At 41.7% G+C, this 144,179-nt stretch overlaps 3 protein-coding genes across 14 annotated transcripts; 1 reads left to right on the top strand and 2 right to left on the bottom strand.

Moving 5' to 3' along the window:
- Window positions 1–28,582: 28,582 nt before the first annotated feature.
- On the bottom strand, window positions 28,583–30,214 carry LOC139331818 (catechol O-methyltransferase-like). Its single transcript, XM_070963452.1, has 3 exons — window positions 29,959–30,214; window positions 28,995–29,191; window positions 28,583–28,915 (listed from the first exon to the last, which is right to left on the bottom strand). Exons 1-3 carry the CDS (start codon window positions 30,212–30,214, stop codon window positions 28,583–28,585), a joined length of 786 nt encoding a protein of 261 aa, XP_070819553.1.
- Window positions 30,215–33,909: 3,695 nt separating this feature from the next.
- limch1b (LIM and calponin homology domains 1b) lies at window positions 33,910–121,445 on the top strand. 12 transcript variants are annotated; one of them, XM_070962012.1, is made up of 29 exons: window positions 33,913–34,238; window positions 68,863–68,933; window positions 72,291–72,360; window positions 79,554–79,660; window positions 85,081–85,111; window positions 88,508–88,618; window positions 90,309–90,507; window positions 97,239–97,494; window positions 99,366–99,638; window positions 101,870–102,265; window positions 103,526–103,561; window positions 105,757–105,883; window positions 106,268–106,422; window positions 107,194–107,677; window positions 109,146–109,457; window positions 109,835–109,937; window positions 110,075–110,157; window positions 110,249–110,354; window positions 110,938–111,012; window positions 111,839–111,867; window positions 112,687–112,800; window positions 114,899–114,991; window positions 115,279–115,443; window positions 115,564–115,658; window positions 115,902–116,063; window positions 116,741–116,836; window positions 117,747–117,855; window positions 118,383–118,485; window positions 119,359–121,445. In XM_070962012.1, exons 1-29 carry the CDS (start codon window positions 34,137–34,139, stop codon window positions 119,382–119,384), a joined length of 4,089 nt encoding a protein of 1,362 aa, XP_070818113.1. In that variant the 5' UTR covers window positions 33,913–34,136; the 3' UTR covers window positions 119,385–121,445. The 12 variants fall into 12 exon arrangements, with proteins under 12 accessions (XP_070818119.1, XP_070818113.1, XP_070818116.1 ...); XM_070962015.1 differs by lacking the exon at window positions 99,366–99,638; XM_070962013.1 differs by lacking the exon at window positions 112,687–112,800.
- A 1,158-nt stretch (window positions 121,446–122,603) lies between these two features.
- Window positions 122,604–125,945, bottom strand: phox2bb (paired like homeobox 2Bb). Its single transcript, XM_070963064.1, has 3 exons — window positions 125,544–125,945; window positions 124,712–124,899; window positions 122,604–124,294 (listed from the first exon to the last, which is right to left on the bottom strand). Exons 1-3 carry the CDS (start codon window positions 125,782–125,784, stop codon window positions 123,866–123,868), a joined length of 858 nt encoding a protein of 285 aa, XP_070819165.1. The 5' UTR covers window positions 125,785–125,945; the 3' UTR covers window positions 122,604–123,865.
- Window positions 125,946–144,179: the final 18,234 nt, after the last annotated feature.

The following is a 144,179-nucleotide window of genomic DNA, read 5'->3' as shown; positions in this document are numbered from 1 at the left end:
AACCAAGCTGAGTGGCCGGACCAGCTGAAAACAATCGAAACAAGCAACACATTCTGACAATAACAACCATCAAAGTTCCCTTAAACATGTCACCTTTTTCCCAGTTTTAAACGTGCCTGAAGTGTTGACACACAGCTCTGTTGGTGAATGAAAAGAAACTGAAAAAGCACATATTTCTGTTACTTTGTGACAGGCAATAAAGTTTTCTATTCTATTTCATCCCACACAAGTTCCATAATACCATCTCTGGAATTCATGAAAGTCAATATAATCACAGTGCCTTTATTAGTTTTTTCATTTTCTTCCTCATCGATGCGCATTGAAACTGCTCTCCGTGTACTTATCGAACATTCAAAACAAATCAATATTACAATCAAAGCATCAGCAGCGGTAAAAGATTCTACCATTAAAAGCTTTTATGGAAATACATAGAATGGCAAGCATAAAATCAATAAGTGCATGCATGCACTCACCATGGGGAGTCATTAGGAACATCTGAAGCGAATTCCCTCACATACATCAAGCGTGCTGAAACACAATAGACTTTAAATCCTTTTTTTGAATGGCTGACTTGACATGGGGCACCTTATTGCCATTGTGTTGACACAAATTTACCTCAACAATAGAACTGAGGGGAGATCAAATGTGCTCCTAGACTAATCATTCGTTATCCTGCTAGCTTAATGACCTGTGTAACGTGGCATTACGACCATGAAGCCTGACGACCAGTCAGTACTTTTAATCTCTCGGACACAAGCATGGACACCAATGGGTTGCGGTTGGCGTTGAGAAAATGTGTGCTCGTCTCTGCCAGTGGGGTAAAAGAAGACACAGCTTACCATTTCCCAGCCTGCGCCAGTTGTGTTTTTAATTAAGATAAAGGAGATGATGTTCCACAGCGTGTAAAGTACATACCACAGAAACGGAAAGAAGGGAAAAAGCCAAATTTGAATAACAAATTCAAACTTGAGGACTTTGTCTTTGAATCTGGCCCCTGATGGTCTTCATCTTACAGCTGGGGCTCATCATTTCACTTAATTGGAGGAATTCATTGCATGTTATGTTTGTATCTCAGACTGCAATCTTCTCACATAATTCAACTTTTGTCCTATTCAGAGTCACAGAGTTGCAATATCTCCCTCTAAATTTTTAAATCCATAAAGTCGCTGCACACACAAAGCGAGCAGCTGATGAATAACAATGCAGTAGAGAATGGTCGTAATGTAATTGCAGATCGTTAGACAATAAAATTTTAATTATGAAAAATCCTGAATGTCCTCAGCTCTTCGTGAAAGTGCTGTTTATATCCGTTCTCCTGCACAATCTTTCCAGCTCACAAGGAATTGCATAATGTGCAGAGAAAGCATGACTGGACAGTTGCATCTTGTTAGTGCCGCTCCAAACATGTGAAGTTTCCTATCATGCCAGATGTTAATTGGATAATCAATCTCTCCTAAATTGTAGCGGTCTAAGGCCTTGCTGGAGTGCTTTATCAATGTCACTATGTCAGCAGTTCCCCTGTCCTCATTTCCTCCCTTCAGTAAGCTGCAAAGTTCAGAGAGTTACAGTGGAGGATTTATCGTGTGGATTTCTCAAGCTCGCAAAAGGAAAGAAAAAAGCGTAAAAGCTGAGAGATGGACAGATACAAATGGGCGGCAGCGGCTTTCCAGGTGATTTATATATCCTCACAGGAAAGTTCACTGGGGGAATACAACCTCATCTGATATCTGCTACCTTTGACCCTCAGCCAAGCTTTTACAAGTTATCTTGTCAGGAACCCTGGGAGACTTAAATCCCTCCCTCTGCAGCCTAAACTCTAATGGCAGATGTTTATGGAAGGGGCTGGCTTCCCCCCACTTAGCTGGCCTGATGGAATTCAGGTGGCAGGAGCTAACAACATATGGAAAGCCCATTAGAGACTGCATTAGAAACGACCTTTTAAGCCCTGTGTCTGTGCTATATTTCATCATTTTGGACATTACCTGCACACAAGCATTAGACTCGGTTTGAGTCTAAATGGATTAGGATGTCTATTGATGTCTGAATTTGGGGAAAACTCCAGACCAGTGGCCTATCCAGTGGTGAGAAGGCAACGAGAAACACTTCGGGCAATTAATTGTGTCAGAAATGTGTTTTGAAGCCATTAGTAGTAGTTGCAGAGAGACTTGTGAGCTTTGAGGTTTGAAAAGACGTTCTCCCTTTCTAATAGATGGACAGGTTTTTGGAAGGGGTCCATTTAATTTCACCTTATAAGTCCCTTTAACTTTCTCAGCACTTACTTCTATATGACTTTTGCTAAAATAAATAAACTGACCTTGTCAGAAGTGAGATTGTTTTTGGTTTTTTTTTTTCTGTTGCTCTTGAGATTGAAAGAATAAGATTTAGATTTCCGAATAACTTGAACAAAGAACGTGTGCTTCTCTAAACCAGCAGTCCATTTTTAGCACAAATCAGATTACTGGTACATGTGCTTTCATTTTTGGACTTAAACGGAGACTCATTTGCATCTGCAGGCCCAACATAAATGTCAAACTGCACTCTCTGGCTCATTAATAATAAAATGGAACATCTAGATCCCAAAGCTTGTGTGGCATTTTTGGCAATTAACGGACTGACTGTTATAATTTCAAATACTGCCCTTAGGGGTCCAATATGCATATGATAAATATTTAAATGAAACTGCAGTCAACAATCAGCCTGCAAGAGCCAGATTTAGGCAGCAGCTATTTAGCCAGTGTCAGTCAGCATGAATCTTTAACTGTGAACCTGCTTACCCTGTAGCTAAGCAACATTCACAAATGTGTAGATGTGCTCTCATCAGCATGTAGAATATGATAACACAGATGTAAATTAATTGCGGCTTTGGTTTCTTTTCAAAGCGTAACTGCACTTTATTACACTTTATTTAATCCTTATGAAGCTATGAGGAGTATTTTTAGTGAAATCGCCCACAGAGATTTGGTGCGTTTCCGGCCAGGTCGAGAAATTAATCAAGCAGCATCATTATCACAATTAGTCTCCCTTAGTGCATGTGTGTAGCAGTAAATGTACAATGGTCTGTGTGTTAAAACCTTTGCATTGTAAATTTCATATTTCATTTTAGTGCTCGCTGTCTATTCAGTTTCTGTGCTCATGTGAAATACTCTGACCTGACTTACTGCTGTGATTACTGTTTGCCAAGCAGATATGATTCTTTTTATATTGCTTTTTTTGCTCTACAAATAAAATGAACGTGTTGTAGGTAACTTTAAGTATACAGCTATAAATGTCAGCAAGGGGCAATTTTAACTTCAGTGCCTGGAAATCCTTCAACATGTCATCAGTGAAGCACATGCTGCGTGCTCATTGTTAGTGCTATGTTTTAATGTTTTAAAGCTGCAGTACATGTCCAAAACAACATTTGGTTTGTGGCAAATGCAGTGAGTCTACTTAATGTGATGTATGATTTGATTTGATTTTTATTAGGAACTCTTTAAGCACAACTTGGCTATTATTCCAAGAGTCCTCACATATAACATCACTTTAATAGATATGGACTGAAACAACTGAACAAACACTTAAAACCCACAATTGGCCCCATACATTGTGCAGCACACACAGTAACTAAAGCATTAAAACAACAGAATACACAATTGAAATCCAACTTCCATACAATGAAATATATCATTACATCATCATAACTACATATTTCTAGCTCCTGACATTAATTAAACCCCTTAAAACTGATCTCTGTTCATCAAAATTACGTCTTTAAAAGTTTTTTTTTTTTTTTTTCAAAAAAGTTTCCTCATTCCTAAAATATATATGTCACTCTTCACAACATTAGAGATAGAGCAGTGATAGAAAACATGACTACATTATGGAAAGCTTCACCTGACAAGTTGACAGGATTGGGTCCTTATGTATGTGACATATGAAACTTGGGCTATCTGAATCTGCGTTTCTGAGACTGTCATTGGTTCACTGCAGTTCCAAGACGATGCTCAGGCATGGCGTCGACTGCTGATTTTTCTCCTGATGGGTCTAGCATATATATTTTTTTTCATTGGAGCAGGACTTAAACGATTCATAACCATTTCCCCAGTGGTGTCCAGTAATTTTTTTCAACTTTGACAAGCCTGACAAGAGAATACTCTTTTACCAAGCTCTAATTACCTAATTTGTGCCCGTAGTTGTTCTCGTATTGATCGAGTGTCTGTCTCTCAAATGGACTTGGCCATAAATAGCTCTCGGTTTCTTCATACGATGTACATTATAACATCAACTCAAAAGCCTTTTGTCAGTGGTATCATTTACAGTCAGCCATCCCTGGAGCACAATGTAATTCAGTCACATGGGTTGTGAAGCTCCTCTCTTTTACGACCCCTCCTTTTTATTTAGAAAGTTGCAGCTTTCTTCCTCTGCCGAGTGCAACTTTAGATAAACAACAGACTTTAATTTTCCTCGACAAGTACCATCAAAGTGCTCAAGCAGCCCTGTGTATGCATGTGCAGGTTTACCCCTCAGTCCCACCGGAGCTGTTCCTCCAGGCTGCTGCTGCTGCAAACATCACTCTGCTTCATCAACTGGCCTGGCTGAACAACAGCTAGAATGTAAAACACTGCTCATATCTTTTGTCTGACGTTCAACACATCGTGATAGCAACATAAAACCTGCTGTCTGATACGCAGTCGCTGCCATCTCCAGCACAGCCTTTGGGAAATGCTTTCTTTCACAGTAACTACCCATTTAGAGGTTCTGAGCACTACATAAATGCTTTGTAACTCACTTAAAGGTTGCTGTAAACATATACAAGGACATGTTTTAAGAAGCAACCCTAACTGCTCCTGAGGCAGAGCTATAACTGGTGCATTAACAGCTGATGACTGCTTGAAAACTAAACTCCATCATTTATTTAAACAACTATAAAGGTTGCATGTGTATTAACAGTTAATGAATACATAATACCACACCAACTTTGTGAGGTTTCTGCTGATTGGTTATTCACAGATGCAGCTTCTGTGTAAGTAAAGGACATTTTTCCATCTCCTGCAAATATGAATTAGTCTTCCAGACTGTGCTGTGTCAATTTTTATGCAACAATGTCAGCATTTATTACATTTATCAGACACTCGTATCCATTATTCATATTGCTACTGACAGTGAGCATTCAATTAAATCACAGCATTCATTCCCTGATGGTGCTGCGGATGTTTTTTTAAAGCTCATCTCAAACACCTTTGTCACTCAGTGAAGGTGTGACAGTGTTCATGTGCTCCCTGTCTCCTGAAGTTTCAGCTAAAATAGAAGCTTGACCTGAAACTGGTTTCACAGACGTGTCTCCATTTCAAGGATAACTGCTTCTATGTGGCTTGTTGCTATGGCTTTGTGCTATTGAAATTTCATTTAACGAAGCCATGATGACCATAATATTTGTTTTCAATTTTTTTTATTGAAGCACGACTAACTGTGAAAAGCCTGAAATAGTTCAAGAATTTCAGGTAATATGCTTAATGGCTTTTTTTTTTTTTTGGCAAGAGTTAGATGAGAATATGAGTGTATAATGACTACAGTATGAGTATAAACAGTACGGTCAGACAGGAGGCAGTTTTATGTCGTCTCACGGTAAATATTCTTGTATCAACCACCTCTGGTCAGGTAAATATCCAAAGCTATAGTGACATATAGTCCAGCTAACTGCAGCCTGGTTTAAACAATCATTTGAAACCACAAACGTGAAGCTCTGATCACATCAACGGTTCATCTCAATGGATTAAACCACCTGTCCCCTCATTGTTACTCACTGCTTGTTCTGCTCTGTGCTTATTCGATTCAGATAAATGAAAATAAACAGAACCAGGAAGAAGATTTCATCACAGCGCAACAGTATTTCCCCAATGCGACACCATCTGTTTGGCCAGCTCCCTGTAAATGATCGGTTCACCTGACTGTCAACAAACTGAGTGGATATCTTGTTTCCTCTGTTGAGATACAGCGAGGGGTGAGCGCAGCTTGTTATCTGAGGCTGGACAACTTCAATCTATTGGAACTGTGTCCTGCGTGTCCCCGTTCTGCTGCCTGTTGAAAAATACATGGTGATGTTGCTTAAGAAAGACGGAGGCTCATCCTCCCCCGGGGTTGCTGGTGTCTAGATATTATCCATGTTTCCTTCGCCGTCAATGCAGCTCTCATTGTTTACCAAGAGAGCGTAACACAAAGCACAGTATGAGGTAGTGTACCCGTTCAAAAGATGGGCGAGGAAGTCAGTACCAACTGTGCAGTGAATGCTATTATCTATGGTCTGCATATTGAGAGGCACCAAGGGCATCAACAAGAGCGTGTTGTGTGTTTTGCCATGCTGTGAGCTGCCTTTCAACGCATTTCCAAGGGCAGCGTTGGAAATGCGCTATAGGGGCCCAGAGATAGAAAACAATATTCTCAATAGGCCATCAGCTCATGTTCTTTTCTCAGTGGTGAGAGAGAGAGAGAGAGAGAGAGAGAGAGACAGAGACAAAAAGAGAGAGTGTAAATTCCATGACCTTTAAAATTCACAGAGGAGAGGCGCTCCCCTCGGGGCTCTCCAGATCGCTCCAGCCTGAGGGCAATATCATGCAATTCCAATGTAGTTTAACCGTGTCAGGGGAGGCCTTGAGTGCGTAATTTCTAGTATTACTCGGAATGAAGTTGAACAAAGAGGTGTTTTGTGTCACAAGCAGATACAGTACGTCGGACAGGTTTTCTGCTCTGCTGTCTTCAAGCTACAGGCGTCGTGCAGATGATAAGAATAGCGATGTTAAAGCTGCACCAGATAAGCAAAAGAGCTCTTCTGTCAGCGTCACATCGTCTGCCTCTCTTCCCTCCAGAATAAAGCATCAGACGGGCTGTGGTGGTAAACATGAGCGTGAGGTGCGTTGCGCTTCGTGATTTTAGGATGTTACTAAACTGAAAGTGTACCAAATCCCAGACTGAGGCACTTCTTACTCACTCGTTTGACATTGGTTGTTTTTATGAACATTTAAATGATCTATGTTTACATCCGCCTAACAAGGGACCTCTTGCAGTCCTGCTAACGACTGCAATAACTGTGTGTGGGCCCCCTCGACCTTCAAGCAGAGGTGACGTAGACAGGAACAAAGTCTGAACACAAGTGGTCATCTGGACACCTTGGAGACAGATGATGGACACACGCGTGAACAGTGATGTGTCTCAGCTGTCCACTTGTGATTGGATCAACAAGACAGATGTTAATGCTAAACAGCGTCTGTGTGTCTTCCTGGCATGAAGGACAACATAACCTTTTGAAGGCTGGTCTACACGTCTGTGGATCCAGTTTCCTTTCTTACTGCAGTATAATTCATTTCTGGTGAAATGGTTGAAATTGTTTCTGATTCATTATCACTTTTGTTGTTTGTTTTTCACAGCTGCTTCCAGTAAAAGCTTCAAAGTCGAACCTTTATTTGTGTGTAGCTCGCTGCATAGCTGTGCACCTGCTCACATAGTGAGGCCAGAAGAGTTGGCCAGGTCGTCACAGCAAATCGTCAATCACAAACAACCGGTCTGGGAAAGCAATAGTCTGACAATGCCACGCCCCATATGGCTGTTCCAAAAATGACATTTTCTGCTCCTTCTCCTCTGTAGTTAAGGTAGAGTCGAGTCCACACAACGTAAACTACTGGTTTAAAGTCTGGAAAAGATCACAATCATGGGCTTGTTGTTAGCTAGCTAAGAAAACAAAAACATTTCAAGACCTCATATACAGACAAGGGCGATTCCAATCTTTCCAACCATTTTTTCAAGGGTTGTCACCAAAACTGTCAGCAGGTCCTGCACTGGTGAGGTATGTTCCTGTTACGTCCATGTCAGGAACGCACCAGGACTGTAAAAAAAGACTGTATTTAGCCTGTCCGCTAGTGATCAGATCTCCCAGGATGCATGTTAACACCAGAGGCCTCTACCATAAAGCTGGATTACGGCTTAGCAAGATAACTTCAGGCTTAACCCTGGCTTTTTGGTACCATAAAGGTGGCTTACTTTCTATCGGGCTACATTGCCGTGGTAACCTATGCTGAACACCTAACCTGCTCCGGAGCAGGATAAGTTCAGGATAAGAGCTCAGCAGGTATAAAAGCCCCACGTACTGACCAATCAGTTCTCTTGGAAAATGGCCTGTCCGTTTTATGAGAACCCGGTGGATCTTGGTGCACAGCTTGTGCGAAGAGCACTCAGGCGCGAGAGAATATTTAGAGATCGCTGTAATCGGTTCGAATTGTCTGAACAATCACTGTACGAAAGGTATAGGTTTTCGGGAGAGGGGTTACAATACATCTGTCAGCTGCTGGAGCCTTACATCAGTAATGTAACGCACCGCAACCACTGACAGTCCCGCAGACAGTGTGCATTGCACTGAGGTTTTTTGCCACAGGTAATATATTTCTTAGTGATGTTTGTAATTATTATGATGTCTTTAAATCCCTCGTTGGATGGGTTACAAGCAAGCCACAGATAAAATGCCATTAATCAATTATTTGTTTAAATAAATCATGGATTGATTGATTCATTCATTCATAGGTACTTTTATGTATTCTGTTGGCGATGCCGAAAACCTCGGGAAAAACACAGTATGTAGAGCTATTCATAAAGTCGCGGGGGCCCTGACTGAGCTTGTCGATGCATTCGTGGTGTTTCCCGGCCACCTGCCCACGCAATGCATCAAAGAGGGCTTTTATGACATCGCAGGTAAGCAAGGTTGATGTGTAATTTGCATAATGTAGACTAAGCCCTGGGATGTTTGCCGTTGTATATTGTATTGTATATAGCCTCCAACATGTAGGCCTACATGTACATATGCTACATGTATAAGATATAGTAAGTGTACAGACCACTTTGAAGTATATTTTTATACTTATGTTTGATTTGCTCCCATGTTCCCTTTGCTCCACTCGGGTTGCATCTGAAATAATAAGGCTACAATCACATGCCATAACGAAAAATTTCATACACACATACATTTATGGAACACACAAATGTTACTGTAGTCAGATATACAAGTGCAGTCATAGTGGGGAAGTAAGATTATAATGGCACTAACTTACGCATTGACACAGTCAGCGATTTTTTGCCAGCAATCCTTGCGCCGTTTGGCAGCTGCAACTGTGTTGCTTTTTGCCTGGATTATTGATTTGTATTCCTCGTATTTATTAATTATTATTGTTTGCTCCTCCGTAGTGAAATATGCGGCTCGGGCTGAGCCGTTTGCGATGTTTGCGATTGGTCGCATGCAGCAAACTCCCCCCTTTTTATGTGAGCACGCACAGATTGAGTTGATAGCCGGCTTTATGTTACAGAAAATCCGGAGGGCGGATGTCTCGTTAAGTGAAGCCCGATAAGTAAGAGGAAGCCCGGCTAGGTTAATCAAGCTTTATGGTACAGGCCTCAGGTGTAAACATGGTCAGAGTTTTCCATTAGTGCCTTTGGAAAGTACAGCAATAAATCTGGTAAACATACATTCAAGTCCACATCTGTAAATGTGAAAAGAGTACAGAAATGTAGAATTCAGCCTCACAGCAAGCAGGGCCAGCACCCCGACTCCTCCATCCTCAAACATCCATATTCTAAGTGTTGGGTGTTATTTCAGAGCCACCTTTCATCCGTCTTGTATGGAACGGCTCAGTGTCAATATGCTCATTGTCAGAAACACTCTGAGGCCATCTGAGAGCTGAGCTCGCTTTCCGATCTGAGAGAAATATATGATTGAATGTTTCTACGCACATTTAAAATACGTGACATTTGACTGACAAAATAATGGATAGCATTGAGCACAAACGCCCGTGTTTTTGTAGGTCTGTGCCAATCATTTATGTTGTAAGTCAGCGTAGTCGTTTCCTCCCTTCAGAAGAGCCCGTTAGCTGCCATTCATTCTTGTACAAGATGAAAAACAACTTCCACACAGCGAGGTGAATCATCACAGGAAACACTAAACTGTAATTTGGTTTGGTCAGAGTTTCTCCTTTGTTTTTATTTGATTAGGACCGAGTTGAGTGTTTTCATGTGTGTGCTGCATTAAGGTATTGTTCACTTGCAGCATTCATGCACAGTAACGCAGTAACTCCTCAAAAACATATTGTGGCCTTAAAAATCTGACAAAACTAACATGCAGAGCCATGACTGTTAAAACACAGTAAGCTGAGGACACATGTATATTGTTGACAGAAACACTGCATGTACTGTAAAAAGTAATGCTGACACTTCTTGAAGTGGAAAGCAAGACGAAAAAGGAATAAAATGGGCTCATAGATGCAGAACTGACTCTTTGCACAGAAGGTCAGTTTCATTTATGCTGCAGCACAGTCTCAGTCAAGACTACAGTTAGCCAATACATCCCCAGTGAAATTAAAACAAGCTTGCTGAGGTTCATAATGGATCTTTTGACAGCAGCCGTGTGGGAAATCAAATCACAGAACAGCTCAAACTCGAGACAACCGACCAAATTTTTTGACACCATTCGATCGTCCAACAGCCAGATTGGCAATTTACTGGCGTCGTGACATAAAAACAGCTGATCTGGTGGAAATGTAGTCCAATGCAAATATTTTTATGGTCTTCAGCATGTCACCTGTAGTGTGACCTTACACTGACACAGATTTTATTCATGTCCTTGTGTTCTTTCCTTGTCATCGGCGCACAGCGAGGTCACAGTGCCTCATCCTCTACCAAGCCACAGATATCTGAAAGTAATTACAAGCAGCATATCTAGCAGGGACCACGGCACGAAGACAAAGAGGGCGAACTGCGGTGGTCAACATTAAGAGCATTAACGCTGCCCCCACATCTCATCATTATCCCAGAGCAATCTAAAGCTCAATAAAATGCAAATCAAAATCACTGCTGTTACCTCTTTGGGAGATTTATACATTAAAGTGCAGCAATAAAAGGAATCCGCTGAGGTTTGAGGTCATGTTGAAAGAGTGTAGAGTAATGGAATATAGAATGAGCAACATGGCTGATTAAATTAGCTGTGTAGCATGCAGTGGACTGTTTGGTATCAGGTGTTTTAATCAGCTTAGAGGCAGTGTGTGACTGGTGATTTACACACTTCATATATATGATTTACTGTGGTGCCTGGCTCATCTTTTCTCATTAGGGAGGGAATTTCTTTGGGCCTGCTTACTTACTGTGTAAGAAACAACAAGGAGAGCATGGACAGCATTTAGGAGGCAATCATTTTCCAGAAAGCTTATTTAACAAGTATAAAAATAGATTTTTTTAATGCGGCTAATCTGGTGAGCCAACTTTTTTTAAATGCATCTTTGAGCTGCTTCAGTGTTGAAACTGTAAACACATTACCATACCGCCCACCCCAACCAACCCCCTCCACCTCTCCCCGCCACCCTGGCCTTTGAGGAGCCATGCTTTCTTACTTTCACGTTTAATCCAATTCATTACTGTGGGCCCCCCTCCGTACACTCAGCTGTCAGGGGAGACAAAAGCCCTGCCAAATATGGATGCGTTTTTGTTCACTTGGATTTGTGCTGCCCTCCCCTGGGGATACTGCAGCCCTCCCTCGCCCCCATCTCCCTCCACACACACATGCACTCACACCCTCCACCACCCCCCACCCGGTTCAGGAGGGGCGAAAAAATACCTGGGGCTGCTCATTGTGTCACCTCTTCCATGGGTGGAAATGGCATTCAGAGAGGATGGAACCGAGCGCAGGCACAGCGGAGGGCAAATTCTTTTGAGGGTCATGCTAATTGAATGTAAAAAGTCGCTGAACTCAAAGGAAAGTGGAGATCTAAAGGAAGATATTAACTATTGATTGATGAATATGGGATGCGAGGGAGCGCGGAGGGGCTCGATTAGAATTTGGGAATTTTTTTTAATTTTTCAAATGTAATAATGTTTGAATGCCCTGCTAATTCTTTGTGTGATGTTGTGTGCAGAGGCACAACACAAAACCCTCACACACACACACACACACACACACACACACACGGTCTGAGCTTATTGACTCATTATGGACTATTATTTAAAACCAATTAAAATGAAAACCTTTGGCTGTTTTGCACATTAATGGCTCCATGACTGTGTCTCCAATGAAATACATTTAGATAAAAGCATTTTCAGTTCCTGAATACATTTTGGAAATATAATTGCTGCATGGATTATGTTTATTGGCAGCATTTTTTCCTGTTGGTCCCACAAGTGAGGCGAGGTTAAGGTTACTAACATGCTTGGTAAACATAAACAAGGTCTGTAGCTTTGGTTAAATATTGAAAAAATGAACACACGTCCTGTCTCATGCTTCATGTCAGCATTGACTTTTTCAGTATTCAACCAAGGCCATGGTCTAACCCAAACCTTACATGCTCTGAGCTGCCTAAACAACCATTAAAGCATTAGTCATGCTTTAAGTACCAGACCAGGAGTGGATGCTGTACATGGGAAAAATTAAATTCATTGCCACTGAAGGTCTTGTAGATGCATTCAGTATAAATATTTCCTAGTTATGTTGATGAAAAATTGAACCCAGACAGTGTTACATTTCCTAAAAAGGTGTTTATTAGTTGCATATCCACATATTTATTTTATAGGAGATAGTGTTTAAATGGGAGTTGATGTCAATACCTGGAAAGGTGAAACATGGATTTACTCTGAAGTGCACGACATTTGCTGTCTGTCTGTCTGTCTGTCTGTCTGTCTGTCTGTCTGTCTGTCTGTCTGTCTGTCTGTCCCATACATTGGCCATAAAAAGCACGACTGAAAGAAAAAATGTAATGTTTGTTGCATGCTCACTACCTTTTACATTTGCATTTTAGAGATACAGACATGCAGTTCTACACCTGTCAGTAATTACACAAAATGTTAATTATTCATAAGTGTTTGACATCTTAACACTCTGCTCATTACAGTGTAAGCTGCCGTGTCGCTCTCAGCTCATGCAGCTTTCACAGCACTCACAGTTGTTTAGGAGACGGTTTGTGCTGAACTCTTAAGTTTCGACGCATCGCTTCCTCTGGTAGAAGAAGAGGCCATGTCTGAAACCACAGTTTCATTCTGGAGGATTTATTGTCTCAGTGGATGAACATTTCTTTTCATTGGCACGCTGTGTTTTTGGTCTGGCTCAGTGCAGTTTTGTGCATGTAGGTAAATGAAGAGCAAATACCTTTTTACAAAACATTTAACACAAAAGTGTCATTGGAATGAAACCTCCTTTAAAAGCAAACATATCCTTTGTCCAGAAGAGACCATTCAACAGATCTCTGTCAGCTGCAGCTCTTCAGCTTTAGCGCTTCGTGTTAGTTCTCTGTGGTTGCATTGCTACCAATTACCCAGCATGAGTGATAGGTGGTGGCGTGGAGGGCTTGGGCATACACTGGGGTCACTGATGCTAGGTCTCAATTAACCACACAGCCACACATGGGATCTGCCATGGCCCTTATCTCGTATTTATAGAATAACACAGACACAAACACAGAACATTGTCAAGAGGCAAGACCCACAAGGTCAGCCGCTGTTACTGCTGGATATTTGCAGCTCCGGCACAGAGGCGAGGAAGACAAAGAAAACTTGACAGAAAAGTTCAGTTGGAAAATGTGAAGGAAGCTTTTCGAGCTGGGGTTTGGCTTCTTTGCTTGTTAGGCTTCTTAATTTAGTTAGGGAGCAAACACACCCACAGTTGTTGTGTCAAAATGTTTAATTTATTTGGGTTTCTGATGCCCAGTTACAACGACAGAAAGCCTGAAAACAACAAAACCTCAAATACATATGGGCTCATATGTAGTTTTAACATGTTTTTGTCATCCAAGATTAATCAATCTCCTCCAAGTCCTCATGGATGTCTTAAAGGAAAAGTTTGACAGTTTGGAAAAACACTTACATATTTGCTTTCTTCCTGAGAGATGAGAAGCTCAATATTTCATGTATGTCCACTGAATATGTGTCTCGATCCAGGAGATACCTTAGCTGAGCAAAAAGAGTGGAAGCAGCTAGCGTGGCTCTGTCCAAAGCTAACAAAATCCACCCACCAGCGCATCTAAACTTCAGTATATCTTAGTTGTTTCACCTGTACAAACTTCCTGGAGTCTCCGGTTCTTGTCTGACAGCCTCACGGCGATGATAAGAGTTCAGACTCCAGCTTGTGTAATTCTCTGTTCTACCTCTAAAGCAAATAAGTAAATTTCCTCAAATCTTGAGCTAGTCCTTTAACCGCTGGCTGTAGTTGTGTGTGTTTTGTTGCACATGAAATTGCCAGTTGGAGGGTATCCCAGTCAAATTTGTCATTATACACATCTGCACTTTGTCAAAAACTCTTCATTCATCTAAATTCAGTTGATCAGCCAATTTCAGTGAAAGAGCGTGTCATCAAATTCACTGAAGAATGAAAGAAACCATTTTTACCTTTTTAGCAAATATTCACAAACATGATCTACATGGCTGTTCTATCCCAATTAAGAAGTATTTTGTCTTCCTTTGTCTTATTTCAGTAAAATACTTCTGTAGATTAAAATATGTCATACAGCCAGTCTTATCTTTTACCGCACTGAAGATCTGAACACGAGCTCTATTCACAGAGCCCTCACTCTCTGCTGAACAGCCTCATCCTCCATGACAAAAGAGCTAATGGAACAATGGCCAAGCATCAGGGAGAGGCAAACACTGAACCTGTCATAAAGAAGCCTATTAAGTATGCATGATTGTTCAGAAAAATAATAAAAGTATAATATAGAGAGAGAATTCAATAAAAAGTTCCTTAAAAATGCTCAAAACTGATTCAAATTGCTTATTTTATACAGTCTTCCTGCAGTTATTGCATTCATTATTTGGGTTGAGTGTACAGTTTGTCAGGTGTTCTGTACTGTTGTTGTTCTGCATTGAATATAATATGAAACATCCAGAAATATGTGTTCACTTGGTGATAGAAAAGGGGCCTGTTAAAGGACCAGTGTGCAGGTTTCAGTGACATTGAAAGAAGTTCTGCTCCCTCTGTTCGTTTGAAGGTAATGAAAACACAGCGATTCTTACTTTCAGGCGATTGCACACTAACGAAAACATACTTGTGAATATTATATTCAATTGCTGCCAATCAATCCCCTTAAATCTCACACACGGGTCCTTTAAAGGAAAAGGTTTAGAAACAAAGCTTTACAGGGTCGTGGGTGGCTGGAGTCTATCCCAGCATGCACTGAGGAAGAGGTGCAGTTCATCCTGGACAGGTTGCCGGTCTATCACAGGGCTTGTATCAGGGGATTAAAATCACTAAAACCAATTTTATATTCAGGGAATGAATGTTGCCTCATCTACAGTGCTGCAAGATTCACACTTTGTAAAGTGTGAACTTTGTGAGCAGACAGCCTGATACTCTATGTTACTGTACCACACAGCGACGTCCCATCTTATCATAGTAAACAACAGATGTTACATCCAATATTAAAAGAAATATTGCAATTTGTCCTCTGAATAATCTCCCTCCTGCACATGAGGCTCAACATAATGAGCCTCAGCAGATTAAAAAATGTAATCCATGTGCTAATGGCCATGGCATTTTTGTCTTGCTTCATTATGGAGATTTAATGCAGACAGAGGGGCTTTCAAATCACTTTTTATGACAAGTGAAATGCAATCAAAGCTTGCATTAAGAGGTTCGTTAGGTGACTCTTAAGGCTTTGTGGGATCCAATTTGCATCTTGAATCCAAGAAATAACAGAGCTAAACACACTGCACGCATGCAGATTGGTCTAATTATAGTAGCTGCTGTCTTCCTGGACGTCCACAGATTATAATGGTGTCTGCATTTGACAAGAATAGCCACATAACATATGATAATGTGTAGCAATGCAAATAATATGAAAAACAAGGTCGAGCCCAATATTCCACTTGTGACAGCAGGATGCAGTGTGATTCCAAATGCAGTGTGAATACTCAATGAGCTCTTATACAATGAGCATTTGATTGGATCCATATAACAGACTCTCACAATTGCCTCTAGAGCTATAAAAGGACTATGCATATGAGTTAGTTGAAAGCTTACATGCCATTGCATGAAAACACTGAACATGAAGTTCCAGCGACAACTTGTTGTGTTAAAAGGTCAGATCTTTTTACATATGGCACAGACGCTAAACTCAGAAACAAAGCAGCTGTAACCTGGGTCATGAGCAGAATTTTAATGTGAAAATGCAAATGTTTTACCAGTTTAAATGACAAAATGGGCTTTGCATTTATGTGGATTGAGGCAGCTGAATTCGCTCAAATTAAATAGTATTTTCAGCTCCATTCATCTCTTTGCAGGTGACAAATCAGAACAGTTAGAGCTAAACACAAGCTGAGACAGCTGGAATTAGATGCTTTGCCTCTCTTGTCCCTTTGGTATTCTGTTCATTGTCATCATTACCAAAGACTGTTCCGTGTTCAGATTACTTAAAACAACATCAGATTTTTTTTTTTTTTTTTGCCTGCTTGGGTGCAGCATAAACAAGCTGTGAACACAGCAATGGCACTATCATCACTGTTTAAGGTGAATGTCTGAATAAATAGTTTCCTATTTAGCAGATAGCAGCAAATATGGAGCAACATAAGCATCCATTTATTCATTCTTCTTTGTTCTTTGTTTTGGTCTCCACCAACTCCTGAGGGAAATATCTGCGTCTTAGCTGCTAAATGCTACACTATGTTCACCAGCGAGTCGCTAACTTCGCCTGCCATTTAGTGCTGAGCAAGTAGCATACACTACAAAGTTCCTTAAAACTGAAGGGAGCATCATCTTTTGTGATCTATTGTACATAGCTGCTTTAAATCAATGTACACTAAATCTGAGTATTAACATTTATCAGGTATTTCCTCCCATCTCGCTGTCTAATTTGCCCCTGCAGCTGTTAATGACCAGTTAGAATTAGAGAGCAAGAGCTACCGTAGACTGAGGGCCGAGGACAAAAAGCACCTTAAGTAAAGATCAGGGGAAGTAAAGTTTGGTGCACTATTAAGTTGTCATCAAACAGCTTTACTTGACCAACAGTGTGCTCAAAGTCACACAGTCTTAAAATTACAAGAATTAAAACTATTCAAACACAGAAGCCCAAAGTGCTTCTTGCTCACACAATCAAAAAGCTTGTTCAAATTTTTCAGAAACGTGGTGCATGAATTCCATGTAATCTTATTACATTTGAGTGTGCATGAATAAAAGTGGCTTGTTTGGAGAACTGTGGAAATGTCATTAGTGCAGCTAATAAATAACTGTGGGTGCCACATCTAAATCACAATAAGTGGCTGATTGCTAACTGCTGATACCTGCAGTGTTTCTTTCACATAAAAAAGGCAGCACCGTAAGTTGTATTATTTGGTCAAAAAAAGTGGTACTTGCATACAGCCAACACACAAGGTTTTGCAATAGATGACTCCTAGTTCTTAGTTTGTCATCTACTAATAAGAGCACAAAATGGTTTTCAGGGTATAAGGGCATTAATTCATTCAAACATTTATTTTTATTTCCACATCTACTTGATTAAAGGGGAACCGGAGATACTGCAGCAGGGTGACCTTCTACCTCCCAGCAGCACAGAGGAGAGAGAAAATCGGAGAAAAAGTATTCTGTTTTAAACTGGCCTTGACAGGTCTGACTTTTCGAAAGCAAGAAAAAGCACTTGCCTGATGAAATGCAGCAAGAGAGAAAAGAACAAAGCGTTTGGTGCTTTCTTTTATTCAAATCTGTGTTTTACAAAAACAGAAAAGGCACCAAGTGAAAAAAGGACAGGATTTTTTAGAAGGGGCCGCACAGAAAGACGAGAGCAGATGCTAACGTATCAGCAACTCCCACATTCCCCTTATCCTGACAAGATGCAGCCACCAAAGCGCGATGCTCACCGTTTACTGTTGGAAATTTTCCCCAAGTCATATGGCCTAAGTGCTACTGTACCTTTGAAGTATAATAGAGCCACAGATAGCTTTAATGGTGTGAAATGTGCCACTGTGCAGCTACATCCCCATGATATACAGACCTGTCAGGAAAATCACCCAAATCAGGTCAGTTTTGCACTCAAGGCAAATGGACAACTGTGGCCCAGACAGATTTAATCAGTGTCTGATTTACAACCTCTAACCACTTAATGTCCCGGTGCCACATTCACATCATACACTCATTTGTTTTCCTATCAAAGACCTGCAATAAATGCGTGGGGGAAAGGGAACATTTTGGGTTGAAAGGGTTTTCTGCTCTGCTCTCAGCTTGCTTGCAGAACATAATGGGCATGAAATGGGGGACAAACAGATAGCAAAAGCAAATCTGTTATTATTGTAGCCAGTGGCGAACTTAGCCATTTGGGGGCTCCAGGCAAACAGTATATTCCATGGACATTGCAAACTCTCATACTGTCTTAAAGCGTGGATGTGTGCAAATAGATTTGAATTTGTCTCAAATGTAGTTTTCCTGGTCTTCTTCAACCCCTGACTAATGCATGTTTCACTGACAAGATAATCTTGACTCTTCAAGTCTGAACAAAGATGTGACCTTTGTTATATAGTATTAGTAAAGACTTGACAATTGTTATTCCAGGATGAATAAAGATTTATTTAAAAAAAGAATAAAATATGTTGAAAGACAGGGTTAGGGAAAGGGCCTTGTGGTCAATCTTGTGTCACCTGCAAAGTGAGAATAGCATACAAAACAATTAGATCAGTTATGAGACATTATGACACAGTGACTGTTAACCTAATATGTCATTATTGCTTCCGCTGACTCCGCTGCTGCAGTTCCGGTAAAGAAGCTTGACAGCTTTGGCAGCTTTGAGATGAACTGCTGCCTTTGGTCCCTCTTTTTCTTTTTTTGCGATCCACTTTCGTATGCTCGCTTCATGTCTCTTTCTCTCTTTTACCGTTTGTTTGTTGTTTGGATTTTACGCGCCATTATCATTTCCGCATAAGCACAGCGCGATCGAGCGTGATACGTAACATGGAATAGTCCATGCAGTGCAAACTGAAGGGGGTGCACGGTTGGTAGAAAGACCGTCAAAACATGAGTAATTGATCAAATTAGACATCCCGATGCTACTATTGTGAAGAGATATTGATTGAAAAAAAGTAATATGGGGACAAATTATAAAAAAAAAAAAAATGCATTTTCGGGGCCCCAAAGGCCTTATATGGGGCCCGGGGCTCCAGGCAAATGCCTGGTTTGCCTAATAGTACGGCCCGCCTCTGATTGTAGCAAACACTGCCCTGAAACCGGACATACAGCGCAGTGTTGTGATGCTATGCTATATGCACCTGAATGACCACATCTGATAACCAGCAGTTCCTTGTTGGTGAGAATAAAATAACAAAATGATCCAACAATAGCCAATTTAGAAGTTGATAAGTTATAAAACCGTTTTACCCATAAACTCTGAATTTTGATTTCATACTTGTTACTCAAAGAACAAAACACAAAACGGCATGAGCACACATTGTCAACAACCACTCAGTCTGCAGGATATTTGTGAAAGGCCAGAAGGTGGAATTGGAAGCTCTAGAACAGCCACTTAATGGACCATGCAGTGAGATTGTTTTCTCAACGGCAGTTTTCAAGGTCAAGAACCTCAGCTTTTAGGCCAACATGGACAGGAAGTACTTTAAGTGCTAAGAAGAAGAATTTACAGTTCCATTACAAATGGGAAAACTCCATCTGCCGAAGAAAATGGCATGATATGATTGAAAGCTCCAGAACAGCTAATCAATGGATCTTTTGTTAAGATTGTTTCTGCAACAAAATATTTACTGTATGACGTTCCCTTGAAGGAAGTTTGAAGAGACGCTTGGCACCATTCTCAGGTCTGTGCAGCACACATAGCTTCTCTTAGCTTTGCTCCAGCAGCTCCTTTGTTTGGGATTTGATCAGCTGTGCTGCTGCTGAGACTCAAACCCATTCTGTGTCCTAATGAAAGGTCCATTTGCACAACAGGCCATGTTGCCTCCTCTTCTCACGTGGGCCAATAAAACGAGGGTCTGCACGGGGGGATTGAGGAACACTTGTCCTCCCTTCTCTAATAAGATGAAAAACACCATCAGATTAGCCATTCCCAGCAGCCATTAGCGACGGCGTGCAGGGGAATCTCAACAGGAGTCACAGGATGGACAGTGAAAAGAAAAGCGAGGGCCGTGGAAGTGAATTTATGCCATTAGGGATTCTTACACATGGCCTCAATTCAAGTGTGTTGGTCAGAAATGAAAGGACAATACAATTTAAATTTCATACAATGCTGCGGCACTACCACTGTTATAAAAACAGTAATGGATCACATGATGCTTCTCCTGCTTCCAGGCTTAATATATCTATGGCTACTTCAGTAGTAATAGACTCATGGGAAATAAACTCAGCGGCTCCATAACCATTTCTACTCCACCCATGGCAGTTTGTTGGAATTACTCTCCATTTTGAAATAAGGTAATTATGGCCTGTTCTGTGGGCAGGATGCAGTACATGCAGGGTAGAAGTCAGTGTTGTCTTTGCAATATCCCTTTAATTTTGGTAATTTTGGTAGTCGCTCCGAGTGGTTCCCTTTGTTAAATCTGGGATCAGATTTTAAGATGAAACCTGCAAACTCATGAGACCTCATGCAAAAGGATGTACACGGTTTCGTAGCCACAACAGCAGCGTGCCTGTAGAGATGATGCTGGTCTGTTGTCTGGTGATCCAGCACTGGTCCTGACTGAAATGTCTCATTCAGTTTTGTGTTTCGTTGTCCTTTGAGGATGAATCCTACCAACTTTGACGATCCTCTAGCCTTTCCACTATCGCCACCATGACATTGACATTTGTGATTTTGATTAAAATGTCCCAAAACTATTTGATGGATTGTCATAAAATTTGGTGCACATGTTCATGATCCCCAGAGGATGAATTGTAATTACTTTAATGATACCTTTACTTTACCTCTAGCACCATCAGCGGCTCAAATGATCAACATTCAACAAGCTGATGACACTCTCATCTGCATGTTTATTGTTAATCTGCTGATGTTCGTATGCTAACATGCCAAACATGCCAAATATTTAACATAATACCTGCCAAATATGAAAATGTTGCAGCTGTCACTGTGAGCATTTTATCACTGGCTTAGAGCTCAGAGCACTGCTGAGCTTTGAACTCAGTCCATTCTCACAAAGCTGCTAACGTGACTAAAGAAGTATTTAAAGAAGTAGTCGACGACACACAAAAGGTCGAAGATGAGTCACACTGCCAAGTATTTGTGGCCAGTTTTGTTTTTTAAAGGGTTCTGATTCCAGCTCTAAATATCAATTAGTTTTAAATATATTACATCAGAAGAGTGACTACTAGATTCCCTCAACACCACACACTGTGAGATTTTATTTGCCAGCTGACGTAGATCAGAGCAGACAAGGCCCATCTTGGTCCCATCAGTCGTTACATCCAAATCACATTTAGAATCAGCTCAGCCGCTGCAAAGTGACCCTGCCTTCAACCATTTGCACGTTTCAGGCTGGATCTTAAAACTTTTAAGGTGTAAAGTTTGATTTGATTTGATTTGATTTGATTTGATTTGATTTGATTTGATTTGATATAAGTATAAAAAATACTGCATCACTGTCATCATCATCAATACAGCATCTCCTCATGTTTTGTGCTGTAAAGTTCATCAGAGCTCTCAGCAACTCTGATGAAGTAGAGGCCAATGAGAAGCTTTTCACCCATGATATTGTTGTTTATACCTTAGTAATTGCACAGACATCTCAAAATCAATGTACTGACAGTTTTTTAATGTGAAATTACTTGTGGCACCTTTAATTTCACTGATCACCTGCTTTCCTTCGGGTAGAAAATTAGCAGAAACAACACATTTGTGTTTCTAAAATGAGAGCTATACTGTAGGTGGTGGAGAACTCTACATTTTAGTCAAATAATCCCCTCCTATGCTCACCTTTGAGAACTTTTTAGTGGCTATTCATTTCTTATTTCCCTGGCAACTTAATAGATCAATGAATTCACATTTCTCCAAGCCACCTTTTTGTGTGTATTTTGTGCTGAATCAATACACCCTTAGTGGGCTTTGAAAGGTTGATGATGCAGAAACACAATTGATCCATTAATAAAACAGTCGAGTCCAATCTATATTGAGCAAGAGAACGAACATTTGGCCACGTGCATTCACACACACACACACACACACACACACACACACACACACACACACACACACACACACACACACACTGTACAGCCACACAATCGAGCAAATTCTTGAATAATACATGGATGGTCAATGATGATGAGATGTCCTGTCGATGTACAATTAATGAAGTAATTGCATTTGTTCCATGTCCTCACAAACAGATTTCAACACGATTAGCATCACGCACCAATCAAAGAGTAAGTAATCAGAAGGTTATGGTACGTAACCAACATTTGCTTGGTTCATCTCGGTTGCAGTGTTTTGCTGTCAGAATTGTTTGCGCAGCCTGAGACTGAAGGTGAAAGTGTGTGTCACCCCACAGAAGCCTGGAAGTCCACTACCCTGCTCTAGAATTGGTTTTGGATTACCACACAGATAGGTGCGTCCCTGTATTTTAGCGTAGCAAGTAGTGTTACATTTTAGTTTGTGTTTGTGAGATATTTATGAACTCTGTTAGCTTATAGCTAACATCAACCTATGATTTATAAGCACAGTGCCATCCTTGATAACTACAGATGGACTAACATGGTTTTAGTCATTTATAAAGGCTGATACTGAAGAGTTTTTCCTTTATTTGATCATCGGTGTTGAGGATGACTTGTAACAGAGCTCCCCAGTCACTACTGAACCAAGGGCATTGTGGTAGTTCTACATTACACATGACTCTAGGCAGTGAGGTGCTAAGCAAGCTAACGTTTAAAATCATAGGTAGCTACTACCAAGGATGCTCGGTATGTGGCGAGCCTGTTTCTGAACACGTTTTGGAAGAAGAGGTAAGAAGTAAATAAACCTGCATTTTTAAATCACGCTGTCTCAGTTGCTGAAATAAAACAAAATGTAGAAATGTCAATAAATGTACATTTATAACATTTAAACAACGCATACCGTAATGATGAAACAAACTTATATCATATATATATTTCTGATGAAGCCACAATTTCATATCGTCCCTCATATCATATTTTACATCTTCAATTGTCCCTCAGCGCTGTGTAAGTGCTCTTAATGTCTGAAGTATGAGACATGGACTGCATGTCCTGCTTTTTCCCGAAAATAAAAATCTCAAGCGTAGGAGGTCTCTTCAACCTGGAGGAGAGAAAGTCCATTCTGAAAGGCTTCAGCCCTCTTAAGGCGTCGCTCGGTGGGAGGTCTATTTTCTCTCAATCTTCCCTCTCTCCACAGGAAGGGAATGTGTGTGTGTGTGTGTGTGTGTGTGTGTGTGTGTGTGTGTGTGTGTGTGTGTGTGTGTGTGTGTGTGTGTTGCAGGTTGAAGTCTGGGTCAGAGGCGGGTGGTAGAGTCACTTCACATTGTCAGATCCCTCCACGGATTAAAAGAGAGGACTCGAGCGTTTTCATTTTTCAATGGCTGACACTCATCAAAAAGATCAAGACCCCCCCCGAATTTAATCATGGCTTCGCTGAACTTTAATCAATTTAGTCTTTAATTAAGCACGTTAGTTCTGCAAACATTCTCTCGTCATTACCATACAGTATTCGCAGAGACAATGTAAACATTTTACCATGAAAGGTTTGAAACTGAGAAAAAGGAAATTAACAATATTAAATATATCAAGTGAAATACTAAATATAGTTTGCTTTAAAAAGTCATGGAAGCCACAGAAAGCATAGACACAGAGACACCTATTGTGGATGCATAGTGCAGGCACATACATAGAAGGAGGAAAACTGCATCAAACCCAGGCCTGTTGAATTATTTCATAAACTGTAATATCTCAAAAGCACTGAGCAGGAGGTCTTAGCAGGAGGCCTCGCTCCTCAAAAGATGACATGTGGGAGAAAAAAGATGTTCAAGTGACAGCAGTAAGACGTAAGGACACAGCATCATTGCATGACCCTGAGGTGAACATTGTGAAGTGTGCTTACTGTGTGTGTGTGTGTGTGTGTGTGTGTGTGTGTGTGTGTGTGTGTGTGTGTGTGTGTGTGTGTGTGTGTGTGTGTGTGTGTGTGTGTGTGTGTGTTGGGGGATCGCAGGCTATCACAGTGTACCAAATATAGAAATCCCTCCGTCTCTGGAGAGGCCATCAAGAGTCTCCTCTCTCCTTTAGCTCTGCCCACTCCAGTTGATGAAGCAGACGCAGAGGGGAGGGCTTTGTTCCTTCACCGTCTGAGAAGGAACATGGCGTGAATTTCAAATAACTTGTAACTCAAGAATAAACAAGCGTTTATGATGCCATTAGACACGCTATGAAATGTATTTGCTGGTCCTCATACTGTAGTCTTACAGCACAAGTTGGTTGTTTAAATGCTTAAAAGGCCTCTGCAGCAAACATGGAGGTGAAGGGATGTTATTCAGATACAAGAAACTGAAATTCACATCTCATTTCCTGCAAACTGTGTTTTCCTTCAACTATGACTGTCTCCAAACGTTACAGCCGCTAGAATCAATATGTTTATATTACCAATAGATCACGTTGCTTTGCATGTGAAAGGTGCTGCTCGTAGTGACAAACCCACAGAGAGTCATCGCCTGACCCTGCCGTTCCCCTCAGCTTTATGGAGAGTTTCAGCGTCCTCTGAATCACTGGCTTGTTTTTCACTGCTGTGCTTCATCAGCATAGTTTCCAGAATCAATGGAAAAACATTCAAACCTGCACAACCTGACCAGCACCAAACAACAGACGGCAAAGTTAGCGTCTAGTTTGTGAACATTAGCAGCTAAAGAGCTGTTATATATATCCGCCCTCAGGAGTTGGTGGAGAACAAAACAGAGCTAAGGGAGAGCGAATATCGGACTTTGTGACATCTGTGGTCAGAAACAGGAAAACATGAGAACCTGTTTGCCTGTAATAACAGACATTGTGATTCCAGCTTGTTTCTGCTGCCCCCCAATGGCCGACGTACCAGCTTTATTTCCAGGCTTTCAACTGCGTCTCACTGTCTTCATCAGCAGAGAGAGTTTGCTCATTTGTCACGGAGACGACGCAGACTCAAACACTCTTTTCCCGACCTCGTTCATGAGCCATAATCAAGCTGTTTTTGTGTCTAAACCTAACCAAAACTTCAGATCAGAAAGTAGTCCCGTGAGTAATTTCTATTAGGGTCAGCGGCAAGATTATGAAAGAAAGTGACAAACAGTACTGTAACATCCTGCAGCATGGGGTGTTTGATCAGAAAGTGCTTATTTAGTTTGTGGACTGCAATGACAAACAATATAATATGCCATTCATGTCACTTAGTAACACAATAAACTGATTTACAGACTGTCACACTTAGTATGTTTGATGAAATTATATAAATCAACACAAATTGAAATAATATGCCGAGAACACTGGCAAACCTGTAGTACAGAATCACGTTAATCACGCAGCAGCCGGCATGTAGAACAGATGAGCAGAACATTCTGTGCAGAACTGTGACGCTCGCAGCCGCTGCGGAGGTTTCTGTCCTGAATTCATCCTGGTGAGCGGCCGGCTATACGCTCCCAGCAGAGCGATGTGGGATGTTTGGGTATGAAGGCTGCAGCTTTGTGCAGAGAGCCCGAGGGTAGTGGAGTGTGGCTCTTTTGGAGTTTGATTTATAATTGAAAGCTGTGTTTACATCAGCTCTCCAGCCTCCATTGCACAGAGAACACTTCATAGCCTGATGAAGGAGGAACCCGGAAATTGAACCCATTAAAATTGGAATTTTTAGGAAACTTGGGGGAAGGGGGCGAAGGCTGGGGTGGTCATAGAGCATGCTGTTTACATTTGCTTGTACATCACTGAGTAGACCAGCGGTGCTCTGAAAGCAGGGAAAGGAAATGTTAAATCACATCTGACAGCTGAGAAATTGACCACGTCTCGGCTCTGACGCTGGTGTTGTGGAAAGTTGGGAGACTGAGACGGTGGCGGAAGCTAATGAGCAATCATTACAGTTGGGCTACTTTGTGTAATTACACATCACACACTCACCATTTGGGGACATGCTGGGTATGGCTAACATGATTGTAATTCTGCCAGTGTCTCTAAAATGCCTGCTAGCATGAAAAACTCTGACTCTATCACTATCTCTTAGTACATTTCAGTCTGTTTAAGGCAAATACAGCCAGATATGTGAACATCAAGATGAAAAAACAGCGAGACATGTTCACAGAAACACAAAATAGATGTGTGGATTTGCATCCAGTCCATCAAGCCGTGACCAGAATGGAATCTATGAACCCTGCATCCACGAAATATCTCTGCTTTTCATTGCACTGTTAGTTTTGTTTGGTTAAATTACCCGAGTTTTCTTTATTAAATGGGGAAAAAAACCAGATCAGAATTCAAACACCATTTATGCTGCTTCAGAAACTCGTCGTAAATATTTACAAAGACAACAAACTCTGCCAGAAAACAGGATCCCAAGACTTGAATCTTTGTTGTCATCAAGACACAAAACCTTTCATTCCAAAACACAAATTGCAAACTCCTTTTAATGCATGAAAAAAAAAACACAGATGATTAGAACCACCCTGAATGTTTCTATTTTCTAAGTGAAACGCTCCAGATTGCTAATTAGCGATAATAATATTCAGTGCTTTGACTTTCATGCCGGCAATCACTTCCTCCGAGTGGGCGTCACCTTTTTCCAAATGATACACATCTTAATTTGGAATTAGTTCTATTTTGATACTGATTATGAGACTAACTTTGTATACTAATCAGTTGTTTGTTGACGCTTCTGTAGTCCTCAGGAACAGGAGTAGTCCTAGCAGACAATAACCCACGAGCCTGTCGTCTCCTTTCCGATGTTATTTCCTGTATTCAGCAAATACAGTCGCCGCTTCCCCTGCTGTGCAACTAACGATCCGTGTGTGAGATTATTAAGTATTCATGCGGCTCGTCACATTTTGCCAGCTCCATTACCTGTCTGGCTGTGGAGGCACTCACGGTGAACAGTTAAACTGGATAGATTTACAAAGTTCCCATCCCTGACCATTCATTACCAAACCTCCATGTCGAATTTAGAGTAGTGGACAGTTAACACCTCCTCCCCTGACTCTCTTTTACTGCAGTAAGCTCTCTGAGTTTGTATAATTTCAGCTATCGTCACATTCATCTCACCGTTGTGTAACAATTGTCTAGAGTCTAGACCCACCCCAAGGCTCCTGGAAATATTGCATTTAATTAAATTGTGTTTTTGCACAGTTATTATTTATTTAAATTCTGCAGTAAATTGTCTCTAAACCATGTAATGGCTTTCCAGCAGCTTTGAAAGCCTCGGCAGTGCCATTAGAGGCACATTCAGAAAACTCCATCTGAGTTCTACTCACATGGCAACACTGATTCTTCTCATCGGAGATGCAGTGCTTGCTGGGACACTCGATATTAGATATTATGGCCATTTAAAGGAAGAATGTTGATGATGGGAGCTCCATAATGCCATATTTTTAATTCTTAACATTGACATTGGCCTCTGAACATAGATATCATAACGTGCAGAAGAGGGAGTGAGTGTCAGAACAAGGCTGCTGTGGATCATCCACCTGGTCATCAATAAACCAGGACAGTTAAAGTGACAGCATTCTGAGGTTAACAGAGGTCATTTACTGAGCTGTCCTGAGGTGCATGAATAGCATGTAAGCTCTTAAAAAGGGTGGCATTTCCCTTTAAATGCATCCTTCTCAAACCAAGCTCAACGCCTGAGTTTCTGTTCTTTTAAAAAGCAGAGAGCGCCATCAAGTGGTCGCCCTGTGTTCTACATCTCATATGAGGAGAGGTGACGGTGTGATTTTGTATCCCCAGTACCTGTGTGTTATTGTTGAGCTTGTTTTTGTTTGTCATGTGGCGTCCATATATGACAAAGCTGCAGAAACTTATAGTATTGTAGTTATAGTTTTACTAATAGTGGTAGTAGTATTTTAATATTAAATTATTCTTGTTACTTAATTTAGAATGTTGCACAACAGATATATTTCTACATAGACGACTGCTATTTATTGTAAAATAGTATGTATAGTTTACATATTTACATTTACATATTTCATATTGTTTAGTATTTCTGATTGATTTATATTGTAGTATAAGTCAAAGATATTTTACTTGTTCGACAATGCAATTACAACTGACCCAATGTCCCCTCGAGGATCAATGAAGTAAACTTAAATATTAAAAGATATACAATATAATGTAATATAATAACTTTCCTGCCATAAATTATTTCCAGCAATACCATTAGATGAGTTATTTCTAGCATGAATCCTGTAATACTGTAATACTGTTCACATGATGATTGCTCATGATAACTTTGATTTCGAACTTAAAATCAAAGATGATGTTTGTTTTTTGAGACATCCAAGGCAAAAGAAGCAGTTTTTAACAACAGTTTCACAAATTGTAGAAAATAATTTATTCAGCACGCCTTTTTTATCCTTCAATTTTCTGACACACAAGTAACAGCAGAGGTGACGAAGTATCTAACACGCTGGTTGATAGAGAACTGCAAGCACACCCACATCTTTTCGCCTACACTTCTACCCTCGTGCTCTCCTTTTGGTAGAAGATCTCCGTCATAAACTGAAGCTCTGACTTGATGCAGTAGCGGTCGGGCCTCGCTCTGATGTGATCCAGGATTCCTCTGAGGCCTTCAGCTCTTTGGTTCCTGTGGATCAGGAGGAGGGAGCAGCCAGAGGGGCTGAGCAGCTGCTCTCTCTCCAGAGCCAGCAGGTCTGGAAGGTACTGCTGGGGGTCGTGGTCCATCAGCACCAGACTGAGCCCCTCACTAACTCCTTTATCATGCTCAAGCAAAGAATGCAGTGTTGGGATGGCCTCAGCTGAGCTAGACGTCAACACCTGGAACTGCAAACAATCAGAAGAGCACAATAAGAGCAGAGAGTTTGTGAACCTACATTAAAAAGCTCATCTTCCCCAGGCGCACCTGCGTGTGTTTGAAGCCAGCCACAAGTATGATTTCTTCCCCCAGGTCTGCCGTGAGCGGGTCCAGCTCCACTGTGATCAGTCTGCCAGCAGGGGGCAGCAGCCGCAGCAGCCGCACGGAGCTGTAGCCGCAGTGCATCCCCAGCTCCAACACCCGGGAGGGACGCACACGCCTCACCGCTTCATCCAGCGCCTCAGCTAGAAGAGACGACAGGAGCAGAGGTGGTGCTGACTTCCTCATCAGCTGTGACCAGAGGAGTCATCATTTCCAGTCACAGGAGGATGCTGTTGTGCCATGAATGCACAAGTTCTAATCTGACACATTTTAGACCTGATGGTGACTTTCCTTTCCATACCTGTGAGCAATTATTAACCCGAACACTGATTACTTTTACAGTCTGTTGTTTGTACAGTGTGTTTTTCAATCAGCTCACTGGAGGGCAGAGCACAGTAATGGTAGAAGCTTCTGTATCTTATTATTAATATAATGTGAGGTTATTCTTGATAGATGGGCCGTCAGATGAAAGACGTCTAGAGAAAAAACTGGGGGGAATTACACAGGGAATTGCAGAAACATTGTTCACCGGGACAATAAAAGTCTTTCAATGTTTTTTTTTCCAGCTTCCCTAAAAGCTCCAGCGTACCGCTGAGTGCACCTGCCCGCCAGGTGTGCAGCACTGAATCAAAACACATTAAGCTGTGCTGGTCTCAGTAGCCTCCACAGGATCTCTACACTGAGTTATAGCCTCTGGAGATTAAAATGGCCTGAAATGTAGATGTAGACAAAAAGACTGCATTTAATTTAGGGTTAGGGCTGCAGGTGAAGGTTCTCTGCTGTTTGTGCTCAGCCTGAAGTCTTCTAAAATAGCCAGAAGGCTGTTATGTTTGAACCAATATTAAGACTTAAGACAACGTCTCAGATTGTAATGAACTTGGTAAATAAGGTGATTCTGCTGCATACTGACCGGTCTGTGGACTGATGCAGAGGGATGGGTGCGTGTCAGCGTAAAGGTCAAAGGTCTTCAGGACGCTGTCGGCTTTGCCGTGGGTGCATTTGGAGAAGACGAAGGCGTGGGTGCTCCTCACGCACACTCTCCCTCTCAGCAGCCTCAGCGCCCAGGCCAGAGCTCGACGGCACAGCGCCGCAGCTTTGGCACGATAACGACCGGATACCATGAAGATGGCGGGAAGCAGCGGGACAGAAACGACCATGAGCCACATTTCAGAAGCTGTGAAGAGGCCTGTTGAAAAGCCGTGGATGAAACAGTCTGACATAAATTATTGTGCTCTAATTCTATTATTATTCTGTTCTATAGAAAGCTTTGGGGAGTGAATTAAGCAGTGTATGATTTGTACTTTTTTTTTTTAAAACTGGTAACTAGTAAAACAAATGCATCTGGCTCCCCCTGCAGGCACAATATGGTAACTTCTGTTGGCATGAGCCAATGTTTCAATCCCTAATTAAATACACCTTTTAAATCATTATTTAATCATGTCAAACCAACCCTCATGAAAAGCGTTTAGTCTGCATATTTCTCATCAAATTCTACAACAACCTGCAGCATCTCAGTCCTTTGAAAGTCCAACCACCAATCAGAGCCAAGAGTCAACAATCAGCTCACAGCAACACAGTAAATACACCACACTGCTTGCTAGGTTGCTATTGATAGTAGTAGAATAGTGCTGATAAAGTAAACACTACAAGCGCTGAGTGTGAAGGGAATTTTGACAATTTTCGGCCAAGATTCAGGGTAACATAGCATTAATATCATTAAGTTTGTTTCCTCTAGGTTTTAATATTAGAGGCCCTGCTCTTTATTACATCTTGGAGAAAAAAAAAGTGAATATGCAACTTTATTACATCAACACAAATGTGCACTCAGTGGTGTTTTAGTTTAAAAGTAGAAGTATATGGATTCTTGACTCTATTCTAGTAGGTTATTAAAACATTTTAATAAAGACAATGAAAATTTTAACAACAGCACTGGATCAGTTTCTTGACACAGCAGTCATAAACAGCTTAGAAGTAAAGAACATATGAGCAGTGGAGGTGTAATGCTTGCCAAAGCGTCCTGTCGGCCGTCCAGGTTAGGAGTGCCTCCTGTCAAACACAGATGGGACTGTCACTCCTCCAGCCCAGAAGCTGAGCAGCTTAACGAAAACAGCCGGCTGACTGAGAAGCAAACCATGACTTTCTCTTAGACACAGAGATCATAAAAAAGAAAACCACACTTAACTGTTGTTGGTAGCCAGGAAAGAGCAGCCTGAGGGATGGAGGACAGGAGTGGCGAGTGAGTCCAGCCTCTTTACACACACACACACACACACACACACACACACACACACACACACACACACACACACACAGAGAGAGAGAGAGAGAGAGAGAGAGAGAGAGAGAGAGAGAGAGAGTCAACCTGCCTGGGAAGCTCCTCCTCCACTGCTCAGCACTGCTGCATTATTCCACAAGAGGTCAGCAAAGATGTAGGAATATAACCAAGCCTGCGGACACAAGGAAATCTGGTCCTGGGAAAGTCTTGATTGGTATCATCTAACCTTTTCACAAACTAGTAGCTTGTAATATTCTTACATAAAATATTGAAATTGTGTGTGTGTGTGTGTGTGTGTGTGTGTGTGTGTGTGTGTGTGTGTGTGTGTGTGTGTGTGTGTGTGTGTGTGTGTGTGGCCTTTTATTTTGAAATCTCCACCATTGTGTTGACTTCTTCTGTATGTGGATATTTTTTATCATTACATTGGCCAATGAATTGGCATAAATTTCACTTAAAATGCTGTAAGAAATGTCTCTAGGAGGATTTGAAGGTAACGCAGGAGGCAGAACATTTGGTTTTTATGCACAGCATTGGTAGCCTACATCTGCACACCCCAGCAGACTCAAGTGACCATGCTTACAGGTGGAGAGATAATGAACTTAAGATGTAGATTACAGATGACAAAGCAGTGTTTCCTGGAATTCAAGCACAAGCTTGCTCATGTTTTGTGGCCAGATAGAGGATCAGAGTGAGCCTTTGTCTGTGTTGAAGCATGAGGACTTCCAGGATAAACAACAACAGGTCTTAACAGTGACCCTGACAACAAGGATTAACATGTATCTGACTGATGTTTTCAATTCAAATTCAATTTGAATTTACCATTAAGATATAGAGGATTGAATATTATATTTAGGGCTGCTGGAACTTAATGGAAGTGATATGAGAATACATTAATTAACTAAGATAAAGACATTTTCTAAATAGTATAACTGTGTTAATTGCCTTCTTATGCTCAATGACTGGAGGTCAGAGTTGGCCCTTTATTCCGAGTGCCTTTGCTCTAAATCAGTGAACTCTCTGCTCCCTCAGTTGCCCCACATAGTGAAAGTGGGTGTAGGATCCCCTGTGTGTTGCTGCCCTCATTGGCTGGTGGTGGAGCGGTGCTGCTCTGTGTATTTTTGGCCGTTGGAGCGAATCATACTGCGGTGTTCAACTCCAGTCAGTCCAGCTTCGTCAAGTTAGCCAGAGACAGCGAGATCACGACCGGAAGCGCAGAGGGTTTGCAACCAAAATATGAGCTTGCATAAGTGGCCGTAGGGTGAAGGCCAATGTGCGGGTATTAGCTGATGTGTTGATAAAAGTCATCACAACCAAACACGCACTGGTCTTGTAAAGATATTTCCAAATTAGAATTAAACAAATTACTCCACTTGAAAAAAAAAAAAAAAGTTAGGCTGCACATAACTAACATAACTTAACTTTAAGACATGAACCACAAGTGGTGTGTTTCCTGCTTGTACAATGCACCTTCCAAATTAAAAGTTTTACTATCATGTTCACTTATCTTCATCAATCTTACTTTCTAGTGTGTGCTATTTCTATCAAGTAACGAGAAGTTTATATTTTACCTTCAAACACCAAACGAGTAGATAAATATACAGCTTAATCTCACCTTTCCTGGCGGTTCACCTGTGTACCGCCAAAATAAAGTCGTTAATATTTTCACTTCCGGTTGCCATTGGCGTTTAGTTTGACAAACGCAGTCGCAACTTGAAAAGTAAACACGTTTTCAGTGGCGCATCCATTTGAATATTATACATTTCAGTTGGATAAAGAGGTCTTGGAGCAACCTGGAAATGTCTTTAGCATTAAATCGACGGTAGGTTTGTAAAGCGTTGTCAAACGACCTGCGGGGTTCGGCTACAATTAGCTAGTGTCTGAGAAACAAACGTTACTAACGTTATTTGACTCCAGTGTAACGTTAACGATAGTTATATGATAATGTAACGCACAAGTCTCAAATGTATAAATTATGACTAGCTATAGGAAATAAACCAAGTGGGCTGTTTAAGTTTCTTTGAACGTTGGATAGGAAAACTCTCATGCTAACGTATTAGCGTGCTGGTGGATTGCTAACATTTGCTGGTAATGCTATACCTTCACTGCCTGCCCTCGCTTTTTCAAATTTCCACCACACACTGGTTTAAATTGAGTACAACATGCGAGTCTTCAAGATGTAACTTAATTGCGAAATTCTAGTTTCATACTTTCAACGTTCCTGTGACATTAAGCTGTAGCATTGCCAACTAACGAAACGTTAACAGTTAGCTTTCTAATCAGGAAACTAGCTAATTAGCGGTCAGTTTATAGTGGGATGGTAACGTTAGCTAGCTAAATAATAAGCAAACAGTGAACGGAGGCATGTTGAAGGGTGTGATAGCGAGGGAGACTATTATCGCATTTGTTTGAACAATGTTAACATAAATAGGCTCCAACCCTTCCGCAACCCCGGAAAGGGATAGTCGGGTATAGACAATGGATGGATGTTAAAATTGAACGAGCCTCATTCTTCATTATATTTCTTAACTAAGGCTTTTATTTTGAGCCGTCACACCGGAAACCGTGTAAGTGGGTCTGGCTGACTTTACTATGGTTGTCTGCCCACTGTCTCTAACAGAAGCGACACCGGGGAGCAGGAATTGGTTCGTTCGCCTGGCCGGTGCTGCTGCTGCTGCTGCAACACCTACAACCGACGGAGGAGAACGGGCTGACCGACACTGTTCACGACTAATTTTGGTGGAATAACGCGGCACTGAGCTGCTTTTACGCATTTTCGCAGGCTTTAATAGTTGGAGAGCAGAGCCTCTTAGCCAATGGCAAGTCCTGTTGCAGACATCGGACCGTCTCATCAGCATCACCCTGTGACCGAGTCGGCCGCAGACTCCGCGTTTCAGGAGGCGCAGAAATGGATAGAGGTGAGCACAAACATACAGTCCTAATACTGCAATAACTCCTCAGCACTTTTCTTCCCTGTCATGCAGGTGTTTTGTTGTCATTGTGTGGCCTTAGTTACCGGTTCACAGCCTGTATCTGCAGCCACTTCTCCTTTAAACGACTATTTGATTTTATTGCTTCGTCACCTGTTGAAAGGTGACTCGAACTGCCGTAATTTGACTAAAATTCTGAGTAAAAATCCTAATAATATTCCCTTGAAGTTCATGTAGTGGCTCACAGCGTGCCTGTTGCCACCAATGCATTCATCGCGAATATGTTCATGTTTATTTATCTTGTGCATCATCATGACATGCGTCTGGCAAACTCAATAGTGAGTTAATAACGACCTTAGAAATCTTGAAATAGAAAGTTACACATGTATTCTGTAATTATGAAGCCTGTGTACAATAATACTGTAATATAGCGAATAGGATGCTGCACATTTTTGTAGTGGACCCTCCTAAATGTTGCAGCAGGCTTTCAGCTGTTGTTGGTCAGGGCCATTGTACAGTAGCTGTGGCTGCTGTGGGGCCTGGTGCGTGTTTGGCTGAAAACAATGAATGCATCATGTGGAATGGATTTTTGCCTCATTGCGCGCCCGGTGAACAATAATCACACAAACGAGGTTTTGTTCTGGGAGAATTTCAATCACGACACTTGCCTGCTCCCGTTGCATTTGACTTTGTCATCCTGCAGTGGGCTGTCCTCGTGTCAGCCTTCAGAAACCGATGACTGGCTGATTATCTGTTGCATGTTGGTGGAATGCAGTCTTAGCTTTAAGGATTTATGGCCAGGCTTTAAAATCTGATCTGAAGCCCGCTGTGGCATGAAGCGTTTTACAAAGTGAGGGATTCAGTGTAGCAGAGGCGTTGGTAAGGATTGTAGGGCCTCTGCACAGGAGAGCACTGGGGCCCCCCATACTCTTCCCTTATTTCTATTTATCTAACCAGCGACACATTGACTGCATGGCCTCTGAGTGCCACTGACAGACACAGACTTGATTAGCTGATCAAGCCACCATTTTATCCGTCATCCTCTCTTTTAATTAACAATTAAGGTTGACAGTTGAGCTCAGATTTAGTTCTTAAACTGTTGAGCTCTTAGTTCCTGGGAAATGTGACGGGCTTTTTTCCATATTTTCAGATGTTTTTCAGAGCAAATGATAATCGAGGAACACTTCATTAAAATATCAGATTAACAGCAGAATAAACATATAATTTATTACTTGAAAGCAGGTGTGTTTAACAAGTTTTGCCTGTCCTGCACGGCATTGAGACACTCAGACACTGCCACTGTCAATATTGGTCAGCGTGAATAGGGCAAATATTAGATAGTGGTAATTGACTCAGACATATTGTTGTGTGTGCGTCTTTGTTTAATCTTTTTTATCATCAGCAGCCTCACTACATTTGCATTGGTCTGATTGATCCACCTATTATTTATAGTTTTATACACTGGTGCATTATCGCATCAATCACTCAGATTTCTCATTGCTGAAACTTGACTGACATCCTTTGTATTACCAAGAAGAACATAACATTATCTTATACACACCAAATAGTATATAAAACATAACTTGTGTTTTTATGCCTTGATAGCTCATAGTTTTTGGATGTTTCAGCTTAACCCTAACAACCTGACGCATATTCATTTGGAGTTCTTACCATACTGTGTGTAAACTAATCCAAGTGTATTACATGTCAGTGAGTATTGAAAATGGCAGCTCCTCTTTAACAGTGTCAGTCGCCATTACAGGCCTATTTAGCTGCACCAAACTCCTTGGAGGCAGATATCAAATCTTTAAAAAGCCACTACTGACCTAGAATCTCTGAAGCAGATCAGAGCTGACAGATGAAAAGGCGGTAGTTGATACCACTCCTGTGGTGTTGTTCCTCTATCAGCCTTCCCCCATGGGGGCTGATTTCATTACCCATACACACCTGGTGACAGTCTTTCAGTCACCTCAGGGGACCAGAGACAGGCCGCTGCTCCCTGAATGAATAGAACAGGACAAGGCCTCAGTCTGTATCCCAACGGCCGATGTTTGACTGCTTATATTCAATTGCAGTGTCACATATGTGAGGACTTGAAGCCTGCGGTTATAACAGCAGGTTCCCTGCTTGCCGTGTGTCGTCATTGGCAGATCAGAATGTGCAAAGAAACTCCAGTCCACGTCCTCACAGATGTGTTTTGTGTTGACCTCGTCAGCCATACATCCTTGGCTGGAAACTAAACTTTCACTGGCTTCACTTGTCTTTTGTCCTCTTGTGTGCTTTATTTTGAATTTGTACTCTCAGCTGGGATTATAATCTCCATCAGGTTAAGCCTGAATGTGATCATTGTGTTTGGTCGTGTGTGTGTGTGTCCACGTGTGTGTCTGTCGGCAGCTAATCTAGCATACTGCTGGACCCATTAGCCTGAAATTTTGGGTGTATGCTTGAGGATCTCTTGTGGTAGCAGTGATTCACAATTTTTGGAAAACCTATGTTATCGACTCTTCTGTTGTGTATCGCCATTGACTGCCGACTCCTCGCTTCTCTTAACCGGCCGGTAGGGGCTGCAAGTGATTGCTTCAGATATGGCGGTCATGTTAGAGTTGGCGGATTCTTTTGTTGGCATTTTCAATTTGGAATTGACATTTTACAGGCTGGTGTTTTGGAAACTATATTATCTAATATTATCTTACTGTTATCTCCCCTTTGTCCCATTACTTTCATGCAAACATGCTGAACACATCCTGCCCTGCGCTTCCTGCCCCCCACACACATGCCCCCACACACACCTGGTGGAAATCTGTGCTCTACTGATAGCATCTCGCTGCAGCTGTTTATATTCTGTCATACATTGATGTGCAATATTAAATTCTTGGGTGGGAAGGCATGCATGTTAGTCTTCTGACGTTCCACTGAGGTACCATTTTCAGTAAAGACCGCCCATGTACAAGAGACCAATCAGATAGGTCATGGGTCATACAGCATAGCTATGTTAGGGCCTGTTCACACCATGCATGTTTGGGGTGATTAAACTGGAGGAGTTGCTCTTTTTGGTCTGTTTTGGCAAGTGCACTAGCCAACCATGCAGATGTTGATGTTGAAACTGCTGATTTATGCTTCTCTGTCAACAAGTTTTGGTTGTTTTGCCATAGTTATGTCCAGAGAAGAAACTGATTGTAAGACTTTGACCCTGCAGATTGCAGTAGCACGGCTGTAACAGTACATGCACATATCCTGAATCCTCAGGCTGTGTCATACATTTACCATAAACCCACAGTCTTTGCACGTTTGGAAATAGAGCAATGATGGGAGTGTTTGTACTGTAAATGACTTCTGTAGGTAGATCACAAAATTTTTGTCTGGCAACTGAAAAGGAAGATATTGCAGTGCAATCACAAAGAAGTAGATTTGTTAAGAGTCTTTCATTTTTTAAAGGGATGAATGAGACTGAAAGGCAGAAGATAACTGAATCTTCAGCATGTTGTCATCAATCTCTACCAGCATCAGAGATATGTAGGAGAACACACGAGCAGCCCGAACTGACCAGTCACAGTTGTCGTGGTTTCCACGTGGTATTGCCGCACCCCGACACATCACAGGTGCATGTCATAGCCAAATGTTAAAGTACGTTTTCCCACTAAGATTTGGACCAAAGGGAACCTTTGATTGGAAGCGATGATTTTGTTCTTACGCAGCGAGTAACTCTTATTGTTAATGTCGAAATACAAAATAATCCTCTCTAGTGTGTCACCATGGCAACTGAGTTCAGACAAATGACAAGTAGCGGCCCTGTCTGTTAACCCGACACCTTGATGAAGCATTCACACCTGCACTCATTACTTCCTCGCCCGCCGCTTCCTCTCACCATCTCGTCAGTGACGCGGCCGCTAATGATGGTGTTTAGGCTCCTCTGAACCTCAGAGGAAACAGGCTGGCCCTTTGATGAGGGTGGAAACCAGTCGGTTAGGTTGATTGATTTGTGTCACAGAGCCACAGGGTGTTTGCATGAACGGAAACCAGTGAAATGATCTGACTGGTTCTTTCCCCAGCACACGTCTGAGCGGTTTGAAGGATTGGCTTTCTTCTGAACGGTGGTTGAGGACTATTTTGCTTTGGCAAATTCTTCTGGAAGCATAGCTGTGAGCGAATAACTCAATTACAGTTGCGTAATTTCATTACTCACCTTGTTATGATTAAAGACATTTATGGAGGAAATGAACTTGAAGATTATACTTTTAAATACGTGGAAAAAGGTCAATTATGTAAGAAAAAACTTTCAAAGAAAAGCAGACCCAGTTTGGCATGTGGAGTGTAACAAGATACGTCAGTTTAAAAAAAAAAAAAAAACAAGTTTGAGAGACGAATTCACTCAAATATTTTCAGTTGCTTGTTTTCCCTTTGGAAGTCAGTCATACTCAGTAATAGCAGACAGTGTAAAGTAACAAATTAAGTTGACGTAGACTGGCAGGAAGCCTTGTTGCCAGAGGAGCTGTCTTGTACAGCTTAGAACAGACTACATGATTTAAAACCTGCTTAAACTGAGAATCTGCCGTGACAGCTGAGTCTGCACTGGTGTCTGCTCAGAAGGTTTGGTCATTTTGCTCTGTCTCTGCATGTGAACTTGAAATGGTTTATTCAAATATCTTGTCAGCAGCCATAAGCATCACACATCATTTCATTGTTTTTACAAAATGCCAATAACAACTTCCCACAGCTCACAAATCTGCATCCAACCAAATCTAAAACACATGCAGTTTGCTATATGGCTGCAAATTACATGCATTTTCTTTAACCAGCATTTCGGCACATTAACAACCAATGATTGATTAATTATTGATTCAATAGAATACACACGTCTTTTTCTCATTTTAAGCTTCAACAGTTGCACGTTCGGCAGTCAGGGAGTTCAGAAGCTCAGGAAATCCTTCACTGGTCGGTTTAATTGCTACAGAAATCCGTGTGTGCAGTGTTCTTTGCATACTTTTTGCAGTATCTCCAGAATTATCAATGTGATTTCCTTTTGCTTTTTATTTTTCTTGAAATTACATTCAGGGTCTTGTTACTGCTTGATATACTCAGCTGCGTTATGTGGCAAAAATTTACTATGTAAATAATTTCTTTTATGGCAAGATGTGTTTTTTTTTTTCCAGAGCTTGTCTAAACGCGTCCAGCGTCTCTTCTCTATTAGTGCTGTGTTGTTTGAGTATCTCTCTTTCTCTCCAACCGCAAACCCCCACCTCCTTCTATCCAAGTCATGGCATGTTTAGGGGGTTGTGAATAATACAACGTTCCACTGTGACGTGTCTGAAAGACAACGTGATATCATCCTCATGTCAATAGCTGGACTCACTCCAGCGATGTCATTGCATCCAACAGTCAGATCACCAGATGATCCATGTTATTAGATTCAGTGGAGATATCACGAGCCCCTTACATGGGGGTGGAGAGGTAGTGACAGAGCGACTAGATGCCAACGCTGTCGTGTCGCACGTCACGCCTGTCACGCCTCCTTTGCTTCTGGAAGGCTGGCATGCTGTCTAAAAGCACACACTGGGGCGGCATTATGGCAGCATTGTCTGGTTCAGTGTAAAAAAAAAAAAAGCAAAGCCGGCGTATTGATGGGTCTTCTTAATGACAGTATTGCGAAATGCGAAAAGTATTTTATCATGGGATACGAGTGTTTTTAGTATGTGTGCAGTGTTATGTGTACGCAGAAGTCAATGCAAAGAAATTCCACTGAAAACCAACCAATAGACACAACACTGCACCGCTAAATGAACGCTTCAATCAATCAACATGCAAACAAAAGTGAAATATTGATGGGGGGGTGGCAAAGGCAGCTGGAATGAGATACAGTATGTCAGGTTAAAGAGTCGAGTGGGACTAGACCTGGTGACAGCTCCTGCTGTTTGCTGTGGAAACTTTGACTTGAGGAGCCTGGAAGCGATGCACCAAGCCAAGCAAACAGGGAGTAGAGAGTAAGATCTGCCAAAGAGCTTTTAACACTGATGATCATCCTCACACACTGTAAGACCAAATGTCACCTCTCCACCCTTCCATGTGACTAGTTTGGTATAGGATACATTCAAGTTTCTTCACAAACAGATTATTGAACAGGGGTTGTGCAATATGTCATCACTACACGACTAAGTCAAGGTTTTGTGATTGGGTAATATTTGATAGGAATACTGTTTTATTGCTTTGTGGGACAAAACTGTTGTTGTTATTGCAGGGTGTTGTCATTGCTAAGCAGAGTTTGTTTTCAGAGTGAAAGAAATCACTGATGTTTTTTGTCTCCATTAAAATGAACAGAAAGCGACTTCATGTGGAGAGATATGTGGATGTGTACCAGTGCTGCAGTCCACACCAACATGTGTTGGAGTTTGGGGATTAGCTTCATACCTGGACGATGAAATTTTAATGTTTTGAATGTGCACTTGTAAGGGCTCTCTTCCTTGGATGTCAGGATAACAACAGAGAATGAAAATGTAGTGCAGCACACCTCTCTGTTTGCTGACCCCGGGCTGTTTTAGAAAGCCCGTGCCATGTGCTCAGAGAGATCTGTAGTGCTTCTTGAATTCATCCATGATGTTGCCAGTTTGGGGGCATTGTCAGTTTTTCCTGCAGGATGGGTTGATGTGTGAAGTGCTCAGCTTTCTTCTCAGTGTCGAAGTGCATGAGACCCCCTGCTATGACGAGGCCGTGGAAGAATGTAATTTCAGAAGGAAGTGTCTGTCAGAGAAGGGTTAGGCTAGATTGAGGATGTCCCCTTCATCACTCATTTTAATGCTCTGTTGAGTTGGAAATCCGTGGTCTATGACAAGCCCCCACCCCCCACCCCCCTGCTCACTGTGCATCTTGAACAATGAGCTTAGAGTGTTCAGTTAAGTGTATTATTCCTGGATGAAACATGGACATGATTCATATCAGCTGGCCAGGCTTTAATGTGGTTTATTTATCTTCACAGCTAAATATGCAATATGTCTGCTGTCAGTCTGTTTATGGCTGAAGTAAAGGCACATTTAAGTATTTAAGGATGTTGGACACAAAGGTCATGATTCTGATTCGTGCTAATTTCATAGAGAGTAGCGTAAATACAAATTTTTAGATATGGGTTGCAATGTAAAGCTGTAGTCTGACCATTTATTCAGCTGACATGAGTGTGTGTAGTTACAAAGTCATTTTCAAATGCACAAGATGCTGCAAATCATGATTTTGAATAGACTCAAACACAATGTTTATCCTCATTAGATGAACTTTATTAGCTACAATTATAGTAGTTAGCATTTCTTTTAGTTGCCTGAAGTAAAGCATGCAAAGCGTTATTGATTGAACAGTCACGACATAACCATCAATGCACTGCTCGTTTGAGCTATAGCTGGAGTTTTTATAATTTGATTGAGGCTCCTTCTTCACCAGTACATCAATCAGCGGCACACAGCGTCAGTCACACAAATGAGAAATCCCTGAAAGTAAGATGCTAATCACTAATCCTGTGGTTATGATCTTCTTAATCCCAGCAGAAGCCTTCTGTCCTCTGCCAGTGAAGCAGGGAAAAGAGCTGCCGTGTTGACACAGTAGCATTAGAGAAACAGCAAGAGAGAAGCTGTGTTATGGCCCTGTCATTAAACCTGCGTCTTCTATTATTTCAGCCACCAAACACCATTAGCTTTTTTAAGTTAGCTATACTTTTTAAATGACTGCTATGGGAGGCATCTTTTGGCCGCTGTGTGTTTTCATAAATGCTTTCATGAATGTTGCTGTAATTCAGCAGATTTGGACAGTTTGTTAAGAGGACCCCATTGCAAACAAACACAAGCCCAGGCAGTAAGACGATGCACACTCAGCAAAAGCCTCCCATTCTGGGTCCAGATGGGTCTTTACGAACACTCGCATGTTTGGGGTGAGAGGTGATCATGTGGTGGATTACCAGAGTAGATGGGAGATTAGCCCCCTCCTTCTCCACTATGTGTGCATGCTTGTACATTTGTGTTCGTGCAGTCACGGAGGCAACATGAATCCACTCAAGGTTATTGCACGTTCTGTGGTGTCTGGAAAACCAGATTTCAATTCATACTTGCAGTGACACTTTGGTAAATCATCAGTTGCCTTGTTTTCACATTTTCTAGCTGATACTGAATGCTGCATCACTGATCATGAGCCATTTCGATGTTCATGTGTGTCCTGCTTATAATGCCCTTCATCTCAAGGAGCCTTCAAATACTGCAGCTGATTTTTGGCTGCCGTTCACTTCCAGTAAGAGCAAAGTGGATATGTGAAGGCTATACCTGCTAAAGTAGACACACATAAGAGAAGTGCTCTTCTGACGCAGGGAGGAAAACAAAAGTCAGAAGGCTCAACTTATCTAGTAAAATCCGCAGGTACTTCATTTCACAACCAAATATATTCAAATAAAGTAGGCTGTTGGACAAGGTGAGAGCAACTTAACCAGTTACATCAATAACAGCTCACCAAGAATGAGGATGCTGTCTTTTCTGCAGTATTGAGCAGTTCAAAGAGAAATTTTGCAAGGCTTCTTCTGTCTTTCTTACTTTCATAGTGATAAGATTTACTAATGCCAGACTTCTATTATGTTAAAGCTTTAAGGAGGTTTAAGACCAGGGTATACTGCATCTGAACTAGTTTGTACAACATGTTTTCTGATGACATGGTGTGAGGGGACAGGGTTTCTGAAGCTATTCAACTATCTGACAAGCAATACTGGCCCCTTTAAACTCAGTATGAGGCTGATTCTCGTGCCGCACAATGTCAAAATTTATGGTTACGAAAGGCTGCAGAGAATGCCTTCCCAAACGGCATTTTACTTTTTTCATACACTTGCGACCTGTCCAGGGTGTACTCTGCCTCTCTTCAGATGTATGCGAGGAGAGACCTTAATCCACTGCAACCCTGAATTAACAATGCAGTGTAGCAGATTACTTGATTGATAGATGGATGAGATTTCTAAGCAGCCATCAAGAGTACCATACCAACAATATCAGCTGCTGAGTCTGGATGTCCCTTTGACTTTCTGGCTTTGCGTGCGTGCGTGCGTGCGTGCGTGCGTGCGTGCGTGCGTGCGTGCGTGCGTGCGTGTCTGGTAGCGCTTGATGTTGCGAGTCTGTCTGTGACAAGGTGAACATATTCATCTTGTTCAGCTGTCAGGTCTGTGTGTTCATGCAATGAAAGAGAAAAGGAGCTTTCAAGGAGGAGAGAGCAAGGCAGACTGGCACTCAAATTGCACTGTGACACACACACACACACAGTAAGCACCAGAGTGAAGGCGGTACAGCCGGCTGTGTGCCAGGACAGCACAGCCACTCTCTGCAGGGAAGCTGTTAACGGTTGTTGTTACTTGCCAAACTAGCCAGAGCACCTAATGCTCACTCTGAAAAGAAGCATGACTGACAGATGTTGACAGCATGTGGCTGTGAGGAGTGGGAGGTGAGACATTTAGCATGCAGAGAATGTCCTCAGTGAAAACGACTTGCAGTATATTATAACCGTGGAATAGGATTAAAATTGCTTTGTTTGCAATGTTTTTCATGTAAATATGTATGACCGTGCATACATGGAGCTGCCTTCTTGCTTGATTCTGGCTTTATTTTTTTTTTTTGGTAGTACACACTTTACTGTGGGTGTGTCCAACAGTGGATTGGGTATTAGCAAGCTTTAGGTCAGACACTCTGCATCCTGATAAAGAACTGAAGAAGCTTAAATCTTGTCCTGATATAACGATGAGATGTTCAAGGGGAAAATAAAATCTGATGAGCCGGAGAAATGTTCCTTTCTTGGTCTCTGCACTAACCACAGCTGCCTCAATTAAGGCATTGCCAGTAATATGTTTATTTTTTAAAAATACAAAAACCACTCCTAGACACTCTTGAAGTAGAATTTATTATAAAGTCTTCTTGCAACTTCCTCATGAAACCCGCAGCATGTCCGAAAAGCCCTTGAGTTGTTTTCAGTTAATGGTGCTGCTTTGAACTAACCACAGAATGAATGCTCTTTACGTCGTATTTGAAGGACCTGCTTTCCTTTTCATTGAACAGCAGCCACAAACCAACCATTACATCGAAACAGACACATAAAACTCTGTAGAAGTGTTCTCTGATCTGGCTTCTTTAATCAAGTTAATCTAAATTCAGCACTAGCTTTGTGGAAGAGATACAAGGAGAAAGCAACCATACCTGAGATCTCTCCTCTTCTGTCACCACCACCAGCCCTCTGGAATTGTTCAGAGTCTGCAAAATACTTCTTCCAAACAGATTTTCTCTGCCCATCGAGGGACTCAGTCACAAGCCTGTTCTCTAATCTTTGCCCACAATTACAGGCGGTATCTCCTGTGTCATGTTATCTGCCATCGCTGTATTGATTGCCCTTATTCACAAGCAATGTGGGTCACTTTGCATGCCTCCCATTAAACTCAAATTTATTGATTGTTTTGTGGGCTTTTGAATGAAAGGTCACTGGTCAAGTTCTTAGACCAGTCGGGAAAAGCTTTGCAAATGTCTATCACCCTTGTCCAGTCAGCCCAGCAAATATCTTTCAATAAATAGTGTGCTGTCCTTATCCCACATCTACTGGAGCAGCAGTAGCTTTAGTAGTTCGATAGTTTGTAATGGGCAGCTGTCGGTGTAGTAATTTAGTGTAGGTGTGAAACTAAATTATTTTGAAAAGGAGCATGAGCAGTCTTAAAAAGCATATTATATGAGGTGTTACTCACACTCACACTATTTGGAGCGGTTCTTAGCAGGCATATGGGACTGTTTGATGGATGGGACAGAGACTGATGTTTCTCCACCGTCCAGGGGATGTTTCTAATTGGGTCATGCAGGCTGAGCTGGTTTCCTAGTTTTCTGAGTTGGGGCACTGGGGAGCTGGACTCTTTCTGACTATCGAGGGAGTGAGCGCAGCCTGCGCCGGATGGCACTTGACTGACAGTCTTACAGCAGCAGTGTAACACCATGCTATGAAACACTTTTTATAACATTGTGCCCTTGAAGTGGTACAAGGATCTGACTCTTCCCAAGTTACAAGTATTCTTTGCGTAAAGTGCACATTTAATGATTGATCCATGTTCATTTGGGGCTTACATGCCTTCATGTTTTCTTTGGATGCACTCCCAAAGTACTAGAGATGCTTCATCTTCCATTTAGCTTGTTTCAGCATGATTTAGAGGATCAAGTGACGTGACATTAGGAGTATCATGTGTCAGATGGTGAACCTGCCTCAGATAAAAAGATATCTTCTGTTGTTTCAAGCAAAATGTTTTGTTTTGTTTTGTTTTTTTTAATATATATATTTATTTTTTGCACTGCAGAGAACCAGATCGAGTTCAACCATGAATGAAGGCTTTTAGAACTTAGTGGCATGGCTTCCATTGTCTCACACACAGTCTCATACACATGATTGTATGCCCACTCACCCCGACATTCCTGAGCCCCTCAGTCCCCATCCCATTCAAATGCATGCATACAGACCCACACAGACACACTCACAGAGCTCCCCAGCTGGTCGCCCCCCAACAACAATGCGTGCTGTCACTACACTCTGGAAAGTGACACGATCGTCACTCAGCTGACTGGTATTTGTCTGGCTGTGGCTGCATGATGCAGCACTGCTGCCACTCGTGTATTGCTCTCATATCAGAGATTAATTTCTGCACAGTCAGTATGACATCTTTGCTGTGTAGCTACAGTATGAAGTATTTCATTCCATAATGCCATAGATTTGTTTTTGAAAAGAATGTACACCTGTCTAAATTCATGGACATAAACCCACCTTCAAATTTTACTACTTTTCTATTGAAGGGCTCTCATTAGGAGCATACAGTTTCACTGTGTTTGCTCTTTTGTCAGCCAGTTATGACAAAAGAACATAGACATCAACATCTTTGTGTCCCTGTAGTGCTAGCTACTGACATTTATTTTCTATTTTTCTTTCTTTTGAGTTAAGTTTTAAATGTGGTCATTCAAGAAGTCTATGGGAGAAGAAATAAAATGACTGTTGGTTTAGGATGGATGAATCTAAATGAGGATTGATAACATGCATGTTCCTTCCCCCTGCTCTGCCATTGCGGACTCTTCAGTAATAGTATTCAGTTAAAACCATTAGCTGTTATTTGCATGAGAATAAGCTTTGGTCTTCTTTCTTTTTCTCACATTTTCTCATGATTGTCGCTGTGTTAGATTTGACAGTCACAGTGCCACAGTTCTGCACCTTTTGCTAAACTTTAAAATGAAAAGTGCATTACACTATAAATATATTAGTTAGCTTCTGAGACAGAGTGCTACCGGTGAACTACAAACCTCTGTTGAATCATGTCGAGCATGTTTAGCTTTTGTCATATTATGTATAAAAAGACTGTCGTTTATTGTTTTTTTATTGGGTTTTTTTACAAGCATAATTCTTCAGAGTAAAACTTGAGGTGCTTGAGCTACCTACTGCATGTTTTGATGATTTCCTGTCTACACTCAGCAAGTTTGTCAGTACTGAGCATGAAGTGTTAGTGACTGGTTTGAACCATGTCCCCATAAATCTAGTTTCAGGAGATGTTAAGTAGTAAACCTGTCTGTTGAATTACTCTGAGAGTGTCTTTTGCACTTACACTCACTGCATGAACATGTGCAAAATGGAGAGCAGTTGAGACAGAAATTGACTGTCCCTCCTTTTCTGCCTTATATTACATTTTCTTTTCCGGAGCAAGGAAAGATGAAATATCTTGTTAACTTTATTTTAACTACTGTACCAGCTTTAAGTACCATGGAATTGGAATCTGATTTGCTTCACCATAAGAAAATGTTGAAGATAATTATCTGAAATATATTTTCTATAAAATAATGTTTTACTTTAATATTGACTGATGCAGCACAGCAATAATCCAGCTCAAACCCAGATAAATCTTAAGAGTAATAAAACTGCCATGACTGAATCCATAAATAGCTCCACCTGCTGTCCAGAAACTCAAATCATTGACTTCAGAGTCAGAGGAAATAGATACCGTCATATTTGCTGTAATGTTTTCTCTGGGTAGTTTAGTGCTGAAACAGGGCGCTTTGCACTAGATAACGAGAAAATACGATAAGATCATCTCAAGATGTCATAACAAAAGAGGATCTTACAAATGTCCATTTCAAGAAATGAAATAGTCACATCATGTAGTGATGGTGAAACAGCTGTTTGTTTTGCTCTGCATGGCCCATAGTTGAAACAGTCACTGGGTGATGCTTAACAGCACTGTTTAATTTTACTCACTAATGCATTGTCTTCCCCATTTGTAATCTAAATGTGCTTTTTGAGCCATTAGTGACACTAAGCCTCTGAGTTATGTGAAGCTTTCCATGTGTCTCTTACAGAGAGAGAGGGGGAGGAGAGAGAGAGAGAAAGAGAAACACCAAATAAGAAATATATGACATTTCTTCTTGATATCACTGTTTTCCTCAAAAATAGCAGTATGATTACACACTACCATCATCACCCCAGTTAGAAATGATTATACAGCAACCATTCTGTCAATTTTGGCAACCAAATGCTGATTGTTCATTACAAATCTGGCAACCGGTTTTTAAGTAACTTTCAGTTGTCAACTGTTTCTTGCTTAGTGGTGACAGCCTGGCACTGCCAGGTGAAAGGCTCAGATTTCCACTGGGCCCAACCATGCTGAAAATACAACCACTCACTGTAGGAAGGGGATAAAAGCACCCGCTAAATGGCGTATGTTTGACTTCGTACAGTAGGAGTCCTGTTCTCTCTGACTGCTGCAGGCCAGCCCCGGTGTATCGACAGCAGCAGGCAGAGGTCTCCTCAGGCTCCTTCAGGCCTGGACCACTTCCAGCCCTGTAATTCAGGGAGGCTATTTGTTAAATGTTGGCAACAATTTAATTGTGACAGGACATTTAGCATTTGTCATTGAAGTGCAAACCCAATATACACACACTCTGCAAGCACGTATTTTAGATCAGTGATAAGAGGCCGGCTGACCAAATTCAGCCCTGATATGACATCTGAAAGGGCCCTTTTTGTTCTTGTTGTTGCTCTATGAATTCCCTTTACTGATTTGAATTACACAGACTAAGTACCAGGATTAGGGCTGGGTACCCAATTTCAATGCTTTCACAGCACAGCTTCAATACTATCAAGTATCAAAAAATGCCTTGTCACCAAATTTCCAGACCTAATGACTAAATCTCATCAGCATAAGTGAGCCTAAAGCATGCAGCATGCTTGTACTGAGATCTTGTAGTGCTGGTGATTGGCTGTCTTAACGTTACATGTCATAGAGACTTTTTTTGATTGCCAATTGCTTATATGATCAGAATACTAAGTAAACTTTGCTTTTTAGCTAGCTGGTGAAGCTAACCTGTATCTGCTAGTCAGTGTGTCATTTCGGACCATCGTCCACTGGTGTGTCTTCTCCTCGCCACCATTGGGATGGAATACACCGAGCTGAGACAGAGTGTTTCTGCTGGCATATGTGTTGCTTACAGACTGACAGGTAAAAGGAAAGAAGTACACCTGAAGTTCAGACACTGGACAATTGTCAGGCCCAAGCTAGCTGCTCTTAAGCAGAGAGAAAGTTAAGACATCTCACTGTGCCACTATTTCCCACAAACTGGTTTTGGATTAGGCAGACTAATAATGTTCTTTTTGGCATTTGCTTATATTTTTATATAGTCCAAAACTGTCCAGATATTCCATCAGTTTCTTCATTTTATGCCAGTCTGCCAGGTTGAGTAAAGTCTGCAGAGTAAAAAAGTTTCTCCACCCACTCCGACGTCTATTCCTAGGTATTGCAAAGTATCATTCTGGAATCAGTATTGAAATTAAGGTATTGGTACTGCTATACCAGCAGCCACCGCTAGCCAGGATCAAAGATCTCTTAATATGTGTGCTACTAGACAGTGTGGACTTCTTTTGTGGCTTTGTTGGGTACACTGAAGCCAATGATCCCTTTGATTCTTGACGTTATTCTGCATTTACTATTAGCTCAGGAGATTTCATGAACAAACAGAACAGCAACCCAACATGAGGTGGCATGTTTCCTTTTTTTTTAGTAAGCATCTTTAATAGCAACAGGTATGAAATGTCTCCATGTGGAAGATGGTAGCTGTTGTAAAAGAAAACTATGGGACCCTGATAAGTTTTATGGCTTCTAGCAAGGCACCGATATATTGATTCAAGTAAGTACGCTTGTACGCTTGCACTGAACATTCAAGACAAGTTTTTAATATGTATAGAAAAGGCTACATATTTATACTGTTCATTCCTGAAATCTTTGAGTTTCATGAATGACATTGGTTCAGATACAGTCCGTACAGTATAGTTGCGTCATATATGTTGGTAGTCTTTCCTAATCACGTTGCTATATGGAATGCATCATAGCCCACAACAGACCATGCTTTGTTTGGCCCAATGCAGTGTCCATTATGCAGCATGCCTGGCCAGTGTCCTTTATCAAACACGAGCAGTTCACTCACTGCAAGTCTGCCTATTAAGCGTGTCAACTAAATACCTACAATGGAATGGCTTAGCTACTTGAGTGCTGTTATTTCCATCAGCTTGCTGGTAGCAGGGGATAAACTCTAATCCTGACAAATCTAGCCAGTTGCACCTCCCTCTTTTGGGGCGAGCATGACAGCTCCCCTGGGTGGCCCGAGTCCTACTTTGACACAATCAGTAAAAAGATACAGGAAGCTTATCTGCATGTATTCCCTTGGCACTGTGGCCTTTACCTTTGAAATTTTTGTTGCTGGTTACCTCTAATGTTCGTCAGTGGAATGTAACGGAAAAATCACCGCTACACTACTCATCACACATTTTTATCACTTTTAAAAAATCAGCTATTGGCTGTGTACTCTATATCATCTGTCAGGGTAAATTATAAGGTTTGATCCTTAACCGATCTGTTTGAGACTACAGTAGGTGATATTACTGATGAGTAAATGCTTGCCCCAAGAGGAGGTTGTTGAAAGGCTTTCTAGGAATTCACTAATCTGTTGAGTTGAAGTGTTGACTTGAAGACAAGTCGAGGGATGAGAAAAACAACATCAAGAATGCCCAAATATTGCATATTTATAACTGAAGAGTATCCTTTGAGGATTTTCCTTTAAATTTTATCGCTCTTGTTGAAGGTGTATGTTGATGAAGATTACCAGCTGAATCAAAGTGGTGAACAGAATGAATGATCAGAAGTTTTTTTGTGTGTGTGTGCAGGTGGCTCAAACATAATACTCCAATTGACATGAAAAACTCGCAACTTAATATTGATTTTCATATTGTGCGCTCACTCAGCAATACTGTTAATGTTCTCAGTAAATTAATCAGAGATTCAAATAGCTTCTAAGCGACTTATGTAATCTGAGCAAAGCCTAAGCTTCAATCAGTGGACCTTCCCAGATTGTAGGTCTAATAACTGTTGTGAAACTGTTCAGATTTTGCAAACTAACTCAAAGAAGTTCTCTTTTCAAAGCTTATTTCCAGCACTTATGTTAATTCCACTGCCCAACCTGATCGGTCATCAGTCCATCTCAGGTTGCTATGCAGTGTGTGCAGACATGTGTGTTTGTGTGTGTGTAGGCATTATGAGCAATATGAGTAAGTGCTTCTATGTAAAAGACTGTAGGCTGTTGATTTACATGACCCTACAGTGGACATCTGAGCTTGATCTAATGACTAAATTCCTCTTAAAATCTGCTTAAAGAAGTATTTACATTTATCGCATTGGAACATTTTTAGGGTTTAGCTCACAATCACGCAGTGCTGTGTTCTTAGGTCTTTGGTCCTGCTTTTGCCACATGGATTATTCCAGGACATAGCCCTGAGTCTCTGTACAGTGTTGTTGACTCCCCTGTGCAGTGGTTTTGAGCTTGCGTTGCTCACTGCAACTCAAGAGTAACCTGGAGAGAGTAGTGATTTTACACTTTATTCATTTTTTCCATCTGGTCTGGGGATTAATTCAACCAATTAACAACCCATTAGTCACTTGAGTGTGTCTTGATGCAGCTCACCTCTTTTTCTCAGTGAAAATATTTGTCTCTCCAAAATGTGTGATTCTTGATAAATTACCGGAGGATCTGGTACACGCGCCTACACAAACAAACAACATACGTACATCTTTGTCAAATAGATGACTCAAATATCTTGGAGTAAGGTTGCACATTTAATTTGATCTAAATCTAAACTGCACTGTTATTTTTCAGAACTGTTAATTGTACAGTATTGGCACACAGGTATAAATAGTATTTAAATACTCATGCCTGTATGTCAAAACTGAGCTTATATTAATATTTGATTTATCATTTTTGATTTACAGGTATCAGTTTTTTCAAACTGTTAGATATACTTTATTAATCACTGCACAAAGTATATCTAACAGTTTGAAAAAAAAAAACCTGATACCTGTAAATCAAAAATGATATATCAATTACTAATTTAAGCTCAGTTTTGCTCAGTTAAGGATGACCATAATGTTGACATACATGTTTTCCCCTGAAATAAATACAACAAGTAAAATCTTCAGTTTGGAAACGCCAAGTATTCGAAATATGATGGGGTAGCCTGACAGTGTATCTCAGCATGGTACGCTCAGTCAGTACCTAATCAATACCTTGGTAATTGAATCATGTGTGGTGCAGTTGGTCAGCAAATGCATGGAGTGTCTGTGATGCCCTGAGGAGAGATTCAGGATGTGTTGCCATCCAGAAATACTTGCGTAGGAATAAGCGTTTTTAAAAGTTGAATTATCTCCCCGTGTACATTAGATGTTGATTACTAATATTAAATCAACAACGGAGTTTGCCAATATGGAGGAAATTATTACCAGATTGTCCATACCTTTTGTGTGTCTTTTATGGGGCGTTGAAAGAGTGTTTGTGATATTGTGACCTGCACTCCCCCTGCTGCAACTTCCAAAGAGTTTGGAGAGTGAAGTCTGGTACTGTGTTGCCTTTGTGAGATACTGTATCAGTCCTGGGATTCTTTCTTAAAATCCCTTAACCCCTGGGGAGAGGCACAATGGCAGGATTTCTGTGTATTTGGGTAAGGAAAGCCTGGCCACAGACTTCCTTTTCCTAATGACAGCTCACTGCTAACTTGGGCTGACAAGACGCCTGTGTTCCTTGGGGTGACAGAGGGGCTGAGCCTTGGGAAACAGTCGGGGAACAGGGATTCCATTACATTGCTCTTCCACGTTAAAGAATTTGAGTTGATAATATGGGATATAAGGGGCTATTTCAAGGCCATTGAAGATTTGTCTTAAATGGGCACTTATCCTGTTGTGTCCCCCAGTGACAGCATCAATCCAAGAGAATCCACTTGCAGTTACAAACCTTAAGGTGGCATCTTTGTGTTTCGTTGGGTGGCATTAGCTCACTATTCCCAGCACAGAGCATGCATTTAAGGATATTGCGCAATTAAAATTAAAGTGCCTTAAATCCACTGATTAATGCCAATCATGTCTGAAGTAAAGTGCGAGTCAACAATTTATAATACATTTTGGCTTTTTGAATATGTTGTTTAATTTTTGGAAATGTCTTTGGAACTTGAAATGAAATGAATATTAAGCAGACGTAGCCAATTTGTCTTTGGATGATCAAGAATATTTCTTGTTTAAATTTGTATTCATCTTAGATATTTCTGAAGATTGAACTATAATTAACCTTGCAGTTCATTTGTATTTTGGGAATGCCAGTAGGCTGTTATGTTGCATTGTAATGGAAACCAAATTGTAATGGAATCAGTGTTGAGTTGCTTTTCAAGTGGATGTTTCAACATGATTCCCCCGCTGGCCAAAGACTGTCTCAACATCCAACACTTGTGAGAGCAGAAGCCATTGTAAACACACTGATTAACCCCCATTGTGCTCCAGTGTTGACACGGTATGTCACTGAAGCTCCTGATTAGTTCAGCCTTGCTGAGGACAGAGCTTTGTAATGAGAAGAAGGGAGAGCATGTCTGAACGTGTACACAACAAAGAATCTTATCACATTGGAAGTTTAGAAGGGTTGTTGTTCTCCTTGGCTAGAATACAAGCCTCCCTCTCTTAAAATGACAGCATGAAGATGAATGTAGTTGTTATTATCCTTCTTGTATTTACTAAGATCCAAGGTTTGTTGCCTGGATACTGTGCTGAGCATGTTGCTCTTCACAGGCACACTGTGCCAAATTTTAAATTGCTCAGTCCTCAAGAAATTAGCACTTTGTTTACACTTCACTAATTTTAGTGATAAAATCAATCAGTGAGAACTCTCAACATGAATCATTAGACGTGTTTCCATGGGATTAGTATTAGCTGGGGGCATCCAGTGATAGCGAGTACTTGGCAGCAGTTGTCAGTGATGCTAATCTGGTACCTGCCATAATTGGGTGAAGGCGGTGGTCTCATGATAAAACTCATGATGATATTAATCCCAAATCAAACTCCCAGTAGCAAAAGTTGTAGTTTGACCTTGGTGTCATTTCTGTACTCCGTAATAAAGCAGGAAGGCGAAGGGATATCAATCTAACAATGTGCCGGACAGTTGCTTTCATAATTCATGACATGCGCTGGGTTGTCCCCAGTTTCTGGAGGGTTTTGGTGTTATGGTTGGGAAGTTGTGTGATTGTTGGGTTTGGGGTTCCTCTCCCAAAATAAGTTGTTTTAAAAAATAAAAACTGTGCGTTTTCATATGACCTTTGATGATTATTACAGTATTTATAAAAAACAGACAGGCTGTAGCAGAAAACCCTGTTGTGGTAATTCACTAATATCAATCTCATGCTATTAGCTACTGTGAACACTTTTCAACCCATTTCCATTTTAATTTTCATTTAATTTCATATTTTGTTTAGTAATACAAGAGGAAAAAGAATGCTCAGTTGTTTTCTGTTGATGTTGTGGGCGAAGTTTAAATTGGCCCCCTGTCCTCAATTAAAGCACCTTTGAAAGCCTGGCTGATCTTATGCTGGCGTCAAGATGTCCGCCCCAGCAGGTCACGGCTGGGGCGTCCGTCTGCCTCTCTGACTGTGGCTTCCAGTGTGGCCGCTGGCTGGATGTTGCCCTCAGCCTCATGGAGACTGTAGCGAGCAGGATATTGGAGACTAGTGGAGGCCCCTGGAAAAACCCTGCTGCTTAGGAAGCTTAGCTCAGGGAACTGGTGTCAACACGGAGACCCTTTGCTTCTGATCTTGCAGAGCTGTGGGGGGTTGTCACTAAAATCCTGGTAGGTATGGGATGTATGGCGAGGTAAGACACTGCTGTGTTTTTAATCTATGTAGACATACGTAGGTTCTTTAGCCGTTAGAAGGGCTATCTTGTAACTGCAAGGCCACGTCTTTGATCCATGCAAATGCCATTAGTGATCCACTTGTCCTTGTGTGTTTGGTCAGCTGAACCCTCCCTGTTCACCCAGCGAAGCACTCACTTTGTGAATTTTCCATGTGCCCATCACATTTCATAATTCATGGAAGAGAAAAATAAGTTTCTTCCATGTCTTTGTATTCTTACTGCAGTGCACTTTCATGTATTCATTCACACTTTCACTTCCTGTGTCTGGTTTCATTAAAATGAAAATGCGTGTGAAGTGAGCTGGGTTAGTAGAATGGGGATTTGTAACTGCACACCCAGGGTAAGAGCTAAATTGAAGAGGCGGCATTTGTGCCACCGAGGGGAGTTCAGGAGAGGACCCTGGAGTGTGTATCGAGGAGAGGGGTTTGAAGGTTCATTCCCCCTCACACACATCATTTAAAGCCAGCGTGGGGCAACACAATGAAAGCCCTGTGTGTCTCTGTCCCACCCAAATGGTCTCCCTGGTCATCTAAAGGGACATTGTTGGTTCCGCTCAGGCAGTTTTCCTTCCACCCAACGTTTTCCTCAGAAGTTTTTTACCTGGCCCTCTATTTGAAACACTAGTATGGATTCATGGTTAAATCCATTTCATCCCACAGCAACTTAACTTGGATGAATAAGGTGAGTCTGCAGCATCTTCTGTAGTACTTAGGAAGTGACATTTCTCTGCTGCAGCAACATTTAGTCATTCAGACTTTATTGCATACACAATCTCGAAAAGTTCAGTTCCGGCCAGGGTTAGTGCCGGTCTGAACGTGGAGTGATGTATTTCGAACTGTGGATATCACTCAAAGTCCAAGTCTTTTAATTCTGTATCAGGCAAGTGCTGATATCTGTATTTCACGATGTAGCACTAAGCTTTGTCTTAAAAATGTATGTGCTTACTGACTTACTTAGGTACTTTAGAGAAAGGCGGCTTTTACCCAGTCATGATACTCTCACCTGTTACCAGTGAACCTGTTTACCTGTGGAATGTTGGAAACAGGTGTTTTTGGAGCATTCCACAACATCCCCAGTCTTTTGTTGCTCCTGTCTCAGCTTATTTGAAACATGGTGCTAGCATCAAATTCAGAATAAGCATATTGCAGATTTATAAAATGGTAAATGACTTGGCAGGCAAATCAGAGTTGTCAGCATCACCTTGCAGCTAAAACAGGAAGAAGTAAGCACAGGCCCCCTCTCCTCTCCTTTATCCCTGACAACTGCCAAACCATCTTCAGGCCAAATGCTCCTTCCTTTTCCCTCATGTGGGCTCAAGGCCCCACCAAGCCTGGAAGAGAATGCAGGGAGAAAAACGTGGGAGGGAATGGAAGTAGAAGTGAGTGGCTCCAGTGGGGGCCAGGAGTGGGGTTAATCCACAGCCCAAACATTGTTCCATCATCTAATCAGGGTGGAAATGGGACGGACTGGCTGGAATACTAACATTTAGCTTAGGGCTAGGCCATTTTAGTCCCAGGAAATTTGGCTTGTTTAATCAGAGGGGCTTATCAAGAGTTGAGGGGAATGGGGAGGCATCAAGAAGGGAACCGGGTGTCGGAATTCAGACTGTTTAAGCTCTTAGGAAAACAAGTTTGGAAGCAAGCAGTCTCCTCTGCCTGAATGCCAGGTTTATGGTTTGAATGCAAAGAGCACCGTATGTTTACATGGTTATAGTCTAAGGTTGCTGTTTGTTACCAAACTTTTATTTTTGGACTTTTGGAGGACTTGTTCTTATTCACAGCTGAATGTACAATAGCACCGGGCAAGCCTGAGTAGAAATGGCAGTGCCTGGCATGTGAATGGCTGCAGTGTGGGAGTGTGTGGCACACTTGCTAAGCTTTTTAGCCTCATTGAGTAATAATCATTGCCACAATGTGACAGAAACAAACGTAAAGAAAACGTCTTATGCTGTGTGTTAAGCAACATCTTATGAATAAGAAGTGTTTTGGTTTACAGTAGTGTCTAGCTCACTTTTTTAAAGAAATATGCAAAAATACTTATGTTTGGGTCTTTCTAAATATAGTTATTCAGAGCATATAACCAAGAACCACGTCTGCACTATAAAGGGCTTATTGGCAATAGATGAAAAACCCATCAGGGAACACATGGGCTGGACCACAGGAGTCCAGAGGATGAACTGGGTCAGAGCTTTTTATCACTGCAGAGGGGTGGCAGTGTTTTTCTTTGGAGAGATGAATGTTTCCAGAATGTGACAACAGCTAGAGGCACAAAACACTGCTTAATAAAATGTTAAGTAGTCAACCAAACAATCATGTTTATACCTACTCTAAGATTGGTGGTATGAGAGTCAAACTTCCTGTGTTCATGTTTGTGATTTCTAAATGTCAGAAATGAAAAGTGTCTTTAAAGTTAACTGCTGGATAGTTTTAAGCCATGTGCACTTGAGACATCTTTCTTTAAACTCGAAATGTAAATGATCTTTGATATGGAATTGTTTTTTACATTGAATATGAAATGCAGCATTAATCAAGAAATCTTAAGGAGAAATCTTCTCTCAACCTTGTCAACATCACAATGTAACAATCACCTCCCTGTTGTTGAGTGATCAGTCTCTGCCCTCCTGGTGTTGGAAATCTACTCTCAGGTCAAATGTTCTCCATGATCCCTCTCCATGAAGTCAACGTACAGTGCTTGTAAGACGTCTGTGCTCAGTTCTTTATTTCTTATCGCTGAATCCTGTATCTTAAAGTGAGGCTGTTCAACAGGAGAGCATGTCAATGAAAATGTACAGCTGGACGTGAAACAACAATGTTTCAGTCTAAAGACATTAGAAAGTTGACCTTGTTAAGTTTCAAGCTTCCTCAGATGATGAGTTTATGTGAATATTGGCATAAGGCCATTGAACTTTTCATCTTTCATGTGAAAGGAAGCGGAGAACAAAAAAGGCTTCCGTAGCCAAACCTAGAAATCCAACAAGGGTCAAAGGCTGTTAGGAAATCCATTGAGAACCACTGAAACATAACAAAGAACAAAAGTTTTATCCTCGCTGGAGCCCCAAAGGAAATCTGGTGCTTAAAATGAACATTTCACATACATATTTTATACATTGTGTTATGTAATTTCTGGGTATTGAAATTTCCTAAGGTCAACAGGTCCCTCCTATAAAAAAATAAATAAATAAATCACTTTTCAATGGGCTTGTCACTTGGCATTGCTTCAACTGCAGCCACTGTATCTTCAGAATTAGTAAATGGATAAACTGGATTACAGTTACAGTTTACAGTTTAGATTTCCTTCTGGTTTTTGCAATCGATCTGTCATTCAGTGCAGATTATCAGCTCCTTCATGTATGATCATTTGTGTTATAGTTGATGGATTTAATTTGCAACATTTCTCACCATGCATTTCTCTTCAAGATGACGTTTTGGCCCTCAGGCTTTCTTCAAGATCAACAACCTAACAAACTCACTATGGCCTTACACAATCAGAGATGGGAAAGAGTTAATATTTTCCTCGTAAGGTGGTAATAATTTATTAAAGTGCTGTACTTTTTAAGAATACAACAAAATTCGGATGCTAAATTTTTATCTTTCCACTGCAACACTAGATAACTGGTTTGACTCTCCTTGACATCCACTGGTGTGATTTATTTTAACTTTGATTGACACTGGAAGAGGTAAGAATGCACCTTAATGAGAAGCTTTTGTTCACAGCATACTTGAATGACATACTTGTGACACCAACAAATTAGCACAGGCTTGCTTGTTGGAGTACATTCCCTTACTGAGAAAGACAGAAAGAGACAAAGGATCAAAGGAACCAGAGTTGCAGTCCGACCTTTGAGCTTGTGTCGCGTTGAAGCATTGTTAATATTGATGGCACATGGCTCTCTTCTCTTTTGAGAAGAGCTTGAATTCATTGCTCTGTTGAAGTGAGACACAAAAGCTGAGCCAACTCAGGGGAACTTCATGCACTCCAAGTTCCTCGCTTGTCTTTCGGAGTTACTGTCTCAGTGGGTTTAGTTGAATATGACAGCCTCTGCATGCGTGTATATATGTATGTGTGTAACTTTGCGCACGGTGAGCACATTTTCTTGTAATCATGAGCAGGTGACAGACTTTTGCTTGCAGACATGTTTGTCAGCAGGAGTTGATAAGAAGTCGTTGGTATTACACCGGATAAAACAACGAAATGTTGTCTTGATCAGTGTTATGACAGCATCAGGGTCAGTTTCTCGAGAACAGAACAAGGATTGTATCAGCAATGAGGACTAACAGCACTACAGAAACAGGCCAGCCAGCAGTCATGTACAGTCCACTTCAAACCCTCAACGATACAGCATTAAGACAGCTTTCATGGTTTAGGCTGCCACACCTCATGTGGTGTTTGGGCTTTGAGTGAGAAAGGCGGTCTGTTACCTGAAAGAAAAATCTTAATTTTCCTGGACATATACTGACTTCCACCAAGGAGCTTATGCTTTCTGTCTGGCTTGTTTGTCAGCGGGATTATTGGAAAACTACTGGCCCGATTTTCATGAAACTTGGTGGAAGGGTGTAGCATGGGCCGTGGAAGAAAGCAATCGGAATCACAAGGCAGATATACACAATTACTTTTCAATGTGTTGTGTTTTGTATTCTGATATTTAAGCAGTATTTAAGTAATGCTAGCTTCAAACTAAATCCTCAAGTTAACTGTCTGTTAAGTTTTTAGCAAGATTATCAACTGCAGTCCTGACGAGAGTAACGCAGTTTTTCATAGATGACGAGCAAATGTTCACATAGTTTTAAACTAATTTTAACAGCACAAGACTTTAACTGTGAGGTAATGTTATCAATTACAAACAATTCTACGAAGTCTTATGATGACAGGCTGCATCTGTCATCTTTAAATGAGGTCTGGCAAGCAGCACTTTGATATGTGGGTTTCAAAGCATCACAAGACAGAACAGGTCAAAGGGTTCACATCTGTGCCCAGATCCAGGTGTGCTGGTGGATAGAACTGCAGAATAATCGATTGTTCCATGGGGAAAAACCTCGAAAATCACAGCAATATATCCAATACTAACTACACTGTCAAAAGTAACTGTGTTTGCAGTGTTTATGCTACTTCAAATTTTTAATCCTGTTTTCTAAAAGATCTCATCCACAATCATTATTTTTCTATCCTCTGCCTATTTTAACTTGGGTTTAATTTTTGGTTGTGCTTATATTAACTCTCTATTTTTCTCTCTGTGCTAAAATAGTCATGTTTTCATGTTTTTTGGAAGTTCGAGAATTCGTCCACAGTACAGACTGAACTTCCAGGTGGTCTCCAGATTTACAGTGTGAATACAAACAGCAGACACCTTGACAGACAGTGGGCCGGTCTCAAGAGACGAAGGTGTGACATCGAAAACAGCTCTGCTGCGGGGAAATGTGTTCCTGCAGGCTGGTGCAGCTGACATATCAGTAGCCCCTGGGGTGCTGTTCTTTTACTGTTTCTAATTTAGCATGTGGCCATCATGATTTTTAATGATTTCAAATGTTCGTGTCATTACACTGAGTTTGCTGGTTCGTTCTTTACTGATTGGGTTGTATTTAAATGCTTATTTGGACCACTTTCTGAAAAGCTAACTTGTCATTGCTTGCACACTTGATCACCAGTGAGCTTTAATTTAAATCTAAATATTATGTAATGATAATGATATAAATTCAAATTTCCAAATCCCCACACCTGTCAATCTGTGCATCACCAACTTGGTGTCGTATTTAAGTGCCCTTTAGTAAAAACTTGAACTAAGTGCCTTTTATGATGATTGATTATGGTATAAGCTGGTCCCAGTGAGTGCCAGCTGACCGCTGTGCTCTAACATGTAAATATAATGTAGCTTCTAATCAGATGAAACCAGTGTGTCTTGCTAAGTAGGAGCAATACATGAGTAATAGGGGGTTGTGTAAGGTTTCCCACGCTGGATGACTCTCACAGGATCCGCTGTGTGCCTGGAACATTTGTGCTTTTCTTACTGAAACCAGAACACAACAGTAGAAAGTGTGTGTTTGGTTGTGTTATAAATACATGAAAGCAGTGAGCGCGTCTTTGATAGGCAGCCGAGCTGTATCCTCCTCACATTCTTCAGTGTGTTACAACATGGACCTAAGTATCGTGTAAGCTGTTGTTTACATTGTAAACTCTGACAAACAGTCTGATAATCTGGCAATGTTCACTTCAAGTGTTTCTCCAAACAGTGGAAGGGTTCATAGTCACTTCTGTTTAACTGATCTGGCTCAGAGTAACGTCTCTCCACTCTGGAACAGCACACTTATTTATGTCTTCCTCTCCCCTTTATTGTGTTTTCCATGGCTGCAAATCACCATAATTCATTGCTGCTACCTACAGCTTGTGATTGGCCCATGTGAATGGTAAACATATGGTTATCCATTACAAAGGTCTTGCGTAACATTCAATAACCCACTCATGATTTTCTCATGTTGCCTTTCAGTTAGAAAATGATGTGGTAATTTTGGGGGTGAATGCTTTTTGAATGAATGTTTGGCCCTTTATTCAGACAGGGATCATTATTCTTGTTCTTGGTCTTTCAAGATGTTAGCCATGGCAGTGTCCTCTGTCACAGGAGACTGAGCCTAAATAGTATGGTGTCATGAAATCAGCCTAGAAATATTCCTCTCAGAGGCTGTGGTCTGACTCTGGGATTGGACTGTTCAGGTCCAGTGCTGATTCTGCTGTATAATAGCATGCCAATTATGCTCTATTAACTGTCATTACCTGTGATAATCCCTATGTCATAATACTGTAATGTTCATCGTCTGTAGCCTGGCAGCCACTGCCATGGTTCAAGCTCAACTCGATCGATTTCAGCTGCTTCATCAGAGCAGTCCGTCTCAGCTCCCGCCAAAAAGAAAAACTGGGGTGTTAGGAGTCAGCCTCCTGTAAACACATGCTGGCATCAAATGTCTGCGCTTATGTGTTCATAGGCTCGTGGGTGAGTGAATGCTTTTCATATGTGTGGCCCAGTGAGGGTCCACGAGTCTTTGTGTTTGTGTCAGTTAATAAAATATAACAGTCACCTCTTGACTCCAAATGAGCTTGTCTGATCATCCGTATGCCTCCGACTACAGCGTGGACTCATCTGTATCTGCTGCCGTCATTGTCTGACAATGAATGGTGGGATCTGTAGCTGATTGTGGTGATTTAATGGTGATCTGCCATGCAGGCTTCAGAAGCATGATCTAATATAAGCCCAAATCTTATAAAACTTCTGCTAATTCGAGGAAACCTCATGATGTATGCTGGAATTAGGAAACAAGGAAAAAGATACATGAGCTGTTTTCCAGGCTCAAATTGGCCCCAGATGCCTTTATTACCTCTGTCTACTGTCTGAAAGAGGAGGTTTGTTAGAGCATTTATTATGATATGTGCTGTATTTTATCATATTTAGTAGCTTTTTGAATGTAGTATTACATATTATTAGTCTGTGGATTGATTAATTAATTAACCAACTAATTAGAGCTGCAACAGTTAATCAACTAGTTGTCAGCTCTTAAATTATTCACCAACCATTTTGCTAATCGATTAATTGGTTTAAAAAAATCTAAACTCTCATTCTAGCTTCCTAAATGTGAATATTTTCTGGTTTCTTCACTTTCTCTATGACAGTAAAATGAATATCTTTGGGAAGGTGTCATCTTAGGTTTGAAAAACACTGATCGATGCTTTTCATCGCTTTCTGACATTTTATAGACCAAACAACTAATCGATTGATCGGGAAAATAATCAACAGAGTAATCATTAGTTGCTGCCCTGAAGCTAATGGTTTCAGTCCATGGTGTCTCTGCTTCTTGTGCCAACTGTTTCCTCAATATTAACACTAAATCTTCTATTTTATAGAGAATACATTAGGCGATAAGGCCAATTCATATAAATCAATATAGATTATGTGTGTAATGTATATGACTTTTTTCTGACAGTATGTATCACGGCATAGTAATTGTAAATTCATCACACACTTGCTTATGTTCTTCTTTTATTTGGAACTTCCAAACAAACAAGAACAGCTAGCTGACACGAGAGAGCGCTTGAGTTAAAAACAAAAGACTCAAAACATTCAATCTAAATTTCTTTCAAAATGGAAGCTTCAAGGTTTGAAATGAGAACATCAGAGGTGCATTAAGGTGCATTATTGCCGCTAACTGTCGCACTTACGTCATGTGATGGTATGGTAAGTGGTCCTGCTGGCCAAATCTTGTGACCTTGCGAAGCAGCTGGATTCCTACATCATGCTGCCCGTCCCAAATACAAAGCAGAGAGGGTGAAGCTGCTTTCTCATATGAACTCCAGGCAGTGTCAGCACAGTCGGGTCCAGGCAGAGGCGTCCTCACTTACTGGTGAGAGGAGAGGAGTACTGGATACTTCTTTAGGTTTAGGCGAGGGGTGGCACCTGGGCAGAGTGTGCAGGAGGAGAACTCATCTGGAACGATGACTGTTTTTGCATTGATGTCAGTACTGCATGTATTTGGACGCATCCGCAATCTCAAAGAAAGTGAGTGAGTGAAAACCAAATACAGACAAGACAAGCAGAAAGAGTACGAAGCAGCTACCTTTATTTGGTCATCCTGTATTGTGATTATGTACTACTATGAAACATACTATTAGAGATAGAATAGCTTAAGCACTGTCTCAGATAAGGTCCACCCCCACCCCCCCAGTCCATCCACCAACATGCCAGCACAGCGAGCACAGAGCACACAGGCCAGAGTCACAAAAGGGGATCCCCGCAGTGGTGGCAGCTTGTGAAAAGGTCAGGATGATTGACTGGAGGCAGATACCACTCCTAACCTTTGGCTGAACTTGTTCAAGCTCCATGAGTTGAGGGACCCCCAGCTAGATTGTCCCCCGCCCCTCCACCATGAACAGTCAGATGTTACCAATTTCTATATGTTGTTTGTCTTTTGGATCTTTCATCAAATCCTATTCCTCTTGAAGCCAAAGAGAAATAGGATTTCTATCTTTTCCATCTTTTTTATAATCCTAAAAACTTGGCGGTTGACTCAGCATTTCTGTGCCAGAGCAGTGTTTTGCTTTGTCATGAAACAGATGATTTAGGTTCTGCAGTACTGAACAAATTGAGTGGTCTTATTGTTCAGTGTATTGCTTGAAGAAGACACTAGACTACACAAACCATTCATCAGCAGTATTGTTTGTTTCTGTTCCCCCCTGCTCAGGTCATAAAGTTTGTATTAGTGAACGGCTGGAATGCACGCTGTTGTTTTCGTACGGTAAATCAGAACCAGGAGCATTTACAGATTAAGCTCTTCTTGCCAAGTTGAATTAACAAGATTATTGGCTGTGGGCCAGAAGACATGTTTACATGTGTTCTTGAACTTGGACACATAGTGTTGGATTCAGTCAGGATTATGCAACAGTCTTAAGACAACATCCTGTAAAGGAGAATGCATTTGACTACAAAGCAGACGTGTGACCGTAAAGCAGGCATGTGTGTTGGGAGCACATGTCTCTGTTTATGCTCACCAGCCCTTGAGCGAACAGCTGTCATCTCTTTAACAGGATGATCGCACTTTGCTTCAGGGTCTTGAAGTAAATAGTGTTTTACTTCCCCAAGTCACGGAAACCATCCTGCCTCAAACCTTGAATTACTGGTCGTTAATTTGGCACAGGTAACCACGCAATACGGGGCCTTAGAGATCACTGCTGCACTGCGAATAGGACTGCTTTCACTGGATGACCTTCAGGGTGGAGGGATGGCAGTAAGATGTAAAAGTAATATTACGCAGTCTTGGACTTGATTGCTGCTTGACAGAAAGCTCTTGATATGTCTGTTGTGTTGGGTTAAGATGCAGTACCACTGTTTTATCTACATCCTGTTCTAAAGATTATTTCTTGGTGGTTTTTCAGTCAATTGTCTGAGCTGTGGTCCACTGCCAGACATGAGTTGACTGTAGAGATGTCTCTTCTCATCACATTGATGTTTTATCTCTCAGTACTTGAAAGCAGTGTCCTCTGGGACACACAGACTTTTCATGGTAAACTTTGTTGGGTTTTCTGTTTTATAATTCATCAAAGGCATACATGGATTCACATACTCGTGCTCCCTCGGGGAAACGGGATTTGGCAAAAGCCAAGTTTGTTTCTGCAAAGTCCATTCATGCATTTCTAAACCAACAGAGATGTCCTTTCTCTGTGGATACCAAAGTGATAGTGCTGACTGTTGGACATGAATACATGAGCATGACTTTGGTTTGGACATCACGGGTTTCAAAGGGGAAGGAAGTGAGAAGGAGGAAAAAAGCCAACCAGCATCGTTTGATTGTGTGTGAAACAATGCAGGCAACATTCCACTGACAACAGAGGTGACACATTCCTCTTTTTAATTGAGTCCCCTCACATGACCCTGTGGTGGTTTTAAAACACTATCCAGAGAGATCCAGAAGTTTCATGCATTTTTAGGATGCATTTTTCCACTGAGGCGTTTGGTTGACTTGATGTCCAATTGAAATTAAATGGCATTTTTTTGTCTGTTACGGCATACATACCTGTTCTGTGCATCACCTGTGCTGTGCTGTCCTTTGAGAAAAATCAGAAACCAAAAGGGGAGAAATTAGATTTTTCGATTTGGTTTTATGATTGTGTCCCCTAGTTATGCATTCATTTGATAGAGTATTTTCAGGTGCTGTATCCTTCTATGCAGATGGAAACTTTATTTCAATACAGTAGATCAAATCTTGCATGAATCTGTGTTCTATCATAGCTTAGCTTACCTGCTAGTGTCCCCCTTATCCAACTTGAAAACATAAACTGGACTTTATTAAACAACATGTAAATGTACCTGCAAATGTTACTTTGGTCCAGTCAGAAGCTGGTGTGGTCCTCACTCTTCAATACAACTAACAACATCATTTAAAATGTTGACATTATTATTTTTTTACTACAGGAAGAAATGACTAAATTTGGACTTTAAAAGCTTTTCAAAGATTTTTCTAATCAGCCTGGCCAGTCTTTAGTGGATAATTTCTTACTTTCTACACCAGATCTGATGCTGATGGGGGTATCTGATTCAGTGTTTAATGGCCACTTCAAATGGCATTTTATGTTTTTCTGTGAACCGTGTTCTTAACCTACAAAACGATGCGAAATGAATATGCCACTTAAACTTTTATAGCAGTGTTACTACAGCTGAAGGCTCCTATTCCTCAAGCTTCCTTATGTGGTGTTTTATTAGTCAGATCAGATCTCAAATCTGTGTTATATGTTGTCTCAACCTAAGTGTTCCCTCTGGTCAGTCAGGAGCTTCATATGCACTTCAGCTCAGGATGACACTTATGGGAGCATCTTAACAGATGTACATGAACCAAGGTTGTTAGTCTCTCTGCAGCCACTGCCAAACTGAACAGCAAGGTAATGAGAAAAACGGAAACCCTGCTATTTTCTACAGTTCAGACCTCGTCATGGCCAAGAGAGAAATATGTCATTTATGTTAATGTGCATGATCCCCAAAGGACAGAATATTAATTGACCTAACCTTTAAGACACTGGGTTCCACCTGGAGGTTTGGGCCCACCGCAGACCGTGACATTATTTTGGGGATTTGTTGAATCTGGAAAAGCTTTTCAAATACATATGTAGATTTTAATGTGACTCATTATTTCTTACTTTATCTGTGCGAGTACATTTTCTAGTTTTTAGTAATAATAATGATGAACTGTAGGGTTGGGGTTATTTCTTTCTTCCTGCACTTGCTGCCCTCAAACTGTAGCCTAGATGAATCTCAGTAAAGGTGGTGACACTGTAATCTCTCCTTCTGAAGGTGGTGTGACACTATAATCTCTCCGTGCAATCGCACTCATTGACAAGGTTAGTGAAGAGCTGACCTAGTTATTAGAGAGACTGTTCTGTAACTGAAAGTGCACAAGTTCAACCACCAGCATGTTTCCTTTTTAAGCAACAAACCAAAACCTGACCATATTGTATGGTAAGGGACTGTGAACGCTACATGTCAAAGCAGTAAAAAGTTATCCAGCTTCACTAAGCAGAGCATTAACTTTCATGTGGCACATTTATTGAGGAGCTCCTAAATCAAGGTCGTCTGCTCAGCAGATAATATTGTGTAAACGTATCTAGGCCACTGAATCTTAACTGGGATCAGACCATGAAGTGTTGCTGATCTTACAAACAAAACCAGCTATTATTTAATGTGCTGCACCTGTTATTTCTACACATTTACAGTGATGTCCTGGGGATGGTACTTCCTCATCTAGAAGACTGCAGAATGCTATCATGTCATTTCTCGAAATGTTATTTTCAGTCTGCTGTTGGCTGGTCGTGCACTTGCACAAAAAAAAATTGAGCATATTGTTTTACAAACATTGGTTGCGGCCATATCTGGAGAAAGAATTAGTCGCACTCATTAAGCTAAACCTCAGTGGGCAGAGCCAAAGACGTTTGCCCGGCCAAGTAACTTTAGCCTGAAGCCCAGTGGAAAAGGCACGCTCTCTGTTAACTGAGAAAATGCAGTCTAGCAGTGCTCGGCTGTCTGTGTTAGCTAGTTTATTTAACTTTCTAAGGTTGCACCAGCTCTGCTACCTCATAGACGTTTAGAGGAATAGTTTGACATTTTGGGGAATATACTATTTCACTCTTTGCCTGGAATTAAATGAGAAACATTATTGCATTAGTACATATGAATCTAAGCTTAGCATGCAGATTGGAAACAGTCTCTCTGAAGCTATACCACAAATTGCTGCTACAGTTCATTTTTTGTACAGATTAAACAAACTGGATAAAACCTGTTAATTGGTGAGCTTTAGTGGTTCAGATTACCTTGAGACAGATGTTGAACTTTTCCTTTAAAATTGCAGTTAGCTAGCCTGCTGACCTTCAGAGGTCATGACTGTGTTGTCAGGAATAAATGGAAAAAACAAATGACTGAAAGATTGGCTGTTTTACTTTTAGCAGTCTCCTCTTTGCCATTGAAGTTTAGCACTTTGCAAGCTCTGTCCACTGATGTTTAATTCAGCAAATAATGTTATGGCCTCTTCTGCAGCATTTCCATAAACTGTAAGAATATGGGTGTTGTGGACCAGATGCTTGTGCTGTGAGGCAGACTTTTAGGCTTCACACTCGGGCAGAGGCAATAGTGGCGGTTAACAGCTAAATGTCAGCATACCATGAAAAACTGTGCTATTTTCTTTTCTCTGTTTGTCTGTCTTTATCTGCTTCTTTGTCTGTCTAACTCCTGAGCATCAAACACAGCATCTCACTGTGACCCCCCAGCAGCAGAAATAAGGCCTACAGTCGGCCTACTCGCTGACATACAGCAGTCCATTTCTTTTGTAACAGGTCCAGGCTCCCCAGCGAGCCAAGAAGCTGACAGAAACACACAGCTGGGCTAGACGCTCTACATCTCCACACTTTTTTCACAGCTGTGCAAATAAATGTTAAAGAAACTCCCAGGAAATTTAATCTTGTAATTGTTTTGGCTTCCAGGCCAGCAGTCCAAAGGGATCCCCCCCTTTTTATGGCCAAATCTCTGACAGTGTTTGTGAGAATAAATGGATTTTAAGTAGGACTGGTCCTTAAAGTCCTGCAGCAGCAGATATTCCAGAGTGGAAGCCTTTTTTTTCACTGCTGGTGTCCATGTTTGCACTTAAAATGTTTGTGTGTGCTCATGTAGGTTGTCAAATGTATTTATTAGCTTGCATGGGTAAAGGTGAGAAGTCAAAACCTCAGCTAAAGGTTGAAAGCAAGGAGAAGAAAGCAACAATTTAGATTGTTTGTTTTGTGAATTTTGCTGCTACTGAACCTTTCTCATTGCTGGAACATGTACACATGTGCTGCGCCAAGGCTTTTGTTGCAACGAATAAGCATTTATATGTGAGGCAATATTTGTGCAAGAAAAGCCTACATGGCTCATGATTTACTGTAGTCATGCAAATACATGCAAACAAGCAGCTTCTCCTCCTCAGAGGGTCTGACCAACTATTACCCGATAAATCCCCTGTCACAACACATTAGCCTGCCAGAGCCATTTGGTTGGGATGATTGCGGCTTATGTCAAGCTTGTTAGTGTTTAGCACTGTTAACCAGAGACGGACTTGATATACGGCAGGCAGCTCTTTGTGCACCTCTCCATACCATTCCCAGAATTTACTACGAAGGAAAGACGTGAAAGGAGAGTTTAAAAAGGTTGTTAAGCTCGTTCTTGGTTTCTAAGTGGAGCTTGTGTGTCTAGACTTCAGATTCAGAGACTGGCTTGATTATTTGATGTTCTGTTTTTTGGTATGAAGCTGTCTTAGTCTTATATTTTGCTAACTCACTCCTTTGTTCACTCTGTAGGCTGTGACAGGAAGATGCTTTGGTGACAAGGATTTCAGAGGAGGTTTGGAGAACGGGATACTGCTATGCGAGTAAGTTTTGACTATGTTTTCATTTTTATCTGACTGCCTGTAGTAATCATTAATTAAATTCTCCACAAGCTGTCTCTAAGGCTTTTTTCTGTTGCTCTTTTTCTACTCCTGAAGAAACTGATGCTTTCTTTGTCTTGTCTGAGTGACAAACAAAACACTGCTCTGTTTAAAAGAACCACAAATGAATCAGAATTAACAGGAACATTGGCGCTCAAAGCAGTTTTTCTTTCTTAAGTGTGCTGACTTGTTTAACAATGCTGTGGTCCAGCGATCAGAGACTGGCGTCCCGTCTACCCGCTGATAATGAGCTGAGGTGCTGAAATGAGAATGAAAACACATACACACTTGCACTTTCTCTCTTCCACATTCCTTTCTGCCAAATTCAGTTACACAAGCTCAGTGTTTATACCATCTTTATTTTGAATACAGACATCACATCCAATTTAATAGTGTCCCCACTGGCTTTGGAATTCCTTGAACATCATGGTACATGTAGATGTCAGACTTTAATATTGCTTTCTAAATGTTACATCAGGGGATGAATTTACTTGGATATGAAGAGTCATGGAAAGTAATGTCAGTTTTGAGAACTGGTGAATCAGTTAAAGGTTCACTGTGTAAGATTTAAGGTGATCGATTGGCAGTAATGAGATATAGTATTCATATTTATGTTTTCATGCAGCAGGTAGTGCGTGTGCCTCACAGCAACAAGGTCGTCGGTTCAATTCCCGGGTCGGGCCTTTCTGTGTGAAGTTTGCATGTTCTTCCCGTGCATGCGTGGGTTCTCTCCGGGCACTCCGGCTTCCTCCCACAGAACAAAAACATGCTCATTAGGTTAATTGGTGACTCTAAATTGCCCCTAGGTGTGAGTGTGAGTGTGAATGGTTGTGTGTTTGTGCCCTGCGATCGACTGGCGACCGGTCCAGGGTGTACCCCGCCTCTCGCCCGCCAACAGCTGGGATAGGCTCCAGCACCCCCCGCAACCCCGAAAGGCATACATGGTATAGAAAATGGATGGATGGATGTTTTCATTAGTTTCACTTGGAAGGGGAAGGTGAGGCGAGGGTCATTGAGTTTTTTATAACCTCACCGCTTAATGACATGAAATCCTTCCCACTGCTCCTTTAAAACACGTATCAAGCAAATAGTGCGAAATGTTTTCTGCTTCCAGCTTCTCCAGTAGATAGAGATCAGATTTTCTTTCTGTTTCATCTTTGTAAAATGAATATCTTCCAATTTTGCACTAGTGGTTAGTAAAAAACAAGACATTTGAAGGCATTACTTTGTCCGTGGGAAGTTATGATGGACATTTTACACTCCTGACATTTTACTGAATAAAATCTTCTATGAATAATAAGCTTGATACCTGAAAAAATATTCTAAAGATTAGTAGGTAATGGAAATCACACAATAATCAGCATTTTGGAAAGTATAAATCTCTGAGATCTCTGAGAGCTCAAGCATCTGCCTTTTCTGCACAATTCTCTGAATATGTTATTTATTAAGAAATAAATGCAATGAACATTTTTAGTCTGCATCTTGATCTGCCTCCAGATGCACTCACTGTATCGTAGTGATAGACAATAGACACTGTCATTGTGCAGTGGTTCTAGAGAGAAAATGGCAATAGTTGTCAAAGCAAGTCTTTCTGTTGAAAGTTTAATAACTTCTGGCTCAGCTTACAGCCAAACCTATCTCCAATTTGATTTAAAAACAAAACTGAAAACATAACTTTATACTTTTGCAAACATGATTACAGTCTGAAAACATCTTTTCACCCATGCAAAGCTTTAACATCTATATGGACAACAAACTGTATTAATGACATCTCTTGGCTGATGCTGTCATCCAGAGACAGATTGACAGTGTTTCTACAGATGTCTCAGGGACAATTTAACAGTATATTTAAAGAGTTCATTGACATACTGTGGCAGTTATTGCTATCAAGTGTGTGAACTTGGACAGCCTCCCAAATGCTTAGGTTACTGATGTAATTTAATCATCAACCTTACATCCCCTTGTCCGAACACCACGCGAGTGTTAAGTCAAGTAATGCTCTTAAATGGTATCCAAACATCAGAGGTGAGAGCAGATTGGACTTCCTGTGTACTGCTTGTTTTGAATCTCACCAATTTCACAAGTGAAATACCCTCCAACCTCTTCCTCCTTTTCCTGATACACAAGGCATCAGGAAATGTGTTTGCCTCTGTGCTTGCTCATGAGATGATGTATTTGCTACTTTGCTTGCACCGTGTTAGTTTTCATTGTGTCCGCTGTAAATCTAGGACAGCACTCTCACTCTTGTAGTCCTTTCCACTTCCTCTTAGTGCTACAACAGGACTTGCACTGATGCTCAATCATCATGATTCATCTTAGAGGAGATGATGAAATAGAAAAATCCATCTCACTTTCTTTGTAATTTTAGAGGAAATAAACAAAAAGAAAGCAGACTGCAACATTATTCTCATTCCAGGTAATTTTTCAAGAGTAGAGATATTTCACTGTATCCATTGCTCACTTTCCCCTCCTACACATATTGTATGTAGTACTGAGAACACCTGTCTCTTGGGGTTGTTGGAAGTTATTCTGGGAGACATACAGTGCAGCAGGAAGTCTCTAACTGAATCTGAAGTAGACGAGGCAGGCTGAGGGAAAGAGAGGTCACTAGAAAGGTGAATTACAGCATTTCAGTGCAAATGCCATGAACATTACAGAGCTGGTTGTCTAACAGTGTCAGAGTATCCAAGAGTGCGTTTTTCCTTTACAAGGCAGAATCATTACAGTGCTTCCTCTGATGAAAACACACACAAAAGATGAAACTAGAGACAGAAGAAGAGGAAGAGAGCGAGAGGCGGGATATCTGAAACTGCTTTTTCATGACTGACCGTCTTTGTGAGGTTGCAGGAATACACTGTAACTTTCTAGAAAAAATGTTTTCCATTCTGTGTGCGAAACGAGAGGTGACAGCAGAAGGATGTACTTTACCTCTTCACATGTGCAGTTCGCTGTAATATGAAGTGCACTGGAACTAGCTAACGGCTCCCAGTGGGTTGAAGGAGAAGCACTGATTCTCAGCTCTGATTTAGGATCTGTCTTGTCATAAACCTTCGAGACGCCACTGTGGGACCCTCCTAAAATGTTTCTTTCTCCCCTTTTGTCCCCCCTCACTTCTCAAAAGAGACACACACACAGTTTCACACACTCTTTCTCGCTTTTGCCTGTCGTTGGTCTCTTGAGCTGGCTTTAAACTTTTGAGAAATATACATCTGAACTTGTCATGGAGAAGTTTTAAAGGCATGGCTGTTCTTTAATTGAAATTCAGCTTCTGACGCCTTCTTTCCTGTCTGTTTTTGTCAGGTTGCTGAGCTCTATTAAACCCGGCCTGGTGAAGAAAATCAACAGACTTCCTACACCCATAGCTGGCCTGGTGAGTCCTCTGTCCTCACTCATCCTTTGCAGCTAAGTTTACAGTATTTCCACCAAAACCAAAGACATTCTTTGGATCTTCCTGGATATTTTCCTGCCATGCTATTTCTTGTTTTTTTCCTTCTTTGTCACATTGCTTTATGTCTGTCTCTTCCTCCCCTCTCCGTTTTTCCCAGTGTCTGTTTCCCTCTTCAGGGATACTTTTGATGTTACTCTAGTGCTGTTTAATGTTAAGAAGTTGCTGTAACTTGTTGCCTTTTCCCTTGAATAAAGTACAAAACTTTATTCGTGACATGGTGTAGTGGTATCATAGGGGTAGTATGACACCCACAAGCCTTGACATTTGAGATTATGGCCTTTATGTCTGAACAGCTTGCAAAAGCAGAAAGTTGGCATAAAGTTGAGCAACACGGTCATCCACTAGGTGCATCATTTAAAGTACATTGTCATATAAGCATAATTGATAATAAGAAGAAGAAACTTGATTTGTATAGCACCTTTCCTACAAGAAATACAGCTCGAAGTGTTTCACAACAATGAAATCACATGCATTTTATGATGCTTGACATAAAAAAGACATAGAATGAACTGAAAAACAGGGATAGACAATTAATGCAAAATAAGGTGGAGGACAAAGCCCATTTTTTCAAAATAGTAAAAACAGCCACACGGTCAAGATATTCAGACGAAGATAATTTACCCAGCTGTTCCTTTGTACAGATGAACTGTTCTGAATTCATGATGGAAACTCTGCCACCTTTCTTTCCCTCTCAAACTGAATGATAGGGGTTGTAATCTGGTCGTCATGCCTCAATAAGAGCCACATTGCTATTCACGTGTAACCAGGTTTCAGTTAAAGACATAAAATCTAGTTTATGATTTGTATACGGATCATTAATTAAGAATGCCTTGTTAGTTAACATTTATTAGACCTCCTATTATTGAACTAGTGGCTGGGCCTGAGGCAGTTAATGGCTGACAGGGACGAGGAATCAGATTTGTACAGGTTGCTGTCTGGGTTGATAACACACTTTGTCTTTCACTAATCACGATGGTTATTGGCAGCATTTCAGGGGAGGGACTTTTTGATACTGACTGGCACAATATATTGTGAGGATGATAGAGAGGCTCTTTCGTTCATTGTCACTGGTATTATTTGGGCCAAAGAGGGAGCTGGTGGTGCAAACAGGAGGTGAGGAGGACACTACTGATGAAGAAGAACAACCATTGACTGGTGTGTGACCTAGCACTGTGAACAGCAGGCAGTCAGTGAGTTGAAGCTGTAATTAATGCATGAAAAATGTTTGCTGAAAGGCCATGTGTGCCATGGATGCTGGAGTGAATACCGTCTCTACAAAAATGGCAACTCATTCCCAAAAAAAAGATTAAAAAAGACCATAAAAAGCAGATTGTGTGATGGACAGACTGACTGTAGCCATGTGTGAAGGGAGAGCGGACAATTAAAATGTCCGATGCCTCTGCCCAGCATGGGGATGGGGCCTGAGATGAAGACCAACTTTTAGAATAGCTGTTTTGTCTTTTGTCATAAAATAGTACCAGCTGGTAGTTCCAGGGTTTGATTACAGATACCTGCAGCTGAAAGATCTCAGTTTCAGTCTTCACAGCCAAGGTGTCCATCAGCAGCCATGTGTGACACTCAAAGGCTCACTCATGGTACAGTAGGAAAGAAGTAAATAAGCTTGAATGAAAGCGTGTGAATTTCAGTCAACCTGAACACTGATACATTTCGGTAGAGTACAGTGCAGCACAGTGGAGCCCTTTCAGGACCTCTTGAGACCTTGATCTGGATGAAGTGATCTTTCAGGACTGGGGCCGGCATGTAAACAGAGGCACACTGAAAGTTGATCACGCTGGAGCTCAAACTAAATGTATTTAGTTCCTAACTTGCTCTCATTCCTAGCTGCTATCTCAGAACAGTAGACACGAGGTCACAGTGCAAAATCACAGTACAAAAAAAAAAGATAGGCATCAAACTTTGCACTAAGTATTTGATATTGGAAACACTGTATCTGCGAGGGTTTGATAGGTCTTTGTATCAGCACTAAGTACTAAATAGTTCCTTGTATGGCTTGGCAATGAGACAATCTCGATTAAAAAATTGTGATAAAATGTATGTTGATAACACTGATAAACATTTTTTTCTCAGTATGGATAGATCTTACAGCCTATCACACAGCAGAAATAACCACATTAGCAGCCAGTCGGTCTGCTGCCTCTCTGCCTCTGTGTCACTTCCTTGTCACAAGCTCCACTGAACAGTAATGAAGAGGCTTAAAACACGATGATGCGAGACAAGAGGGGGACAGGCCTGAAGATCGAATGCTTTGAGAAGACGAATCTCTACGGGAGCTGGATATTATTTGGATCACAGAAACTCAGACCTGACCAGGAAGTCTGAGTTGGGCTGAAACGGCTTTTCTTATCTCACGGCGTCACTAATGGCTGCCAATGAGCCTTCTCAGGCTTTTTACAAGGGGTGGATAATTACACAACCACATTCTTCACAGGCCTTTTTTTTCCCCACTGCACAATCACTGCTAAAATAACAATTGATTATCCTGTTAGAGCTTTTAAACCAAGAGCTTCTGTGCTCACTCCATCTTGGTTATGTTTTAGCAATGTGACTTGTGGACAAACATAAATATTCAGCTTCTGTTGCACTTTGTTCTTGGTTTTATTTGTTTTTGCATTCTTTTCGTCCTTTCTTCTTCTGGTTGTACTATTCTGCGTTCTTCACTTTAGTCAGTCATCTTCCTCTTTTTGTGGCCTAATGGGCTCTAATCAGTTCATCTGCACTAGTTAACAGTTATTGTGTTTTAAAGGCTTTCATAGATCTGTCAGGGCACAATGCTTAATTTCTACCTAGCAACAATATAGTGTGAAAACCACTGACCTTCACAATCGGTTTGAGTTGTTTTAGGAGTGCTTAGTGGTCAAATCCTAATTTACTCAAATAAAAACTGACAAAATCCAAAGAGAAAATTGGATTTGCATGAGCAGTTTAATTTGTCACTTGTTTGTAATATAATGGAAATATTTATCAAACCTAGTAACATTTGTGCTGTTTATGCAGTTCATTATTTTTCTCAGAGGTTGAATGAGGTAAATGTGTCGTTGTTAAGCTGTTTCTTAGTTTGTTCGTATCATATTTCTAACAGCAGTGTGACGCATTTAACGATGACATTATTAGAAACAGCTGACCTTATTGGCTGAAAGAGAGTCAGTGTAGATTCAGGACAAAAACATTACCTGATTGTTACTAATTGGCCTAAAGGGGCAGATGATTCATCCACTGAAGGCAACATGTTTACATTCATAGTTTGACGACAACATATGAAAGGTGAGAGGAAAAATCACACCTGCTGGTTTTATTCCAGTCAAAACAATGTGACCCTGTGTATGTTGCACATTTCATAACTCTGTCTCTTAGCTTCCTGCAGCTTTGCAGGGATTTTTCTTCCTCTTGGCTGTGATTAAAGAGGTGAGAAACACATAAACAAGGGTTCTGCTGTTATCTGCCCCATCGTAATAAAACATAGGCTACTCCCCCTTCCTCTTCCTGTTTGGGGGCTAATGGGAAAATGAGTCTCTGAGGACGTTTGGCTGTTTTGTAATTAGAGCAGCTACCTCAGTGCTTTGGCAGCTCGGCCTGTATGGCTCAGTGTTCGTCTGAACAGGTTGGTTGTTGCTTGCTCTGTTCCCAGCCGTCTCTGGGTCGACTGGTATGCTTGTGTTTTACGGCGTGTAAACAGACACGCAGAGATCGCCCTGCATGTTGAATGGTAGTGATTCACATGTTTAAAATGTGTTGTTTTCCAGACATTCATTTAGGGCTATAGACATTAACCCTAAACTTAAAGTCACAAAAATAAACATATTACTTAATGAAGTATTTTTGAGAATGATCTTTTAAATTTTGGGTGAAAAAGAATCAGGAACATATCTAACTGACATCCAAGGGGCTTGTTTCCTCATCCTGAGCAGCTTTCCTATGGATTCTGTCAAGGATGAAAATCTGGACGTGAACACTGATCCTCTTCCCAGAGAAACCTCGGTCGTCTCATCTGTCAGATATTGATTATAATGAGGCTTGGGTTCAGAGGAACCCAAGGTCTTTTTACACACACACTCATACATATGTAGGTACACACATGAACAGCCAATACTCTCAGATCTATGTACTTTAGACTTTTGGCTGCCACTAATTCCAAACAATCCTTAACTTTTACCTCTGAACATGCTGTATATTTACATTTGGTTGTAACTGCCCTTTAGATCATTCTCCTTCTTTGCTCCTTTTGCTGTATTTTCACTTGCCAATTTTACCACTGTTGGTCTTTTCACACCTGGGATAACTTTTGGCCAAATTTATTATGACTACTTTTTTCTTTTTTAAGCAGAGTGGACTGAAGCTTTGTGTCTGAGTCAACCTCCTCCCTCCCAATCTCTCTCCAAACACATTCAGCTGTCAGTCATTTCTGAGCCGTAGACGCCCAGTTTCCTGTGGCAATGACCTGCAAATCACCACAAAGTTATGCTCACACACATGCATGCACGCAGTCCAAACGCCCACTAAATTATCCTGATTACCATTACGCAACTACTACTAAATGAGCCTTTATTCATCTGTTGGCTTGTTTACATGAAAGTTAAATATTCCAATGTTTGTTATTCCGGACCCTGTGAAACGCCGGCTGGTGAGCGGAGTTATTTAGCTGCTGAAGTTAACGTTGAAATTGCTCTGTGATAGCTGAGATTGTTGTTGTCAACACCACCAGATCCCCATCAAGCCCCTGGCTCTAATTTAAAGTCACACAATTCTTATCTAATTTAATTCAAGCGCTCCCTTTTGGGTGTATACTCTTGAAAACATGGTTTTGTTAGTGGTTCCTTCATACAGCTCCTTAGGGCCTGTCTCTTTAGATTATCTCTTTACAGTACTGATACTGCAGTTGTTTTGCACTTTATAATCTAAAATCTGAACATGCATGCAATCACAGAGTTTAATGGATTAAATGCTCAAACCCAGCTCTTCTGATGACTTTTGCTCTATGTTTGTGAGGAAAGGTTAACTAAGCACACATCAAAAGCTCAAAGCTGTCTGTCGCTTGTGCTGTCTTCCACTGTTGGCCAGCAGCTCCATCTGTAGCAAGAATAGATTTGGTGTGCTTGCTCATGGACACAGTTATTGAGCAAAGAAAAGTTTCCCAGTGTGTACAAGTATTGTGCAAGTGTGATCTGGAAATAAGTAGATATCAAGCTGTTATGAGCAACGTGGGTAAGAAATCATTCGCTGTTAATGTGTATGATTGCAGAGGTTTGATTACTTTCTGCATGTTTAATAAATAAAAAATCCTCCCAGTTGTTTCACTTTACCACACAGTCTCGATCCCGTGGGGATATTTGGATCATACTTGGACTTATTTACTTGGCACAAAAAGTTTGAAAGCCCCTGTTACAGGCTGTCCCCACCCTACTGGAGTCCCTTATTGTTCCAAGTGATAAGTCATTTCTGATATCTGGAAAATGTTGTTATACAGAGCCCACACAGGCAGGTGGGTGGTGTTGCCTCACCAGGAGAGCAGAGATGTCGCTGTCCCAAAAACACAGGAAGCTGCAGGGTGGGTTTGGAGGGAGTGTTATGCTACAAATGGGAAAGGATCGTGAGAACAAGCGTTTCAGTGTGTGTGTGTGTGTGTGTGTGTGTGTGTGTGTGTGTGTGTGTGTGTGTGTGTGTGTGTGTGTGTGTGTGTGTGTGTGTGCGTGTGTGCGTGTGTGCGTGTGTGCGTGCGCGCGCGCGTGTGTGTGTTTGTTTTTGTCGCCATGCATATGGTCTTATACCAGCTAGTGTGTGCGAATCAATAAGTCTCTTAGTTTTGTGTGTCTGAGCACTTGAAAAGACGTCTAAATGTGCACATCTTGCATGCGAGTATAAGTGCACTGTATTTGTGTTTTGTTGTGTGAGAGAGATAGCGAGAGAGTGCTTGGGACAATCACAGTGGTGAGGAAATGGTGACACCCTGAGAGAAAGAGAGAGAGGGAAGGGCTTTGGCTGTGGCCCTCTGAGGGATAGAGCAACATAGAAACAAAGGGAGAGAGAACCTGGGAACAGGAGAGGAGATTCGGCTCAGGTTGCGTCCAACAAAGAGTTTATCTGAGAGTACAGGGGAGAGCGGGAGGAAGGCAGAGAAGATGGAGAGAGAGTGAACGGGAGAGAAGAAGAAAGAAGGAAGGTTTGAGGGAAACCAGGTGAAGAAGGACAAATAAAAAAGGAGTCAGGAGACACTTGAAGGAAGCAAAAGGTGACGAGTGAAAGTTGGAGTAATCTAAGAGGAGACGTACGAAAGTCGGCCACTGAACCTGGTGGTGTCTCATTTCTGTTGAGCAGGTATCCTGATTTTCGTGTGTGTGTGTGTGTGTGTGTGTGTGTGTGTGTGTGTGTGTGTGTGGGTGGGTGTGTGTGTGTGTGTGTGTGCACACGCACGCAAGCACACGCGTGCACATATGCGTATGCAGAGAAAATAGAAGAATTAATCCTCTTCAGATCAGTGAAATAAGTTGCCTGGACTCTCGTCATCTGTTGCGGTTTTGCTTCTGCACCTCTGGTCAGCATGGGTTTGTGTGTGTGCGCCTGACCTTGAAAGGGCTGTTCAGAGGTTTGTTTCTCTGTGTGTGTCAGAGACACACTGTGTGCAGAAAATGAGGAGGATCTTCACCTTATCAGTGAGTGTTTTGTACTATCTTTTTGAGGACCCACTTGAATTTTACATCTGAAGAATGAGCACATTTCTGAACACGGAGGACAGTTTGTTTATCGGTCTGTAAATGGTTGTTCCAGGGTTAATATTCAGTTGTAAAGTTCAGGCTTTGATTTGGGTTCATGTTAAGGATGAGGTTAACATTAGGGAAGTCATTACGCCAATGAGAACAGACTGCTAGAAGTGCAGAGCATTGAAGTGTATTTACGTGTGTGTGTCCATGTTTCAATTAACGGTGTGTGTCATGCTCAATGAGCCAGACTTTCTTTTCTTTGCTGTGTGTGTGAGTCATGGTTGTGTTTGACCTGAGACCGTGCGTAGTTAATGGATCTGACCTCGCTTTGCCTTCAGTTTTCTGCCAACTGCATATTTATCCTGATGAAACAGTGTGTATGTGCGTGTGTGTTCTGTGCAGGACAACCTCAGTGTGTTTCTCCGTGGCTGTGAGGAGTTGGGACTGAAAGGCTCCCAGCTGTTCGACCCCGGAGACCTGCAGGACACGTCGACACGCCCCACTGCCAAGTAAGCCTCAAAGCTTCAGTGTTACCTTACTGCACAGTGGGGGGGTATGTGTATATGTGTGTATTTCTTTCAGTTTTGTTCCAAAGCACAATGGCCACCATTTGAAGAAGGTGTGACCTGAAGTCTTTGGCAGGGATGTTATTGTTCTTTTTAACAGGAAAGCAAAGTAATTATTATTTTGGGATGTGTACACTTTACCAAACAGCCAGCCTTTACAGGTGATGACGCTTTCGATTGCATGTATTTATTTTATTTTAAAGGGACCATGTACAGTATTAAACATAAGTGCTGCCATTTGATTTATGGTACCAGTTAGCTTGAAGCTAATATTCATCTGCAGTCGGTTGACATACACGTCACAATTGAAACATACGCACAGTGACAGAACCTCTTAACAAGCTAGACACATAACACAAGTGATGAATCTGACTGACTGAAGGAAAAGATTTGGATCGGACTGTGCTAAATATGCTTTATATTAAGTCAAAACTTAGCAAATCTTGATTCTTCTACCTGCATACAGAGCACAGGTGAAAACCAGTATAGCCTATCCATTGTCAAAAAGTTTCAGCTGTTCCTTGTTTTAGAATGAAGGTGAGTAAAAAAGCTTTCAGTACACAAACAACAGCAACACTATACAGAAAACTATTGAACTGTTATTGTCTGACTGAGTCAATCAGTGTTGGTGAATTCAAGTCATCTTCAAAGGTTATATAGTTTAGCACTTTAAGGCAAATATTTTTGTTTCTTATCTATTTGGATTGTTATTTGAGAAGTGGACGACCCTATGTATGTCTCTTTAGACGTTTCTTGTTTGTGTTGTCTTTATAGTCTCTATACTGCCTTCATGTCCAAGCATCTCTTCAAACAGCAGTTTTATACAAGACTGTACATCAATGTTTTTTGTACATAGCACTGGAAAGTTTTGTAATACAACACTGTAGCATGAATATGTCTTCTACCATCTCTAAAAACAACCACAAGTAGTGCAGTTTATCACTTTAACAGGCATATGGTTGGCAAAGGACATAATGTTGCATATAGGGGACCAGTCAAACCTTGGTGTGAGACAGACACACAGTGGACTAAACACTCTTACCTCCAGGTCCGTTTAGGGGCTTTTCTGCAGCTTTTGTGCATATTTTAGAAATTTTCAGAATGAAGTAAGGCTTGTGTTTTATGAAGCAAATGGGCCAAGTGTTGATGAAGAACACTTCAATTGTGTGTTAACATATAGCTTATCTGTGTCACTGGTTGTGTGCTTCTTTGTGTGTCCCTCTTGTCAGTCACCCTCTTCATGCTCTGCATCAGACAATCGGCCAGTTCACTGCCAACATAAATAACTGACTGAGAGTCAATGGAAGTTTGTAGAGCCAGTGTCAGTGAAGCAACAATAGCATATCTGTTAGACACAACTGGTCTCTGTCCAAACACAGCACACGGGTTTACATCACTCACTGAACCACGACTCCTACTTTGTTGCTTGGTAACAAAGCCAAGTGCATGTAGTTTTTTTTTTTAATATATGCTGTGTGTTTGCCTGAGTGCGTGTGTGGCATCTGCTGTCCTCACACTGCCTGTGCAGAGAGGGGACAGTGCTCATCTTAGCTGGTCTCAGGAGGGGCTGTTTGAGTGATTCTGACAGGGCAAGACATTATTTGACAGCACTGAGGTGTGTGTGTGTGTTTTGTTTTGTTTTTTTCACATTGTTTCTTTGTACAGATACTTTGTTGTTTAATGTAGCTTGACATCAACTCGTGAAACAAAGAAGACACCATGAAGAAGACATGGATGTGACATTTAAGTTTCAGAGATTTTTTTCATGGATTTTATTCCTGGTGGGTGTCAGATGATTTGCATAAACCAAAGCCATAATGTGTGTGTTTAGGCTTAAAAACTCCCACTTTTTCAAACAATTGAAGAAAATTTAAGTAATGTGTCATTTGTTAAAATGAGTGCAACCCACATTCAGAGATGTATTCACTGCTTGACCGTGCTCGCTTTGTGCAGAGTTTTAATCAGACTTGGGTGTGAAATCGAGAGGCTCGCCAGTGTCCAGCCAGTTTGAGAGGGGGCGTAGGATTGACCTCCCATTCAAGAAATACCGATTGTTCATATCCTTGTTTATATAACCACGTGGCAAAATAGTACAAGTGGCAGAGAGGGAGGTACGTTTCATTGAGCACAAAGACATTGATGGAGGTGAATGAATTCTTGAATAAAGCTGTGTTATTTGTAGGATGCTGCTGTTAGCCTGCTAGCTGCAGCATCTCACACAGCTTATGCTTGTTTCTGCCCCACGCACCTTTTGCCACGCAGAGTCCCCTCTGGCCATATTTTGTTGATTAGCGTGAGTGAGTGACAAGCTAACATTACAAGGCAGTGAACAGATGGCAGTGCATTTTAGGAAGCCCCCCCACTGCCTGAGTACAAGGCACAGCAGAAAGGAACCGAATCAGAACTACGTCTTACCTGAAATGGATCATCATTTTTTGTGGAAGATGATTTTCATGCTGAATAAACATGAATAATGTTCACTTCAGAGGTATCATCGAGAATATATAGACAACCAAAGTTAGCACAAACTGAAGAGGAAACATTGGTGTAATTGTTTAAGTGGCCCTGTGCTATTCCTAGTCATTATGTAACCCTCTGACTTACAGGACGCTGTTTCCTTGCAGCTTGTCCCAATGACAGGAAGCTGCTTCAGTGCTTCTCCCCCCTGAGTCTCTGGACAGGTGTTTACTCATCTAGGAAACAGCTTTGGACAGAGAGGCATGAGGACAGACAGGTTTGGGTACACTATGAGCTAAGGCCTGAAATATCTCCTTTTCCTCTGCTGATGAAAACAGATAGATTTCCAAGATAAGTGACAGTTTGCCAGGCAGAGTCAATGAGAGCAGAAGGTGCTTTTCCACCCAGCTATCTTTGACATTTATGTTTCTGTTCATCACTGAAACTATTTGAATAAAATCATGGACATTTACTCAGATAAGGACCAAAACAGAGACAAAAGAAAAGGTAGAATACTCCCCTAAATATGACCTAATAGCTTGTGGAATCTGTTGTATTAGTCCTTCAGCTTTTCTTCTGCAAGGTAACGACAGAGAAAAACAACCTGTCTTTGTGTTTATTTAGTCCGCTGACAGAAAGAGAGGATGATGAGGAGGAGGAGGAAGGAGGGGGGCTTTACAGATCATTCCCTCCAGCTACTTTCACCTTGCTCTTCTTCTCCTCTTTCACTCCTCTCTTTGTCAGCTCACTGCTGTCATGGAAAACTCACGCAACTGCAATTTGGGTGTCACTTGTGTGTTGAGTGAGTTGGACTTTCTGTCCCTCGGGCTTCAGAGGGGACTTACTGTATAAACATAATTTATACACTATACACTATGTATTGTACACTGCTTGGTTTTCCCTATTGGGCAAAGGTGATGCACTACATCATCTATATAAACTGTCGTATCCATACAGTATGAGCTGTTTTCAAAGATTTGTTTGTGTGTTCGATTAGATCCCCACTTTTTACTCCTAAAGCACAGAATATGGAAGAAAGTCCTGTTAAGCTGCTTCTCTGAGGCCATGTAAACATCTCCACAAACCTATGCAGAGGAGGGTGATATGGGGGAGTATCTGGATAATGATGGGTCACTGAGGACCTGACAGACACTGCTGTCATATCTCAACCATGCGTCAGGCAGACCTACGCATCAGTGAAGTTGATTGGTTGAGTCAGCTCTGCTGGGAGGTGCACTACATACAGGTCTACAAGAAAAAGCCACACTAATTTCTCCAAGTGACTCACATTCATGCTCACCTCCATGTAGCATCAGCTTTTTCATATTAATGCATTGACCACATCGAGTCCCCTGAAGTTTATTTCCTTTCTTTCCATACATATCATATCTATTTTCTATATACCAGAAGCTGCGGTCAATGTAAAGCAGTCCTTATCCCACACATGTGTTTCCATAGATGATTGGTTTTCTACATGAGATACTCTGTTATCCATGTAAAGTGAGCTCAGTATCCAGTCCAAAATGGTTTTGTTATTCTGACTGAATAGAACTGAATAGAACTAGATGCGATTCATAATGAGATAATGAGGGAAATATATTCAGACCATCATTTTTCCTTCTAACAAGTCCTGCAAAATGCTGCAGCAGACCACCTCACAAGCTCCAGAGAGGAGAACCACATTCCTCCCATCCTGGCTTCTCTCCATGGGCTCCTTTGCTAACCAATATAAATTTTGAGAATTATGTGATCCCCTGTAAGGCTCATTTTTGGGCTAGCACTTGGTTATATTGCAGAAAATTTAATCCAGTGAGCCTGAGTACAGATTTATAGTTTTTTTGGTCACGATCCAATCTGAAGCCTGAGGATGGCCAAGCTTCTCCGTTAGGGTGCTTTGACTCTAGCAGGAAGACTTTGGCAGGTCTCCTTGTTTTCAACTGCATCTAATAGAATACATTCTTAAGACTTTCAGCTTTTCTTTTGTTTGTATTTGGTGTATTGAACTTTATTTGTGAGTTTCTTGGTATGCAACTCTTTCCCAGAGTCAAGGAGAGACATATCGTTCCCTTGGCTTTCTTTTGAAAAATGTACGTCTTTGTGATTTTTGACTTTCCCTCAGGCTGCAGACATCATTTGTGGTTAACAGTCACAGGAAAAGAGAGATGAGGGATTTTGTTGACTTAAAACTAAAGGAGAAATCCACATCCTGCACATTGTCATATCTGTGTCTCTGCTGCTGCTGTGTGTCTCTCTCTTAGCCTAGAAGTATATATTTCCACAACACAAGTGTGTATTGGGGTCAGTTTTACAACTGGTTCATTCCACTTCCCATTTATAGCTTCACGCGGTGATCCGCAAGACCCACATCTTTTCATTTTGGCAATATCTGTGGCGCTAAGTGGCCACTGCTGCGGTGTTTCTGCACTTCACCTCCCAGAGATCGCTTGGCAGTCAAAGCATGTGGCCCCCTTCTGTGACATCTGCCTGTCCTGACTTCTGACTTTCTGCTGGAGAAATCTTTGTAAATGATGAATGCTGGTGTAAAATGACAGATGTAGCAAGGCTCCCATGCTCTTTGTTCCAGGAACTGGCACAAATATCCCATCTTGCAGTTAATATTTTAGAATGCCGGAGTCAAACTGCAGCCATTGAACATTACTGCAGGAAATGTTAAATACATACATCACCAAACTGCACGCAGAGATGTGTGTGAGCTCTCCCTGCGTGGGCTACAGCCATCGCAGATTCCTCTATGTATTCAATAACTTTTGTTTTTGCTGCATATACAGTATATGTGGGAGTTTGTTGGTTTAAAATGTGTCTGCTGTTTTTATGTGATACATTTCATTATAATACACCAGAAGTCAGTGTCTCACTCTTGCTCCCCCTCTTTCTCATCCTCTCAGGGGGAGTGACTGCAGCCGAAAACTCAAGAATGTAAGTGATACTTCTGGATTACAGTGGGATAATTTGTTTGTGTGCTAAATGCATGTTTGGATGGAAACTGTTATTATGGTCCAGTGTTGCTGTTTGTGCTGTGATTGTCACTCTCTTTCCTTTCAGCTGCTCTTGTCATGTCTGTTCCAGCTCTACCAGTTGTCTTCACTCTACTGTCCAGTCTATGTGCAGTTTTATGCTGCTAGAATACTACTGGCTTTACTGTGTCAAGCTGTTCTTACTTTATTATCCTATGTAGTCTTTCCACCAAGTCTTTTAATTTTGTTTTCTACTTTCTTTTGTTGCGTCTATTCTTTTTGTTCTGCACATTCATTTTATTGCATGTTCTACATTTTCCAACTCCTATTCTACTTTTGTATTCTCTTCTGTCTCTATCTCTTCTATTTTATTCTATCTCTCTGTTTGTTCTTACTCTTACTCCAGCCCTTCTTGCATTGGCACTTACATAGAGACTCCACCTGTCGTACATTCTGTAGAGCCCCTGTTCCACTATTTATGTTTTTTCAGTTTTTGTCAATTTTGTATTTGTTTCATCTCTAAATATTTGGACGTTAATACTCATGTCTGTTATACCTGCATTATCCTCTTGTAGTACAAATTCAATCCAGTTTAGTTCTCTCTATTCTGCCTGTTTTAGTTCTCTGTGTTTTTAGGTTTAAGCTCCCTTCTAATTATTTATTTTTACAGGCCTAGTGTTCTGTTCAAATATATCTCGGCATCCTCTTTTGTTTTTCTAATAATGGTGCTTTAAGAAGTAGAACACACAATGCTAGCCCTGCCCACTCTGCAGTCTAAGCTCTCTTTCTCTGTCCCTCTCTCTCTCTCTCTCTCTCTCTCTCCCTCTCTCTCTCCCTCCCTCCCTCCCTCTTTCTCTCTCTCTCCCTCTCTCTCTCCCTCTCCCCCTCTCCCTCCCTGTCCCTCTCTCTGTGATGCTGCTGTGCACTGTACAAGTTAATGTGACGAGCTGCAGAGCTGGCCTGGGCTGCTAGCTCATTTAGCTGACTACACACAGGGACTCTCAGCCACATTAGCATTCGCAGCAATAGCAAACGGCCCACAAAGTCCCAGCAGCCAGTGCTCTAGCCAGGACCTGCTACGACAATATGCTGGCACACTATGGATTTGCCCTGCAGACACAGGCTGAGGACTAGGATTTGATAGCATCTGTCTCTGCAGCACATCACATACTGAGAGGTGAAGGAACTGCGCTGAGAAGAATTTGCTGATTTGCTGATGAAGGTGTTGTTTGGCAAACAGATCTGATGTTGAATGAAAGGAGGGTTCTGTATGGATGGATGGAACGTTGCTGGAGTCACGAGATGATCGTTTAGCAGGTGCAGGTTTGAACAAGAAGGGCTGATTGTGTATGTCTGTATTGTGATGACTAGTATAGGAAATCTGCCTCTATATGTGCCACTACAGGTCTGCGGATTGTGACATGTGAGTAAAAGTACACATGCGTGCGGTGGGGTTTATGTGTTTGCATTGTAGCAGCATTTTTGGGTTTCATTCCTTCCCCTGTGTATGCATCACTTAAGTGTGTGTACACATGAAACAAAGAGATGACGTTTTTTTTGGTGGAACCTCTTTGACAGGTCTTTCCACATCTGCCAGACAACTGCTGAAACCGAAGAGGCAAAGCAAGTGTGTTACTCTGCATCACTTCACTGTCAGGCCTGTCCTTTATATGTCTGGCAGTCAGTGTTTTATTTGAACTGTTGTAGCTCGGTGCTTGTGTCCAGCTTTCAGTTTTTGTAGAGTTATTTGTTGAAGGTATAGGGTTGCATGTCTAAATCGTGCGAGCACAGTTGTGGCATGTTTTCCCAATTGCAGTGAGCAGTTTGGATCAATACGGATGCGTTTAAAGCATACTAATAAGCAACTGAAACAGATTTGGTGCTGACCCACTTCCAATGGGAGCTGGCACGGATGTTATCATTATACTGGTGACACAGGAGCAATGCACTGTGCTGCTGAGGGCGCTAAAGTGTGCAGATAATGAAGCATAACCACAGCAAACGCAGTAAGGCAACCCTGCTTTGGCATAAAAGATGAATTTCCCTTCAGAAATCAGCATAGTATCACACAGAAAAGACTTTGTGCTTCTTCTGATCAGCAGTTCACTTTCTTTGCTCTTCCTCCAAGTGTTTGAACGGCAGACAGTGTTTACACTGACAGTATGACTGAAATAAACACATTAAGCCATGCTGAGCTTTCTTATCAAAGCAATCCCCATGGAGTGCCGGTTGACATGGACACAGTAAATATAGCATGGAACATTCAGCCAACAGTGCTAAAGGTGCAGCTCTGTTTGATCTCCCTGTGGCGACAGCAAATCTGTACATTCTGCATTTTAGGCGTTTAGCTGACTCCGAAGGGAGTCCAACTGAAGAGAAAGAAAGCTTCACTTCCTCAGTCACATTCAGCATTACTTCAGGACATTAGGTTACAAGTAAGAATCGGAAGTACGGCCTTCTTCAGCCACTGGTTTTATGTGGTTACTGTGTTGGAAGGAGATGAGATTGATCTGGTAATTTAGGCACTCATGGCTAAGCTAGCTAGCAAGCAACTAAAAATCACCGTGGCCCCTGAGGGGATGCTGTGTTTACCAGGAGACGTGCATGTGACTTGTTTTGGGCTCAGAACAATGGCTCAGTCTTGTCGTGTTTGTGCAGAACACGTTAACATGTAACTTCTTTGGAAGAGGCTGGATTGTCATGACTAGAAAACCACTTTGTTTTGCTTTGTAGAACTGAGCGGAGGAAGGTTTCAAGTGTTTGCTTTGTGCACTTTTACCTTCCTTCAATACAAACGTGCTGACAAAATATTATTTGTAGCTATTTACCTAATTGCAAGACGAGTGAAAGGCTTCATATGTTGGCCTGCATTGTGGCAATAAGTGGTTTGGAACAGCCAGCTCAGACTTCAAACAAATTGGCTCACTCCACCTTGAATGACATGGTTTGTCTTGACAGTCCAATGGACGGTATGTCCGGATCCAAGGTATCATTATGAAGATTTTTTACTGCAGCGAGGAACTTAAATTTAAGATTGCACTCAGGACCACTGGATGACCTCTGTGGCTGTTGTTTTGAGCAAAGCCAGACAAACAAATTATCTTATGGGTTGTTGAGCCTGTTCAGAGGGTGCTGTGAGAGCAAATGAAACCTTACTCTGTACATATCTGTCATTGTTTCCACTTGGCACTGAGATGTGCTTTTGTACTTTGTTTTTAAAATTTTTCAGATGTTTAGCAGCAACCGGTTTGTGTGGAGTTATTTTTCATCCTTTGCTTGAACAGGAATTTTCTTCACAAAGCATCATCTCATTTTTTCACGTTGTCTGTCTGTCTGTATTTTTTTTTCTTTCCTTCAGGTTCTAATCACCATCTACTGGTTGGGTCGTGCTGCCAACGGCTGTACCTCCTACAACGGGCCCACACTGGACCTGAAGGAGTTTGAGGGCCTGCTGTTACAGATGCGAAAGGTTTGCTAAGTCAAAAATATCAAGAAAATCTTAAGTAGAGGGCCAAAACAGTCAGTCATTGTTGTTGTAGTTGTATTACAGATCTCCTAGCAACCACAGCTGGTAGAGTACAGTAAAGGGGGTAGAGACAGGCTGTTGGTTTTCTTCAAGGAGAAAATCTCAGTTTTGAGACAGAACATACAAATTATACTGGACCACTCATTTTGGAAAGCACTGTATTAGTGTCTTTGTTAAATGTACACAAACTTCCTAGAAATCATCTTAAGCATCACATAACACCCCCCACCCAAAGTCCAGAAATGGCCTCTGTTAAATTGGGCTCTAGGATCAATCATCTCGACCAGGTTCCACCCCTTTACTGGTCCAAAGGGACAGAGAGAAGTTAGCATTAGCAAGTCCTGAAGACACACATACACACACACAGTCCATGACAACCACTCATAAGCATGATGTCACCCCCATGCGATTTATTCCACGATGTGACGTCGCTTTGCTCTTCTATAAAACTCAGAAATCACTTCCAACTCAGCTAAATAACTTTCCCAGATGTTCACACGTTGCTGCTGACCAAAACAAAGCCACGTTTCTATGAAACAAAAAAGAGCTTCATAATAAAAGGAGATTGGAAAATCAAGGAAAGCACATCAGGTGCACTTTTCAAGACTTTTCCCAGGTCATGTGTGAACTAATGAAATGGAGGCTGGGCCTTAAAGAATGATGAGTGAAATGCCAGGAGCAGGTGAATTTGTGGCAGAGCAGCTCACTTATTTTAAGTAGCACAGGATTAGTGTAATCAGTTAATACGTCAGGTCAGTTCACCCAAACCAGAAAAAATATACCACCTCACCCACACATAGTTTTGGTTTTATTTGCTCAGGTTCTGAGATATCCCTGTCTTAGACTTGGTTCGATAAACCCAAAACTAGCTGCTTTTTTGTATAATGTGAGTGAACAAACCTTTTCAGCTTCAAATGCAATATGAAGGTTTTAGGTTTAGGCAAGAGAAACAGTTTGGTTAAAGCTGGGATGAAGCTCTGGCAGTGGTAAAATAAAAAACTCTACTCTAACAAACCGACCTGCGATTGATCATTGGATTTTAAACGAAGTGTTTACACTCATCCATCTGTCTGACCAATGCACCTTTACTGCACAATGTCATTGCTTCACCAACGAAAGTTGAATGTATGTTTGACAAAGAGATAAGTGAGACAAATCCAGTGGCAGTACAGCTCAGTTGAAAACATAATACAGAGTTTGTCAGAGGTTTTGGAGTTACATAACAGTCCAGGGGTCAGGAACAGGAAGTCTTTTGGTAGACAGGAAAGGCCTTTCCCCACCTTCCATTAGCTGCATAGACATGTTTCAACTGTAGACGTATAAAGGGAGGGGTCACTGAGGTGAAGAGAGAATGATAGCAAAGGATTGGAGCAGAAGAAAAGCTGAGAAATTGCAAAGAGAGGAAGAAGGAGAAAAGGCAAGAGGCCAAGAGAAAGTTGATCCAGGACTTCAAATGAGAGATATATGTAAGGGACAGGAGCTAAGCAAATTCTTCAGATATGGTTTGATTAGATAAATTCTCTAAGGCTTTCAGATGAATGTAGGACGCACAAGTTGAATCAGTGTACTTTATTATGTGTCTTTATTAAGTATGTATTTGATATAAGCTGTGCTTGTGTTTATTAATGTTCAGGAGGTGGAGGAGGCAGAGAGCCCGAAACGAAACATCCGGGACAGTGGCTACATCGACTGCTGGGACTCTGAGCGCAGCGACTCTCTCTCCCCGCCACGCCACGGCCGCGAGGACTCGTTCGACAGCCTGGACTCCTTCGGCTCACGCTCACGACAGACCCCGTCGCCAGACGTCCTGGTCGCCCGCGGCAGCAGCGATGGTAGGAAATCAGGTTCATGGAGTGGGTTGTTCAATACTGCAAATACGAGTTTGAAGTAATTCTGAAATTGCGATCTTGTGGTTAGGATGACAACTCTTTAAATTAACACCTGCTGGTTAAACGTGTTCATTGGCCACTTGGTCATTTTGACAGCCATGTGTCTTGAGCAAGGGAAGTTATTCAGTACTGGATGTTTCTTCAGGGTCAATTGTGGTGTACACATCTAGTATATAGATAAATGATTTGCTTTGTCTTTGTAATGCTACTGAAGTAAAGCCCGTTATTCTCCTCCATGTGTTTTCACAGGACAACGCCCAGCGCTAGTTAAAGGCTATTTGAGGGCAAAGAATGACCTCAGTGCGATGCCTGTTTTGAAGTCAGGTTATGGCCATTGTTTCATTTAAGCTGCAGCTATATGTCTTGTGAAAGTGAACAAATTAAGAACAGGCGCTGCTGTTCTGCTTAAATTTAGCATATAGACATAGTGTACATAGTGCTCGTATAGTACTTGAAGTGAGGTAGTTTGTGCTTCAGGTGTATGATCCAAACTTCTGTGCTTTTTTGCTGGTAACATAAATGTGTTGTCTGCAGTTCAGTTTAAATTTTCTAAATATTAGGAACCCAGTCTGTTTCTGTTTTATTAAATCAAGAGAAAAGGTGCATTGACACCACAAGTCTTCATAGTCGTCTGAAAAGCTGCTCACGTACGTTTTGTGTGTCTGCATCAGTTCTCGGATCACTCATATCTGATGTCAATCTGCAGTGTCAAGAAAACATGCACCATCTTAGCTACAATAACAAATGCTGTCCCATCTGTTTTTGTTTAAAACACATTTCACCAGAGGCTCCACCAGCATGACATCCAGTGACAGTAGTTTCACGTGACGTAAAACAGAAGATATTTGATTTATTTGTCTTTGTGGAAGCACTGAAAAATTCAAATTGTAGTGTCAGGAAGGCTACAGGAGTAAAGGTTTGATTTAATCTAGAAAGAAAAAGCACTTCAGTGTTGTAATTTGGTGATTGCACATCAAAATTGCATCCCTTGAGAGTCTGAGCTGTAATTTGAACACTGAGTCACAGAACGGCTGCCTGGTCAGTGGGAGCTGTTTAAGGTCAGATTCAGATAATGCTTGAAATTGAAATATGAATGTTGGTAGTTGTGATTCGATATACTGACATTTACATGTTTTCTGACTTTGTGAAGCCAAATGCCACCACACCACACCTTCTCTTTGCTTCCTTTGATTGAACGGACCAAAAAAAATAAACGCTTTGAAAAACACTTCGAATCAAACATATTCCTTTTTCCCCAGTTTGAAAAATGCATCATTTCTCCTCCCCTGTGTGGGTTTATTTGTATATATGCACAGTATGGATGTGAATGAATGTGTGCCTCAGCTGTCGAGCTTGTCCAGCCTTGCAGCCTTACAGCGTTACAGTGTTTGTGACACCTTTCAGTGAGAATTTCAAGCTCTGCCATTGACATCCACACAACAGTGGCTCTGTGCTGACTGAGTGTTTGAGCCTGTTGTCCTGGGCAACCGTAGTTGGTAACTCCCTGGAAGTGATGAATGAGATGAGTGACAGCATGAGAGAGAGGAAGACATGAAGCATCGTGTTACAGTGAGACAAAGAAGAGAAAGAGCTGAGGTGGTTTGAAAGATGGCTTTTGGCAGGTTTTAAACTGACACTTGACTGATCTGCCAGCAATGACAGCGTTCACTTTGACAACAAAGGACACACTTCCACATAGCGACTCATCTTCATCTTCAAAATTGTGAAGCTTGTGGTTCAGAATGTCAGGTTCAGTTCATTTTGCTTCGAATAGCCATCAGCCATTAAACAATAACTAACTGGGTGATTTTTGTGCTGAGGAGCAAACTGGACTCCATCTCCCAAGTCTTATCCTGAAAGATCACATGCACATGCACAGTAAAGAATCACAGATACTAAACAAACAGAAGAGATGGAACATTGCGATATGACTTCATGTACATAGTGTTTGTACTCTATATTGCTTTGTTTATTAGTCTATAATGTTTTTATTTGGATAATCATATGTTAGCATATGCAATTTAATGCATCCAACTTGGTAACAACAATTTTACATAATGTTAAGTTTTTCCAAACCAAAGCCAAACACAAACTGCAAGCAGCTGTGACTTTGGTTCAAAAATAGAAATTGGCTGCCTATAAGTACTTTATAATGCCAAGCCAACCATATGCTGTCATTGAAAGCTGTTGATTGCTACACTTAATTAGAATTTGACCCTCTTAAAATTTAATGACAGCCTATAAAAGGTTACAGCAGCCGTCACAAAGCTTCATGTACAGTTCGCTTCTGAACCTCATGTGGGAAAACACTAAGGAGGCCAAGCATCCTGTCTACACTGTTTTTGTTTTGAGGGAAGTGCGACGGAAACTGCCGTCTCCAGAGCTTAAAATGCAACATTCAAACCAATTAACAACCTCGCTGGACGTTGATGCCTCTTAGAAATAAGGCCAAGAAATCCACCCTAAATATCTGTTGTTAAAGACAAATCCACATACTCGTTTTTTGATATTATTTTTGTGTTTTGTCATTCCTTTACATAAGTAGCTATCATTTTTGATAGCAGAAAAAATATTAGCTGTACATGAGTGGCGAACCAAAGATATTGACTTCCAAAACACCCAAAACACAGATAACATCTCACAAGAAGAAATTTATGGCAACAGCAAGAGACAGCAAGTGGTGAGAAAAGTTTTCTTCCCAGAAGCTTTAATAGACATAAAAGCTGCCACAAGACTTTACTTTAAACCCTCTAGCTTTTACTATACAGGCTTAACCACACTCCTTCTGTCCACCAACATGTAGCACAGCTGATTAGACACATCATCAAGCTGCTCGTATTCCCATACACCCACCTCCTATTCAAAGGAACATGCTCTGACACTGTGGAAATCATCATGAGTCATGGCTGAGAATTGGTTAACTACAAAAACTGAATGACAGAACATTTTTACAAAGTGACTCCTTAAATTCTCTGAACATCTCAGGTTGATAGTATTACTATTATTATTATAGTGTTGATGTCATCTGTTGTGATATAGAAAGGTTACAAGTCAAGGCCAAGATGTATATGTTTGGTCTAATGGTTTATAGAAATTTGCACGTGTGATCATCCTTGCTAGGCCTTTCTATTATTGAAGGTATTGTACTATGTGCTCAGGTCAGACCCAGGAGGCACAAGCTAGAGAAGTGAGAACAGGATAACAGTGTAGTTTTCACCCAATCACAGGGGGCTCTGAGTACACCCAGAACAAGAGCATCCCTTTATTAACATGCACACACACTCGAGTCAGCAAGGTTTTCCCTGCCCTGACCTTAGGCAAAACCCTGACTATTCAGCTCTGTAAACTGACTTCATCCTGACAGTAATTACAGTACATTACAGAACAGTGAGAAGAGTTTAATTCAATCTCTGAAAGACATTCAATATGTCGATGCAGTGTTGTTTGGCCCAAGTGTATTAGATGGATACAGCATTGATAAATGAGACACTTTGTGCTGCTGGTGCTGCTACAGTAAAGCCTGCCCTCCTCGTTTTCTGTGTTTGCAGGGCAACACCCAGTGCAAGTCAAAGGCTCTTTGAAAGAAAAAACTGAGTGATGTCATTCAGATGGTTTTCAGGGTGTTTTTTTTAGAAGAAATTGCCCTGAAGTCCAGCATACAGATTTTCTAAAATACCAGTTACCCAGTCTGTAAAATGATTTTATACCACTGCTCTCACATCACATCCCTTCCTGCCCAGCTCCAAATTGCTGCTTATATGTGAAATGTGAAAAGTGATGTTTAGATCTAAATGATCTAAACATCACTTATATCTGTTAGGGGACATGATTCACATCCAACATCAACATGACTTGACAGCAGGGTTGAAGATGCACAGAATAATAATGAACACATTTAAAGTCATCAGTCAGGCTTTCTTTCTGTCATGTCGCCTTGGTGTCTGCGCTGCTACGGCCTCGTCCAGGCTGCTGGCTGCAGAAAGATGGTGATGAGCTGGAGTTTGGTCACGTTTTGTCAAATCAGGTGTCAACTCTGCATGATTCATTTGCATTAAACTCGGAGATCTTCATTTTTCTGTCTGCTGAGGAGAACACTGCAGTCTTTAGTCGTAGTTTAATCAATGATCACAGCCTGTAGCCACAACCAGAAAATGAGATGAGATGATGTCTTCTTACTTTTGCACTTTGTTTGAACACATACTCGCTCCATGTACTGGAAGTCCAGATGCAGCACTACTGAGTCAATAAATGTGAAGTATTTCTGCAATATTACGAAAGTCTAACTGGGTGATGCATGTAAAGCTTTTAGTTAGACCATTACTCTAAAGAGTAACAGGCACTGTTTGTCTTGTCAAAGCACAAAATACATGGTCCACCGTACACAGTGGTGTACATAATGTATTGTTGCAGAGTATTTTTTATTAGCCCTCACAAAGGCTTTGGCTGAGTACATACATGTACAGCTTCATTAACCAGACAACAGCCAAAAGCTTCATGTTAGCTGTTAAAAAATGAACATTGATGAGCTTCAGTTGGAGTAATCTGCTGCTGGTGATGTTTGTAATTTGAATGGGCAGCAGTGACGCTCAGTGTGGGCTAAAATTGTTCTTTGCATGTGTTGTTTACTAATAGTAAGTGTGAGAAGAGATAAAAGTTTCAATCAGAGATTTGCTAGCATTGGAGCTTAATTCTAATTTATTAACCTGATTCTTTCATCCTAGTTTCATTCTGCCTCGAAAGATCTGTTGTATATGATGGGAAAATTTGAGAAAGCATAAAAACTATCCCACAAATTTTCACCATTTATTTCACTTTAATGCTATTAGAAATGTTGAGGGTATCACCATCACTCTTCATTTGTTCCAGCTGTAATGCACATTGAACTGTACTCCACGGCTTTTTCGTTTCCCGTAATATTACTGCATGTTAAAGATTATTGATTTAAATAAGTTTCTGTGAGGCTCTGGTACAGTGTGGCACTGACCCATGATAAACGTTCCCTCAGGCTACAGTGGTACCATATGTGCAGAGAGAGCAGATCGCCCCAGAAAGACATGTGTTCTTCCTTAAGGATGGTAGAGTCACTCATGTTTCCAGTTGATATGGGTTAAGAGTCATAATTGAACCATTCATTGTTGGATGTGCATATACCTCTTTGCCGTCTTTGGACCTTGATCTGTCAGTCTTTAAGACCACATAAAAATGAAGAAGTCTATTGATAGAAACGGAGGTTTTCACAAGTTCAAAATGGCGTTTGTTTCCACTGAGAGCTGTGGCTGCATCCACATGGACTTCAGAACTATGGGAAGATTTTACAGTTTAGATCTGGTTGAAATTGTGGGTTTATTCTTGGAAAATATATACATCAAGTCATAAATTCATAGGTCATAGATTGAGTATGCAAGCATCCAAGGGGAGGGGAATTCACTCCAGGAGCACATGTGCTGAACATCTTGGAGAGGAATTTTGAGAGACCTTGGTGAAGCAAGGCCGCAGGTATCAATTACCTGCGGTTTCCAAATGTTGAATTCGGGTCGGCATTAGCAAAAGCCATCTTGATGAAGCTAGAAATGACTGGCATGCTAACGATACATCACTGGAATTAGAAACATGCGATGTCCTTAATCAGTGTCATCTTCATTTCCCTCTTCTGTGTGTACTCTGAGGATCACACATGAGCAATTTGCAAAGGAATTTAAGAGTCCAAGCAGGGAAAGTCCTCGTGCAATGCACTTCTGCAAATCCAGGTGTTGCCACTGACATTAAAGAGCTAACAGCGTGTTTAAGATGTGATGCAGACGGACACAGTGGCATCCGGAGTGAATTCTTCTGTACTGTAGGCTAGAATTCAGTCATCAGGAGCTGCACAATACAAATTAAGTGATGATTTATGTGACTTGCTTTGTTTCATAAAAACAGACCGTCAACCTGCTTTGGTTGATTTACGTTCAGCTCAATGGAATGCACTGCATGTGATAACACTGTAACAGCAATTTAATGTTTTATAGGCCTGTGTGATGTAATGCCTTGGGGAGAAAATCTGTAGATTTAAGTGATATTTCTATTCGGAGATTAGAGATCTAGGGTATCTGCAGTGAGACTTCTCAATCAACTGTTTCTCTGCTCAACTTATTTTTGGATTCCTTCTCTCTCCCTCCCATTCTCTGTTTCTCTCTCTCTGACAATGATTTAGCAAGCTGGGCGCCTCTTGACCTCTGGGATGCTAAAGGGGAATATCATTTTTAAAACATATAATCCAGAAGGTTAATAAAACATAACAAAGCTCCTGCTGCATGTATATGTTCTTAGCATTAAAGTCAGGGAAATCAGAGTTCAAGCAGGAGCAGGAAGCAGTTTTGCCTGCTCAGTTTTTTAAAATTAATTTCATATATATTGACTAAGCTTTCAGTCACTGACCTTTATCAAAGCATGTAGAAATTAAATTAGAATTAGTTAATCCTTCTTTCACTACATCTCAAAACAATTAAAAGAAGCTGTTCTTCCCTTGACACCATGTCCTTAATAATAATTATTATTAGGAGTAGTAGTCATCATAGTAGTAGATAGTAAGTAAATAGTAGAGCAGAAGCAGAATGATCTCTCTTTGATGGACAGAAAACGTCCTTGACGCTGTAAATGAACTCCGTCATTCCCCCGTCTCCTCCTCTCCGCAGGTCGCGGCAGTGACTCAGAGTCCGACGGTCCCCCCCACAGGAAGATGCCAGACGTCCGTAAGGACGACATGTCGGCACGGCGGACGTCCATCAGCGAGCCGCGAACCGCCATGCCCTTCAACCAGTACCTGCCCAACAAGAGCAACCAGAGTGGATATGTGCCAATGCCGCTCCGCAAGAAGAACGATAAAGAGGATGCAGGACGCAAGAGTTGGAGCACTGCCACTTCCCCTATAGGGGGAGACAGACCATTCAGGTGAGTTTATCTGTCACATACCAAGAAATGCCATTTATTCTTGATGTATTTAAACATGTAGATATATAAATGCTAATGAAAATTGACAAAGTAAGTGCATTTCAACAACATCGAGAATTAGGTTTTAAATCAGAGAGATGTCTTAATAAGTACACAGGGTGTTAACCAAAGTGTAAAACTTCACTAATCTAATGAGATGATGTGCTGTGCAACTGAACTCAATACGATGATTTCACGTCAGAAGTCTGTGAATGGTTCGAAAATTAAATATGCAACATTTCACTTTGTGATAAAATATTTCTGCAATACAATACATGCATACATTTTGAGGTTTGAATGTTCAAGGGTTATTTTTTTGCAACTATTCTATGAAAGCAGTTCACCTTTGTGTTCACAGAACAGAGGAGTGTATTCTGTTACCATAATTTAGACAAAACAATCCTATGTTTTCCCATATGAGTTTTGTGAACATGCTAAAACATGTTGCATTTAATATCCGAGTGGTGGTGCAGTTGAGTTTATGTATGAGATGCTGGATTGGAAGATAGACTGAAGTAATGTCTTGCTGAGCCATTCAATGGAAGCTGCTGGTGACGGTCAGGAGGCGTGTAATCGCATGATAAACTGGTAATTTGGGGACAAGTTGCACAACGAGGACCTTAAAATTGATTTTCTGATTAAGGGTTGTTGTGAATTCTCTGGCAAAGAATTTCTGCTTGTGGCTGAAAATGCCTGAAAGTCTATCTGATTATCTCATTTCCGCCTTGCATGTTTTGTGAATTCAATTTAGCATGAGAAATTCTGGACACGGTGCAATTAAATATGGGTGGAACCATTAGACAGTGTTTTTAAAAGTGTGATATTTTTTGTAGAATTGCTAAAACTGACCAGAACAACTGTAGATGTAAGTCATATGTTGTTTATTATTCACTGTGTCTAATACCCACCAACATCCTTTAATCTGCCTTTCCTGTTGCTTAAACATGATGCCAGAGAAGGTGACGCTCATGTCAGATTACAGATGTCTGCAATTAAATGTTTCAGCTGTTGATTATTTTTCTCTGTCCAGCACTGTAGATGTGGGAGTGGGTGATGGAGGCCAGATGTACGTTTTCATTGGCCCTGATGAAACAACAGATCAAAATATGCTGCATAGACAAAAATGAGGCAGATTTCAGTCTGAAGGTCTTATAGGCATTTATTGGTTTGGCACAAAAGCACCGGGCACAAGTTTTATTCTGTTAAGCGTTTCATCGTCAGTGGCTCTCACTGTCGAGGTTTCACATTTCTGCTTTAATGGATCCATAATATGCTTTGATCACTTCCAGTATCCGTGCAGTGTTGATCTGTGTGTGTGTGGTGTGGACGAGCGTCAGAGTTGAACTGGAATTAGTTTTTGAAGGTTAATGTTTTAAGTTTTGGAAATATCATTATTCAGCTGTATTCACACACAGAAGCAGGAGATCAAAGATATTTAATTCAATCCAAATGTCTGCAGTCTAATTAGTGTCACCCGAGTCTACTTAAATGTCAAAAAAGTGCTGTGCGTGGGTGCATGTACAGCAGGGATGTCTCTATTGTGTGTGTGCTGTGTCTGTGTGTGACCAATCATTCCCCCTTTTGTTAACTTCATCCATCATTCTAAACACAAGTATTGATTGATTTTGCTTTTATTTTTTTTCTCCATCTCCTTCCTTTGCACCTGTCGTGGTGTTCCCTCTTGCCTCTGTTTACCTCCTGTGTGTGAACCTACTGTTCCCTCTCCCTCATGTGTCCCGTGTCTTATAACCATCATGTCGTGCTCATCCTCATGTCATTTCACTCATGGTTACATACTCCTGTGTGCACTGTGTGAATGGGTTATTTAACAGCCCAAATGAGATCCCTAGCTTAGACGTCTCTGCTGGAGAGTCCCCCAGCCCGTCCCCCACCCCGCCCCTCAAACCCCAGATACAGATTCAGAAGGAGAACCAGGCTAAAAAGGACGAGGAGGAAGGGGAGCAGACTGCCTCCACACCTTGCATTGAGATCCATGCGGCGGGCGTGAGGAGGAGCAGTGAGCCTCTGCCCTGTAGCCTCCCCCAGCCCCATGCAGAGCCCCCCATGGAGACTCTAACCCACCTGATGGTCACCACTGAGCAAAGGTCTTCATCTTAATATGTTTTTCTCAGTACTGTAAATCAGCAGCCCAGTTCCATCCTTTTTGACATGTTTCTGATTTAAAGTTCATCTAAATCAACCAAATCTAAAACATTATCGATCGTCTGGAAATGTGATATTACCTGTTTATATTTTTCTAGTGATAGATTGTTGGTATTGTTCTTAAAGTGGAACTCCCATGATTTTACACATTAGTCTGATCACAGCTCATCAGGAGCACTACTGCATATGTGGAAAAAAGGTCTTCTGGAATCGTTGGTGGGGGTTGAAGACTTGAAATATCAAAACAAATGAAAATCTGGGGGTGTGGAGTTAGAAGTGAGTATACCAAACCTCTGTAGCCCGCTCCTCATCTCTGCTAGAGACTAGAGCCTCCAGGCAACATTAGCTGCTACTGGCATAACACACACCGATCTCTAATCAACCTGGCAGAGGTGGAGTTGCATTGTGGGTAATGTAGGAGCTGGCGAGAAGATTGTATATCGACGTCGATCGATATTTCTGCTACTTTTTTTAAGCAGTGCAATGCTAAATCTGTTTATTTGCGCCTATTCAAACACTGAAAAATTACACCTGAGAATCGGAGCAGCAGCACATCTGTCCAAAAACAATGTCTCAGTTAAACAAGGTAATCCACATACTTTACTGTGGACAAATTTCATCAGGATTGGAGAAAATAGTTCCAGTTTCTGTAGCTGATGTTTCCATCCAGCCCTTTTCCTCTTTACCAGATCATCATTTCCAGTGCCGATCTTATCCAGAGCAAAGAGTTCCAGTTCTCAATGAAACCAAGTTACGTGTAGAACGCACTGTTGTTGTACAGTTTCTACCCTGCAGGCCAGCCAGGGGTCACAAATTTTACACTTGGTGTCAGGTAACAAGGTGAGGACTATGAGCCATCAAGACACAATGCTGTGTGTCAACAATGATGTGTGATCACAATGTTGCTGTCTTGAAAAATGTCAGTTTGGGTCTGTTGTTATTCCACAATCCAGCTCTATCCGGTGTTATTTCCTGGTCTAGCAGACATTTCATTCACAGTCCTGTTGGAGAGTTATTAGAGTCACAGCCCAGTTTCCAGCTTTTTCTGGCACGGATGATATGGCATTGATTGGATTGTCAGCGTTTCAAGGGAGTGAAAAGAATCCTCAGTAGAAATCCGACTTGTGTATAGCTGCATTCCAAGGAAGAAAGGGGGATTTCTAGGATGTTTGTAAAAGGCTTTGATAAGAGCTTCTTTAGCTGGTAACAGCTTGCCTTTTTCCAGAAGAAAACTGAGGCTGGAATGTGTGTATTTTAGCGTTGCCAGCAGATCATTATTTAAAAACCGTTGGATAACATCACCATACAGTATCAGTGTTGGCAGTTGCCTGTCAAACTTGAGTTGACACGTCTTTTTTAAGATCTGTCTGTCAGGGGTATTGGTGTTTTTGCCTGTTTGTTTGCATAGAAGTAGAGTAGAGGTGATATCCAGCAGTGTGGTGGGTGTAGTAGCTGCTTACTGTGTTTCTTAGCTTAAGCAGAAATGTCAAAATTAAATGTTACATTTGGAAGGATCAGTGTTATTCAGTAGTTCAGGGATTCAGCTGGGGGACAAAAACATACTTAATGATGGAGTTTGAATTGCTAAAAATCTAAATTGAGAAATGAAAGGAGCATGGACCAAGGAAATACAATTCAGTGCCATCTGGTTTCCAGTAATTTTGGACTTGACCTTTCCCATCAGCGCCAAGGGACACACCTTCAAATCTGAAGCCGTACGTACTGCAACCGTACGTGACAATGTACTCAATGTAAGCACATGCACACACTCACTGGGAACATGAGCGTGCGACCCACCCTCAGGATATAAGGAAATGAGGTCTTCTTCCTTCCCTGACCCTGAGCAGGCTGGGACTGAAGCCTGGCCTTTTCACAGCCCTTCCTTCCCTGCCATACAATCTGGGAATTTACAATCCAATAATAAGCCTCCCAAAAAGTAGCTGTTCATCACAGGATGACAAACAGAACATTCGCTGAATTGTGCTCTGGCTTTGAGACTCCAATTTGTTTTCACATCCATTTTGCTTTGAAGGGATTTGCGACCATGCTATGCCATTTTCTTAGATTTATGTCTTCAGAAACCTCCGCTGTGGCTCCTCCACAGGAATGCTGTCTGATGATATAAGATGATAACCAGGCAGCAGTACGTTTTAGTTTGCTTTGCTTTCTGCAGTACTCCAGCTCGCTCGTGCTCAGAGGAACTCTTCCACCATTTGACGACTCCAGCTGCGAACGCTACAGCAGCCCCCTTGGTTGCAACAAGTCCCGTCATCACATCCGGAAAACATCCACCTGTGACGGAGCAGGAGGAGACAGCTGTGAGGAAGGCGGTCACCGGTGCCCTGTTGGTGGCAGAAGCAGAGCGAGATGAGAAGCAGGCCCGCCAAGCCCTGGCCTCTCCCAAACACATCACCACCGTGAGTCCTTCCCACGTGCTTCCTGTGCCCACCGCCATAGCAACCGCTACGACAGCAACGGCCGATACAGGCCAGCGGAAGGGAAGGGCACGCAGTGAAAGTGAGGACCCACAAGGAGGGACATCGTGGTTGGACAGCAATCCTCCAGCAACGTGAGCCCCGTCCAGCAACTACACTACATTTTCACGAATTTCCACCGCGTTGAAGTAGAACTACATACATCAACATTAAAACCAATGGATTTACTATTCCAATAATCCTTTTGAGTACTCGGTCTCAGCATGTGACCTTGACTTCAGACTGCAATGCTCCAATATGGATGAGTTAACTACCGAAAGACTGCATGGCCTTTTTTACACAAATGCAAGTTGATGTTGTTTTCTAAAAAGCAGTTACTGTACACAGAATGCATGGAAACCTTAAAAATATGTATTTTGTCCTCATTTCCTTGCTTTTTTCTGTAAAGAAATGTGGAGAAGAAAGAACATTTGAGAATGTGGTCTTTGATTAACTGTGCATGACTTTAGTTTGTGTCCTTTGATCCAATCCAAGACCCAATTAGAGGATAACAGCAATGGACACTGAATTGAATTTCATCAAATTTGAAGCAGAATTATTTGGCATGTCTTGAATGGTGCTGACATTTTCCACCAAAAAACATGGCAGATAGACATTCTACTACAGCATACCATATGGCAAATAGCCATCTTAGAAAACAGTCTATCTGGTCTTGATTTAGTCAGGCTTCTCTTAATTTAGTCTCCTTGTTCTCTTGTGGCGAGAAACCGCAGGCCACACTTTGCCTCACACCCCTGCGACATCACAGAGGCTGCTCCATAAAAAAAGACTGTGTGAAGACCTTTGTGGTTCAGGCCAAACCTACAAGTGGTGGTCACAGACAGAACGAAAGCCACATCCTTGATGTTGCTCTTGTGCTGTCTAATAAAAGATGCATGGGCTTATTTTTTTTTATTTAAGTGTCAGCTGCTGTCTAAGATCATTTCCATATGCATTTGTTGTATGCTAGCAGTGTTTTGGTTTGCAGTGATGCAGTAAACTTGTCTTCTGCTCTGCTCTGGATGCTGTGTGATGGATAAGACTGCCCCCTTGTGCTTTGTTTGAGGATAACCAGTAAACCCAGAAACCAACAATTCATCTGTGCATTGACATAAAGACACACTTGTTAAAACTTTATTAATCAGTCTTGGCTGGTACATAATCTGTGTTTGATCTGTCGTAACTAACTCATTGTCAGCTGTGATCACATCATTGTGTGTTACCTTGTAGCTCTCAGTCAGGTATTCCATCGCCGTGTTATAATATCTGCACGAGTGAATGACGTGTTTCTTTGTTGAGTGTTCTTGTATTCATTTGTGATTGTGCTCTCTCTCCATGCTCTCTGCCTTTTGCAGATTCAGCCGCACACATAGTGTGTCAGATGACCCACAGTAAGTTGTCCTTTTATCACTCAGAGGCTCATCTGTCTTGCCCAGCGCTGCTCTGAGCTGCAAAACAAAGGCCCGCTCAATAAGTCATTCAATCATTCATTCATTCATTTGGTGTCAGAATTCACTTTTTCATTATGCAAGTAGGAAAATCTGCTAAAGGTTGAGGCAATTTGACAAACTTTCATGAAGCCATGGACAAAAACTTCACATTCTGTTCAAGTTTTTTTTGTCTTAATTTTTAATGGCTTTATATTGACTTTATATTTCACAATCTTGGTCTTTATTCTTCTCTAAAATGGCCCCTCATCTGAAACTGGAATTCTCTTCAGATTGTCATTAATGACTACTTTAATTTGATGTCCCAGAAAAAAGACCTTTCAGCCAATATTTCTAATCGTTTGAGATCAGTTAATGTACAAAGCACACTGACGGGTGCTTTGAATGGACCAAGATGCTCTATGCAAAGACAGTAATTTATTCGGATGGTGTTTTGGTGTCAGTGGGCTTAAGTACGATCAGTCAGGGCTGATTTTTGATTATAAATGTGACAAGCTGATCTTATGTGATTTAGGACAACCCTTAACAAAAGTTTTCTTTGCACAGAAAAGAAAATTCAGTTAAGCAGATTTTTTCCTACTTGTATCACTTAGATAAAACATAATTGGTCACATGAAATATGTTTTGAGTAAATCTAGTGGACATGCTTTTTTGTCTTTTGGCTGGCGACAATCCATTCCTCCCAGATTTATTCAGGTGCCTGCAGTTGTGACTGTGGAGAGGATTTACTAAACTACGCTGCTCTGGTATCACCTCCCTGCTTCTGCCAGCTGCATGTTTCATGTAACAGCCTTTTCAACCACCATCCCAATAAAAAATAGCATCATCGTAATCTTCCTCAACAAGCTAATGCCAAAAGTGCTGCTTTTCCTAAAGCAGGAGAGAGAGGACTCACAACCAGGAGAAGACTCAAATGCATGTTTGTGAAAAAGTTTTGCTTTCGAGGAGCAGATTCAGCATTGCACCTCCACGCATCCCACTGACTGACACTAAAACTTAAAATAAAATAACATGTCAGTCGTCTCCTGGGTTAAAACGTCCTCCTGTAACGAGTTTCTTTGGTCCACCCAGTGACCAGTAGGCTCTGTAAAGCGTTTGACCATGAGGGAGCACTGAAAAAGTCAGAAACATGTAATGTTTGATTCCACTCCTGTCATTTGAAGTTGCCAATGCATGATTTTTTTGAGTCTTAAAAGAAAAACAGTTATTACACTCATGGCTTTGATAAGCAGTAGTTTTACTTATTGTGAGTCTGTGATGAACGTCCAGTACAGCTACATGCTCCTAACAGTAAGGATGTACTTCACGACCTTGTCTGTACTCTAAAAATGGATGCTTTAACATTACTGACTGACAAAGTGTTAACTTTCTTTGACTGTGTGAAGACCATACTTGTTGCATCTCATACATGTTACTAAAGGTTTTACAAGCTGCAAATTAACAGCCTGAGGCACCTGAACCTGAAGCTGATGTTTTCAAAGCTTAACATCTTTAATGTGATGCATTTCCTTTTGAAAAAACTTCTGAATGTGATGTGAAACAATACGGGATCATGCAAAAGAACAAGCCAAAGCCAGATTACTTGCCTAGAGGGAGAAGTGTTGGGGGAATGGGGGGCAGAGGTGTTGGATTCTGTAGAAACTGTGAGGGTTATACTGGTTATAAAATCTTAGTTATGCTCAGTTGATGAGCATGTGGTTGTATTTTGGTATCTGTACTAAACAACAGTACAGATTCTGTTTTTTTTCCATCGTGCTTGATTGATGGATTGATATAAAATTGTTTTTGTGGGTGATGTGTTCTATTTGATGCTACTGGATAAACAGGTTTTGAGCAGAGCATAACGTCAGTGAGACTGATTTTTCAGTCTTTGTTTTTTAGCCACTCCTGGCTCTCAGAACAGCTCAGGTGTTTAGGTGTTTTAGGTTCGGTGTCAAATGACTGTGTCAAAACAGATGAACACACCAACATGAAAACTAATCTGCTTACAGTAGAAGATGATGAGATGGAGGGAAATTTAAGGAATCAGTAGCAGCATAAAGAAATCTTGAAAATCTAAACCATGTCCTGTTCTGGAAGTGACAGGTGAACACATTTTTCATGATCCACATTCTCTGCTCTCTCCCTCCTCCACCCAGGAGTGTGAGTATGATCGACATGCGTGGTGAGGAGGAGGCTCTTTTGCAGCCCCACAGTCAGGTGCGTCATGAACTGATGCACAACCAGTACAACAAGATGAAGGAAGAGGATGATCACTGGCAGGACGTGAGTACCTCGTTTGGCATTATGTTGCTCTTCTCATTTCTCGTACATTTATTTATTATTTTTAATGGAGCTGCATCTTTTGTCGGTTTTTTCCTGCATAGAGATCAGCTTTTAACTCGCAGTGGAGTTTTGTCTCATCTGCACAGTGTGTTTTTCTTGTCTCCATTGTGTCAGGAGTTTATCACTTACATGCAGTTTTAGGTTTTAGTGCTTGTAGGCTGATGTGCAAACTCTAGGAATTTTTTCCTGTGCCCCAGTTAAACAACTTAAATCAGCTTTCTAGAGCCACAGCAGTGCATCAGGTCTCACAGCGCTGCAGAGCCAAACCCTCCCGCCCTGGTTCGCTTGAAACTGAAACTCTTCCAATCTGTCTGCATGTGTCAGGACCTGGCCCGATGGAAAAATCGCAGGAGGAGTATTTCCCAAGACCTCATCAAGAAGGAGGAGGAGAGGAAGATGATGGAGCAGTTGATGACAGGAGACCCCAGCCAGAGGAGGAGGAGAAGCATCAAGACTTACAGAGAGATAGTGGAGGACAAGTAGGTGAAATACACACAAACAGGACGATTACTGCGTATTCAGTCAAAAAAACAAAAGCTGTATGTACAAAACAACAGTAGTGAAATGGAAAACTAGGTCTTTCTCAAAGAAGAGCGTTCATTGTTCCTTCTGATTCCTGTTAGTGGGCACAAGGGTGACAGCGACTCCTCCAGGAGTTCATTTAAGTAGGTCTCCCACAGAGAAAATTTGAAAGAGGAGTGATAGTGAGGTACGAGTAGAAGAAATGGATGGTTTGTTAGGATGGGTAAGACTATAGTTTTCATTTTTTTATCAGTTCAATTTCAAATATGGTTTGAAATCCCTATATATCCTTTTGTACACTTCTTAAAAAAAGATATATTAAGTGGTTAATATTGATGACTTCTTGTGACAAGCATTTATTGCTGTGGTGTTATTGCTTTGCACTTATGAATTTGCAGTTTCTGGTGTTTCTACTGCAGTTTGTGTGTTTTTGTTTCTTTGCTGGAGCTGCTTATTCTCATTACCTTCAGGTCCATAAACATAGCATAACACAAAGCCATCATTTCCTTTGCACCATAAGATTTACTGTGTGATTTCCCAAAGTGTTAAGATCAAAAATGCGAAACATCCAAAAAAACGTGTGTGCAGGATGAATCACTTGTCATATCAACTGCCAATAAAGAGGAGCAACATTGATTTCCTGGAAACCAAAGCGCCATGTCAGTTGCTTCACATTTTGCACAGATGTTTTGCTTCATCCCTTCTGTGCCTCCTTCCCCCTTCAACAGGGAGCGTCGTGAAGAGGAGCTGCGCATCGCGTACAGAAGAGCCAAAACCCCAGAGGAGGCATCCACCATCCTCCAGCGTTACGCCCAGCGTTTCTCCATCAGTGAAACAGTCCTTGAACGCCTACAGCTGCCAAAGCTCCTGGACCGCAGCGTGTCTGCTGATCCCTCCTTCCCCTGCTCACCCCTCCCTCTCTCCCTCTCCCTCTCCACCTCCCCAACGACCCCAGACCCCTTCGACATGGACCCCAACGGGCCCATGAGGTATCTGCGCCAGCAGTCCGCCCCGGCTCCGAAATTCACGTCCACACTGGAGGCGCGGATCGAGGAGTTTCCAAAAGACTCCTCACACCAGCGGCCTCAGATTCGCTCTCGCTCGTCCGAGCCGCCATCCACCCGAGGCCTGTCGCCCAAACCGGTGCCTTTGCTGATGCCCAAGCCTTACTTCCAGTCTCGACCCACAGCGGCTGAACCATGTCCCAGCAAGGTGAGACTGACTCTGAAACACTTGTCATTCTCAATAGATCGCATGCTAACATTAAAAATGTATGCATTGTTGCAACTGTAAAGAGGCTTTACAGCATCCTCCAAAGGCTATGTCAGTTGTTGCCTTTTCAACTGTCTGGCTGCAACAGTAAATTCTCCCCACTAGACTGCAGCCCACAGTGTTGCCTCTGCTGAGGTTCCTTACACGGCAATGATAAAGTTCTCTCCGTACATACCTGAAACGATTGAGATTCAGTTAGTGGCACCACAGCAGTTCTGCAGAGGGCAAGGTTGAGGTCTTGACCACTTTACATGTGGTTACTTCCCAGCGTTGGCTGCCCTCCTCACAGACTGGTGGGTGCATTCCCCTCCAGCCTTCTTGGCAGTTACATCAGAATGCCACAGAACCACCATGGTGATGAGCCGGCTGGTTTCTAGGAAAACACAAGACTTCCCCTCCTAGAAGAAGCATGTAATGTTTCAATTTAGCTCAAAGGACTCTCAGCAGGGTCTATTTCCTTTTCTTCTGGAAAAATTGCCAGATGGGAATATTCAAAATGAGATCTTATGTTTTGGTGTGGCAGGGAGGGAGTGGCAGGTTATTACCAGACCTAATGGAGCTGAGCACTTTTCTGGAATGTCTTGTCAGGAGTCTGAGCGGAGCCCAGCATTGAATGGAGCCCTCTGTTCCCTATTGACTTAAGAAGTTGACAAGTAGGGCCCTCTCAATGTGAAGTGGGATCCCAGCGGACAAAGAGGGCCCACACAGGCTGCTCGGAGAGGGATGAGAAGGTGGAGGCGGAGGGGGGCAGACTGAGAGCCTGCATTCACCCAACTCCACCACTGTGTCTTAAGTTACCGCTCACTAGGAGCTCCTCACACATACATTAGTGCCTCTTTGTCGTAGAGGCCAGCATGGTGTGGTGAGCTAGATGAATAGCTAATAACGAACAGAGATGAGAGCCTGGTAATGACCACAAATGGGGGTGCTGGGTTTTTAGGCATGGGGTTTAGTAAAATTTTGTGGTTGTCATTAGGGCTGGAAAAAAATGTAACAAATTCTAAACATTACAAGTCTCCTACAGATGCAAATTAACTCATATGCACTCAATTCTGAATAAATGAATAATCCAGCATCCCTTAGAATTAAACAGAACTGTGACAATTTCCATTTAAAGAGAAATTTAACCAACCAGTCACACCACCCTCAGGTCCAAAATCTCAGTCATATTGTACTTAATCAGGACGAACATATCAGATGAGAGCCAATACAGGACAGGATTGGTGTAATAGTAATAATAACGCCTGCATTAAGTCTATCATGATATCAGTTTTTGTGCAGATCATCCAGCTCTAGGAGAAGGAGCATCCATGTACGTCCAAGGTCTAGACATTAATGCTTTTAAAACCTGTCTTTGAACTGTACAGTGCATACGTAAAGCCCATTTTAAACCTCTACTCTGATCTAGGCGGATGGTTTGCTCCGAGTCAACGGCGACATAGGAAATGTTGATGCTCCCACCACGCCTGAGAGTCAAGGAAGGGAGTCTCCTCCTCATTTTAAGGCATCCCCTTCCAACACCAGCAACAGCACTGTCGATGCTCCCTCATCAGCAGCCTCGCCAATACACAGTCCGCACGCCTCGACCAGAGGAGAAAGCCCAGTGTCAACAGCAGCCAAGGAGACACAGAGTGGCACAGAGCCGACTTCTAAGGACATCCAAGAAGATTCAGTCGTCGGGCATTCAACACCACCCAGTCGGCCAACCTCGCTCCCATCGGTCAGGATTCTGATCGATTTTATTATTGATTGCAATAAAATCTGAAAATAGAACTTTGAATCCGATGCAATTTAACTAAAAAAAGGATTAGTTTAGTAGCAGTTATTTTGTAGGAGTCACTATTTAATCGTAGTCCTCAATGAAAAACCAGAGTATGTTTAGTAGCACAAACTTTTAAAGACAACTCTAAAGTCTCACAGCGTTGCTCACCAGTGTGACTTGTTTAGATCTAGTGCTGTATGAGCAGTATTCCTTTCCCTTGTGATTCATCTTTTCTTTTTTTTATATACAGTATACCTCGTGCACTGCACAGGCTTCTTCAGCTCAGACTTGTTTACTTCATTATTCAACTTTGAAACCATCTGTGACCCTTATAGGAGCTGCAGAAGCCAGAAGAAAGCTTTGGGAAGACCAGAAGCCAGTCAGGAGCTGCTCCAGAGGAGAGATCAAACACTGCAGCTCATCAAACGCCACCTGCAGGTCTGAGCAGCATGTTACTATAGTGACCCCCTGTGGTTGCTCATAGACTTGTTTGGACCTAGAAATTTGAGTTTGCTTTTCTGGTTTTTCTGTGATTTTAACAGCACTGATAAAATTGTGTTGTCTGTGTTTTTCAGAAGCCAAACAAGAACAAGAAAAAACTGAAACTGAACTGATTTCTAACCCTGTCCAGTCACAAAGTCAGCCAGTAACTTCAAAGGTGAGGCTGCTAACCAGACCAATGTAAACTGTTCCCATCAAACATGTCAAAGAAACAATCACCCACAGACTGTCTTTGAATCTCTCTGCAGGCTAGCGCCCCCACTTTCCGAGAGACATCGCAGGAAAGAGAGAATGCACCAAGCTTATCTACACCAGGAGCGTTCGGATATCACCCACCAATGGAAGCAACAGCAGGTCAGTGAACTCCTCACGTCCAAATCCCAAGCCAGCAGCTTCTTTTCCATACACCTCCTCGTTTTCTGAGTTTGATGAGCGCATCGTCCTCGCTGGCTTTTTTCCCTTTTGCCTTTCAGCCTGACAACTTGCTCTGTTTTGTTGTACAGCAAAACGTTTGAATCACTCCTGCTTTACCTTTTCTATCTGTTTAACAAACAGTGATTTCTAGTTGTCTCTCAAGCTGAGTTCCCTTTTCACGTTTCACAATGTAGACCTTACCTTTCCAACACTGCTTTGTTGTTGTTTTATGTTCTTTATGCTTTTTGGCCCTTAAGTGAGGATTGTCTTGAAATTCTAATGGGTTAGGAAACACACAGACTTTGTACTAAATCTAAATTCCAACCTCTTTAAAGACTAAAGATTGTTTTCCAGCTACAATTCATTTGGTCTGTCACAGGAGCAAAACTACAAAGACCTTCCCCAATTCTTGGATGTCCATACCAACTCCTGGTTTTGACATCTCTCTATCCCTTATCGCTCCTCTCCCCTCCCTTCCTTCCCTCCTTTCCTTCCACCCACATGTTTTTTTATTTCGCTATAGAGTTTGCAAACAGTATCAGGTCTCCACTGGCAACCAGCAACCCTAAGTTACGCTGGGACTTCTTCACTCCGCCAGGTAAACTCCTTCGTTCATTGGTGGAGCTCATGTTTCCGTCCCCCGGGCGCTGAATGCACGGGGTTTCCCTGCTGTTTCTTCAAGGGTTTGACATCAGCCCTTCAGTCCCATCTCTTGTTTTTCCACTCATTTCCAGAGTGCTGTGGACGATGATGATGATGATATTGTTGTGTTCTCTCTCTGTTTTAAATGTGTTATGAAGTTTGTACTACAGCTGTTTAAATGAAACAAATGCAGAGTCGCTCCAGTCATCAGTGTGTCTGCCATTGTTAAGAGTGTGCTTCACTTTGATTCATCTTAGGATCGTCATGTTTATTGGGATGCATATTCAGGAGGGTCTTTCCAAAACCTCCAGTGAAGCAGGTCACCTGTGGCAGTCTCTGAAAATGATCATGGATGACCTACTAACGTGTGACCTGCTTATCTTTAGAAATGATCTGCTTTATGTTTGCCTCAGTGTGCTCTACATTTCTAGCTTTTCCACCAAAAGCTCCAACATAAAGCCTCCTTCAACATCTGGATCACTCTTACCAAGAGTGACTTGAAAAAGTTTCAGTTTATAGCTAAATACATCAAATGTCAAAAACTTAACGCAAGACTTATAAGTAATATGCTGCTCTTGGTGGACTGGTTTCTGTCACTGGTCCGTCTTTGTTTTCTGTCATCAGCATCTTTATTCCTTCGATTGTCAAACCAACACATGGCGTGTTGTCATTGTCTCCATGTTTGCCCCATCACAATGCATTTTGTTTTATTATCACCTGCATCCAAAATGTGTCTTTAAATTGTAATCTAACCAACCATCCCTCTCACACTTCCTCCACAGAGGAGATGGAGAAGGACCGTCGTGGAAACGTGAGTAAAAAGCCTCCTCTGACTACGTGATATTTTGCCTTCAGACTCAGAAAATCTCTTTAATTACTTCTCATCTGGCTTATCATCTCCTGGTTTACAGTATTTTAGTTTTACATACTGCGTGTACACAGAGATAAAACAGAAGTCAACTGCTGAAAACATAAGGATTCAGATTTCATCTAAATAGAAACCTGACCCAAACCAGGAAAAATATGAATAGACTGGCTGCATCTAAACCTTTAATTACCACTTTTCAAGACTTAACGAGCCTGTGTAGTCTGCATTCAGAATCTAGGCTGATTGTATCTCACAGTCCCATGAAGCGGTTTGTTTTCAGGCATTAGTTGCAGTTCTGTGAACTCACTGCATCACACTGCAAGGCTCTCCTACGTATCATAGGACACACAGGGCTGTTCCTGTAGCATGCCAGATGAGGATGCTGTTGAAAACGGCCGAGACTGCTTCCATTTTCCTTTGAGCTCATCTGTCTCTTTCTCTGTCTTCTCTCTCCTTAGTAGGAGTCCTTTGGCTAGCATTGGAGTAGTGCTGTTGTGGTAGACCAACTATTTCTGTCTCCTCCCGTCCCTCCTTCTTCTCCTGTGGTGGATGTGTGTGCACACTGGTGTTGGTGTGTGTGTGCGTGTCGGGGCCATATCAATCTATTGATCACCTTGGCTTCATGGTTGAATGAGATTATGTGTGTGTTTGTGTGTGAATGTGAGTGTGAACGCGTGCATGAATATTTGAGTGTTGTGTGTGTATTTGTGCATGTTAATTTGAGGGTGTGTGTGTCTGTGTGTGTGTGTTGGGGTCTATCAGGTGTCAGTCCCGGTGTTGCCTCAGGCCAGGCGGGGTGACCGCTGGTCTTGGGACCCGGATGAGGAGCGAAAGCGTCAGGAAAGGTGGCAGCAAGAGCAGGAGCGCATGCTGCAGGTACACAGTATACCTCAAAGGGAAAGCAGGGCGCATGAATCTGCAAGGTCAGGGGTTCAGTTCCACAGGGAGGTTAGCGGGTGATAGAGCAAGGCGTCAGCACTGTGAGGATCAGGTGCAGAGTGGATATTTAGCTATAAATATCTGTTGGGTTTTAGCAGCTGAGTGTACGAACAAGTCCCAGTTCCCACGGGAAAAAGATCGTTTTAAACGAAAATGTGCAGCTGGCTAAGTTTGAGGCCTGACACATATTTTTGTATTGATGTCTGTAGGTGCAGCGCCTGCAGCTTTATCAGCCCGTTTGCACAATAGATTTAGATATAACAGGATCATTTTTTATTTATTATTTAGTAGTTATGCCTTTCATGAGGACTTGACAAGATAGGTTTGTCAAACTCATCAAGTTATATATTCATACAGCTTCCTGGGCTTTCTGTCATGGACTTAAATTAAAACTCCACTCCTTTACTTGGCCTTAAATTTTCAATACATTTGAACAAGTCTTTAGCAGACCCATTTGATTGACGCTTTGGATTAAAGCAAATTGCATATTTTGTATTTTGCATGGCAGACAGATTTTGGGATGACTTCTTAACAAATATGTTACGCATGAGTCATTGCATAAGACAGGCATGATATCCCAGTAAGTATTGAGTGGGTGATTTGTGGACTAGAAAGGTGTCCAGACTCTAAATTAGCCTAAATTGCCTCATTATAGTTGCTCAGTTACTATATACTTACTGACATTTGGTCAATTAAATGCTTAAAGTAAGAAATACAAGATTATATGTAGCCACGGTGTCTGAAAACCTTTCACTTTTCAGACAGATTCAGCCCAGTTTTAACCCAGACATTAAGACACAAACTGCAACAGATAACGAAGATGCTGTGTGACCGTCTGTGCTCAGCTCAGAATCAGATGGATTAACCACATTTCATCGCTACTTGCAAAGCTTGCCTCCATGTTTGCTTTATATTGAGCATATCCTCCTCCAAAGGCACACCCCAGCAGGTATTATGCACAGATTGACCACCAGTGGGCGAGTTTGTGCAGTGGAAGAACCACTGTTATGGTTTTATCCCCTCACTGTCTCCATCTCATGCACACACACAGATAAGGACTTGGTCCAAGGTTGCTGCTGTTGCTGCTGCCCAAATCACCCTCTCTCTCCTCAGCCAATCAGAGATGCATCTCAAGTCCACATACTTTGAAACCTTTAAAGAATTCATTGGTATCCAGGATGTACTGTACTCATCTACAGTGCAGATCTTGAATAAATCTGAAAAACAATGAGAATTTCTCTGCTTTCCGGTTGTTGCAGGACTGTTTGAGATGAGATGCGCTGAAGTGGATGAATGTTTGGAGCATCAATGTGCTTGTTGCCTCCCTGGTTGATTCTGTGTTGTCTCTGTGCCTCGACCTTGGTCTGTCATCTGTCTTGCTGAAGTTGCTTTTTCTCTAAATCTTATTTATATTTGGCCTTATTTTGGGGCTCCTACACAACTCTGAAGAGAGTGAAAAACTAGTCTTATGAGGTCCTAAGTTTCAGGGGGATGTCGTCTTTTTTGTGGTTATGTTGCCAAATAAAGGAAAATGTTAAATTAGATCATGATTGTGATGAAAGATTTGGAAGTAAAAGTTGTGTAGGAACCCTCTGCATGCTCTATTTTTGACTTTGCCCGCAGTGCCTGCTTCTGGTCTCCTTTGTTTGCTTTTTATCCTTAACACACAAATATCAGATCTGAGCCGTAACAGAGTTATAGCGAGCTACCTTTACATTCATTCATATCTCTAAATCGAGGCTTACACTTAAAGTACATACTGAGGACATCCCACGTGGGAATTATATGAAGTCTACCGATAATTACAGCAGGATTTACAGGTCATAGTCATTTCTTAGATTCAGTTAAGCAGGATGCATGAGGAGAGGACTGTACCATCAGCTGAAGCCTCCTGAAAAGCCTCTCAGTTTGATGGCAGATATGTCTGCGCATCATCTCTGTTTTCCTGCCAAGATACCCACCTGCACACAGTTTTAGCCTTCCTCGTCGTTGAGGCTCTGTGCTGTATTTCGTGTGTCTGTTGCCATGGTAACAGGAGAAGTACCAGCGCGAGCAGGAGAAGCTGAAGGAGGAGTGGGAGAAAGCACAGAGGGAGGTGGCAGAGGAGGAGAGGAAGTACCACGAGGAGGTGTGTGCATGTTTATGCTCGAGGGCACATTGCACCTGTAATGTCTGCGCGCGCGCACACACACACACACACACTCTGCCGTCTTTCTTTTGACCTTGTATTCATTAGAATTTGCACTCTAATATCTGAGTCAGGATCATTTTGGACTCGTGTTTCTGGATGCGAGCAGCAGTTGAATGTATACAATGTGTGTTTAATCTAAAAGAAAAGTTTGTGTACTGATAATCTTAACTTGTGATAGCACTTACATGTTGTTGATAACTCACCCAACTCTCCCATCACTACAGGAGCGTAGGATACTGGAGGAAACAGTGACTCCTCTGACTCCCCGCTCCTCAGCCCTGCCCTCCCCGAGCCGAGGGGAGCTCTCCTTCACCGCGGAGCCCCAGGACACCATCGTCCGTTCGCTGGCCGACTGGGAACGCAAGCAGGAACTCCTGGAGAAGCAGTCGGTGAATGGCTGATAGACTGATTATAGATAGATCATGTTCATGTGTTCATTTTGTTTAGCTCAGGAGGGGACTGATTGGTTGTTTAGCTAACTCTTCCCTGTTTGTGATTGGACGGCACAGAGGGGGAGCACAGAGAGTGTGGAATGGAAACGGAGAGAAAATGACAGGACCAGTGACATCAGCACTGCTGACGACAGCATGAAAACAGGCAGAAGGTTTGTGCATTTCAGACGTTTAAAACATTTTACTGCCGTTCTGAGCAGCAGTGGCTGAAAATGAAGCCTTTTGTGCTCATAGTGTAACAAGGTCATCATCCATAATGTGACATACAGGTGTGCACAGCAGGGAGAATTGAGCAGTTTTGATTCCGCATCTGGAACTTTTATCTAGCACAAATACATACTGTGTGTAGGTATGATGGCAAACAGAACTGATCTCAACATGTTTGTGATCCTCAGCTCGATGAGTCAGACCAGCAGCCAGGCAGAGGCACTCGGTCACAGTCTGCAGAACGGACAGAAGCTTCCCCCGATGCCGGCCAAAACCTCGACCCCAGTGAAGAAGCAGCAAGAGGCCACAGCAGACAGCAAAAAGCCCAGCCGGCCTGCAGGAGACAGGAGGTGTGTGAATGTGTGTGAAGAGGCCCTCAGTCCAAGTTCTGGACTTCGTAGTCTTTCCTATTTAATGCAGGCTTCAGTCACTTTCATATTTTACGTCACTTTGTCTCTCACGTACTTCAAGATCAGCAGACAGTTGCATTTACACAGTAGCTTGTGTTCTTTAGTGACTGTGTATATTCTAAACATTGTCATATTTCCTCATGTTACTTGTTTTGTTAAATAAGATTAATCTCCCTGTGAAGGCTGTCTCTCAGGTGTCATAACACTGCTTATTTTAAGTCCTTATAGATGTCAATCACATGTCATATCAGCTGTACATTTCAAAAGAGCAGAATAATGACCACCAGAGTGCTGGTGGGTCCTTTCATAGCACCTTCAGTTCACCTGTTCGACCAGCAGGTGGCATCTTGCACCTGTATTTCCCACCATGGTCTTCCACCACATGAAAAAACTGTCTATGACAAGAGAAGTGTTTATTAGAATCACATACCATAATAACACACAACACTGCAGCGTAAAGAATAAACAAGCCTGAATTTGGCCCAAACATTACTGAGTAGATTTCAGTTATCAGCGTGTTCTGGCTTTGATTGGTTCATGTCTGACTCTGGCAGCCAATGGAGTCGCTGTAGCTGTGAGTCGTCATCATCATGTTCCATGTTGCTGTCCATTTTCAGGATTGGTCCCATTGATAATAACATGGGCCGCAGCTCATCAAAAGCCCCTGCAGCATGTACACCACCTTCAGACACACTGCCTCCAACACCCAACAGGTACCGCATCACAAACAGCCCGCACGGAGGGAGGGGCCGCAGCTCATTTCTGCATTGTCATTTTCTGCTTTGCTGCCTGCATTTCTCCACCCACCGTGAGACATGGACCACTGCAGCAAGGAGCCGTGAATGCAGTGGGGATTTTAGAGACTAAAAACCACTTTGGGTGATGTTTGTGTGATTGTCCTGATTTGCTGCTGTTTCACACCTAATTAGAAAATGGGTCACTCATCGTATCACAGATAATATTCAATCAATAGAATTCATTTCATTTTGATTTGGCCAAAAGCAAAAAGTGATTTCTCTATATTCTTCATTATGGCACGGTGTCAGACCTTAATGCAGTGTGCTGTGTCAAGTTCAATGAAGACAACGTCCCGCTGTCACGTTAGAAATAAGGGGGTGACACTGAGGGTGCACTGAGTGGTAAAATAAATATATTAACTGGCTAATTTACAGAGTTAGCAGTTTTCTGCCAGGTTTCCTCTCCTTACTTATTTGCAGCAACAGTCTGGCTATGTCAAATCTGCTTCGTAGAATACCCTGAAGGACGTTGATCAATAGAAATACAAACAAAGACAGATGAGACGAAGAAATATTGTAGGCGAGGAAATCAGGAAGACCTTCACATCCACCCTTTTTTCCTATTAAATAGATGTAAAACATCCATTTTGTCCACTGCAGAGACAGAGGATGCTCTCTGACTGTAAGCTCAGGATCAGTCGTTGTTTACTGTCTGGTTTTGGGTGTGATTTAGTGTTTTGTGAATCAACATTTCTTTATTTCTCAATATCCCAGTGCAGCAACACACTGACAAATGAAGAGCTTCCCCGCTCTGTTTATTCTCTGTCAGAAGAGATTAGCTGGCGTTACGTGAAGTAATCGGCATGATCTCGTCTTGCTCCTGCAGGTCTGTCAGTGGGAAAAAGCTGTGCTCCAGCTGTGGGCAGCCGTTAGGGAAGGGGGCGGCGATGATCATAGAGACCCTCAGTCTCTACTTCCACATTCAGTGCTTTAAGGTCGGTGACAGAGAGAGCGTTCGCCTTCTCAAAACTGCCCTTTATGCAAGATTCACTATCATTTCATTCTGTTTTTATTAATGGAATTATCTATTAGATGTATGAATGCTACTGTGCCATGTCATGGGTGTTGTGTTATTTCTGTGTATTTAGAGCTTATTCCTCTGTGCCATAGAGCCTCATTGTTAGTAACATGGACACTACTTTGAGTCATGCTGTCAAAAATCAGTAGATCTGATCTGTGCTGTTCACTCCTTTTTGAATGAAGTGTGCTGAAATCTGCCGTGCCCAGCTGTTTCAGGGATTCCTGAGACGTTTATAAAAATGAAACTAATTATTTTTGTTGTATTTTTAAATGATTATATCTTCAGGAGGAACAGACAGGGCACAGATTGTTAATTCAGGGGGTTTGAAAACCACAGAATAGCCTTATTCTTTAAGATTCACCTGTAATAAAAGCTGATTAATGAATAATTAATATTAATTAAAATGCTGTGCTCTGTTTCTGTCTCTCTCTCTCTCTTCAGTGTGGGGTGTGTAAGGGACAGTTAGGCGACACGACCACGGGGACGGACGTCCGGATCAGAAATGGCCTCCTCAACTGCCATCAGTGCTACATCCGCTCCCGCTGTAAGCCCCTCCACCCGTCTCTCTTTTTTTGTCTCACCACCTTTCTCTCTGTTTTCTGTCTCTATGTTTCCACCCATCCACCCAAAACATACATGAATTTTAAATGTCTGTCAGCTGGTTCCAAGCTCATCAACCAGCCTCATGAATATCCAGAAAACACCACCATCACAAATAAACAGATAAATGATGCTCCTGAACAGAGTTTCATGACTCTCTATGAGCATAAAAGATGGTTTAATCTTGTAGTTCCTCACTGGTTGCTAATGTCAGCCATATTTCATATTTGAACTGATGAATAAATACAGTGCTCAGTGACGTGATGGTGTCACAGACAAAAACTTTGTTAGATTTACTGTAAGTATTGAAAGTAACTTTGACACTGTTTTATAGTAAAAATTTGATGTGCATTTCAAAGGTTTCATTGTTAATTGCAGCCCCGCTGTGTGGCTGATAAGACGGGTGTATTTTAATATTAAATTCCTACCTGGTGCAGCTTTAATAAAGGAGTGTCAGACAGTGCAGCTGGATGGAGGGATTGATCTGAAGCTGCAGCGGGAGGAAAAGAAACTGGTGATGTAGCAGGTGGAAGAGGATGGCTGTAAGTTTCCATCAGTTTCACCTCACCTGCAAGAGCAAAAGTTCAATCTTTCAAAAGGAGACAGCTCGCTGCACCTCTCAGCAGCTGTTATCATTTGGGGATCAGAAAACCACAAAATCAAATCAGAGACTCAGTCAAAAGACTCGATAGTCATTAACCCAAATTAAGAGGTTTTATTTCATTAGAGCTGCATGTCCTTGACCTTAAAATCCCTAAAAAAACAATAGTGGTCTATAAAAATTGTGGGTTTCCTTCTCTTTCTCTTTCCTTTCAAGCGGCCGGACAGCCAACCACGTTGTGACGCTCGACAGAAAAGCACAAGGTTCATGGAAGAAACCCCATCCCTGTTTTAACCCAATTATCTGCAAATCATGTCCTTCACAGCGTGTCGGGATCTTTGCGTCCTCTGCAGTTCAGTAACTAATGAAGATTCATCATGGGGGCCGAACAGGGATCTGGGGACAGTCTAAAAAGAAAAAAGAAAAAGAAAAAAACGTTCTCCGTGTTTATGTCATCTGATATGTGAGTGAAATCTGGATTTGATTGGTCCACGTACCTCCACAGACTCTGTTTCATCATGCAGCCAGAGAGAGAAGGAGACTGTTGTGGGGTGACGGCCATGTTGAAAAGAAAACACAATAACATTTACAGATGCTTCAAACACGCTTAGGCCATGTTAACGTCCAACACTGTCAGAGTGAACACACAAAACGAAAAGACGGAGTTAAAGTCTCGGTCAAGTAGAATCAGATTCTATTTTCCTGATTGGAAAAATGGGAATATTTACCGTTCAGTTCCATCTAATGGAAATGCAGTACATCACAGAGTTAACGAATCGCTTTTTATCATTTAAGATTTTCGTAATTTGGAGTGATCCAAATCCAAAAACTGCAAAGAAAACTGAATATGTGGTGAGGCAGCTCGAATTGGATGTTTTAATTTGTCTTATCTGAAAAATATTCATGATTTCATGGCCCATCAATGGAGTACTAGAATAAAACAAAATAGCCTTTAGAAACTTCATTTAGAAAGTGCAATCAAGGTCACTATAAACCCACTTTTTACATCCACAGACACATTATATACAGTACGTCACTTTTTTTTTTGATTCTTTGGCCCTGACAGTGAGCGCCTGGCTCTCTTCTCCTGTGCTCCTGAATGAAAGTAGCCTCTAATATAAACACATATTATGGATGTAGGTTCATCTTTAGGGCAATAACAGGACTTGTGCGCTGTTTCTGTGCTTTTGAGTGACAGCAGGCTGCTCCTCGGCCAGCCTGTCGGCTCGGAAAGTCAGGACTTCAATGTGCCTTAGGAAAGCAAGGTGATGCAGGAAGAAAAACGCCACCTCCATGGTGTTTTATTTCTCTTTTTCTTTTAGTTTTTGGGGTGTAGGGAGGGATTTTGGCCAAATTTGAACCCTTAAACTGCAGACAGACAGACTGCAGCCCTCCCTTACATCGCGCTTTACTTCAGTTGATAAGTACTGTTTATTTTACATAAACGACACCCTTAATTCCACATTTCCCCCGTGTGATTCCTCAGTGATTTGCAGTGATAAAAGCCGGAGGAATGCATACGTCGTCTATTTGGAAAAATCCACAGTATGGAGTATATACACTGCGGGGGAAAGCATTGATTTAATTTTGAATGTTGTTTTATTCTAGAGGATTTAGATTTCTGTATACTATTAATTGAGATAATTTTGATAATTGCTCAGTGGTAGGATTCATTAATAAAAATAAAAAAAAACAACACAAAAATCACCAGTACACGTTACATCTAGTTAAAGCAGACGTAATATGAACACACATACCAGCAGCAGTTGCACCTGTGCAATATTTGGTTGGATGAAAACTAAAGATCTGTGCCGCCAGCTGCACATTTTAAGTCACTCGCTTCTTCTTCTTTTTTTTCTTCTTGTTTGGAACTTGTATGAGAAGAGCTCGGTTATGTATTGTGGATGTAAAAATGCACGTCTAAGCCTAAAACCAAATGATTTGCTGTATGAAAGCAAACTAGCAGCCTCCTCCTCCTCCTATAGCAAAGCTTCTCCTCCGGGTTCACCTCTCTGATCTACAGTATTTTTAAGCTTCTGTTCCGGTTGTGTATTTTATTTTTTATCCTCATTTAGTTGATGAATAAATCTCGGCTGAGTCTCTTCTAGCAGGATCTTTGAGACGGAGCTCCACATTCAGACGGTCTTCTGAACAGGATAAGTTGGAGGAATGAAACTTTCACGTCTGTTCTGTATTTATTGTAATATTCACCTGAACACTATCCGAAATATAGATTAATTTGATGTTTAAATGCAATGGCATTTATAGCATACTGTACGTTTATAAATAAAATGTTATAAATTAAAACTGGGCTTTTGTCTCTTATTTTTGCGAGAATCACCCGAAAAGAACAATTTAAGAGATTTAAACTAACGGAAGATTTTAAATAATCGATGCTGTAGATAAATCGTGGCTTCAGGAGAAGCAGGTGCACAAAAGAGGAAACTGAAAGTCAGGGGTTTTTTCTTTTTGTTTTTTGTTTTGGACAGGTGTGTCCACTTCAGAGAGTGTTTTCTGCCGCTCCTTTATATTATTTAACCTGGTAAATGTCATTGAGAGACCTGGCAGAACAAAACCTAATACTGACAATATGAAACAATAAAATTTTTTTTTTTTTTTTAACCAAAAAAGGGGCAGAAAACAGCCAATTAAAATAAGCTCCATCAGCAGTTTGATAGTCTCAATCTCCCTCAGTGGTGTCATTTATTCTGGGTTGGGCCTCAATTTAGGCTAAAGTCAGATTATGGTTCGTAGAAATGACTGTTTGAGTTTACAGCTGTTCATCTTAAAGCTCCTGAGCAGGTAACTCTGTGACCTGATGAGGAATTTCAGCCTTTTTACCGCGCTGCCAAAAAAGATTCAGCACAGGTTCTGGTAGCTGTTCATCCAAAACCCCTAAAATCTTCAGATCAGGGCAAAACGTGTGATCTCAAAAGAAGCGTCGCATCTCACCTGTCGATGTTTGCTCGTTATTTGGCGTCTCAGATTTTGGTTTAACACCTGCAAAATTTAAAATCAGTCCAACTTAAAGCTTTAAAATATAATTTTCTTCTAAATAATTTTTAAATATCTGCTCGTTTGGTGTGACCTGCTACCCTTTACATGAGGAGGTTTCCATCTTTTCTCCGGTGTAGCGGCTTTTATTTGGTGTCACTGGAGCAATTCTTTTCAATTCTTTCTCAAATTTTGTCCTATTTCAGAAGTCTTCTGGACATTTTCTTTAAATAATGTTAATCCAAAGGCAAATATTTTCACCTGTTTTTAGCAATAATAAATCCTGATGCCTCGCCGGAGCGGTGCTGTCCGTGGTGCTGACCTTTCCAAACGACCGTGACCGAGAAACTTTATTCAGAAGCTGGTTTAGGATTTTATAATGCAAGAGAATGTGAACCTGTAATTTCCCTATTTGCCCAAAGAAAACGTGACAAAGCAACTTGGACTATTTTTTTTTTTTTTTTTATCATCAACAACCATTTCAATGGTACACCTGGAAAACTATGTGCACATGTAGAAATATTTCCTTCTTAAATATAAGCATTCATTACCTACATATAAATAAATTTCAGATCCTGGACAAAACATGTTACATAATGCTCACAAAATGGAAGGGAAATCAGTAAAATCAGACAAAGAGACAACATGCAAATTATATAGAAATAAATACAATGTTTGCATCCATTCCCTTTTTTTACCCAAAATAAATTCTTCCGAGGGAATTTTGTAAAACATCAAAAAGACTTGTATGATCGATCTACGAGGGAGTATGGCCTATGGTTCAACTATAGGAGACAATAATACGTATTAACACTATACAATTTGAGCCACAAAAACACTGCCGTAGAAAGACACACAAAACATACAGATTTCCTGTCAGAGGTGAACATTGCAGTAGTTTGTGCCTTTTTTTTCTCTCGAGGAAATAATTGTGTTTATATCGATAATTTAAAGAAACTAAACTCTCAGCAGTCCTGGCAACGAAAACTCAGCTGTAAGAGGCGACGTCCGAACAGCAGACCGTCTGCAGAGAACAGAAAAGCAAAATGCGTCAGCGTCTTGTTGGACATTTGTCGTGTCTGACTGTGGATGTGTGAGAGAGCATCTTCAGCCGTGGACATTAAACGTCTCTGCCGAACAAAGCAGCTGTTGAACTCTGACATGTGATGTGACTTCACGAGGCTCCTTTGCTCACTGATGGCACGACGCGTTTCCAGCGCGCAGACGTCTGTTTGCGCGGAAAGTTGACCTCAAAAAATGTTCATCTTAACAAGTCCCTTCATCCGGTGTTCAGTCTCACAGCTGTCGTTTCTTTCTTAAAACAAGAGGAGCACTTTGCTTTGGGATGACATGTTTTCTAAATTTATGCGCGAGGAGTCAACAGAAGCGTCGCTTTGTTGTTATTAGTACAGTCTCTTTTTTCAGGGTTTCAGTGTTTAGACATGACTGGAAACAAGTGGAAACATTTCAACCAACTTGCACTTGTTTTAAGAAAAGAAAACGTTGGTATTATAAGACAGACTTGTCAAGATGGATATTTTTACAGCAAAGGTGTGCACTGACCACAAGAAACGGCGCAAGGCATAAAAATAAAAGAACAGAGTTGTCATCTTCTTTTCAACTGCTTCTTACTGTCCTTCAGTCTGTCTCGGGAAATTGCTTTTCAGTCTCCGGAGGATGAGGAAACTTTTCCTCTGCTCTGTTTTTCTTCCCCCGCTGTGAAGCTTCATTAGAACATGCTGGTCTTTACTAATGTACCTTTGGCTCCGTTCTGTCTTTGCAAAGACGACAGTACGCTCGCGAATGGACCGCCCAATGAGTCCGGGATAGAGGTGATGGTCCCCGGGGCGGTGGCCCAGCCTTGGCTCGGTGCTGTCACCCCCATGCCGGTGGACACGGAGGTCTTCACTTGGTCCACCTGTGCGTTCCCGGTGGTGTTGACCTGGCCTCCGGTGGGGCTCGGTCCTCCGCAGTTGGAGGTGGGCACGGGGTTCGGGCCCGGTCCTCCCGTGCTGTCGGGGTCGGTAGATTTGGTGTCTTTGCTGTCTTCATCTCTGGAGTCGGACTTCTTTCCAGAATTGGACTTGGCAGCCGCTGCGGCCGCTGCAGCTGCCCGCTCCTGCTTGCGGAACTTGGCACGTCGGTTTTGGAACCACACCTGGAATAAACAAAGCACTAAAGTTTAAACCAACATGGATGTTTTGGATTGTGCCACAAAATCTATCATGACTCATCTAAGACTATCATTCTCTCTCAGTTTCCAAACAGATGCCATGACCAAAAACGCTCTGTTGCGTTGAATTGAGTTTGCTTATAAATGCGTTTTGAGGTTTAAATGTGTGACAGTGACAAACACCGTCTCTTTACTTTGCGCATTAATGCCTAAGTGTGTGTGTTAGATGGTGCCAGCAGTTGGAGGCCAGTAGTTCATCGTGTGAAAGCAGTGAAGCTTTTATTTCACTAAAATCCTTTAAGACTGAGTGATTAGACCCAGTGAGTTAAAATCTTTGCATCATAAATCCTCCCGTGCGTAATTGTGTTTAATCGTGCGCAATGGGAGCAGGTGACTGTGTACCTGCACTCTGGCTTCAGTCAGATCGATTTTGAGTGCCAGCTCCTCTCTGGTGTAGATGTCCGGGTAGTGCGTTTCGGCAAAAACCCGCTCCAGCTCCTTCAGCTGGGCGCTGGTGAACGTGGTCCGGATGCGCCTCTGCTTCCTCTTCTCGTTCAGTCCTCCGTGATCCGTGAAGAGTTTGTAGGGAACTGTAAACGAAATAAAATGTCAGCGTCAGACGTGCGGTGGTCTCATCTGTGCTGTGTAAGATATGAGTGTGTGTAATTGTGATGTTGTCAAATGGAAGTAAACTCAAATTCGATATTTTGTATAAAATCCGGTTAAGGATGCTGGGCCAGAGCTTTCAATTGTGTTACGCCTTTGATTACCTGTGAATTACTTCTGAACTGATAACGCTGCTGACCTGTGATGCGGTTAATTGTAATGTTAAACTAATTGTTGCTCCTCAGATTGAGGCTCAAGTTTGAAAACTTGTCATAATGTTCCCATCCGCCCCGCGTGTTGCTACTGTAACTCCAATTCGGTGTCAATAATGAGCTTTAGTCTTTGGTTATCTAATTATTTTCGAAGCTTTATGTCTCATCGCAAAGTAAATAAATTATGCCTATCATTTTGGCAGCTTAAGATAATTCTGTTGGCGGTTTTGGGTGTGACTGGGATAGTATAACCCCGTAACCGAATTACCGCTTGCCTGCAATCGCTTCTAACGTGATAAATTCTTTCATTTGTGTAAGCAAATTTCGTTTGGTAAATACTAAACACATTTCCATTTTCAAATGCAATCAAGACGTCCTATAATACGCCGGGTTGAGGCTCGGGAGCCGCTGCTTACCTGCGGCGTACGGGCTGCTCTGGTGATCCCGCAGGGTCCCCAGGCTGCAGGACCCCGGCGTGAGAGACGGACAGCCGGAGGTGGCCCCGAAAGTGGTCCTGATGGGATTGTACTGAAACCCACTGGCTTGACTGCAGGAACTGAAGTCCGCATAGGCCGATGCCAAGCTCGACGTGTCCATCCCGGCCATACATGACTCGTAGGCAGAGGAATTTAGGTAAGAATACTCCATTTTATACATTTGAGAAGGTTCGGTGGAGTTAGAAAGCTGCACTTCCCGGGAAAAAAATGTCAAACAAAAACAACCCCCAAAAAATTGGGTTAGAAAGTAAAAAAATAATAAAAGTGAAGCTGAGGAGGACGCGCGGTCTGAGTTGGGGGGGAAAGATGACTTGTTTGGTTTGAACTGGTTGGAAGGAGGCTGGACGGTGGGTAGATGTTCACTGCTCAGCGCCTGCTCCAAAACTGGCCTCCTTTATAGGAACCTAGCCCTGTTTTATGAAAAGCCCCCTAAGAGCCGCCTAGCCCGAGGTCTCTAGAGCATATAGTCCTCATAATAAACTTGGCTCTTTCCGCTTGGACAATAGCAAAGCGTTTGGTCTTATTGCTAGCGCTTTTTTACATGACAATAACTCATCAGTCTATTGGGCTGGCACTGGGGGCCCGGGCTGTCCAACCTCCCTATCATTGATCCCCTGCATCTCTAATTAGAATTTAATACCACGCCATTACGCACCCCTCCACCACCGCCGCCGCCCCCCTCCACCCCTCTACCCATCCACCCCACTCCTCTCCAACCACCATCTTGCCCTTTAATTCAATCACACCACTTGGAAATAATGAAAGTTGGGTGACGATTCTCCCTGATCCAATTTTCTCCAAGCTTTTAAGCCTTTTAAGCGGCCGTATACCTTGGGCAGGATTTCACAGAGTATTCCCCCTCTGCCTCTTCTCTCTGTCCGTCTGCTCCGGCTGTTTTTGACTCTGCACTGGAGCAGCAACACACGTGCGTGTGTATCAGGTACAGCGGCCGATTCTGTGCTTTAGGTGTGACGACGTGCTGAAGTTTCAAATCTCCTTTTTGGATAAACAAAAGTGTGCAGCTGAGGTGAAGTCACCTGTTTCAAGTGCAGCTGGTTTTAATATCGGTTTTATGCCCCCCGTTATTCTGCTTTGCTTCGTGACTCTGCATGCAGGAGAACTACTGAAACATGCAAATTATCTTGCATTTCACTCTTTCTTTTTGGAGAAAAATATATTGTTGCACAAACAATGGCTACACAGACTGGAAAAGGCTTGTTCGTGTCATTTTTTTCTCCCCCACAGAGTCTGCACACCAATCACATCCATAACAGCGGCGCTATAAACTCTACTGAATACACGCTTTACTTTATTTTTGCTTTTATCACATTACACTGTTATGACTCTTTTATTTTAATTAGTAATTTAGACATTTAAAGGTCTTTGCAGTGTCTTGTTCATGACTGTGCAGCTGCTATAACTGAGGCAAATAAATGAAAGCTAGATATGGTCTAAACGCATCAAAGACGCCAGATATTACAATTTACGCACAGCAGTAAACGAATTGACCAGCTTCCATTTAATAATGCCATTTTTGCCAAATAAACACAACGTTTCCCAATGCTTTCCCTGCACTGCTGCAGTATCTCTGCTAAACTTCCGGGTGTGTTTTTATGATTCAAATGAGTTTGTAATTGTCTTTATTACTTTCATTATTCCGTTTATTTGGCAAATAACATCTTTCTAATGAAAGTAACGAACTGGCGAGGCAGTCATCGGACCTCTTAGGCTCACAATATTGGCTGAGTGGTTAATTTGGTTTGTGTAATAAGGTGAACCGTTTTGTATGGCGCTTACACACTCGGTGTGTTTCTTTTTTTCTGTCGGGCCGAGTTCAAGTCCTCGTTTGAAGCTGCGGGTTTTTTTTCTTTCAAATTACGGAAACACAAAAAGGCGCAACAGGAATGCTGCTGCATCAATTAGATTTAGCAGATGAGTGTTGATGTCTGAGTTTGTGCTCACTGGTCGTGTTTCAGAGGCTGAGCTGTCAGACCCTCCACTAAAATGCCACTGCGTTATTCCTGAAGGCCCTGAGTGTGTCCATAACGCTCAACAGTGACTTTATATCAGTATTTTTCTCTGGCTCCTGTTTCATTTTTCACTGAATATTAGAAACTTTTATCTCCCAACATATTAGATTTTATGACAGGATTATTATAGATCTTGCCTGTCACTTTATTTTCCTTTTGATTGGATTTTATCCTTCACAATATTGATCTTATTTTTCATCATAATTAAAGAATGCGGGGAAAAAAACATTGCATAAACATTTATTTGTTAAAATTGAGGAACACAGGAGATATTAAAGGAAAAATAAGAGTCCCTGTAAGCCACATGCAGGTCAGTGTTTGTCTAAAGGTTATTCCAGTGCAAATCATCTTTTCATCTCATTTTAAGAAGCATTTTCAGACACACGTGTCAGTGTCTCCAAGCTGGTAGGACCGACCTGCAGTCTTAAGATGCTGGAAAAAGGAACAATAAATATGGCACCAAACATTCGCTCCACAGACGCTTCAGGCCACAAGCTGCAGCTCCCATATTATCTGTTAAAACGGACCCGCTCGCATTTTCCATCAATTATTTTTCCCCACAATTGCTGACGTGTTTCAGTGTGTTTCTCCCTTTTCTTTCGTGTGTACATTGTCTTTTCAGAGATCAACGAGACCAGAAAAAAGTTAATTCTTTCTTGACACAACCCGGTCCCTATTATGTAAATGTTTTCTTTTTTTATTTTCCCTTTTCTACACACGAGCTGGGACCCAAAAGTTGTACCAAATGGTTAATTTGATTATTGAAACCAAAGAGCCAAATGGTTCACCGTCCTCCCTCCACGCGTCTGGCAGCGAGAAAAGGAACCATCTCTGGGAATTAATCTAATAACGCTCAAAGAAACGAGAAGTCTTTTCTGATATTTCGCCGAGGCAAATACAATTATAGCTTTTAGCCATCGGTTTCTTTCACTGAGGCCGCTCTTTATTCTTGCGGTCTATAGTCCCTCCACCATAGTCCACCAGCTATTGAAACGCCTCCTCTTTTATAGTTTCAACATCTTTTAATTCTTTCAGCTGGCTCGGGTGGGATGAGAAGCCGCAGTTTGATATTTTGATGTGAGAATATTGAATTCGAAAAGCGGGACTCTGCACTATGAATTGATTTAATTGATTTTCTTTTGAGCTTTTGCAGGATGCAAAACGTGCAGACAGTTCACGTCCTGCACAGGGGCCTGCAGAGGCTGCAGGTTGCACCGTTTCCAAACGGCAGCGGTGCGCGCAAACAGTGATTTACAGTAACATAATGAGCCTTTGATTCAAGTAAGTCGGTACTTAATTCGTAATTATGTGACAAATAAAGGGCTTCCACCATATGCCTTCACTTAAATAAATCAGCAAAATGCGATGTGTGCGAGACCCTAAATTCCCCTGGCAAGTGCCGGACAATAGGCGGGATATGGGAGGAACTCCTCTCCATTTAGTGCGCACTATCGTTGCTCAGCAATATAGGAATGCGGGTCGACAGGAGGGACAAAAAGAGGAACAAAATGCCATTGTCTCTGGATGGATTGGATGGATCCACTCCCCCGAAAAGGCAAAGACACAGAGGAGGATAAAGAGAGAGAGCGCGATGGGAGGGTCCCGCTGTCACGTTTCACCCACAATGTCTCACTCCTCCGCCCGAGGAAATCCTACGCTTATCAAAACGGTTATTAATAAGGCCGCGTGTTGCAGGGGAGGGGCTGGAGAGCAGATAAAAAATTCATTTTGGGGATGCTCTCGTGGCAATTTAGCCTGATGTCTCAATTTGACAGGATGGATAAAGGCGAGGGTCGCGCTTTCACTAGTATGATGCTGAGATGAAACTGTCAGAGAGGTAAAAGTGACTTTCCGGTTCCACCTCCACAATCATTCAACCAGTCTCCAAAACAATGATTCTGGAATAAATCATAACACGTTTCTATATCCTGCTTCTCTATGCTGCATTGATTTTAAGATCTGAAACTGCACATAAGAAAACATGTTAAGAGAAGGAGGGGGAAAAAAAAGATCTGAGTTAAAGGTGTTCCAGGCCGGTGCGTAAAAGGCGCATCGCGTTTCCAAGCGCACAGATGGAAAGTGACATCTGGAGAAGAGGCAAAATTCAATTAGAAGCTGGTGTCTTCTCTCCGTGTCTGCAGGAAAAAAAACGTGCAGCACAAAAGACTTCAGTGTCTCAGTCTGCTACGTCCAGGCTCGTGTTGTTGTTATTGTTCGTTGACGTTTTTGACGTCTTTTCACCTGATGCATAATTATTCTGTCTTTGGCATAAATCTGAGGGCGTTGTGCGCGTCGGTGATGGAGATAGGCAGGGGTGATAAACCCACCTGATCTCATGTATCCAGATTCTTATGCAGACTTTATGCATTTTTATACCTTATTAGAAATTCAGAAATAACAACATCTGCGGGCAAGCCTCACACTGATATGAAAATAAAGTGGAGATGAAAGCAGATTTATTACCTTTATCAACCTTTTATTTAGTGTATATGCAAGCAAAGTGATTAATTTAGAGATTCCACACGAGGAGAAGGGTAAATATTTTATTTTCATGTACTACAGCTTCTTTTCTGTGTGATATTTGCCTCCTATCTCCCATTAACTCGTCTCTTTGTTTTCCAGATGCTGCAGCCGACTCCTGCAGAGCACGGCTCGTCTCTCCTGGCCTCTCCGGCCCCTCTGAGCCTTTATCTAGGCTTCCCAAGTGACCAAGAGACCAGCCAGTGGATTAACATAAAAATCTTATTCCGGGGGATAAGATTAGGAAACATATTACCCTCAAACGCGGCCTTGGCACGGGCGAGAGCCAGGCAAGGAATCAATTACTAAATTACTCCAACCTCTAAGTCGACATTAACGCAGAGAAATGCCATCGACCGGTTCTGAAATAAGATTTCGCAAAGATGTGATCATTAAATCTCTTGCCAGTGTTCAAGAATTTGATTCATAAAATCGTCTGAAATGAGATGGAATTAAATTCTTATCGGGGCTCTTGTCATCGTTTCATCCCGCGCTGTTTAACGTTGGTCAATGGCCTTCATGAGATTTTCCCTGTAAATAAACTTAGTAATTGAATCCGCCTCTCCACGACACATTGTTTGGTTGTTATTAATTTATTGCAGCCATGCGGGCGGGCGGATCGAGTGCAGGTCTGGCCTGGATGCTGCTGCTGCTGCTGCTGCTGCTGCTGCTGCATATTCCCTGCAAATGTTTTAATCCACACACACCAAACCAACATTGTGTTTGTAGATGCTGTTAAGATGCAACACGCTTTTTGGGGAGGGGGGGTATCTGAAACATCATCTGTCATTTTTTTTCTTTTTTGGCCTCCTGCATTTCACCCCCAGTGGGGTCAAGGCATATTTTATTTAGCATAGTCTACTGGCATTACCCCACCCCCCACCCTCGCATTAGCAATTGACAATTATTAGCCCCAGCCTCATAAATCAGCTGCGTGACCCGTTATTATTGTTGAATTGAATAGCTGTTGGGGAAGTGAGGGTCAGTGTCATTAACTCCCCCGCTCCACACCCACCCCTCTTCTACCCCACACCACCCTCGGGCCCCCTGAAGGCATTTGGCCCTCTATACAAGGACCTGCTGGCTAATAATGCCGTGTGGTCGGCCTAAAAGCTTAATCACACATGCATTAAGCGGCAGACAGCGGCCTTTTGTGCGCACGTAGGTTTACTGGAATTAAGCGATTAATGGTCATCTGAGCGGCAGGCGACAAGGCGGCGCATCGAGAATGATGGAGCTGTTTTTAATGCCAGAAAAAAAAAGAGGGAGATTGGCCAGTGAGAGCGGAGGCGTCAGGGTGAAAGGAAGGAAGGAGGGAGGGAGCAAGTGGGCAGCAATTACAGTAGACCGTGTCTCCCAATCCATCATAAAACGTCAAGGTCATTGTGAATTATATTGATTATTATACAACGCATTGTAATGTTTATTACACCCCCCCCACCCCCCACCCCCACATTATAATATGCAAAAGATACCACGTGTAAACACCTGCTATCAATTTCTAAAGCTGCTAATTTGTCTCGCCTCCTGCACCCCCATCTCATCTCATATTCTTTTTATGTGTTATGACTGAACACGTGGCCTCGGTTGTACATTAGACTCTTGATTTTGCCCCCAGCCGCCATCTGCATAAACCATCAGGCAGCTCATATGAATTATTATTTCAATATAGTCAAAAGAGGCCCAACAAGGGCCCTCGATAATCAGAACAGGCGCACAACAGGAAGCTATGCCAGATATTGTTTCAGATAGACCAGAAGAGGCAAACACCATTAATCAATAACTGCACACATCCTGAACTGAGAGATCGCAGAATAATCTGATTAACTTGGACAAATGTCTCCTTTAAGCAACTCAAAAATCTTCTCTTAAATCTTTTGAGTTGTTCTGGCCGATTATGTGAGCATGTACAGGTGTGTACAGGTGTGTTTGACTGACATCTGTGTTGCATTCTTCCACCTGTTAGAGTGAGACAGCTTAAACATGGTCTCCCCATGGTCACCCACACAGGTGTCTTGAGTGGATTCGACCTGGTCTCAGGAGCGGTTGTCCCCCTCAGATTTTCACTTCCTGTTAGTTTGTTTAACCTGTTGGTGGGATGACATCATGCTGATTGAACTTCAACCTGAGCACAGGTCTATGCTGTCTGCACACACAACAATATAAACTCAGTCTCTCAGTCAATTTGTGTCTTCATTTTCCAATATTTTGGAAGTTTAGCTAACAAGACACTTCAACATGCTCTCATTAAGAAAATGAACCTCCTAAATCATTAATATGAGGATCAACTGAGGTAAATAAGCAACATTTAGAGCTTTCATTTCACCTTTGTTTCTTACTTATTCCATGAACACTTAAAGAGTGACGTGTGGACTCAGACTATTTATCTCCTGCAAAGCACAGAAATACTCTCAAATATATGAAATGTCATTTCCATTGATTGTGGATATTCAGACACAGACCTCACTTGCTTAGAAGTGTGAAAGTAGAATGAAAATCCTCTCAGTTTGTGAAAGCATCAGCTGCTCCCACTAAAAGCAGATTTTCTGCCTCATTGCTCTCGTCCTTCGATAAGATGTAGCTTTGATTGAGGAATCAGTTGAATTGAGGATGTTAAATCAGGTAAACCCTGAACAGAGCTGAGGGCTTTTATTTACAAAAAAAACAATGTAGGCATTTTGGGAAATTCATGTTATATGATGTTTATTGCTTAATACACAACTAAGTGCTTAACAACAGCCAATAATGTCAATATAATGAACAGGTTTAATGAGAGCAGGGGGCAGATTTTTGATCTGTTCATCTCAGAAACACAAAGGTCTTGATTTCCTGTTTATCAGGAGTTTACGGTGAACTGCATCCATCTTCAAGCACTGGGCTCATAATGTGATCATCCCTCTGCTCACGAACAGAAACCTCCGATTGTTAAACTGCATATCAGCCACGAGGAAGTCAACTTCCTTGAATTTCATGTACACTTTGTCGCTATTGCTCTACCTCAGGAAAGCCATCCACATTGATGTCAGAGCGTGATTTATACTGCCATGACCACCGTCCAATGGCGGCGCCTGTTGATCAATCAAACCTAATTTGATTGGAAGGAATCCTTAAAGAACAGCCAGATGGGAGCCATCAGGGTTGGTCTGTCCACTGCAAGCTCTGATTCACTTCCTGTTCCCACAAGGCCGCTCTCTGATCTCTGAAGGATGGTGCTGCAGCACAGAGCTAGAAGAGATAGATTCAGGTTCCGGCTAAAATCAATATATGTGACTGGTGAATTGGCCGGTACACAAAATTGGTGCCTGAGAATGTTTTATAAAGCTGTCAGAAAATCCCTCTTAGTGTGCTGCATTGCACACAGCTTGGAGGACTGGTGTGTTGCTTGTTAGAGGATATTAACATCATTTTAAGCAGCAGTAGGGCTGGATGTGCCATATTTCTGTTTCTCGAACAGTCTGACAAACGAAGCACTGAGAACAATATTAAAGGATCAGTCTGTGATACGCTGTGCCTTCTTATTTTCAACAAATCCCATGCAGACCAAAATCAACCGTGAATTGACTCTAACAAGTATTCTGTGTATCCAAAGCCTGCATAGTACACAGTGTTACTGTTTGACATGTGCCTTCATGACCATAAAGCTGGGCACTGTAGTTACTTTGAGTCGGTTCTGCTTGCATCATCCTGCTGCTGTAAATTCTCTCTAGTGCACCGAATCTGCTAATAGTCCCAAACAAATCCACTGTTTACTCCTGTTTGAGCACCAGTTCTGGGCTGTTTTAAGAAATTATTTACCCTTTTTTGAAAATGTAAAGAACATTTTTGTGACCTGTTTTAACAGAAACCAAAGCGCTTGGCTAGAAATGAGGTCGGGAAGTCGAAGGTATTGAGATACTGTTGGTTTCCTTCTATGTCTTAGCTTTGCTGTGGTAGGTGTCTGAGCTTCTCTTCTATCCTCTCTGTTTCTGCGCTGTGTTTCTTTCCTCCTCTGCCTCCCCTGTTGAAGCTTGACGTGACAAATAGCTGGATCTGCACTTTTCTGCATCAAAACCAACATGCCCCTCATCATCGCTGGGTGCAAATTTGATCAGAACACACCCAGAATCCCCCGGCCGCCTGATGATGAATTGGCATATTAGGGACAATGTTTATGCATCAGGCCAGTGCTCTCCGGCAAATGACAGTAAATTGCTTCTCAGACAAATCTCTGGTCTGGGATCCACTGACTGGGGATGAATTGAACCTTTTTCATGGATCCCGTGGGTTCCAGGAAACCTTGTCAGACAGAGCTGATGATGACTTCTCCTTAATCTGCTGGGATTTGCAGATTCTTTTGTGTGAAATTAATCATTTTTAGCTCACTTGGCAAATACGAAGGTGAGACCAGTACTGCCACTGGCTGGTTAAATAACGAAGTAGAGACAGAGGTAAAGCTACTCTGAAAATAACCACCTTTAATCTAAAAAGTATATTTTGGTATCTGATAAAAATGAATGTAAGTCCAAAGAAACCTAAATAGACAGAAGACATGAGGAAGAATATTGATTTGTCCTTACTGGTTTGAGTAATTTGAGAAAACTACATTCATCCACAAATTAGCCCACTGTTACTGTATATTTACCTTTAAATACACTGTCAAATGTAATGACCCATTGATGGAGTGAGCTTGTGAAGTCAGGAGCTGAGCTTGGCTGTTCATATAGCTTTTATATGAATTAACGTCAGTGTAAGCTGGCCTAGCTCAGCCTGGTCCAGGTCCAGATTGAAGCCACAGAATGAAAACCAATAGCCCTGGGCTGATAGAGTAGCAGTGAGAAGACGGAGGGAACCGTAAGAGGAGCAATAAAGCTAATGTGATCAAAGAAAATGGCCCTCTGAATAGAGGTGGGATGAAAGCCATACCCCTGAAATCTGGGTTTGCAGGCCCTGACAGAGGTGACAGCATGATGAAGTTTCTATTGGATTTCCTGAGAGTAGAGGCAAAGTAGCCCTAAACCGCTACCACTCACGTGTTGGATATGAAATTGATAGGCAATATGTGTTCACTGTGAGTGGGTCTCTACAGAAATAACATCCCAGAGTCGAGAGAATGCGACACAGACATTAAATGAGTTTATCAGCGGTTGGTTGTAGCATTTGAAGTTCTACAGGCATCATAACATCACAGAGACTCAGTGCCATCAGCAGGAAATGACGTTTAAGCAAATTAGCTGTGGTAGCTAGCATTAGCCGAAGGGGTATGAACTCCAGCTGCTGTTGCTAATATGTTAAATATGGTCGGACAGTATGTGAAGTTGGTTCAAACAACTACAGAAATGTTACTAAATCTGTGGCTGACATTTTGTTAGTGATGAACATAAAAGCTGTATTTAAATGACACACACTTTCTGCTTCTGTGCTTTTTGTGGTGATAAACCACTTACATCAAATATCACCTTCTTTTCAGTCTTTTTATGTTGCTTTCTAAGACGACCCAGTTGGTTTTTAAATGCTTTATTTAGCTTAAGAAGAAGAAGTCTTTCAAACAGTTAGCTTCTTGACACATTAGCATGATATGTTACTAATAACCTCAAACTGCTGAGCCTGATGGTGCTCAGATGAACAGGTATTCTGTTATTAAAGAATGAGTGTGTGTGGAGCTGGAGGGGATTAGCATAAAGATGGAAGCAGTGGAAAAAATTAGCCTCTCTCCAAAATTTTAAAATTAATACGTTATATCTCATTTATTAATCCACACACAAGCGATATCCTGATGGGAGTTTGTGGTCTTATTTGTCCCACAAGTGGACGTTTGGACCTGTTAGTGGCTTTAGATGGAAAGTCAGGGAATCACCAAGTCCATGACCGTAAATGTGTGAACCATTTCATGACAATCAACCCAGTTCAGACCAACAGTGCCGCCTATAGAGCCACTTACTCCTGTGGCTAAATGTAATCGCTCTATCTGTTGAATTAATTTAGAATTTACACAATTTCATGTAACCAGATAGATGAATGTTGTGATCTCTAATCTCATATTCTGATTAAGACAAACCCAGTTCATGTGGCTGTTTAATTACCAGAAGAGAGAGAGAACCATAAGATGTTTTTCACTAATTTTCATTTTTCTATTGAGTAGTATAACATCATAGATAGCCGAGGGATTAATATTCTGTCACGTTGCCTCATGAAGTGTGGAGGTACAGTATGTAAACAGCCTACTCTGAATATCTGAAGCTTCTCAATACCTCTCAACTTTGGTTTGGAGCCTTTGCAATCAAAACAATAACCTGGAAAGACAACAGGCGTCATCATTTTCTATATATAGGGTATCTATAGTATTTATTGGCCATCGGCAGCATGTAACACCCAAAGGCAACAGCCAGGGTGTGTCGAGGTCTTGTTTAGCTTCTGTTCAAAAGCAATCACAAAATGCCCACCAGTTTGCAACCGACTGTTGTCCGCCCTCTCCTTCTCCTGGCTGTGTTTGCAGGTTTGCATCTGAATCAGGCGGCTGACGGGGGCCCGAGCGCTCGGCCACGTGGACCAGATTGATGTCATTGTCTCGGCACACTGACCTTTGCTGTAATACCCACGGCAGACATCACAAACTCTCACATCAATTTAGTCCAATTGGATGTGGCATGTCTTGGCTAACTCAATTTGTGGAGAAATGCACCTGTCTCTGCCTTCCCTCCCTATAGATTTACTCAAGGGGAGGGGGGAGGAGGTGGTATTGCAGGGAAGAGAAGGGAGAGCGAGGGGAGGGTTTTGGAGTGGACTTGGCTGCTGATCCACTATCCTTCCCCTTCTTCACCCCCCCAAAACACTCACCCACATGCATATAAACACCACACACCAACTTCTCCCTTTCTCTTTCTCTCAGCTCTTTTCCCTCGGCCATACTTTGCAGATGTAGCTCTTCTGCAGCGGCACACACCCCGAACACTGTATGTGTGTGTGTGTGTGTTTGTGTGCTTTCCAAGGTCTGGGCAGAGCGTCTGGGAGGAGCAGAAGGAGAGCCATTAGCCAGGCGGTAATCAGATTAGAGCGACGTTAAAGGGGGATGTGAATTTAAACAGCCAGCAGAGAGAAGAAGAGGAAAAGTTGGAGGTGTTATTAAGGTTGTTCATATGGTCTCAGTGTGTGTGTGTGTGTGTGTGTGTGTGTGTGTGCAGTAAACATACACTGAAATATGGCGTGCAAGGTCACTTTTGTATGCATCATATGTGCGCTCTGTGTGCATGTGCATACAGTGCATGGGATTTATGTAGCTGTGCATGTATGTATTCATGACAGCCTGTTAGTTTATGTTTACATGTATACTTGAGTGTGAGCAGCAAGGTGTGTGTGTGTGTGTGTGTGTGTGCGTGTGTGTGTGTGTGTGTGTGCGTGCGTGCATGGGCGCGTGTGTGTGTGTGTGTTTGTTTTATGCAAAGCGGGCAAGCTGTCAGAGATGAATAATACGTGTTGGGATCTGAGCATTAGGTAATGAGCAGCATGCTGTGAGGTGAAGCATAAGCCCTCCATCTGCACTGATACTGTTTACTTGCAAAAGCACACAATTGTTTCTCTATCCTTGTGAGGACTGCCATTCATTCTTTCATAAACACTAATGTTAACCAAAACTGAGTCCCAAGCTGCACTTTTACATTGATATTAAATCAAGTGAAAGGAGTTATTTGTAATGAAAAATCTACAGACAATTATCGCACACTTGTGCAGCTCTGCTGTGCTTTTTAGCCTCCTTTAGCTTAATGTTTTGGTTTTACAGCACATTTCCTGTACAGTTCAGTCTCTTGTCAGCTTTGTTTCCAGCAGCAGTAGGGAGCTGTTTTTCAGCACAAAAACTCTGATAAACCTACAGTACAGTTCCTGCCCAACACCAGTTGGAGCATTTAGCATGTAAGGGTATTTTTCCCAGGATTTGGCTATGCTTTCACACAGGAGAGTTCACTTCCCAGCCCTGCACTTGGAAGAATGTCAATGGTTATTATTAAAATGGCTAAAATGAATATATAGTGTTTTTGATCATTTCGATGATCACGTCCGTGTCATTCAACAGCAAGCCGTGCTCTCTGCTCTCACTGCATAACATGACAAGACAGCGTATCTGTTGGTTCCCTCAGCCAAAAATTGATTATCACAGCTTTAACATTAAACTCTAAGCTACTGAGTTCCATCAAAATCTCATTTTATTCTGATCCTTTTTGTCTTTGTTGTTCTCATAACTCATGGAGAAACACATTAATTTCATAAAGACCGTTTTCCTACCAATGCAGCAGGTATTCATGTCTATAATGTGGATGCTCGTAATATATTGTGTAAGACCTTTAAAGCCTCACATGCATGAGTGCACGCACACCCACAAACGGATGTTGGGATAACATTTGCAGGCTTTATGGATTCTCCCTGCAGTGGTATTGACAGGCGAGTCAATAAGCCAGCAGGGTAAAGGCGAACCTAACCTTACGATTCACTTAACATTGACTTGAGTGGAATCTCCTGGACAACACAGTGAAAAGAGCACGGCGCATCAAAATACCAAAACGCCTCACATGTCAAAACGTCAGTGATGTTCATGTGATGAGTGTTAACATTTAGCATTTCAACATGGCTAATTGTGTCAATATTACACTGAACAAGTATTATCTACGAGTGTATTTGTAGCAAATGTCGTTTGAGTGGAAATACTTCCAGAAGGGCAGAATAAAATGGTGTTACAAAAATATATCGTTTTCAATTAAAATCTTTTAAATCCAAAGACACAACCTTCAAAATGCACTCGGTGCTTTTCTGCTTGCAATCATGTTTGGATATATTTTGGAAAACAAAAGCCGTGTGGTTAATTTCAAAAAATATTTCAAACCAGGTAAATTATCCGTTTCAAAACATATTCGTATACCTGTGATCAACACTATCTGTCTGAACACTCACAATCTGACAATCCCACCCACTTGACACTGTGATTGGCCAGGTGTGCACAGGTGAGAAAGGATGCAGGATTTGACTTTCTCTCACGGCCTTTATTTTTTTATTCTTCACTCAACCACCTCTGTCACTTTTCATAAGACGGACTGTCTTTGAGCGTGGCTGCTTGGAACAGGTATAAACCAGCTGTGTCCACACAACACCTGGGGAATATTAACCCAAGGTAAGCGCCTCACTAGTGACCTAGTTACTTAAATCCCATCCTGTTTACTACTGCATCATATTTCCCTTGCACCATTTTATCTAAGTGTCTGAATTTTCTGCACCTCACCTTTTTGCAAAAATCCCATAATGCAATGCTTCTCCTTTGGCAAATGACAGTTACAGGTTCTCAAGTGTCTGAAAACTCATTTCACCTCTCTCCATAAACTATTGACTGATTATTATGTGAGGAGAAACGGCCGAGCGATTTTGAAAGCAGCCACTGTGCTGCCTGTTGCTGCGGTTACCTGCAGTTTAATGCTGTATACCTGTAGCGCTGATTTAGTGCCACATCCTCAAACCTCTGTGATACCATTTTTGTACCACAAAAACACGTCATAATTGGAATTAACAAAGCTGTTTTTTCTATCTAAGCTTTACAGTTAGAGGAGGATGTCAAATGGCATTCTGGGAAATGTAGGAATTCTCCAACTGAAGTAGAATAAGGTGAAACAAGCTGTGGAAATTATAACACTTTATTGTTAAAATGAAATGTACTGACGTGGCAGATTTATGGTATCTGAGTCTGAGGGCAGATGTTTCTCTTTCTAAAACACCTGAACAGGTTACATACACACACACACGTGTGCACACACACCCACACATAGAGTCATATAGTCACATACAAAGATGTTCTTTCCTTCTTGTTCCCAGCCAAAGGTCCAGGCAGTGACCTATTACAGCCAGGCCGCACAGAGTGACCCCCACTGCCCCCTCACACCACCACCACCCGTCCCTTTGCCCTACTCCCCACCCGAATGCTGAGGCATCACTGCTCCTGAGCACACAGTCCTGTAGCACCCCCTGACCCCGCGCTGTCCCCCATTATAGAGCAGTCAGAAAGCTTTTAGGGGCTCCGGTAACGCTGAAAGATTGATGGCGTAAAATGGGGCGGAGGAGGGGGGAAGAGCAGGTGGTTAAGAAGAGAATGTCCTGCTTAATGGGTTGCCAGGAAGGTAATTCAATAATTATGAAAAGTGACTCAGGAGAGCTGGCTGGATGGATGGATGGCTACCGAGGGAAGCAGGGAGGCTGCCGGCCCTCTGCACATGCCTGAGCATCCTCAGCCTCCACGCAGGCACAAACAGGTGAACACAGTCCTCTGTCATGGACCAGATTCAGCATAACCCCACCCTCCTTACAAACCGACTGAAACCAAATACTTTTTCATGGAGGCGTAAAGTCGGAGGATCAGCTTTAACTCTGACGGCTGAATCATCAAGACAAAACACAGACAGCAGCTTTAGAAAATATCTGGTTTGGTAATTTAAGATAAAGTCGAAGGCAGATGACCTACATGTAAACATTTTGGGGAGAAAATTAATTTCGACTCCCAAGGTGCATTTTGCCGAAAAGCATTAAATTACCAAGCCCAAATTCTATTTAGTGTGGTGCTAATGACTGGTGGAAGCTAGAGATTACATGGTTTAGAAAACTGACAATATAATGTGTAGTTTGAATCAATTTACTTTTGGATTTTGGATTAATTGAGCAACAATGACCTGGGCTCATGGTTACTGTAGTGTTTAGATCCGTCTGCCATGCTAAAATGACAGACAAGCATCATTTCTTAAAAGCAAAGAAATCATAACATAAACCAACTGGATTTTTATATAATCCAGGAGAGTCCTGTTTCCATATTAGCACCCTACATGATGGGCTCAATATGCTTTCAAATAATCCTCCACACAGGTAGATGTACTTCTGGTGGTGAAAGACCAGAATTATTTCCTCTTTGTTAGTGTTATTCTTGCACAGGATATGCACTTTACAAACCACTCTGCTCCTCAAAATACCTTGAAATAATACATCCTGATCCTGATTTCAGACAGAAGTAGGTCTAGTCTGTTACTGTCAATGCTGCTGGCTGAAATGAAAACTGTTCTTTACCCAAAATCTAGCAGATGTTATCGGTTAGTTAACTAATGAAGCTAAAATTAGCATCATGTTGCTTGAAAACCTGGTCTTATACTGGCTTTTTAAAGCTTAATCATTTTAAAATGTTAAGACTGTAAAAGGATCTTAAATATTCCCTTCATGCTAGGATATGTTCAAAGACTAAAGCTACGTGCTCAGGCAAAAGTTAGCATCATTGCCAGCTGATAAGTCATGTAAAAGACATGAAAATAAGCTTTGTTTGTGTATTGCAGTGTACAGCCGCTTAAGGCAGGCTATAATAAGTCGCCCATGATGAAGGAAAAAATAAGATCAGACTGTTGTTTTTATGCTAGCTTGACCCTGTTCGGATGCTCAGTTCGCATACTTGGAAAAGCATCTTTAACAGATGTCAGATATATGCTTTACACTATGCTACGATGTAGCCTAGTTAGCTATTGATGTGCTAACTTAATTTACTTAGTATTCCTCAACTACTACTACTATTCCTACTAATTTAGTAATCCTCAACTACTACTGCTGGTTAAGATAGTTAGCCGGACATGCTAACATTTGCAGCTAATCTTAGATTAGATGCACTGACCTGACCATCACCTAACAGGTTACTGTGCCTGGTTACTGTTGCTAAGCTGTGGTTGGACAACCTCTGTTCATTGGAAGAAACAGTCAATTACATCCTGGGAGAGATTCTCCTTCATTTTATTCTGATTCAACCTATTTATTTTTCTTTGTCATATTAATTACATCTAGAAAGCCTTTAAACACTCACCAGTTGTAACCTAATCCTCAAATTCCCTTAAACTACATTGATGACATGACCCCCACATCCTCAGTGTTAGCTACAAATACAAGGCCAGAAACATGTTCTCCAAATGCAGATGAACACATTGATACTCAAAAATAGAGATAATTCAGACTTAAGATGGTGTCACTCTCTTAAATAAGGACTATCATTACCCATAATCTTGTTATCAAGAACTATGATTTTGTTTGTTTTCAGGCTTCGATAAAGTAAAGATCAGTTTCCCTAAATTAGAAACCCACGATTTTTAGTTTAGATATCACAGGAGGACACAGACACCCAAAGAGACAGTCAAACTGCACTATTTTTGAAACCAAAGCATTGAGCAATAAAGTTTTATCAGCCAGTCACACATGATTAAAAACAGAGTACCTGCAAGCAGTATAGCTGCTTGTGTAATTGTAGATAAATGTATGTGTTTGTGCTGTTATTTCCCATTTGTAAATGCCTTAATGCCAAACACAGTCCCTGGCTGCACTGCTGCTTTCTTAAAATCACATTTCAGGATGGATTTCTTCAGCTGTCCATGTTTACTGTCTGACTTTACTGATCCAATTATAGGTATTGGTTTGCCTCAAACTCTGCGTGTCATCAATATTTCAGCAGACCAGATGCAAAACGCTGCAGACCTGAGGCATCGCTTTAAAGTCTGTAAGTATAATTTTCCTTCTTTTCTCCTGAAGTTGTCGGAATCACTTACACGGCAAAAGAAGAGAAACCTGAGAGCTGCAGATATCATAGTTTTTATGCTGTGTTCAGCTGAGTGAAGACAGAGGAGAGCATCGGCTGCTGATGATTTGCTGCAGTATTGTTGTTTTTTTGTGCTTCTGTTTAAAAATGAATAATTTCTCTAATAAATGAGCTCCTAAAATCAATTCTGTAACTCACTGATATTGCTCACTCATTGGCTTTATTTTCAGAGCTCCAAAAAAGCCCTTTTTGCTTTTTATTTACTGTGCAGTGCTTACTGGGTTTAACAGGTGCACAATGAAGTATCTTCCATGCAGGAGCAGTATTTTGCAGTTGTGATGTGATTTACAAACTGTAGCATATAGAGCACATCTGACCCCGGTATGTCAATAAATCCCTTTTCCAGTTGGTGAAAGTCTTCCCATCAACTCTTCCTCATCTGTCATCTTTTCTTCCTCCCTCTCTCCGTACCCAGGGTCTACTTTTGCTCTCTGTCTTCTTACTTTTGCTCTCCGAGATGTATTGATAATTTCCAGCAAAAATACGATTTCAGTTTATTCTACAGAGCAAAAAATCTAATAGCTGAGTCCTCAATTCAATTGTGTTTTACCGGAGTGGAGAACAATAAACAGGGAGGAGGGCTCCGTTCCAGACGTTCACCATGAGATTATTGTTCAAAAGAGATCTGATACAATTACAGGAAGCAATAGATGATAATTACATCAGAACATGACTTTTCCTCAGCGAACACTTATATTCATCTGTGTTATGCATCGGTGCAAAGCTGAAATGTGGCAATGCATGAGATGACATGGCCTCTGGTAGTGCCAGAGATGGGGGGGGGGGGCGTTGTTTGCAGTCATCACAGGGTCATGAGGACGGAGACCATTTATGATGTCTGCTGGTTTCATTTATCGAAAATACAAAATTATGGCATCGCACCAGAAAATCTGGTCATCTATTAATCGTCCATTTTTAAGGAAAAACTCACTAGTTTTGGATTTCTTTATTTTCTGATTGCAGTTGCATTGCAAACATTAATGAGGACTTTGAGTTACACATGGAAAATCTGCATTTTGTGTCTCTCGGCCACTCGTATTTCAAAAATATAGGGCAGTTTTTAAGAAAATTGTTCACGTAAACAGACATTTTATCACACCAGAAAACATTATAGACATAGAATTAGTTCATTTAATTAATAGGTTATCTTAATACAATAATTGGGAAATGCTAGCTGTTCATAAGGAAAAATAGATTTTAGAAGTGCATGTATGTAAATTTTACACAAGTACAGTGAAAGTACAGATGTATGAATTGGAATTGGATGTACAAGTTCCTCAAAAATGTAAAGTGAGTACATGTCCACCACTGCTGGTTTGCAATAGGCTTTATTGCAGGACAGCATTGTATTGTGTAATGACAACATCACATTACAGACAGGGTTAT

Source organism: Chaetodon trifascialis, chromosome 5 (assembly GCF_039877785.1).
Source record: "Chaetodon trifascialis isolate fChaTrf1 chromosome 5, fChaTrf1.hap1, whole genome shotgun sequence".
Classification (NCBI taxonomy): domain Eukaryota; kingdom Metazoa; phylum Chordata; class Actinopteri; order Chaetodontiformes; family Chaetodontidae; genus Chaetodon; species Chaetodon trifascialis.
The sequence above is the reverse complement of the archived record's forward strand: the minus strand, read 5'-3'. Positions and strand labels throughout refer to the sequence as shown.

Bases quoted from the DNA above. Each gene is read 5' to 3' on its own strand.
- limch1b (XM_070962012.1), top strand. From the start codon at position 34,137: ATGGCAAGTCCTGTTGCAGACATCGGACCGTCTCATCAGCATCACCCT. The intron at 79,661-85,080 runs GTAAGCCTCAAA...TCATCCTCTCAG, and splicing joins TCGACACGCCCCACTGCCAA to GGGGAGTGACTGCAGCCGAA. The intron at 111,013-111,838 runs GTAAACTCCTTC...CTTCCTCCACAG, and splicing joins GGACTTCTTCACTCCGCCAG to AGGAGATGGAGAAGGACCGT.
- LOC139331818 (XM_070963452.1), bottom strand. From the start codon at position 30,214: ATGTGGCTCATGGTCGTTTCTGTCCCGCTGCTTCCCGCCATCTTCATG. The intron at 29,192-29,958 runs GTCAGTATGCAG...CGTCTCTTCTAG, and splicing joins CTGCATCAGTCCACAGACCG to CTGAGGCGCTGGATGAAGCG. The intron at 28,916-28,994 runs GTGCGCCTGGGG...GATTGTTTGCAG, and splicing joins CTGGCTTCAAACACACGCAG to TTCCAGGTGTTGACGTCTAG.
- phox2bb (XM_070963064.1), bottom strand. From the start codon at position 125,784: ATGTATAAAATGGAGTATTCTTACCTAAATTCCTCTGCCTACGAGTCA. The intron at 124,900-125,543 runs GTAAGCAGCGGC...TTTCGTTTACAG, and splicing joins GAGCAGCCCGTACGCCGCAG to TTCCCTACAAACTCTTCACG. The intron at 124,295-124,711 runs GTACACAGTCAC...TGTTTATTCCAG, and splicing joins TGACTGAAGCCAGAGTGCAG to GTGTGGTTCCAAAACCGACG.